General features: G+C 41.5%; 1 protein-coding gene across 1 annotated transcript; it reads left to right on the forward strand.

Annotated features, from left to right (window-relative positions):
* Positions 1 to 6,415: 6,415 nt before the first annotated feature.
* On the forward strand, positions 6,416 to 97,675 carry LOC126262823 (cysteine protease ATG4B). The gene is made up of 10 exons (XM_049959671.1): positions 6,416 to 6,525; positions 7,404 to 7,574; positions 27,818 to 27,982; positions 36,512 to 36,689; positions 36,767 to 36,846; positions 52,797 to 52,969; positions 58,816 to 58,894; positions 77,383 to 77,537; positions 88,058 to 88,229; positions 95,094 to 97,675. Exons 2-10 carry the CDS (start codon positions 7,457 to 7,459, stop codon positions 95,153 to 95,155), a joined length of 1,182 nt encoding a protein of 393 aa, XP_049815628.1. The 5' UTR covers positions 6,416 to 6,525; positions 7,404 to 7,456; the 3' UTR covers positions 95,156 to 97,675.
* Positions 97,676 to 144,179: the final 46,504 nt, after the last annotated feature.

The following is a 144,179-nucleotide window of genomic DNA, read 5'->3' on the forward strand; positions in this document are numbered from 1 at the left end:
AAACTAAATTGTTCAAGAGAGCTTTTCAAGTCTCAGACTTCTATGAAGTGCATGTGCAGACTGAAGTGATGAACAAAAATTTGTACCAAAGCTGGAATTTGAGCTCATGTCTCCTGCTCACTAGGTAGATGCAGTAATCGCTATGCCAGCCTGGCACAGGTGCTTTGCACAACTGCATGGCTGGCCTAGGTACCAATTTTTGTTTGTCACTTCAGTATGCATATACACACTATAGATATTTTCTTCAAAATTTTAAAATATAAATTAGGGCTTCATGACTAGATTGTCCACCTTCATAGCTGAGTGGTCAATGCAACAGACACTAATGTAGGGGACCAGGGTTTGATTCCCAGTACTGCCAGAGATTTTTCCTTGGTGGGAGGGCTGGACTGGGATGCACTCAGTCTTGTGATGACCATTGAGGAGCTACCTGTTTAAGAGGTAGTGGTTCCAAGGTTGAAACATTGACAATGGCTGGGAGTGTTGTGTGCTGACCTCCTGTCCCTCCATACTGCATCTGACGATGAATGCTGAGGGTGACACGGAGGTTGGTCAACTGTTGTACGGTCTTCAGGGCCTGATCGCAGGGTTTCCTTTATGACTGGATTATAATATTTACAAAAGGTTCTCCCTTCCCTGTGAGGGTTAAGCACATCATCAGCTTCCATCATGGGGATAATGGATGCCTAAATTTTGAAATTATTTTCATTTTTCTTGTTTTAACTTATTTAACTGGTAAAAAACTGCTCATTAAACATTCTAAAACATTTGAATTCTGCCTTTTTGGGTTTTGTATTCTGCTCCCATGGCATGTACCTTGTTATATTTAGAAGCTTTACACTGCCACACAATACATAACAGTAGTCAATCTGATTACCACTGGGAAACCAACTGAATTGTTAAGGTATCACCTCGATTCTTAAGTAATAGTCAGCTGATGTTTTCTGATATCACAGTTGAGGGGACATTCATCCTAGAATGACTGAACATCATTGGTACAAGCATTGTGGAAGCTCTTTGGGACGGTGCAATATGACTTCAATGCAAGCTGGACAGTGCAATTGACTAGATGCTCTGCACTAGTGCCCAGTTTGAGTATTCTCATGATGCAAGTGTGTCATCTTTATTGGCAGCTCACTAATGCTGTATTATCCCACTCATCACATTGGTGACGCTGCGTTAACTGCGAATATGCACAAATCTGTCCTTGGACTCGATCGAACTTACTGCGTAGTGACAACACACACCAGTGCTCGATGCTACACATGACAACAGCATCGCGCAACCCGCACCTTCTCCATGTCATGCTCCTTTCTGGCATTATGCACAATTCGGTGTCACTGCACACAATATTGGGACCCTTGTGGGTCCCCTGACTTCATGAATGGTTCGCAATAGGTGCTCCAGCCCACGACACTTCACCAAGTCACCTCCAACCTACCAGAATATCTAACACACAAACACTCCCACCTCAGCTGTTGCTCATGGATGTCCGTTCATCCTAGACAAAGCATGAAACCAATATCACTAACTGACATTAGTTGGCTTCCAAGTTTCTCCACTCCGACTTTCAAGCCTACAACCACCCTCACACACCAGGCTGCCAACACATTCAACATTAGTGTATAGGGTATAATCCATGCCCCGTGCACATGCCTGACAAACTCCAGTGTCCATGGACCTTCCTGGTTACCAACATGGTAGAACCAGTCAACGGAATGGACTTCCAGTCCATGCTTATTCACCACTCTGCAATGACTGCAATTTATCGCCACCTCTTCCATGCCTCCACAGCCGGCGTCCATCCCACTCCCCCCCAATCGCAACATTCTCCACAAATGCATCAAACTTTCAGATTGCATTCTCCACACACATCAGTGATACACTGCTTGCAAACACACAGACACAACCACTCCAGACAGAAAATGACAATCTTTGGTGTCATATCACTGCCATCACCACAGCCCTAGCAGCTGTTAACAAGCAGCACCACATGGCAGATAACAAACAGCTGGACATGAAGCCACCTCTCGTGTGTGGGCACACCCACCTTCAGCACACACCATACCAACACAGAAAATCACTAGCTCCCGAAAGCCACCAAAGGTCAGTAAACTGCAGTGTGCAGCAACTGTTAACAGTGCTCATGGCCTCTCCATCTCACACATAGGCACATGCACTTGTGCTGTTCGTGACAGTACCATGCGACACACAATAACCACAAACAGGCCCACTAAGACATAGACAATGACAGTTAGCCCCAGCAGATCTACATCTTGCCAAAGCTGCAGTTAACAGATCCCTTCAAGCAGTAATTCTTCACCCTTCAGATAGTTTCTGGACCTCCAGAATCAAGCTCGTACCCAAGAAAGATGGCTCTATCAGATTGTGTGGTGATTGCAGGGTCCTCAATTCTTGAACAGCGTATGACATCTACACCATTCGAAACTTACAGGTCCTTACACATGCCCTTGCAGGTGCTACAGTTTTTAGTGTGATGAATACCGATGACATCCAAAACACTGCTATTATTATTGGTGTGTTTGAGTATCACTTTATGCCACACAGGCTTAAAGATGCACACAGACTTGGCCTCAGTTCACTGACAGTCTACTATTCTGCTTCCCCTTCTGCTACACATACCCATCTTCTTGTGTTCCACTGATGAGCGCTCACAGCATCTAGTTCTAGTCACACTGAAGGAGGGTGGAGTGGTGATTAAGGAGGCAAAATCACCACTTCAGCAGATGGACGCCACTTTCCTCAGGCACACTCTTAACACCATCAGCATCTAACCAACAATTGGATGTACTTCACTGTTGCAAGACCTTCCTCACCTGGAAACGAACCACAACCTTAAGAAATTCCTCAGAATTCTCAACTTTTACCGCTAACACCTCTGACAGGCAGCTGAATTGCATATCCTGCTAACAAATGCGTTTGAAAGGCAATGAGAAACACAGGAAAATGAAATTACCTTTGACCCCAGAAATGATGGAAGTGTTTTGCCACACTAAAAATTGCCTTGTTCAAGCTGTTACATTGGTACAACCGCAAATGGATGTACAAATTGACACTTACAATGGACGAGAGTGACACAGCATTTGGAGCAATTCTACAACAGAATGTTAATGGAGTGCCACAACCACTTTGATTTTCCCCAAGAAACTCTTGGCCTCACAGTTAAAATGATCAACATTTGACGGCGAGCTGCTTGCAGTTTATTCCGCTGTGCATTACTGAAATGAAGACATTGAAGGTCATCACATAACAATACATACAGTTCATAAGCCATTGGTCAATGTCATTTTCAATCCACCCACACATGCCAGCCCCCAACATTTCTGTCACTTGGATCTCAGTGACCAATACATAACTGACATCCAATACGTGCACAGAGCCTATAATATCATTACCAATTATTTCTCATGTCTTCCTACAAATGCATGACAAAAGAACAAACAAATGATCCCATTATCACTCAGTTATTAACTGATGGAAATGCAAGCCTCCAGACTGGACAACACATTTTGCCTTCAACAACCACCACATTACACTGTGATGTCTTTCTGGGAAACCACAACCAGTGATCACCGTCAAAATGTAATGAGAAGTAGTTGACAGACTTCACAACCTCCATCACCCTGGTGCCAAGGCAATTACACAGCTGATTACAGACCATTTTGTAAGGCCTAATGTACAGTGTGACTGTTGCCACTGGGCTGTTTATCCTGCCAACAAAGCGAAACTAGGCATCACGCTTGGCCTATAATATACAACTTTCCAATAACGACATCACGTTCTGAAGATGTCCACATTGACATCACCAGGTCACTGCCTGAGTCCAAAAAATTTCATTACACTCTCTCTGCCATTGATAGAATGACTTGCTCGATGTAGGTAGTCCTCTTCCATAATATCACAATGTACACCATCACACAGACTTCTGTCAAACTAGGGACTGCCTGCTTTGGTGTACCTGATGGTGTTACGACTGACCTGGGCAGACAGTTTGAAGCAGCCCTTTTCAAATCTCTTTGCCATCTCTGTGGAATAGACCATACATGCACCACTGATTAACATCCACAAAGCAGTGGTTTGGTGGAGCGGTGTCATAGAACACTGAAAGCAGCACTCATGTGCCATGGGGGCTCATGGCCCAAGGCAGTTCCATGGGTCCTACTCAGCTTATGGAGTGCATATAAAGAGGACCTTCTCACTTTGCTCGCTAAACCAATATATGGAAAGCCCCTCAGTCCCCGCACATTACACACTGCCCACATTCAACAACGGTGAGTTGATGTCCCACAGTTGGTACAACACATCAAAAATTGCATACACCATACACACAGATCCCTCTGCCATCACCACATGCATCGCTTAAGTTATTTGTTCTTAGAGATCTTGACCACTGTGACCAGGTGATGTTGTGTGATGACACGATATGTCCCACATTGCAACCTCTTTATTGAGGACCCTACAAAGTGCACAAACAGGGAACCCATACCTTTGACATTTTGACTTATCGGAAACCCACCACTGTTTCCCTTAACCACCTCGAACTAGCATGGATACTGCTGGATGATGACAACAATGCCGCCTTGACAACCAAACTATAACATGCATCACAACACTTCAGCTGCCACAAGAGCTATGCAATGCTTCCGTATCTCTGCATACGCCAACCAACCCACCCACACCTCCAACAACATGGTATAGTCACGACAGAAGACCACCGCAATACCATGCCCATTACCAAGTGTACAGCATCTGCCACAGTACTTTCTCCACTGCAAGAAATGGTCTGATGACACCTCATGCAAATGGTGGTCATGTACACTCCCACATGCTCCACAAGAAACAATCCGGTCAGGCTCTCTACAGATGTCACACATGACCCAGCCAGTCACTCCTACCTGCACCACCGCAAACAGCAGTGCTGCCTGGAGCTCCTGCACCTGTCGACACAGACAGGTTGCCATGCCCCACAGTGCTCCACATTCTAGGCAGGGAGTTCTGTGGAGACATTTGTCCTAGAGTGACAGAACATCTTTGGCATGAGTGGTGTGGAAGCTCTGTAGTACAGCACAACGTGACTTCAGTGCGAACTGGACAATGTGACTGACTGTAGTTGGAGTCAGAAATGATGGTCGTCGACTTTAGGGTTGTTCTGTGCTACTGTGTCACGCATTCTCCAATAGCCAATGAGCATTCATTGTCCTCTGAGCGCTCTCTGTGAATGCCGCACCCAATGCAACTGATTGTAGAGAGTTATTTAGTGAATTATTCCATTTTTTGCGAGTTGTCATGGCTGACGGTAATGGTAAGCGACAAATTCTACACACGCAAGTTAGACATAATCTGCAAGATTCACCCTTTCATCAAACGCAAGTGTCGCTTGGAACTGGCAACAATGCAGTATCCATCCGTTTATCCACCTGCGTGAACCGCCATCGTTCATGGATCGGACTATAGATGCTCTGCACTAGTGCTCTGTTTAATAAAGAGTATTCTCCCAATCTATGTGTGACATCTCTATTGGTGGCTTATTACCACCGTAATATCCCAGTTCGCACACAGCAATACTTACGATTTATAAGTGTATTCACAAATCAAATCTTTTTTATATTCATACAAAGGTGTTTCGTTACACGCATGAGATCCACTTCTAGATTTCCAAAAGTGATGTCTAGTGAAGCATGTGAGGAGGGAATCCTATCCATTTTTTCAACATGTATCCATCTCTGCCAGATCCTCGACAGATGTTATTATTCAGATTTGTTTTAGCGCCAGTCCACTATTGTTAGTGTTGTAACAATATTGTAGTGATGTAGCGCTACAAACTCCATTGTCTAAGAAGAGCTACACGTCCTGGCAGCGGCTCTATAAAGCAGTCGAAGGAGTGTTACATAAATTATATCAGAACCCTGTCGTATGATGTTTCATTGCAATGCTACTTGGACAGTGACACGGTAGGTAACTCGAGACGTGGGAGGACTTAGTACACGTTGCGGTAGCCGCTTACGGTATCCTGCAACTACAATATAAAACCGGCTTTCCCCGTTCCTGGGATTGGTTTCGCTTATACTTTGGATCACTAAAACTTCTTGCGATGTTCACTCCTATTTCTCATGGTAAATCACAGGGCGGTTTTTGTCACTGTTATGAGTTATTAACCGTACAAAGTACGGCTTCGTGTTCATGGGATGCAACGCATTTATTACGTTTGTGGGTTCTCAGCGTCTTCTGTTGCACTACATGCCTTCTATTATTCCGATTCATGTAATTTCATGCCTTTTTCCCATTAAGATTATAATCCTGATAAAAGTGATAGCTAACACTTCTCTTTAATTTCTCTGTTTCGGTTACTCGCGAAATTGCGAATGTCGGGTCGATATCAATACTCAGGATCGACAATCGTCTGACGCAGGCAGTAAGCACCTTTGCTGGGATAGGATGTGCCGTGTAATGCAAAGACATAAATATATTATTGCTTTTATACTGATCGGCGAAATTGTTTACAAGGTAATACAAACCATTGGACAAAAGAAAATAAATGTCTATGATTTCTGTTGTAACCAGTGCGATGTCGTTTCCACACGAAAACTTCAATTTAAATGGAACTCTGAAATTTGAAATTGACAGTTCGAAGACGTAAACATAAATCCGCCTCATATGACATATAGTTACATAAATGTTTCGAAAACATGGGTCCGCGACATGTATTGTTAAACGTAACAAGAGACACTCTAGCTGAATCGGTTACATTGTATTAAAGTCTAGGAGGCACCAGGATTCATTGTTCAGACACAGCATTTAGTAATAGCCTAGTTTCATGATAGCGTTGAGAGACGCTGAAAGACAGTGTTGTCCATTATTTGAATGCTTGAGGAGACGGTTTGCGTTCCATGAAATAGCAGTTTTCCGCATAAAGGAAGTTTCAGGAATCTGCAGCATATTAAGATTTTTACGTAATAGTTAATGAAACGCAACAGGTCTAATTTCCTTTCGTGTGCGTTTTCTTTGTACATTAAATGCCAGTAGTGAACATGGCTAACCAATATTACACGGCAGTTCACTACAACAATCAGTATTTACAACCGTAAAGATTTTTTCAGTTGCAAATGTCAATGGTTTTTGTTTTGTGTGGTGTAACTTTAAAAGGGGCGTGACAGCTTGCCCAAAGCATTTTTCATGAGATTAATTTCTCTGTTAAAGGTCCAAATACGGCTATTATTTCTAATACTGCATAGTTTTAAGATGTTTTTGCCATACTTTTATACATGGAGCTATTTTCTCTGCTGCCATGTGATTACTGGAAATTTTTGAAAGGCTGTACTTCAATAGAAAGAGACTTAACATTTCTTTCACTTACTGGTACCATATTTTTTTTCTTGTCATAGGCTGATGATCTGGAGTGAAATAGTGACATTGTCTTATCAAAAACATACCAATCATGGATATGATGTTAGAAGCATACCTCACTCATGATGCGTCACATTTGGATCCAGATGACATACCACAGACAAAAGAAAGTGTGTGGATTCTAGGAAAAGAGTACAAACCACCTCATGGTAAAGACATAACATATAAGTACATATATTGGTAGATAAATAATTACTCTGAAGTGAAAGTGTGACTGAGAGTCGGTTTTGATAATATTTTCCAGTTATATAAAGTATGTAAAAGATTAAATTTTGTAATTGTTTTATTCTTTTTCATACCACATCAGTTTTTTTATTCTGTTTTTGTGTACACTTCCTGGTCTTTCAGCTTTGGGTTCACTGGCACTTTGTGTGTGAAGAGCAGTGCTAAACTGATGTAGTACTTGATTTGAGAATGAAAAAAGATCATTTGATCGCAGTAGAAAACACTCTTCCTTTCAGTTTTCATTTTTGTATTAGAAAAAAGAAATTTAATGATATGCATACTATAGTTATGCGTATTTCAAAAATAGGCCAATAAGTTTGAAATTATGCCAAATAGCAGATAATGACAATAACTATTTATTCCACCTGAGGTATTGCCAACACAAGAATTTTGAGTCCCCATCTTACCATCGTGCTGATACTGGTCTGAACTTATTTCATTTATTTGTCAGTGAGTGTGTACTTTGTGGTTCTCCTCCTCCCCTTCATATCCTTTTGTTGACACAAGTGTCAGAGCGCTCTTCTGATATGTCCCCGTCCAGCTTTGTTTCCTCTCACCCTCGCATCATCATCCTCAGTGATTTGCCATTTCATTTTTATGTTTCCCAACCTTTCCCTCACCTTCCTGAGGAAGGAAGGGGAGGAAGAGATTAGTGTTTAATGTTCCGTTGACAGCTATGTGATTAGAGACTGTGCTGAAGCTGCTATTAACGAAGGATGTGGAAGGAAATCAGCCATGCCCTTTCAAAGAAACCATCCCAGCATTTGCCTGAGGATATTTAGGGACATCATGGAATACCTAAATCTGGATAGCGAGATGGGAATTTGAGCCGCTGTCCTCCCAAAAGCGAGTCCAATGTGATAACCATTTGCTCCATCTCGCTTAGTCTGAGGAAGGATCATGTAGTTTAGAAAGCAAGGATATTGTCATGTAGTTATATATGTGTCTATTAGCCTTACTAAATATTTTGTGCCCTGGAGGTAATTACTGGCCAGCAGATGGGTCTCATAATTATAAAATTTTCTGTGTGAATTTCTCTTTTGACATAGGCCTAATATTTTCAGTCTTTCTCTTCATTGACATTTAATGAAATGAGTTGACATGTAAATCAAACTGTCGAAACCATTAACCAAAACTTAGTCCAACATTATTGGCGAATATGACCTATCCAGTTTTGTGAAATATAGATAGGATTCGATTGCAGCTGTTACAAGATGCAAATTGTTGTTGCAGTAAACCATCAAATATTACATGTGCATTCTATAAATTACTTCCGCTCAATGTCTGACACATTCCTTCAGTGAGCTAATTATTGCATACTTTCTTGCTTCTTGTTAGATCATAAATTCTCCACTTCTTCAGATATCATTGTTGTATTTTTAATTAAGAAAGAAGATGGTGAAAGAGCAAAAAGTGTGAATAATTTTTTGCATAATATTTTTCCAAACTATGAAAACTTTGTAGTTGAGAAGTTGGAGGCAAAGATTGTTGTTAACTTTCACTTAAGTGACGAAATAATGATCAGTGTGGTATGGACCAAAATTTAGTGGTTTGACTTTTCTTTTATTTCAGAAGATGCTGAGTGTTTTATTGACTTAGCCGTCTCACTGGAAAAAATACTGTGGAAAAACCTTGTACATAAAAGTGGGAGGACTGCATCCATAGCTGAATAGTTAGCGATGCTGCCTTCAGTCTGAATGGGTTTGGGTTTGATTTCCAGTGCCTCCTCGGGTTTTTTGTGGTAGGAAGATATTAAACAGAGTTAATCCGCCGTTGTGATGCCAAGTGAGAAGCTGCTTGAAGAAAGAAGTAGCACCATCACCAGGATTCGTCTGCTGGGGAGGGATTGGTGACATGCTAGTCATTTCCTTCTGCCATAACATGCTCCTTGTACTGACTTGTAGGAGGCATTCAGGACAGGCCTAAAGCCTGATTCATAAGTGGTGTTTACATTGTAGAAGTTAGTGTGTTATAGTACCCTCCCTTAAAACATTGGTTGTGGTCACAGACTGATCTGTGATATAACTAGAATTCTACATAAGGCGGGAAGGTGAGATTTCCGGTGAGAGTTGTTGAGGTCAACGAATGTGAAATCAAAGTAAAGTTTATTGTAACAGATGTGCAGTGTAGCCCGTTGTGTATATTTAATGCACTTTTCATGATTACTGGAGACTGGGATACCTCCCGTCTTCTTTGACAACATGTGCACAAATGGACAAACTAAGCCCACTGAAATTAGTGAGACAGCAGTGGTAAAAAGGGGGTTTCGGGCAGGAATAAACTAAAAATTAAATAATAAAAACGATGACACCTTTCAAGACAACACACCGTAGAAAATAATACTCAAAACTGCCAAAAATTAAAACCTGACAAAACCATACACAACACATCTAAGATCACAGTATTCCAATCTCCAGTTAAACTATACAGCTCAGGCCTAGACAAGGATACCAGTAATCCCCCCCACAACCACAGAAGCCGGTATCCCAATCTCCAGTTCACCTATATAGATCACCCTAAAGAATGAAAGTGCACTTATGGTGTCGGCAGCTTTTCTGTTGCATGTTGTAGTTTGTATTTTTATGCGCAGTGAATGATGGGAAGTGAACATGATGAATGATGAGTCATATAGGACAATACGGTCAAACCCATAGGAAAATAGTTTTTAATAACAGTTGTAAGTAGATCAATGTTTTTTAAGTAAATCACAGAAAAAGATAAGTGAATCAATGCCTTTTTTTTAGTGAAATCATGGGAGAAGGTAAATGGATCAGTATTTTAATTTAATCATGGGAGAAAGTAGGTGCATTGGTATTTATTAGTAATAATTGCATGTTCAATATATTAATAAACATTTATCCACTTCCCTCTCTTATGATTGAAAATAAAAACATTGATCCACTTACTCCATAATTACTTATCCACATGACAGTACAATTTAAATTTTATGATATACTCAGTTTTATATGACAGCATTCTTTGCATTATATTCCTTTGTGCCATCATGACTATAGCACACTAAATGACACAATAAAATATCTCACAGATACACTGCCACCACATAATTAAACCACTAGAGCATGCCACCTCTTCACACACCACGCCCTCTACAACAACATTTCACTTCCAGTCCAAAACACACACACTTTGGCTCAATGACATCACACAACAGTTCGCAGCACAGCAAACCTATGTCACTGGTCAAAGCAGACAAATGTCCTACTACCAAGTATCCCACTTTTCTGTACAAAGAATTATAACTACAAGATCAAATCAGAAAAGTTGTATTAATTAGATAAAACTCCAATGATTTACCAGGTAACTAAATTAAATGCATCTGTGTTCATAGTCAATGTAAATTTTAAGATGAAAAGGTGATTTATTATTGTTATTAGTTGAAGAATTGGAGGCCAGTTTGTTGTTAGTAAGCAATGCATGGTAGAATGGAAAGGCTAGGTTCAAATACAAAATTGTCAGTTTGGTTTACCTTCTGTTATGAAATGTGCCATAGAAAACTTCATCTTCCAGACAAAAAGTTGCTTCTGTTAGTCATTCATAATGGGAAGGACCTTACATGGTATACAGCCTCAGTAAAGTAACTTCTAAAGAAGCAGCAACTACTGCACAATAGGTGTAAAACAAAAGACAGTACTATAGATATGTTAAATGAAATATGTTTGGCAATTCAGAGGGCAATACATGAAGCCTTCAATAAGTAACATAGCAGAGTCTTATTGAAAAACCTCTCAGAAACACTGAAGAAATTATTGTCATATGTAAAGGTTGTTAGTGACACCAGAGTTAGTATTGACACATCCATAAATGACACTGGAACTGAAATTGAGAGTAGCAAAGCAGAAGTGCTGAACACACTTTTCAGATGTTCATATATAGAGAGACAAAAGTATTGCCACAGTTTAGTACCGCACCACTACAAAGGCAAGTGATATAGATATTAGTGTTAGTGGAGATGAGAAAGTGCTTAAATTGCTAAAACTGAGAAAGTGTCAAAGGTCCAGTAGAGTTCCTTTTTGTTCTCTCTATACCTTTTTGTTCTCTCTATATAAATTGTGACCTGGCTAACCCAGCATAGGTTCCTTAAACAGATTAGTTGGAAGAAAGCACTGGTCACACCTGTCAACTACCAGGTTGGCAGATGAAATCCACAAAACTGCCACCCAGTATCATTGATATCCTTCTGTTATAGAATCCTAGAACATATTCTGAGCTCAAAAATAAAGAGGTATCTCAAACAGACTGACCCGCACAATGCCAACCAGCAAGGTTTAAAAAAACAACGGACATGTGAATACCAGTAAATTTTTTTTTTTTGCATCACATACTGAAATTCATGGTTTCAGATAATCAGTTAGATGCAGTATTTATTGACTGCCTAAAATTAATTGAGTCAGCTCCACACCACTAGCTATTAACAAAACTTTGATTATTTGGGGTATCAATAGAAATTAGGGACTTTAGTCCGATTAAAATTACTTGATAGTTGACATCTGTCATTTCCCACTACAGTGTTGCAACATTGGCTGCTGGCTACCACTCCGTTATATGTGGCATGGAAACAGGGCAGGTCACTTCACATATGCCGTTAACGTGTAATGTGGAGCAATGTTGGAATTGCGAGATTCTCTGTCAACAGCTGATTTTAAGTGACCAGTGACAGAACTGCACCAGACGACACTTTTTGTAGCCCTGAATTTAAACTTGTGTACTTTGTGATGTGCAATTTATCTGAGAAAACGATGGCCAACAGTGTGCAGCGACTGAAGCTCAGCTCTGCGAGCAAACTCAAGACAGAAAAATTCAGTTTCAGCACTGAAAAGCAAACTGTAATTTCTCATTGTCAATGGTTACTTGAAACTATATTCAGGCTGTTTACCCGAGCTCCCGCACTACGAACCAATTAGCAGTCTTCGTTGGCAGTTGGTTGTAGACTATATGTAATATAGACGGATTCCAAATGAAAAAATAATGATAGAAAGACAAAAAAGAGCAAATAGAAAAGTCAGTATGATGATGAAAATACATGGCAAAGAATTACCAAAAAAACACATTTAAACCAGTTACCTGAATAAAAATAATAATCAAATTATTTTAATTAGATTCAGCAATAATAAAGTTTTGCTACATTTGACAAGAATCATACCTATGCCATTTTACATGTGAGGTATATGCACTAATCATTTCACCATGCCACAACACTGGTTTAAGTAGTTAGATTTTTGACTGTTCTGACCCAGTTGCAACAATCAATTGCAGCCTTCAAAAATTCAGCTTCACACAATATTGTGTGAAGCTTACCTAATGTAAGCTGATCCCTGTTATTATGGTAACTGTATACGAGGTCTGTTCAAAAAATCCACATAATTTTTCTTCGCTTACCTTTTACTTATTGTGCATGGTCTACTTCGAAATACTCTGCTACACAATTTATCATTGCAAACCTTCGTCCTTTCAATGGGGTTTTCAATTTTGGAAATTAAAAAAAAAAAAAGCTGCATGTTTGGAGAGTACGGAGAATGAAGCAGCACAGTGATTCTATTTTTTGTGTAACAGTTGTGCAGCAACAGGGATGAATTTGTGGGTGCCTAATTGTGATGCAAGAGCCATGGGATGAACTTGGCGACAACGCAATACATTCCAAGATGCTGTGTTGGGATTGCGTGACATGATCCAATTGAAATGTTACATTTTTCTGCAATCTCTTGGACAGTCTCAATCTTCAATTGGCATGCACAACTCGCTGGTGTTCCTGACATGAACGTTGTCAGTAGGTGTTAAAGGGCGTCTTGAACGAGGGTCATCTTTAACTTCTGTTCGGCCACTTTTAAACCGTGTGAACCATTCATAACACCAAATACAGCTTAAGCACTCATCACCGTAGGCTTCTCGTATCATTTGATGTGACTCTGTAAAGATTTTCTTGAGTTTCATGTAAAATTTAATGCAGACATGTTATTCCTCTAACTCTGCCATCTCGAATTTCACAAAGTGTGTGCAAAACATTCTACTCAATACAGTACAGAACAATAACTAACAGACATACAACAATGAAACTTCCAGCAGTTAAACATTAAATATAGGTATCTGCAGGGATGCCAACTGCATTTCACTCCAACACACCATTGATGTTACAAATGTTCCATAATTTTTTCGACAGACTGCTTATGTAATGCTGAATCGCATCTTGTATGAAAGAATCCAGTCATGTGTGATGAAATATGGAATAAAAGTGCTAGAGGCATGATTCGTCATCCAAACACATCAAGAAAGAATCCTGGATAAGGAACTGGATGTGAACTGACCAACTGTTGTGGCAGTTCGGCAACAGTGAACAGTTTGGGTGTGATGTTGAGCATTCTGATTGGAAGAAACCAGCTACAACGTATAAAGTGTCAACTATCAAGTAATTTTAATTGAACTTCAGATTGAGAATTTTTGCAGATATGCAGTTATATATAGTGCTGCTCATTAAAATTGCAACACTGGAGTGGATTAGGAAAAAAAGAAAATATGGATTGTGCTGTACAGTATAGTATAGAAAGAATACATGATGAAATTTGTAGATGTTTTTGGTAATACAGGCAATGTGACCGTCTTGCCGTTGAGAGGGTACATCATGAATGCCTCAAAGATAGGGGACAACCACTTTTAACAAATCAGAAATTTAATGCCTACTTTCGAAATTACCAGCTATATGAACCACAGGTGGTCATATTGTTACACAGTAGCGCCCCTTACTATCATGCCAGATGCCGGGCCCATATGATGACAAATGCAGTCTAGCAAAGTTTTTTTTTTTTTCTTTTTCTACCCCCCCCCCCCCCCCCCCCCAACCCCAGGGTGTCCTACGTAGATATGCCCATCATGATGCTGTACACAGAACTGTGACGTGTCTGAAAAGATGACATGATGCCACTCCAATGTCCAGTTTTGCCGCAGAGTGCACGTGGTCAGTGTGCCTCTGCAGTCGCACCACCCGAAAGTGCAAAAACAGATTACATACTGCAATCTGTTGTGATCCAGTCATCAGTGTCAATAATTCTTTTGCTTCAAACAAACTCATTTCCTGACTCAAAGTATGTGACATGTCTTTATGGTCCTGCGTGACCAAGCAGACATGATCTCATTGTTAGCTGGCATTAGTCGGGCGCCACTGTCGAGACCCTGGATGACAATGAGTATGGTCCTTCTGAACTGATGAATTCTGTATTCTTGTGACAGTAGGAGAAACCAGATGAGTGCGAGCAAAAGTATCATGGAATGATAAACCTTGTCTGATAGGTCACGACCTTGCAAATCTCACAAACAATCGACATTCAGATGTGATAGTGCATAAACTTTCCTTGCATCTAGAATGCAAATGGAGTTACTCCTATGTACTTTTTTGCTGTTCTGCTGTACACAACAAATCATTTGTGTATCCAAGCATTACAGCACTTCAAGACAGTTGTTATAACCAACCGTGTATAATGAGATGATATAAAAATAGCTACACTACTATTCAGTCAGATCTTGATAAGATTTCAAAGCAGTCCAAAGATTTGTGACTAGCATAAATGTTCAGGTATGTTAATTTTTGTGATTCATGAAACACAGAAATATAGTATCCTACAACCACAAAATTAGTAAGTCATGATTGGAATCAGTCAGCTGGTACAAATACTGAGATGTAATAATTTGTGGGGATATGATATGCAATGACCATACAGATTCAGGCATAAGTAAAGCAAGTGGCAGAGTTTGTTTCGTTGGTAGGATACTGAGAAAATGTAGTCAACCTACAAAGAAGAGTACTTGCAAAACACTTGTGTGACTCAACGTGGAGTATTGGTAGAGGGTCAGTTCATGTGAAATCACAAATTTTCATGATTTTTATGTACAGTGGTAGTACAGGGTGACAATTATTGAACTATATGAAAAAATGTAAATTAGTTACAAACTACGATGTGCACACATGTTATTCAACGTGTAAACATCACTACATATATTCAGATTTAGATTATGACATGTTCGATTTGCCTGCCATCATTGGCAATGACGTGGCGCAGATGAATAGCAAAATTCTATTCGACCCGCTGAAGTGTCAGAACGGCTATGCTGTTGATGCCTTGCTGAATGGCTGTTTTCAGCAATTGTTTTAGGATTATTGCTGTACACCTTGTCTTTAATATTGCCCCACAAAAAGGAGTCGCATGTCTTCAGATCCAGAGAATATGACAGCCAATCGAGACCCACACCAGTGACCTCTGAGTGTTCCAGAGCCAATGCTGTCCCCAAAGTGCTCCTACAGGACATTAAACACTCTCCTGCTTTGGTGGGGCTAAACTCCGTCTTGCACGAACCACATTTTGTCGAAATCAGGGTCACTTTGGATAATGGGGATAAAATCATCTTCCACAACCTTCATGTACCGTTCAGTAGTCACTGTGCCATCAAGGAATATCGCACCAATTATTCTGTGACTGGACATTGCACACCACACAGTCACCCGTTGAGAGTGAAGAGACTTCTGGATTGCGAAATGAGGATTCTCAGTCCTCAAAATGTGCCAATTTTGCTAGTTGACGAACCCTTCCAAGTGAAAGTGGGCTTCATTACTAAACCAAATTATACTAATTCCCACCATGCCCCGCGATAAACCGTGCAACTTGAATGTCCTAACACAAACTGTTCAGAAGTTATGACAATTTTATTTCATATAGTTCAATAATTGTTAACCTGTAGCAGTTGTGTGCATGAAAAACCACAAAATGAATTTTTTTTTGGATCTTTTATTTTTGAGTTATTCATTTTTAGTTTCCAAATGATACAATTTTTGTCACTGTTGAAACCTGAAAATGGCCATATCTCAAAAACTAGTTGCTTTAGAGGCCTAAAATTTGTACCAATTTATTCAGTTTCTTACAAGCTTTAAAAATACACTCTATTCATGGAAGTGCTAAAATTTTCACAAACAGCTACAATACAAGTTTTTCACTTTAAGTCAGCAAACTTGAGAATCCAATTTGGATCTATGGATAGTTTGATTTGAAAAGTGTGAACACTTCCTTTGAATTTCCTAAAATTAATTGTTTTTAAATGTACGCAGGATTGCCAGCACCATCTTTCTGAACTAGCCTGCATACAAAGTGCACTTGATACAGTCGACAAATCAAATTGCAGTGAAACAAAATTTATTTCAACCTCTTCTCATTGGAACACCTAATGAAATTTGGCACCAAGAATTGTGTAACTTGCATACATATTTTTTTAACACAAAAAATCAAATTTTGAAATTTTTAAGAATTTAAAAAAGGTTGCTTTGAGAAAAAATTGCCATATTTTTAATGTTTGTAAGAAACTGGATAAATTGGTCCAAATTTGAGGCCTGTAAGTCAAATAGTTTTTGATATATGGTCATTTTGTTTTCAAAATGTGATGGAAATTTCACAATTCCAGAAACTTTAAAAATTAATAATTCAAAAATGAAACACACAAAACCATAATTAATTTTGGATTTTTCCGAGTTTTGATATGTGGAATAAAATTACAAAATTCAAAATCATTAAAGTACAATTTTTTAAAATATTGATATGACCTTCAAGTGTGTGGAATCCATACCAGATAGATATTTCAGGTATATTTGGACGTATACAAATAAAGGCAGCAAGAATAGTTTGTCTGACTCATGAGTTACATGATAGAACCTTATTATTTAATAGGAAGTATCCTCCTGTGGCAATTCATTAAGACATACTGGGTGGTTATAATTAAACCTTCTCTATTTAATACATTATAACATGTAAACTAATCACTGTATGAGCCCCAAACTTGATAGCATTAATGTCAAGTACGTGGGGGAGAGAAATAATGCAGAATCAATTCAGTTGAAACACTTTTAATGTACTGTTATGGTTTATCATACCGCTACATACTGGTACCATTACTGCTACAAAAGGAGCTCAATATGGCACCCACCAGTGCCAGAAGAGTCTGAAAGCACAGGATTGCATTCTGCACAGCAGTACAAAGCATGTTCTTAGGTACGCCGGCTACCTCTCTTGATATGCTGAGCTTCAGATCAGCACATGTGTGAATGCTTCTCTGGTAAACCCTGTCCTTCAGATAGCCCCACAACCAGAAATCACAGGGTGAGAGATCAGGTGATCGTGCCGGCCCCCTCCTGCATGAAAACTGTTGAGTTCAATGCGTCTCTCTCCTGTAAAGTGGGTATGACATGCTGGCAAAGTATATCGCAGTAACGCTGGCCACCCACACTGCATGACTTTGATCCTTGAGTGCTAATCTGTTCAAAAAAGAGTAGGCTAATGATGAATGTACCTGTGAACCCGCACCATACGGTGATATGTTCACCATACAGAGGTACTTCATGCACAGTGACTGGAGATTAAGATCCCCACACTTGGTAATTCTGTGTATTCACCTCACCCATCAGAGAAAAATGAGCTTTGTCTGTCTATGGGATGGTCCAGGGATGGCCCTTGTCAACTTCATTCCTTGTGAGAAACTAGAGAGTGAAGTCAACACACCATTGTGCATCCTGTGTGCAAGCTGGTGTATGACACGGATCTTGTACAGATACCATTTGAGAATTGTTCGAAGCACCTTCCATACAGTGGACCACGGGATGTTCAACTGTCGTGATACAGCACATGCACTGCATGATCATCGGGAATTGTACACAGCATTGTCTGCCATAGCAACAGCGATTTCATCAACCACCTGTGGTGCAACCTGTCATCGCCATCTTCCCGGAGTGACACCCGGTTCTCCAGTTGGTTTGAACGACTTCTCATCATGCTCTGCACAGCAGGTGGAGAAAGCTGACCCTTCTGTAACCCATTCAACTGGTGATATTCTTGAAGTGCAGCTGCCATATTACTGTTGTTTTGATAACAGAGCTTCACCAATAATGCCATGCTCCTTTTGTCCAAGCTCATGTTGACACACCACCAAGTGCACTGCAACTGGTCAGATGTGTGACTGTGAATCATGATGGCTGATCACAGTACCTGGTGGCCATTGTTGGAACTGGATGGTGGTTCTGCGACACGTGAAAATTGTGCACTCCATACTTTGGACATTAATGCTACCAAGTCTGGTACTCGTATGGTAATTAGTTTCTGTGTTATAATGTTTTAAATAGGGAAAGTTTATTATAGCCACCCGGTATTATTCGGTATAACCATAGTCATTCATGGTAAACAGAATGAATACAATACATAGCAGATGTTACATAGTGTTGATGATTAGGATGTAGGATCACGTGAAGGCTGCGAAACTTCTTGGTATCATGATTGATAACTAATTAACCTGAAAAGAATGCATTGCACATATGTATGGAAAACTTGCACATGTTGTATATCACTTAAAACATTAAAAATGCAGTACCAACAGGTTTTCTTGATGGTGTACCATGCAAATCAGTTACAGGTTACAGTTTTGCGACCACTCAGAAATCTGTGTTTCCTGGTACTCCGATAGAAGACAGTTACAATTCAACACCAAATAAGAACCAGGACCATTGCAAACCTTCCTTTATCCATCTAGGAGTAGTGACTATCCTTAGTCATTATGCCTTCAACTGCCTCAGTTATGACAGGAAAGCAAGAAAACAAACTTTAGTATGCAGCTTGAAATCCACAGTTACAATGATAGTAAAGAGAGAAATTTTAGAGACATCACAAGTTACTAGTTGTCAAAATCCATGGCAGCTTCAAGTATTGGCACTGAAAATGTTTATTGTGTTGCTTCCTGAAGTACCACAGTTGCTGCAGGAAAAGTTTAAATTGAAAATTCAGACTACTCTGAGACAGCAGCCTTTGTATTGAATTCATGTTTTTTGTTTACATTTTCTATTAACGTATTTATATTTTGTTTTACTTATATTCCCAGTTGTATTATTCCTAAAATACAAGATAGATGCAATCTGTAGGGTCATGAGTGGTGAATTTGAAAAGTTTGGTAATAAACATGGAATTTTTGTTTCAGTCACTGATTGAGGTGGTACAGTATTTAGTGCACAGGACTCGTATTTGGGAGGAACTAGCTTCCCAGTCCCTCTGACCATACAAATGTAGGTATTTTGTAGTAACCCTAAATCAATGAAAACATATACCAGAAAGATTCCTTGGTCACATTTAATTGTCTTCCTTCTCTGTCTTCCATCCCCTTTGTCCAAGCCGAGCTTGTATTCTGTCTTTGATTACCTCAATGTCAAGGTGTTGAGCTGCAATATATTGGTTTGATGCATAAGTTCATAGCGTTTTCTGTAAGTTTAATAAACACTACAGATACACATAACAGAGACATTAGTCATCAATAATATATTCTCCTTCACTATTTACGACAGACTGCCAATGTTGGGGTAACTTTTCAATTCCACAACTGTAGAAATCACTTCGTTTTAAGACAAAGATCTCCTCGAGCCATATTCGGGGTGCATTTTCATCCAGAAAGCATGCTGTACACAATGATGGAATGAGCACATTTCATCACATTTGCTAGTCCTTGATACACTGACATTGATCATTGTGGGGTTAATGCATTTATATGATCTTCACCAAACCCCGAAGGTCGTCTTGAACGTGGAGGGTCACTAATGTCAAAATGATCCTCCTTAAAACCAGAAAACCACTTTCTTGCCATGCTGTGTCTGTTGACATTATGTCTGCACAAGACACAAATGTTTCTGGGTGCCTCTACTGCTCTCGCCCCTCTTTTAACTCGAACAGAAGAATTTGTCAGAAATGCTCCGATTTTTCAAATTGGCACTCCATTTACTAGCATCTACAGCTCCACTCACTATCTCCAAATCACAATACATAAACTCAAATAGCAACAGTGAACTACAAATAAAAAATGACAGTTGATAAATAAACCCATGCAACTGGAATACCAATATGCAAAACAAAAATGCTTTGACCCTATGCACCTATCTAATATTGTGGCATAGGTTGTCAGCATATGTGAGAATTCCCATCAGATGTAGAAGTTCTTTGAACACAAATTTCAGCCTTAGGGTACATTTACACTGGGATACATTTATCGCGACATGTATGAGCGACATGTCAATTTGACATGTAGCGATTCATCACCTCATACAAAAATTCACAGAACTTGTATGCGGGCTCTCGAGCTCATACATGTCGCATATACATTTCGTATATCGCTTTTTGGCCATATACGCGACATGTATGAGCGACATTTGAAGAACTCGCACATGCGCAGTACTATCATTTCCTGTCGTCTTGTCACCTGCCGCTTATTTTGACGATTAGCGCACGCATAGTACCAGGCTCTTTGGTGGCTGTTTGAGTTTTGGAGGTGCCGATTGTCGTTGTGTTGTGTAGGTATTTGTGTATTGTGTCGTGTGTTGTGCCCGCGTGTAATACTTTAAAATTTGCCATGACTTCTTGGTCTAAACAAAATACACTGAATTTTATAGAGGCATCCCTGTATATGGGATGTGAAACTAGGAGACTATAAGAACACTCAGAAAAGGTACAACGAGTGGGAGGAAATTGCTAAGGCATTTAACGTGTCTAGGAAGGAATGTGAGGACAAGTGGCACAATTTAAAAAAACCAATATAGTCACGAGTTAGCGAAAAGGAAGAGCAGCAAAGGAACTGGAAGTGCTAAAAGCAATGTGCACCACTCTACATGGTATGCTTTTGAAAGTATGCAGTTCATAAGAGACAATTACAAACCACTCTCTCATAGGAGCACACATGAAGTAGTACCAGTAAGTAAATTTGTTGTATTATTTTATTAATCATATATTTGGCAACATTTTTTTTGTGCTAATGCTTTACATAATGTGAATATTTACAATTATTTACAATTTCACTGAAAAACATGATTCTCCATACTGCTATGGTTTGAAGTCCTGAATACTGCAGAAGAATAGAGCATATTCCTTTATGTCATCGTTTAACAATGATGTGGAACTTATTTTCCATACTGCCATGGGATGGAGCCCTGAATGCTGCAGAAGTATTCAGCATATTCTCTTCTGTTGTTATTCAGCAATGAAGTTCTTCGGCCAGTTCTGGGCAGTGGCTCCAGCACAGTAGGGGTGTCCCTCCAGGACCCAGGTATTACGTTGCCATCATCTCCCTCTCTATTGTATGTTCCTGCTGGACAATACCTTTGAGATTTTCTGTTTTGAAGAAAATTATGTAAATAAACACAGGCTGGTGCCACCACTGTAGCCTTTTCTGGACTGAGAAGCATTTGCTTCCTCAGCACTCTGTAAACAGCACTTATAATCCCAAATACATTTTCTATTACTCTTCTTGCTCTGCATGCTCTATAGTTAAAAATACGTTGCCAACCGTTTTTTTCATGCAGACCTGGAAATGGTTCCAAAATATTTTCCTCTAGGCCAAAGGCTTCATCAGCGACGAAAACATATGGAACAGGCTTGCTCCTACCAGGAAGAGGAGTTGATGGTGGTATATTTAGAGTTTTGGTATCTAACGTTTTGTAAAATGTGGTGTCTTTAAGGACACCACAATCTGAAATCCTCCCCTGTGTGCCAACATCAGCATAAATTATTCTATAATTAGCATCAGCAATTGCTAGCAAAACGATACTGAAGTGCTCTTTATAATTAAAATAAACTGTTCCACTGTTGGGTGGTGCCACAATGTCAATGTGCCCCCCCATCTATAGCTCCCAAACACCTGGGGAAATTCCATTTTTCTTCATATTCTTTGGCAATTTTCAGCCATTCCTCTTCAGTAGCAGGAAGCTGGAAAGAAAATTGTTACTTTTTTAATTTAATTTACGGATGGACACTCAAAAAATTCTCAATACATTAAGATACTTTGATTATAATGTATGTATAACATACAGCTCACTTTGCCTTAGAAATGTGTTATGTATTTTAAAGGTCATGGAAGCCCCAGCCACAGATGGAGATAGTGAAGGAGAAGGAGAAGGAAGCATTAGTTTCCCTTTCGATGTAACAGAAATGGAGGAGATGACATTTGCCATGCCCCCACAAGACATTGTGGAAGTGGAAACCACTCCAGTCATCTCTGTGCCTCCACATGAAAGTGGCTCTGCAACCGTGTCACCCTGTACCACTCCAAGTCCGAGTGGAAGTGGTAGATCAAGTGCACTGAAGAGAGCCAGGAGAGACCTGGATGAAGACAGAGAAGGTCTTTTACAGACCTTAAGAAAAGTTGGTGACAATTTAGTAGGCAGAAAAAGGGACCAGTTTACCCACTTGGGTGACTTTGTCGCCAATAAGCTCAGATTTCTTTAGGAAAATGGCCATACTAGAATTATGGCAAGACTTGAGAATGGAATATACAGATGTTTGCAGGAGGCAAACGATGAACTAATAGATGCAAATGCAACATAATTTATGGATTCTTTAAAAACATGTATAAATGTTGAAATATGCATGTCATGTGCTGTCAAGTACTACTTAATAAAACTAAATACAAATTAATGTTGTTGGATATCTTTACTGTGCAGAAAGTGTCCTCAGAAATTGTGATGTTGTATTACTGAGTGAAGCATGTCAGTCGTTCCAAAGATTTAAAAGCTAACCCATTTCAGCAAAATTTGAGAAATTTATGGTGCAAAATGTATGTGCCATTTGTATGTACCCTCGTCCGCTCGTTAAAAGTAATTGTCCTCGTAAAACAATGATTTCATGACAAAACATTTGCATTGTTGCGCGATTGATAATGCCAACATCTCACACACGATTGTCGGCATTAGCATCCGTTGTCAACATTATCACGCGAGGCTGCCGGAAAAATAGCAAAAAATTGATATACGTGCCAGATACATGAAAAAATGATATAATGTATTACATACTCTGATATATATAAAACTTTTACCTTCACTTCTTGGGATAAAACTTGCACAGTGGCCTCACAAACATGAAGAATAATGTTGCATATGGCCCTTTTTGATATTCTATGCAGATACATTAACGTCGGAAAGGAATCCCCAGTGGCCAAAAAACAGTGTGTTACTGCCAGCTGATCCTCTGGTGGAATTGCTTCCCGAAAGTTTGTGTTGGTTTTGGACACAAGAGGAGCCACAAGAGATAACAAACTGTGGAAATCCTCCATACTCATCCTAACATAATTTCTAAAATATGCACCATCCTCTTAGTGTTAATTCCTGAACGAGCATTGCGTAAGCTCCGTGAGTAGTGCGTTTGCGAAGAAACTCTCTCTGCCACCATTGCCACCATCTGTGCTTCCTCCGCCTTTTCTTCCTATCATCTTCCAAAAGAGCAAATGTACCAGCACATAAAAATGTGAAATCTTCCAAATTGTCGTCGGAAGCCATCGCACAGTGATACAAATTAACCAGTGTAAACGCACGCTCATACATGTATGAGGTTGATACTTGTCAACTCATACAAGTCGCGATACATGTCGCAAAGTCGCATATACATGTATCTCATACATGTGCCGATACAAATCGCAGTGTAAACGCACCTTTATATAGTAGAGTATTTCCCTGTGAACATTCTTGTGTGACTTTACCAACTGTTCACTTGTAATGGCACTGATGTAGTGTATACCATTATAAATGTGCAGGACACTCCAAATTCCATTAGATATCACCATAATTTGTTGAAAGCCCCAGCATCAACATGCTTAGATTAGTTATGTTGATGAGTCCCATATCCCTTTTTAACCATCATACGTGGACAGTTCCCATTTGAACCCATTCTAGTGAGTACTGTGACCATTCAGTACACATTGTTTACTGAAAGTTTTATACTGCAGGATTTCTCTTACTTTTGCCATGTAGCTCTACAAGTATGAAGCTCAGTCAGATTTTTCTAATATCTCTTCACTTTAGCGATATGCAGACAGACTCGGAGAGTTTTGGTGATATTATCTGTGTGGCAGATTGTTCCACTTTTGGCTGCTGTGACTCCAAGGGTGGCAGCAAATGTGTCACATGGAATAAATAGTAGTTGTTCCAGTACAGGAAATAAATATGTGGTGTGGTGTAGTGGGATTGGCTGTTCATACCTTGTTATTAAAATTTCTGTATGCTGATCCTCAAATACAACTATTACTTCTTTTTCTGAACCTGCAATTAGATTTGCGACTGTAGTTGTGTGTGGTGTTGCTTAAGATGATTTTGGCTTTATTCATTGGTATTGATTTCAACTCACATTATTTGTGTCATAATGTTTTCTCTTTACAGTGTTTGTAACCATTCACTTAATATCAATTTTGGCTTCCACATGCTGACTGGTTTGTAGCAGTGACGTGCTTAGTATGTGCCAAGCTGTGACACAAAATTTTTCATAACATCAGATCTTTTCTGCAAAATTCACACCAATCAATGAATGATAAATCCATTAAGAGCCCACATTACATATAGGCTGTCTTTTATTCCACCTCATTGGAGAGAATCGGCACCTATTGTATTCATACCATTTGTTACTGACATGCTGCACATTTCAAGTGTCCAGTCTGTAACTGATATTTGATAAGGCTAAGATAGTTAAGCAAGCTGACCAGCAAGGGATTAATTTGAAATAGTGTGACCAATAAAATGTCTCATATGTACAGAGCAACACCATTTCAGTCTACAGCAGAACCAGATGAAAAACTCTTAACTATATGGTAGCCACCACAGCATCTAGCTTAATAATTTGTATCCCTATACATCCAGACATACAAGACACCTTTATGGTGCCACGTACACAAACTGTACAAAAAAAAAAGCAAGTTACAGGTTGCACATTCAGTGCTGCTTGTCCACCTCATTTTACATGTAGCTCGATCCTAAGTTTTTATGCGCAATACCAGACCACAAGCATTATATCGTGTCATTGCTTGTGCTTTAGAACTACTGTATTATACAGGGTGATTCAAAAAGAATACCACAACTTTAGGAATTTAAAACTCTGCAACGACAAAAGGCAGAGCTAAGCACTATCTGTCGGCGAATTAAGGGAGCTATAAAGTTTCATTTAGTTGTACATTTGTTCGCTTGAGGCGCTGTTGACTAGGCGTCAGCGTCAGTTGATGCTAAGATGGCGACCGCTCAACAGAAAGCTTTTTGTGTTATTGAGTACGGCAGAAGTGAATCGACGACAGTTGTTCAGCGTGCATTTCGAACGAAGTATGGTGTTAAACCTCCTGATAGGTGGTGTATTAAACGTTGGTATAAACAGTTTACAGAGAATGGGTGTTTGTGCAAAGGGAAAAGTTCTGGACGGCCGAGAACGAGTGATGAAAATGTAGCACGCATCCAGCAAGCATTTGTCTGGAGGGGGCCATATTGAACATCTCTGAACTTGTTTTTGAGTGAAAAAAAACCTTTTTAAATACTCTTTGTAATGATGTATAACAGAAGGTTATATTATGTTTCTTTCATTAAATACACATTTTTAAAGTTGTGGTATTCTTTTTGAATCACCCTGTACTGTGTGCACATAGCCTAGAAATCTATGTACTTAAAGAAATTAAGGTTAAGACTGTCAATGAAATCATCTTTAGATATTTCACTACCTAGACCAGTTTAGATCCTCACACTGTCCCCTGTTGTGTCTGTGGCTTCACTTCTACGAAGACAAACTTCACAGAGGCCTTCCTACATAGAGGGGATGGACAAAAACATGGAAACACCATAAGAAATGCATGTGTGAACACAAATGCAGATGCTAGCCAAGCCTGCATGTTGCACTGTTGTATTTGTCCATGAACAGCATTGCAAGTGTCATTCATGGGCAGAACAGTGTTCTGTGTAGTTGAGAGTGCATTATGTTAGAGCTCAGGGTATTTGAACATTGGCAAATTGTTGGTGATCGTATGGTGGATGCTTTCGTTACCAATGTAGCTTAAATTTTTGCTATTTCAAGAGGCAACATATCGGAAGGTTTATACCGCACACAAAACATCAACTGCTAAGTCACATTGTAGCCAAAAGTGTGTGCTCAGCCAAAAGTGTTTGCTGAATGATCATGGCAGATGGTCATTGAAGAAGATTATGACAAAAAATAAGAGCATGACAGCTGGAGTAGTTACAGCAGGACTTAATATCACACTCACAAACCTTTCAGCGCCGAAACAACACAAAGGGAGCTCCACAAGCAGGGAATTGCAGAGCAAGCTGGAATTACAAAACCACTCATCAGTGATGCAAATGTGCTGAAGCCAGAAACCCGGACTATGGAGCAATTGAAGATTATTTTTTGGTCAGATGAGTCTTCTTTCACACTGTTTCCAGCTTCTGGCTGAGTTTACATCCCAAGAGTGAAACATGATGGGGGTTCAGAGATGGTTTGGGTAGTCATATAATGGTATTTTATTGACCCCATGGTCACTGTGCAAGGTCGCATACTGCCAAGGATTATGTAACTATTTTGACCAGTCAGGTCCATCCCATGTTACAGTGTTTGTTCCTTGATAGTAACACTGTCATCTTGGAACAATTCCAAGATGACATGGCCTCTGTTTTAAAATGCTCCTGAGAACCATATAGGACCTGTGTTTATCCATTCTGAGATGACCGGAAGCCAACAGCTTTCCTACACCACATTAGGTATGGTTATGTGTTGTTTTTATGGTGTTTTCATATTTTTGTCCACCCACTGTACCTTGCTGTACTTGCAGTTCGCATACAAATGGCACAGTCATAGCCTAGAAGTTGTTCAGAGATAAACCTACCTCTTACAGTGGACTGTCAGCTATTGTGTAACATCCCAACAGATTAAAACTACATAAAAATTATGTGAAGATAGGATAGTAGAAGAGAGATACTGTGGGAATTGAAGCTGTGAAGGCATTTCTCGAGCTGTGCCTTGATAGCTCAGTTGAGAAGAATATTGTGTACTGACAACAAGGATCTGGGTGCAAGTCTTAGTCCAGTGTACTTTATTATCTGTCATGGAGTCTCCTTTTAATAAATATCATACATATTCAAATAGGGGTTCCTATAATTCCATGAAACTTCATGTTCCATCTTTTAGACCATTTTCACCATGTCCCCTTTTGGTATATATTCTGTGTGTGTTATTAGTATATATGTTTATTCATTAAATGATGCTCATATTTTGTAAAATGCTGCATATCTGTAAGTAATAGATATGATTGTACTTTCATTTTTCATGCTGTCACATTGATGGAAATCTAAATTTTGTTTCAGACCTAAGAGTCATAAGAAAGGATATACAAACAAGACTGTGGTTCACATATAGGAGAAGTTTCATTCCAATTGGAGACACTGGACTGACAACAGATAAAGGATGGGGCTGCATGTTGCGATGTGGCCAGATGGTTCTAGCTCAGGCATTAGTTATGTTACACTTAGGTAAGATATTAGTATTAGATCCAGAACAGGACAATACAGCAGAAAAATACATCTATTACATTTGTTCTTTTAAGATTTTGAGAAAAGTTTAATGAAGGCTGTTATAATCCTGCGCCATAGGGTATGGGTGCCCGAGGCCACCCATCAGTTTTCCCTCTTGCAGGTGCAAGTTGGGGTTGGCTTCCAGCAGGTAGTCATGTATTGTACTGGGTTTGTACCTTGTTCTGCACGTGTGGGGGCCATTTGCTTGCTCCTGATTGCTTTTGCTCAGCTGAAGCATACATCTACATCTATATTCTGCAAACCACTGTGAAGTGCATGGCATACGGTATGTCCCATTTTACCAATTGTTAAGGTTTCTTCCTGTTCTGTTCATGTATGGAGTACAGGAAGAATGAGTGTTTAAATGCCACTAGATGCTTGCTGTAATTTAATCTTTCCCTCACGATCCCTATGTGAGCGAGACATAGTTCATTGCAGTATATTCCTAGTCAGCATCTAAAACTGGTTCTGAAGCTTTGTAAGTTGGCTTTCTCAGGACAGTTTACATCTATCTTCAAGGATCTACCAGTTCAGCTTCCGCAGCACGTCCGTGACACTCTTGCATGGGTCAAACCAACCTGTGACCATTTGTACTGCGCTTCTCTGTATATGTTCAGTATCCCCTGTTAATCCTGTTTGGTACACTTGATCAGTATTGTAGAAAGGGTTACAAAGGTTATTTGTAAGCAATCTCCTTTCTTTACTAATTGCATTTCCCCAGTATCCTACTAATAAACTGAAGTTCACCAGCTGCTTTACCTGTGACTGAGCCTATCCGATCATTCCATTTCTTATCCCTAAAAAGCGTTACACCCAGATATTTGCACGAGTTGACCGATTCCTACTGTGATACATTGATATTATAGTCATAGTATACAATGTCAGTTGTTTTGTGAAGTGCACAGTTTTACCTTTCTCAACATTTAAAGCAAGTCATCAATCTTTGCACCACTTCGAGGTCTTATCAATATCTGACCGTATATTTATGCGCCTTTTATCACACAGTACTTCATTATAGATAGCTACAGAATCTGCAACAAGTCTGAGGTTAAAATTAATATTGTCCTCGAGGTGACTAATATACAACATGAACAGCAAGGTTCCCAACACAGTTCTTTGGAGCACACCCAAAATTATTTCGACATCTGATGATGACTCTGCATCCTCCCTGCCAAAAAATCCTCAATCCAGTCACAAATTCCACTTGATACCCCATATGATCGTACTTTTGACAATAAGCGTAGATGTAGTACTGAGTCAAATGATTTTCGAAAATCAAGAAATACTGCATCTGCCTGACTACCTTGATCCAAATTTTTCAGTATATCATGTGAGAAAAGTGTGAGTAGGGTTTTGCATGATCAATGATTTCAGAATATGGTCACATAGATTACAGCCAGGCTACTTCACTGCCTGTGTATGAGCTGTTTGTCTCCTAACATTTTGTATCCTGAAGTGTGAAATGTCTCAAGAGATTTCAGTGTAGTTGGTTAGAATCTGATGTTTGTTGTTGTTGTTGTTGCTCTTAATGCTGCTCTATCCTGTGCAAACCTCTTCATCTCCAGTTAACAACTGCAACATACATCTTTCTGAATCTGCTTACTGTATTCATCTCTTGATCTCCCTCTATGATTTTTACACCACACACTTCCCTGCAGTAGTAAGTTGGTGACCCTCTGATGTCCCAGAATGCATCCTATCAACCGATCCCTTCTTTTGGTCAAGCTGCGCCACGAATTTCTTGTCTGCCCAATTCTATTCTGTACTTTCTCATTAGTTACATTATTGACCCATCTAATCTTTGGCAGTCTTCTGTAGCACCATATTTCAAAAGTTTTCATTCTCTTTTTATCCAAACTGTTTGTCATCCATGTTTCACTTCCATACATGGCTACACTCCAAACAAATGCCTCCATAAAAACTTCCTACCACTTAAATCTATATTCAGTGTTAATAAATGTCTCTTCTTCAGAAATGCTTTTCTTGCCATTATCAGTCTACATTTTATATCCTCTCCACTTTGGCCACCATCAGTTATTTTGCTACCAAAATAGCAAAACTCATCTACTACTTTAAGAATCTTGTTCCCTAATCTGATTTCAATTTAATTTGACTGCATTCCATTATCCTTGTTTCACTTTTGTTCATTTTCATCTTAATCCTCCTGTAAAAGGTACTGTCCATTCTGTTCAGCAGCTCTTCCAAGTCCTTTGCTGTCTCTGATAATGTCATCGGCAAACCTCAGCATTTTTATCTTGTTTCTCTGAAATTTTTGCCAAATTTTTCTTTGGGTTCCTTTAACGCTTGTTCATTGTACGTATTGAATAACATCGGGGATAGGCTACAACCCTGCCTTACTGCCTTTTCAACCACTGCCTCCCTTTCATGCCCCTCGACTCTGATGACTGCCGTCTGGTTTCTGTACAAGTTGTAAATACCCCTTCGCTCCCTGTATTTTATCCCTGCTACTTTCAAAATTTCAGTGAGAGCATTCCAGTCACCATTGCCAAAAGCTTTCTCTTAAGTCTACAAATGCTATAGATGTAGATTGTCCTTTCCTTAACGTATCTTCTAAGATAAGTCATAGGGTCAGTATTGCATCATGTGTTCTTACATTTCTCCAAACTGATCTTCCCCGAAGTTGACTTCTATCAGTTTTTCCATTCTTCTGCAAAGAATTGTGTTAGTATTTTGCACCCATCACTTATTAAACTGGTAGTTCAGTAATGTTCATGCCTGTCAGCAATTGCCTTCTTTGGAATTGGAATTACTACATTCTTCTTGAAGTCTGAGGATATTTCACCTATCTCATACATCTTGCACACCAGATGGAAGAGTTTTGTCATGGCTGGCTCTCCCAAGTCTCATCAGTAGTTCTGACGGAATATCGTCTGCCCCTTGGGCCTTGTCTCGACTTAGATCTTTCAGAGCTTTGTCAAATTCTTACCACAGTATCGTATCTCCCATCTCATCTTCATCTATGTCCATTTCCCTTTCTATAATGTAGCTTTCAAGTTCATCTCCCTTGTATAGACCCTCTAAATATTCCTTCCACCTTTCAGTTTTTCCTTCTTTGCTTAGGACTGGTTTACCATCCGAGCTGTTGATGTTCGTACAGCTGCTTCTCCTTTCCCCAAGGGCCTATTTAATTTTCCTATAGGCAATATCATTCTTTGCCCTAGTGAAATATGCTTCTAAATCCTTACATTTGTCCACTAGCCAATCCTTTTTTTTTTTTTTTTTTTTTTCCCCTCCATCATCATTCTACTGACTGGTTTGATGCGGCCCGCCACGAATTCCTTTCCTGTGCTAACCTCTTCATCTCAGAGTAGCACTTGCAACCTACATCCTCAATTATTTGCTTGACATATTCCAATCTCTGTCTTCCTCTACAGTTTTTGCCCCCTACAGCTTCCTCTAGTACCATGGAAGTCATTCCCTCATGTCTTAGCAGATGTCCTATCATCCTGTCCCTTCTCCTTATCAGTGTTTTCCACATATTCCTTTCCTCTCCGATTCTGCGTAGAACCTCCTCATTCCTTACCTTATCAGTCCACCTAATTTTCAACATTCGTCTATAGCACCACATCTCAAATACTTCGATTCTCTTCTGTTCCGGTTTTCCCACAGTCCATGTTTCACTACCATACAATGCTGTACTCCAGACATACATCCTCAGAAATTTCTTCCTCAAATTAAGGCCGGTATTTGATATTAGTAGACTTCTCTTGGCCAGAAATGCCTTTTTTGCCATAGCGAGTCTGCTTTTGATGTCCTCCTTGCTCCGTCCGTCATTGGTTATTTTACTGCCTAGGTAGCAGAATTCCGTAACTTCATTGACTTCGTGACCATGAATCCTGATGTTAAGTTTCTCGCTGTTCTCATTTCTACTACTTCTCATTACCTTCGTCTTTCTCCGATTTACTCTCAAACCATACTGTGTACTCATTAGACTGTTCATTCCGTTCAGCAGATCATTTAATTCTTCTTCACTTTCACTCAGGATAGCAATGTCATCAGCGAATCATATCATTGATATCCTTTCACCTTGTATTTTAATTCCACTCCTGAACCTTTCTTTTATTTCCATCATTGCTTCCTCGATGTACAGATTGAAGAGTAGGGGCAAAAGGCTACAGCCTTGTCTTACACCCTTCTTAATACGAGCACTTCGTTCTTGATCATCCACTCTTATTATTCCCTCTTGGTTGTTGTACATATTGTATATGACCCGTCTCTCCCTATAGCGTACCCCTACTATTTTCAGAATCTCGAACAGCTTGCACCATTTTATATTGTCGAACGCTTTTTCCAGGTCGACAGATCGTATGAAAGTGTTTTGATTTTTCTTTAGCCTTGCTTCCATTATTAGCCGTAACGTCAGAATTGCCTTTCTCGTCCCTTTACTTTTCCTAAAGCCAAACTGATCATCACCTAGCGCATTCTCAATTTTCTTTTCCATTCTTCTGTATATTATTCTTGTAAGCAGCTTCGATGCATGAGCTGTTAAGCTGATTGTGCGATAATTCTCGCACTTGTCAGCTCTTGCCGTCTTCGGAATTGTGTGGATGATGCTTTTCCGAAAGTCAGATGGTATATCGCCAGACTCATATATTCTACACACCAACGTGAATACTCGTTTTGTTGCCACTTCCCCCAATGATTTTAGAAATTCTGATGGAATGTTATCTATCCCTTCTGCCTTATTTGACCGTAAGTCCTCCAAAGCTCTTTTAAATTCCGATTCTAATACTGGATCCCCTATCTCTTCTAAATCAACTCCTGTTTCGTCTTCTATCACATCAGACAAATCTTCACCCTCATAGAGGCTTTCAATGTATTCTTTCCACCTATCTGCTCTCTCCTCTGCATTTAACAGTGGAATTCCCATTGCACTCTTAATGTTACCACCATTGCTTTTAATGTCACCAAAGGTTGTTTTGACTTTCCTGTATGATGAGTCTGTCCTTCCGACAATCATATCTTTTTCGATGTCTTCACATTTTTCCTGCAGCCATTTCGTCTTAGCTTCCCTACACTTCCTATTTATTTCATTCCTCAGCGACTTGTATTGCTGTATTCCTGATTTTCCCGGAGCATGTTTGTACTTCCTCCTTTCATCAATCAACTGAAGTATTTCTTCTGTTACCCATGGTTTCTTCGCAGCTACCTTCTTTGTACCTATGTTTTCCTTCCCAACTTCTGTGATGGCCCTTTTTAGAGATGTCCATTCCTCTTCAACTGTACTGCCTACTGCGCTATTCCTTATTGCTGTATCTATAGCATTAGAGAACTTCAAACGTATCTCGTCATTCCTTAGTACTTCCGTATCCCACTTCTTTGCATATTGATTCATCCTGACTAATGTCTTGAACTTCAGCCTACTCTTCATCACTACTATATTGTGATCTGAGTCTATATCTGCTCCTGGGTACGCCTTACAATCCAGTATCTGATTTCGGAATCTCTGTCTGACCATGATATAATCTAATTGAAATCTTCCCGTATCTCCCGGCCTTTTCCAAGTATACCTCCTCCTCTTGTGATTCTTGAACAGGGTATTCGCTATTACTAGCTGAAACTCAATTAGTCTTTCTCCTCTTTCATTCCTTGTCCCAAGCCCATATTCTCCTGTAACATTTTCTTCTACTCCTTCCCCTAAAACTGCATTCCAGTCGCCCATGACTATTAGATTTTCGTCCCCCTTTACATACTGCATTACCCTTTCAATATCCTCATACACTTTCTCTATCTGTTTATCTTCAGCTTGCAACGTCGGCATGTATACCTGGACTATCGTTGTCGGTGTTGGTCTGCTGTCGATTCTGATTAGAACAACCCGGTCACTGAACTGTTCACAGTAACACACCCTCTGCCCTACCTTCCTATTCATAACGAATCCTACACCTGTTATACCATTTTCTGCTGCTGTTGATATTACCCGATACTCATCTGACCAGAAATCCTTGTCTTCCTTCCACTTCACTTCACTGACCCCTACTATATCTAGCTTGAGCCTAGGCATTTCCCTTTTCGGATTTTCTGGTTTCCCTACCACATTCGAGCTTCTGACATTTCACGCCCCAACTCGTAGAACGTTATTCATTCGTAGATATTCAATCTTTTTCTCATGGTAACCTCCCCCTTGGCAGTGCCCTCCCGGAGATCCGAATGGGGGACTATTCCGGAATCTTTTGCCAATGGAGAGATCATCATGACACTTCTTCAATTACAGGCCACATGTCCTGTGGAGACACGTTACGTGTCTTTAATGCAGTGGTTTCCATTGCCTTCTCCATCCTCATGTCGTTGATCATTGCTGATTCTTCCGCCTTTAGGGGCAATTTCCCACCCCTAGGACAAGAGAGTGCCCTGAACCTCTATCCGCTCCTCCGCCCTCTTTGACAAGGCCGTTGGCAGAATGAGGCTGACTTCTTATGCTGGAAGTCTTTGGCTGCCAATGCTGATTATTTATCAAAATTTAGGCAGTGGCGGGGATCGAACCCGGGACCGAAGACGTTTTGATTATGAATCAAAGACGCTACCCCTAGACCACGGGTACCCACCAATCCTACTTAGCAATTTTGCACTTCCTGTCTATATAATTTTTTAAATGTTTGTATTCCCTTCCACTTGCTTCATTTGTTGCATTTTCAAATTACCTACTGTTTTTGATCAGTTAAATTCAGTATCTCCTGTGTTGTCTAAGGACTTCCCGTAGGTCTTGACTTTTTACCTATTCGATCCTCTGCTGCCTTCATTATTTTATCTCTTAAAGCTACTCATTCATCTTCTACGGTATTTCTTTCCTCTGTTCTAGCCAACCATTGCTTAATGCTCCCTCTGAAACTCTCAAAAACTTTGGTTATTGCAATATATCCGGGTCCCATCTCTTTAATTTTCTACCTTTTTTCAATTTCTTCAGTTTTAATGTACAGTTCATAACCAATAAATTGTGGTCAGATTCCACATTTGCCTCTAGAAATATCTTACAGTTTACAGCCTGGTTCCGAAATCTCTGTCTAACCATTATATAATCAGTCTGAAACCTTCCAGTGTCTCTAGGTCTCTTCCACATACACAACCTTCTTTTATGTGTATTAAACCAAGTGTCAGCAATGATTAACGTATGCTCTGTGCAAATGTCTACCAGGCAGCTTCCTCTTTCATTCCTGTCTCACAGTTCACATGCACCTATTATTTTCATTCTCTTCCCTTTCCTACTATGGAATTCCATTCCTCGATCTCAATTAAATTTTCATCTCCTTCAACTATTTGAATAATTTCTTTTACCTCATCATACATTTCTCCAATCTCTTCATCATTTGCGGTGCTAGTTGGCATGTAAATTTTTATTACTGTGGTAGGCATGGGCATCATGTGTTATAGGACTATGGAACTTATTTTAAGTGCATGCATTATAAGCCTCTTGGTGAAAGAATATCTCATCTTCATAAATTAATATGGATTCCTTGGAAAGAGATCTAGTGAAACTCAGCTCAGACTCTGTTCATCCATGAGATCCAGAATACAATAGACAGTGGCTTCCAGGTGGATGCCATGTTCCTAGACCTTCACACGTCATTCAGTACTGTTTCATACTGTCATTTCAAGGACAAAATGTAAGCTTACTGAATACTGGTCCCGATTTGTGACTGGATTTAAGACTTCATTGCAGATAGAACTCATCATGTTGTTATCAGGCAACATGTTAGTTCCTCCCAAATATATCTTGTGAAATGTCAAGATAAGAGAATCAGAGAAGTTAGAGCTCATGGGAAGCTCATCAACAGTATTCAGAAATGGAACAGATAATGGCAGAAGAGATAGTATACCAGAAGCACCCCATGCTAAGGTGGCTCGTGGAGTGTAGATGCAGAAACTCTCCTGCATATGTTGAGGACTAGCACTCAAGGAACTAAGGATGTTGGGGAGAAATGGATTAGCCACAGCCTAGGGGATTGTTTCCATAATGAATTTTGCACTATGTATTGCAGTGTTTTCTGCTTTGAAACTTCCTGACAGATTAAAAGTGTAGGAAAGAAGTAGATCGGCACTGATGGGAGAGACACTGGGAGGGTATGTCATGACTCTTGGACAACTCAGTTGGTAAGTGCATTGTCAGTGAATGGTGAAGTTCTAGATCTGAGTCCTGGTATGGCACACAGTTTTAATCTGTCAGACAGTTTCAAAACAGCATACTCTCCACAGCAGAGTGAAAGATTCAGTCTGGACAGATCCATTTCTTTTTGATTAATGAGGTTATTGTTGTGTATCTGAGAAATACCAGCTGTGGCCATTGGTACAACATTTATTGTTGAAAAAAACATTGTTTTTGAAAAACAATTATGAACCTGTTATCATAGCATCAATTCAGTTGAAAATAGATTTATTTTAATATTTCATAAGGAAGATGAAGGCAACTGTTCAAACACATAAAGATCACTGTATTCGTTTCTTTAAAAGTCTTGTCATCACTTTTTTCAGGAAGAGACTGGCGCTGGTCAGTAGACACAAAAAACAGCACATACCTAAAAATTCTTCACATGTTTGAAGATCGTCGTGCAGCTCCCTTCTCCATACATCAGATTGCATTAATGGGTGCGTCAGAAGGGAAAGAAGTCGGACAGTGGTTTGGTCCTAACACTGTTGCACAAGTTTTAAAGTAAGATTAATGTAACTAAGGCTTTATAAATAGTGCAGCATAACTTTTGTATTGCTAACATATGTTTACCTTTCCAGGAAACTTGCTGTGTATGATGAATGGAGCTCACTTGTTATCCACATTGCCCTGGACAACACTGTAGTCATTAATGATATCAGTAAGTCACACATGATTATTGCACATTCATATATTGGCTAATGGGTGATATGCTGTAGATACTGCTTAAAATCTTATACTTAGAGTTTCAAATATATATAATGTTAAACATTGATATTTTTGGAAATTTTTACATCTTTAGTGATTGACTACAACATTTTACAGTGTTTTGCAGAAACTTCTATTTCGAAAATCCTGTATATCATGTATAAAAATTGCATTACATGAATGATTTCCATCTTCCTGGATTTCAGACTATTGACTTGACTAAAGAAATATAGACAGGGTTTGTATGAAAAATATTAGGAAAAGTTTCAGTAAAATAGATTTATTCGAGATATTGCTACAATGCCTAAAGTTATTCATACAGCCCGAGTGCCGACACACTTTCGTCAGCAGCTGTCCCTCGACTCAAAGGCTCCCTGGTAGGCGGATTCTGGAAGGTCATTAAGGATGCACATGCAGGTTTCTTTGATGGCACTTGGGTTCCATGGTGGTGTCCTCTGAGGGAGAATTTCACTTTTGTGAATAGGAAATAGTAGGCTGGTGCCAAGTTTGAACTGTAAGGGGCTTGGGGAATCATTGCGATGCTACCTGTTGTCAGGTAGTCGGCCACCATGGAGCAGTTTATATGCCCCAGGACAACTGGGAAATCTAGGAAAACCCTGGGAGTTTTCTAATCCACGAGAATCTGGGAAAAACATGGGAACTTTTTGCTGTTTTAATTTTCAGTTAAATTTTTGTAATTTTGGTTGGTAAAGAAATGATTCTCTAACAAAGAATTTTCCTTTATCCTACTACTCCAGAATAATACTGCAGCAGTAAAACATAAATGAGAGAGTAACACCAAAAGAAACTTCAGTTACAAAGGAAATGTGCCATTCACAACAGCAAAACACACTGCACAACAATCATTTGCCGACAGCAAAATGTGTCAAAGACTATGCAATACTTCGTTAACAACAAACTATATTCAGTGAGTGCAACATCACAACTGTTTACATTTGTAACAGGTTGCGGGAAAGTATTGTGAATGTTGGTTTGAGAAGCATTACTTAGAAAGTAAATTTCTGTTTATGCAAGATGAATTACGTTACACGTGAGAATGTGTGTGATGAATTTGTTAAATCATGGAGCATTTGATTCTCATTCAAAACTTAACAATTCAAGGACCAGCCACTTAGAAAACGTTTGAGTCCAGAAGACCAGCCATTTGTGCCGTTAAATAAAATAAAACTTCACTGGCGCATTTGCGATTAATATATCTTAAAGGGTAAAACATGCTAAAAAAGACCAAGTTTCAAAGTTAGCCTTCCATATTTATTTTAGTGCCTTCATAGATTACAAATTATGCAATAACAATGGCGAAAAGTACAATTATCCTTCAAAAAACAGTGCAATTTGAGTTCTTGGGCAGTTTCACCTGTGATTGGTTTTTCTATGGAAAAGTCAAAGTGCTCGACGGAACGTATATTCAGTCAGGTAACCCACGAAATTTTTGGTTCACTGTAGTGAAGTTTATATTTGTGCATGTCGGAAATATTCAGCTGCTGCGGTTCATGCTGCCTGATCACACACTCGGGGGAAGGGGGCGGGGGGACAGAAAAAAAATTGAGTGTTGCCACACATTAAAGATATTTCCAAAATGCAATTCCTTTTTTGTTTTTGCTGCATTATGAATCCTAAGGTGTGGGAAGTTCTACAGTGGTGTATAAAGCCTTCACCATTCAAAGACTGACAAGTTTTATATCTCCAATGGAAAGTATATTATCACTTAATTTGGAAAAAAAGTACTTTCACACTGGGATATAGTGTATTTTCATCCAGGAGAAAGAGTACTTTTGCCTGGGAAAAGATGTATTTGTATCCAGGATATCTTGGAAAAATCCAGGATCCCCCCCCCCCCCCCCCTCTATCTGTTTATACACTCTAAATGATTAATGGAAAATCTCATATAAAGATGTGAAGCAAATACTAACAAAGAGATGGAGGGGCCGGCCAGTACTTACCTCAGCTCAGTACAGCCGATAGATACACATAAAACAGAACTGAAAATTTACGTTCCTAGCTTTCGGAACAAATGTTCCTTCGTCGGGGAGGAGAGAGGGGAAAGAAAGGGAAGAAGGGAAAGGAGATTCAGTTACTGGGTTGTGAGTAACTGAATCTCCTGTCCCTTCTTCCCTTTCTTTCCCCTCTATCCTCCCCGATGAAGGAACATTTGTTCCGAAAGCTAGGAACGTAAATTTTCAGTTCTGTTTTATGTGTATCTATCGGCTGTACTGAGCTGAGGTAAGTACTGGCCAGCCCCTCTATCTCTTTGTTAGTATTTGTTTCACATGTATATACACTCTGAATTTCCAATTCCCAGTTATGACTGGCCTCCGTTGGTTGACCTTTCTCTTCACTCTTCTTACCACTTCTAGGTAAGAAGCACTGTTCCTCCAGTACAAATTCATAGAGGACCACCCCTCTCGCATCAAAGAAAACAATGAGCATGGGTTTCATTCTGGATTTGCTCATTTGAGCATTGGATGAGGTGGTGCAGCAGTGTGCCATTCGGAACTTTGCTAGTTTGTTTCTGGGTCATATTTGAATATCCAAGTTTCATCTCCTGTGATTACATTGTCCAAAAAGCTGGGATCTGCTTCAATGCACTGCAAAAGGTCTTTGTTAGCAGACACTTACCTCTGTTCTTGGTTGTCCATCAAGACCTCCAGTGCACATTTAGTGCAGATATTTCGCATTACCAAATCTTTAGTGATAATGGTTTGCACTGCCATCTTATCAATTCCAGTCGCATCTCTGACTATGTACACACATAACTAATGGTCAGAATCCAGCACTTAATGCACATGTTGCACACTGTTGTTGGTTCTTGATGTTAAAGGCCTTCCAATGTGGGGCTTGACCTCCACACTCTCTCAGCCATCTTTGAAGAACTTATGTCGCTTGAAAAAGTTGGTGACATGCTCTCATGCTTGACCACTTGACGAATCATGGCCAATGTCTCCATGTCTGATTTCCCCAGTCCAACACAAAATTTGATGGCGTGCAGCTGTTCAGTCGTTTGCTCCATTTTGCATTTGCACCAAGTCACTGAACTGCGTTCCACTAGAAACACAATCTCACCTGAATGAATGCTCCAAGTGAGTGGTGCTTGACTCTATGCACATTTAGTTTGTACAGAAAAGTAACTTTGCATAAGAAATGAGATGATGAACGTTGCCTTCTGCAGGCCATTAATTATTTAAAATGATGTTAAATAGTAATTAATAACAGTAACAGAAACAAACACAATCATAAATATTCATGAACATGATAAAAATTACAGAGTATCACATACTTCACTAGAAGCATGTATCACCTACTCCTTTATGTATCTGATATTTTGTATTTCATTAACCAGCTGTATAATAAACCAGTTATCTCAAGTTCCTATATTTTTTTGGAGATTTCATGACTGTCATGCTGTGCATTAGTGATAAAGAAACTTGCTACATATTCCTTATGAAAATATTTCTTGTAAACATAAAATTCTTGCTAGATAACAGGCCTCTTTCTGCAAAAAAATAATTTCGCAGTGGTATCACCAGAATGAAAGGTTGGGAAACTGAGGTCTTGTTTCCTTTTTCAGACAAAATTGATAATGGCAGATTTTCAACATAACTTGAGTCTCTAGTGTCTTAGGAAAATAAATCAGTATCTTGCACGTAATCTCATTCCGTGTTGAAAATGTTTTGTTTTGATGTAGATGGGTAAAGTGATCTCATGATCAATTGAATTGAAGTCATCTATGTCGTACCTTGATGATGGCAGGAACACGTCATGACCAACTTCACAAGTCACTAAAAGGCCAGGGGAGCTATCCTGATCTATGACTACTCAACCATTGACCACAACTCATGGAGACTGATCGACGGTGGGTTCCGAGTTTCACTTTTTGCTGAGTCATGTTCCACATCTATTCAGTAGAAATGTGGTTAAGGAAAGGGGGAGGGGGTACAAGTGTCCCAGTGTCTGTGGAGTTTTATCAAACGGTTCTGACACATTTCAGAAGCAATGTGATGGTGCACTGTCTGCATAAAGGTACAAGTCACTTGTGGAGTGTTGTACGCAAATAAATGAATGCACATGGTTGGACAATTTCCTGTAACATACACCCTTGAAAGATGATGCCAGACATGTGGGGGAACACCATTTTATCTTGCGTGCAAAAATATCTCCATCATATGCTTGAACAGTACCTCTTGGCAGGCAGGATGCGTTTGCCTCATGTTGTCTACCAACATACTTGTGCTCTACCTTCAGCATATACAAACCTGTATGATGACTCATCAGTTCAGGCAACCATTTTCCATCTTCTAAGAATCCAGTGGCAGTTTTCCTGCATCCATGCTAATGTCTTTGTCGTATGATGTGTGGTGAGTAGAGGTACATATATGGGGCTGTGGCTTCTATATCTCATAGCATAGTGGTGGTTCAAAATGGTGTTGCTGTTCATCAGTTATTGTCATCCATAATAGGGGAGGATTTACTGTTTTTGGGTATGCCTATCGGCTGTGATATTTGAACGTATTGCAATCAATGTGTTGTTGCCCATAGCATTTGACTCTGATAGTGGTTGTTCTTCCTGATTTGAAGTAACCAAAGTAAAGCATTTTAAAAGTATTTGTGGCTCATCATGATATTCACCAACAATCCTTGACATGGTTCACGTGAAAAGCAAATTGTATGCATGACTTTGAAGGTCGTGTGTCCCATGTGTTGGGTACCCACTACATGAAAAGCATACTATCTGTATGACTTTGAAGGTGGTGTGTTCCATGCCCACTATCTGGCCATGGGAAAACCACTGATCGTTTGTTTTGTACAACTTGTGCTCAATTTTCATGCTGATTGTGCAAAAGGATCTGACAATATCCCAGTCATACAACATGCCATCCAATATATTTGCTGTGGTAAAAGTAGTGTTCTCTCCAGTACTCTCTGTCTCTAAGTGCTAATCTCAGCAGCCCTGTTCGAGGTTTTTATAGATATTTGTGCATGAGTTAATTTTCAATTTTGTGTGAATCTTTTGTTAAATTAGTAAGCTTTTGTTTGCTTTAAATTTTAGTGTATCTATCTTTCCAGATCATTTTGTTTCAATTAAATAATGTATCAAACAATCCTCAAACTTTAACAACACAAAGTGTGGTGTTTAACAAATCCTATGTGGACCTGTTTGTAGACACAGTGTGCAGAAATAAACAACATCTATAAGATTCATTCTTTTCCCTTCAGTTATTACTATGTATTACAGCATCAATCTGAATTATGTATATTTGTTACATATATATTTGTAACATATTGTGACTTTAACTTTTAAACTCATCTCTCAGTCATTTGCTGGTAATTCTCTATTTGAGCCGCCTGATTATATCTCAGAGTCTAAATCAACACTTCTTCAAGTTCCTGTGTTACAGATTAAATTACATGAAGTAGTCCTCATAATCGTGAGAGCTTTCACATATTTTACTACATTTTTAGTAATAGTACAGGCTAATTATAATTAAAATTAAACTTTCAAACAGCTGTAGAAATAACACCACTGGTCAGAATGACATCAAATTGCAACGTAATATTATTGGAGAACGGGGAAAATGTATGGCAGAAGAAAAATAAATAGTTACAAAATGTAGCAATAGATGGCACTGTAACTATCATAATTTAATAGTGGTCGGCTACAAATGACAAATAATCACACAACAATGGCTAAGGTGTATGTTTGATGCTAAGCAAACTGTACTACTCAGTATGCATGGGTGTACATGTGTGATACTGTTAGTTACGTAAGCCCATCCACGACGAGGTCATATCACTTCGGATGGGAAAAATCGGTTTTTTAATTGTCCTGAGGCCAAAAACCACATAAAAAGCATAAATCAAAATCAAATCGGATTATTAATTTCTGAGTGACTGGTGCAAAACATGTCCAATATGCTGTCCACAGTTTTCTGCAACAAGTTGACATCGAGAAACAGTATGTTCCACAACTGATCAAAGTGTTTCCAGGGTCACATTCAGAATGTGTTGCGCAATGCGTGCCTTCGTTGCAGCTAAGTTTGCGATTGGAACACTGAACTCATCATCTTTCAGATTGCCCCACAACCAGAAGTCACATGGATTAAGATCAGGTCATTGAGACAGCCAGGCTCTAGGGAAATGGCAGCTGATAATTCTAGCAGTTCTGAAATGGCGCTTCAGCAGCTGCTTAACTGGATATGCAATGTGCAGAGGTGCGTCATCTTGCATAAAAATGATCCCATCCACACATGCACACTGTTGGAGAGTTGACGTGGTTGTGCAAAAGACACTCATCGAGCTTACCAGTGACGGTACAGGGAACAGGACTGGAAGCACCTGTCTGTTTGAAAAAATATGGCCCTATGATAAATGATGCTGTAAACCCGCACCACACAGTGACCTTTTCAGGATGAAGTGTTACTGGTTGATTTGCCCACATTCAACAATTCTGTGTATTGACATATCCTGTCAGATGGAAGTGGGCTTCGTCTGTCCACATAATCTTCCAGGGCCAATCATTGTCCACTTTCATGCAAGCAAGAAATTCTAAAGCAAAGGTCTCTCTTGCTGGCAGGTCAACAGGAAGCAACTCGTGCAGATGGGTAATTTTGAATGGATAGCAAAGAAGGATGTTTCGCAGGATTTTACGCGCCACGCTCATGGGTATGTCCATTGTTTGGGCAATTCTCTGTGCACTACATGTTTGCACACCACCACTCGTCTCTTCCTGCATTGCTGTAGCCACTGCTTCCACTGATGTCGAATCAATTCGTTTCCTCCCTTTACCAGGTTGGCACACCAAAAGAACCCGTCATTTCGAATTTCCGAATCATTTTCTCCAGACCTCACGGCAGTCATTGGACCAATGCCCTTTTTTAAACCATTCAGTGTCTGGAACTGCAGAGCGACATGTGCACAATCATCATTCTTGTAATTCAGCTTTACAAGCAGATCATGATCCTGCATCGAGGCAGTCATGGTGAACGTTGCAAACATGAAAGGAGGAAAAGCAGTGTATCCCCTGTGTTTATACCAACTTTAATGGGTCATGCACATGACAGGTGTTTTCATTTACGTATTCTGACGCATACAGTGCCATCTATTGATCAATTTTCACACTATTTTTTTCGCTTCTGCTATATATTTTCCCCCTTCTCCAAAAATATTCCGCTGCAATTTGACATCATTGTGACCAGTGGTGTTATTTCTACAGTGTTTTGAAAGCTTAATTTCAATTACAATCGCCCTGTACATCTCATAGAATTCTGTATGACAATGTGTATACTGAGAATTCAATAAAATCATGTGGCAGACATAATGCAATGTATGCTCAATGAAAAATCCACAGAGCATCTTTCTACAGTGTCCCTTTCGAATGACACTGTTCCATGTTGAATTAATGATCTTAAAGACTATAGCAAACAATAACTAATTGGTCACTTTCAACACAACAAATTTGTCTTGCAAATGGTTGAGTTGACTGATGTTGCTGGACTACTGGACAGCCATATAGATATTCACTCAAAGAAGACTTGCTTATTGTGCATCACAGCCAATCAACACTATTGGAAAAGAAATTTTTATCATGATTAGCAATTTTTTTAAAAAATATACCATCGTGACGTGAATGATTATATCAATATTTGTACAGACAGGACCAAGGCAGTGAGTGGTGAAACAACAGGAGCAGTATCACTAATAAAAAGTAAAGTGCCTAACTGCAATTGCAGCCATTGTATCCTGCATAGACAAGCACTCATGATAAAGATGATGGTGCAAAATCTAAAATTAGTTCTTGATGAAGCAGTAAAAATAATCAATTATGTTAAATCGCGCCCTCTTCAGTGCTGACTATTTTCAATGTTATGTGTAGATTACAGGAGCAGCCATGAAACTCTACTGCTCCAAACAGATGTTAAATGGTTATCGTTGGGTAAGATGTTATTTGAACTAAGAGCTGAATTATTATAAGGTTTTATGACTGACTCTTCTTTTAAATTAAAAGATCATGTGAGTGAAGTAACTTGGTTGTTCAGGTTATCTTTTTCAGGAGATACATTTGGGAAAAATTAATGAATTAAATCTATATTTACAAGGAAAACAGAACATTTTTCAGTACTAATAAGAAAAAAACCACCTTAAAAACAATTAGAATTTTGGATTATTTGTGTTGCCAAGAGAAAACTAGAAAGCTTTTTAATACTGAATGTGTTTGTTCGTGAGGCAGCAGGATTACCAAATGAAATACAATGATGGACAAAAAATCACTGCACCAAAAAAATTATTAATGGAGAGAAATGAAATTCCAGGAACATATTTGTCTAGGTAACCTATTTAAGATCACAGCTTAATGTAAGTGTGAGATAAGTCACCGCAAATGTGAAATGCTGGTACATTAATAACTGGTGTAATAGCCAGAATGTTGAATGCAAGCATGGAAACGAGTGCATTGTGTTGTTCAGGTGCTGATTGTCAGTTTGTGTGACGGAGTTCCATGCCTGTTGCATTTGATCGGTCAATATGCGGATGGTTAATGCTGTTTGTGGATGACGTAGGTGTTCTCTGATGGTGTCCCATATGTGCTCAATTGGAGACAGGATCTGGTGATTGAGCAGGCTGAGGCAACATGTCGACACTCTGTAGAGCAGTTGGGTTACAACAGTGGTATGTGGGTGAGCATTATTGTGTTGGAAACATTACCTGGAATGCTGTTCATGAATGCCAGCACAACATATCGAACCACCAGATTGATGTACAATTTTGCAATCAGGGTGTGTGGGGTAACCATGAGAGTGATCATGTGTTTGGTAACCATGAGTGTGTTCCTATTGCCAAGACAAAATCGCACCACAGACCATAAAGCCAGGTAAAGGTCTAATGTGTCTAGCTTGCCGATAGGTTGGTTGCAGGCCCTCAACTGGCCTCCTCCTAACCAACACATGGCCATCACTGGCACCGAGGCAGAACCAGTTATCATTATAAAACACAACGGACCTCCACCCAGCCCTCCAATGAGCTCTCGCTTGACACCACTGAAGTTGAAAATGGTGGTTGTTTGGGGTCAGTAGAATTGCACACTACTGAGCGTCTGGCTCAGAGCTGTATTTGAAGGCACTATTTGTGACAGTTTGTTGTGTCATTGTGGCGCTAATTGTTGCTCAAATTGCTGCTACAGGTGCAGTATGATGCGCCAGAGCCATACACTGAAGGCTCTGGTCTTCCCTCTCAGTAGCGCCATGTGGCCGTCTGGAGCCCAGTCATTTGTGGCTGCACGTTCTCATGAATACCGGTGCCAGCAGTTGTGTGCAGTGGCTGATTCCAGCCAAGTCTTTCTGCAATATCACAGAAGGACCACCCTGCATCCCATAGCCCTATACGCGACCTCATTCAACATCAGTGAGGTTTTGATAACGGCATCTTTATTTAAAGGCATTCTTGACTAACATCAACTCAATATGTCCAATCTCAAAGATAACTAATGCTCACAACCATTACAATGTGTATTCAAAGCAAACCTGATTTGCATCCTCATAGTGGCACTACTAGCACCACTCTTATGCAGTTGGTGTGCAATTTGAATAGACATCATCTTTCAGATGCAGTAACATGCGTACCAACTTTTGTTTATGTCACACAATGCCTTCTAGGTGTTGCGATGTTTTTTCTGTCAATGTATTTGAAGAATTGGTCAATGTCTCCATAATATGTATGCATATTTTGAGATGTATTTTCCTGAAGAGCAGCATACAAAACTGAAAATGAATTTATGGCTTCAGAATCCTTTTGTGCCAAATTTGCAGAAGCCAGACAATACTTCAAACAGAACCAGTGAATCCTTTTTAGAAATGACATCAGATTCAAGCATGAATCATTGTTCAAAACAATGTCACTTGATGAGTTTTAGTGTAGTGTTCATGATGAATTTCCACAATTTTCCTCTCAGGCTCATTTATTGTATTATTGTGTGTTGTTTTGTACATTGTTGTAGAAGTCAGTAGTATATAATGCGCTTAATTTTGTATGGTTTTCATTAAATGATTATAGTTAAAGAAAGGACATAAAACCAGGTTTTGCTTATTTCAGGGTTCCATAAAGTATTTCGAAAGGGTTCCGTGCCAAAAAAGTTTGAGACCCACTGCTGCACAGAACAACAGTTTGGAAAACACAGATGAGTGTCAGGGCTATTCTGGACTCAGATTTATGTGCTGCTTCGAGCTAGAGGCTTAATCCATGTGACACGATTTTTCAAAACAGCATGCTCCAAATAGGGTGTAAAAGCAGTCTGGCCTGGTGGCTCTGTGTTATTTTGGTTAGGTTCTTGCACTTCACTGTTGTGCTGCAGCAGGTACTAAAGAATCAAGTTAGGGTGAATTTTTTTAATATTTTGCCAGTTGTTTTGGGTGTTTACTGTTTGAATGCCTAGCCCATTTATTATGTCGCACCATTACATTTTAGTCTGGAATTCTGAGTCATTAATCTTGTTACTATGGTCTGATGGAGGCTTTCAATGACTAGAATCTTATATCATGCGTTGAGAGTTTCCTCATTGAAAACTAGCACGCAAATAAAACCAGACATCACAACCACCTCATTCTCTCAATGGAGAGTAGTCTTCCAAAGTAAAAGTGATTTCAGGTGTGCCGCAGGGAAGTGTCGTAGGACCGTTGCTATTCACAATATATACACTACTGGCCATTAAAATTGCTACACCAAGAAGAAATGTAGATGATAAACGGGTATTCATTGGACAAATATATTATACTAGAACTGACATGTGATTACATTTTCACGCATTTGGGGTGCATAGATCCTGTGAAATCAGTACCCAGAACAACCACCTCTGGCCATAATAACGGCCGTGATACGCCTGAGCATTGAGTCAAACAGAGCTTGGATGGCGTGTACAGGTACAGCTGCCCATGCAGCTTCAACACAATACCACAGTTCATCACGAGTAGTGACTGGCGTATTGTGACAAGCCAGTTGCTCGGCCACCATTGACCAGACGTTTTCAATTGGTGAGAGATCTGGAGAATGTGCTGGCCAGGGCAGCAGTCGAACATTTTCTGTATCCAGAAAGGCCCGTACAGGACCTGCAACATGGGGTCGTGCATTATCCTGGTGAAATGTAGAGTTTTGCAGGGATCGAATGAAGGGTAGATCCACGGGTCGTAACACATCTGAAATGTAACGTCCGCTGTTCAAAGTGCTGTCAATGCGAACAAGAGGTGACCGAGACGTGTAACCAATGGCACCCCATAACATCACGCCGGGTGATACGCCAGTATGGCGATGACGAATACATGCTTCCAATGTGCGTTCACCGTGATGTCGCCAAACACGGATGCGACCATCATGATGCTGTAAACATAACCTGGATTCATCCGAAAAAAAAATGACGTTTTGCCATTCGTTCACCCAGGTTCATCGTTGAGTACATCATCGCAGGTGCTCCTGTCTGTGATGCAGCGTCAAGGGTAACCAGAGCCATGGTCTCCGAGCTGATAGTCCATGCTGCTGCAAACGTCATCGAACTGTTCGTGCAGATGGTTGTCGTCTTGCAAACGTCCCCATCTGTTGACTCAGGGATTGAGACGTGGCTGCACAATCCGTTACAGCCATGTGGATAAGATGCGTGTCATCTCGACTGCTAGTGATATGAGGCCGTTGGGATCCAGCACGGCATTCCGTATTACCCTCCTGAACCCACCGATTCCATATTCTGCTAACAGTCGTTGGACCTCAACCAACGCGAGTAGCAATGTCACGATATGATAAACCGTAATTGCCATAGGCTACAATCCGACCTTTATCAAAGTCGGAAACATGATGGTACACATCACAACAACGTTGCACGAGGCAACGCCGGTCAACTGCTGTTTGTGTATGGGATATCGGTTGGAAACTTTCCTCATGTCAGCACGTTGTATGTGTCGCCACTGGTGCCAACCTTGTGTGAATGCTCTGAAAAGCTAATCATTTGCATATCACAGCATCTTCTTCCTGCCGGTTAAATTTCGCATCTGTAGCACGTCATCTTTGTGGTGTAGCAATTTTAATGGCAAGTAGTGTATAAATGACCTTGTGGATAACATCGGAAGTTCACTGATTCTTTTTGCGGATGATGCCTTGGTATATCGAGAGGTTGTAACAATGGAAAATTGTACTGAAATGCAGGAGGATCTGCAGTGAATTGACGCATGGTGCAGGGAATGGCAATTGAATCTCAATGTAGACAATTGTAATGTGCTGCGAATAGATACAAAGAAAGATCCCTTATCATTTAGCTACAATATAGCAGGTCAGCAACTGGAAGCACTTAATTCCATAAATTACCTGGGAGTAGGCATTAGGAGTGGTTTAAAATGGAATGACCATATAAAATTAATCGCCAGTAAAGCAGATGCCAGACTGAGATTCATTGGAAGAATCCTAAGGAAATGCAGTCTGAAAACAAAGGAAGTAGGTTACGGTACACTTGTTCGCCCACTGCTTGAATACTGCTCACCAGTGTGGGATCTGTACCAGATAGGGTTTGTAGAAGAGAGAGAGAAGATCCAATGGAGAGCAGTGCCCTTCGTTACAGGATCATTTAGTAGTCGCGAAAGCATTACGGAGATGATAGATAAACTCCAGTGGAAGACTCTGCAAGAGAGACGGAGGTAGCTCGGTACGGGCTTTTGTGGAAGTTTAGAGAACATACCTTCACCGAGGAGTCAAGCAGTATATTGCTCCCTGCTACGTATATCTCGCGAAGAGACCATGAGGATAAAATCTAAGAGAGATTAGAGCCCACACAGAGGGATACCGACAATCTTTCTTTCTACGAACAGTAAGAGACTGGAATAGAAGGGAGAACCGATAGAGGTACTCAAAGTACCCTCCACCACACACCATCAGGTGGCTTGCAGAGTATGGATGTAGATGTAGATGTAGATCACATGGGTCCAAGGAAGCGAGCAGTGATAATATTGGTTCCACTCCATTTTTACTGTCTGATGCAACAACTGGTTATGAATATTTTTCAGTGTAAACAGTCTCAGTTGCAAAACTGTTTTTATTAATAATAATTAATTATTATTAATAATAATTATGTTTTTGCCCTTGTAAGGCACCATCAAATTATGTAACCATATAATAATACAAGCTTCATCCATCAATTGCCGCTGAAGAGCATTAACTGAATATGAAACTTACGGATATAATATACGGTCATCAAATATGGTCGTAGAGTAATGCAAGCTCAGCATGGTGGTGCTGAGACTGCTCAGCACCACCTTGGTGCTTACCACATGCAAGGTCCTTTACATATCTAATAAGACATTTGACAACTGTATATTATATCCAGACACTTCTCATTCTCAGTTAATGCCCTTCAGTGCCAATTGATGACTGAAGCTTATCTTATTACACATTTACATAATTTGATGATGTCTTACATGGGCAAAATGCATAATTGTAATTAATAAAAAGGTTTTGCAACGTAGACTGTTTTCATTCACAAAAGTGGCCAGTAATGTTTAGGTACATTCATGTCCAAGGGTGCACAGGCTTAGGCCATGGAGACAATTTAACTCATTGAGGTAACAGTTGTTCTGGGTCTATGTGAAAGAAAAGTATGAGCTTGTCAGTGTCTTATACCTTGCCTGGCTGATGTACATGTTGCCAGACAAGACTCATCCTGCGGTTTTTGTGCAGCAAAATGGGGGTATATGACTGCAGGGCTTGGGAATGATCATCATTAAGGCTGAGAATCAATACCTTGTGCACTAGAGTGAGCTTGCACCTTTACACATAGAACGTCTGCACCAAAGTTTTGCTTTATGTCTTGTGGTGCTCTTTTTGACCAACCTCTTTTTACAATTTATATATGTAGACTGAAGTGAGTAATGAAAATTTGTACCAAGGCCGGGATTTGAACCTGGATCTCCTGCTAAGTAGGCAGATGTGATAGTCACTATGCCACTCTGGCACAGTGACATGCATAACTGCATGGACTACACTAGGACATCTCCCTCCTCAATTCCATGTTCCCAGTCGTGTCTCAACCCACATGGTATTTCCCCTAAAGTCAAACGGTGTTGCAGAGGTTCTCCAACTGTATTGGAATAGTATCTCATCATCAAATGAAATGGGGGAGCCTACCTGAAACCCAGGCCCAGTGCTTGAATCAAATGCAACTGTGTGGCTCCGGAGATCTTTTCAAGTCTCAGGCAGCTATGATGTATATATGCAGAATGAAGCGATGAAAGAAAATTTGTACCAAGCAGGAGACCCGGGTTTAAATCCCAGCCATTGTACAATATTTGTTATCCAGCATGTCCAGAGCAATTAAATAGGCAGTATTTTGAATGAGGAAACCAAAATGAGATAGGTGTCTAGCCCAAAAATATTAGAAACTGATCGCTGTGTAGCAGTAAGGATGTTTGATGACAAAATTGAAATATCGACCTAGCTGCATTCAGGCACTGAAGTGAATTCAGTGGTGACAAGTGAAAATTTTTGCCAGATTGGGACTCAAATCCAGAGCCCCATTTTACCCGAGTGGTTGCCATAACCTCTTCGCCTATCCGAGTACGCTTCACATCCAACCCAATTGCCCAACTTGTCTCATACTACATATGTTGTGTCCCCTGTCCATTACACTCATTGCGCACAGCCTCATGCTGAATCCCGCAAGAGGTCAGACGAAGATTACAAAAATGGCTCTGAGCACTATGGGACTTAACTTCTGAGGTCATCAGTCCCCTAGAACTTAGAACTACTTAAACCTAACTAACCTAAGGACATTACACACATCCATGCCCAAGGCAGGATTCGAACCTGCGACCGTAGCGGTCGTGCAGTTCCAGACTGTAGTGCCTAGAACCGCTCGGCCATCCCGGCCAACCGAAGATTACATCTGCACTGAACGATCATTAATTGCACCGATGAGATGAATATATTTATATGTGTGGTGTCTGTTCTTTTGGACCTGGTCTTTCTTGTACAGTTGATCTTGGACATGTCCAAAAGAACAGGCAGCACGCGTATAAGGATGTTAATTATTTTTTAAAGACTGATTTGTACATGGCTATTTTCATAAACATATTTTTAATGCCTATGCTCCAGACTGAACGCTGAAAGGCATAATCAGTCTTAAATGATGATGATGATGATGATGATGATGATACTTTTAATCACAATAGCCTGTTTGCTATAAGAAGCCAGTGTTGCACACAAGATGACAGAAAATCCTAATTGATATCTTTCTGGGTGGATCAGCATAAAGACTACTCTTGTATCCACTTGGAAGGATATTGGATGATGGTTTATCATGAGAGTTATGAAAATTTTGCTGAGTTTACCTGCCACAATAATACAATGTTGCTAATGATTTTATGTTTGTCAAGACTGTAGAAATTTACAGGGCTGATTTAAGTTGCTGCTACAGCGTGCAGTAGTGATGTGGCCTATGCATGTGCCACTAATAACAAGAAGTAAAATGAAATGAATATTCATGTTGCTTGGTCAAATAAATACTTTGAACAAGAGGAAGTATTTGGAGGATCCATGGGAATAATATTGTTGACTGGCCATTTTTTGTCCTTTCTGACAGCAATGTTCTGGAATGATGCTAGTGGAGGGATATTGTGTGCTCTGCAGGACCAATGCTGGCAGGATTATGAGTATGAGGTTAGACTAATTACAGTGTGCATAGAAGCATTCAAGCAACCATTCTTCCTGTGCTGTATATGTGTAGGGAGCAGGGGATACTTGTAATAACAACTTTTTTTCATAATGTAGCATAAATTTGTCAGCAGCTCACATAGCATCTTAATTATCTGTGTGGACCTTCCTTTTGCTGTCAGTTCCTGATTTAATTTTTGTTTCATTTGTTTACCACAGGACGATTATGCTGCAATAAAGATCCAAGTGAAGAATTCATCAATGTACGACCCCGCAGTGGTAAAGGTGCTGGTTCATGCAGGTCATCATATGTGTGGAAACCTCTGCTGCTTGTTATCCCACTTAGACTGGGCTTAAGTGAAATAAACCCAGTATATGTCGAAAGCCTTAAAGTGAGTAATAGTTCCACTGGCAAATATGTTGTTGTAATGTTTTCCAAAAGAGAGCTCACTTTTAGTGTCATTTTTATTTCATTGAATGAATACTGTTTTCTGATAAATAATGGGGGAAAAGCTATCTACATTAAATTCAATTTTTGGAATGACAGTTTACCACTCAATTGCATATGTAAGCTGTGAGGTACAACAGTGAGGAGGATAATGTGGATCAGGTGAAGAACTGTTACTTTCACAGAAGTTTCTGCTATGGATTAAAATTATTGGAAAAAGAAGCTAATTATAGTCTCACATAATTTAGATTGCTTTTACATTGTTAGAGATAATCTCTGTCGGAGTGAGAAACAGATGATGAAAATTATTTTTTACTCCACTTTTAACTGAATTGACTGATGTTTCATAACTTAAATCTACTGCCAGTTGGCTGATAATCTTGGCAGTAGACCACAGTTTTCTGCTCATACCTTTGAACTTTCTTATTACATCCCTTTTACAACTGATTATCAGTCTCAAAAACTCATATACACATACATAAATCAGAAGAGCACAGTAGTTACCTGAAATAGATGTGGTACACTGTTCTTCATGCAGAGACATTGTCAAAAGGAAAAATGGCTTCCATGTACCTCAAGAAAGTGTGTTAAGATTTTTACTGCTCATAATGTAAAAAATGACATGGAGGGCAACAATTTTAGCTCTCTCTGACAGTCTGCTGATGATGCCATTACAAGTAGAGAGCACATTCTGTTAGACATTGTTGCCAAAGGCAGAAAGAGTTGAAGTTCGTTAGTATCAGCGCACAGCCAAAAACTGTTAACTGACCCTGTACTCATGAAATGTAATGTGCATGCAGAGGTGAAAAGACCCTGGCTGGAATCAGTCACAGTTGTCAAGTATGTAGGAGTATCTTTCTGGAACAATTTATGAGTGAATGATGAGTTAAATCTAGCTGTGAGAAATGCAGACAACTTGCTGAGTTTTATTGGAAAAATCCCAAGTACATGTGATCCACCCTCAAATGGCTTTTACAAAATTCTTGTTCTTTCAGGTCTTGAGTATTGTTCATGTGTTTGGAATATTTGCCAAAGCTGGGTTAATGATAGAGAGCGGGGAGGGGGGGGGGGGGGGGGGGCAGGACTTTCACCTTACCACAGGGAATGTTTACTTATCATGTGAATGTAATGGAAATGTTCAACTAGCTCTGACAGGGTATGCGACAAAAAAGGTGCTCTGCATCCCACAGAGCCTCATTCTCAAAATTTCAAGAGACCATATTATAATATGAATCAAAAAATGTATAACTTCCTCCAACTTATATATCATGTAACGATCACTAGGATACAATTACAAAAATTTATGTCTATACAGAGAAGTACAGACAATTGTCCTTCCTGGATGCCATCTGGAAATTAAATTGGAAAAGGAGAAAATGATTCTGGTATACCATTTACCCAATATCCCACCTCATATAATGACTTGAAGAAGAAAAATGCATATATAGAAACATAACCAAAGTAACCAAAAGAGTATGTGTGTGTCACCCGAAAACAGAGAATGTGTTCTAATTGTATAATGATAATACTGGGAGAAAATAGTAACTAAGCAGGATTTGATCATTCAAAATTTCCAATACTAATTTTGTAAATAAAACTGCCTTTTCCTGCTGCCACTTAATTTATTTATCCTAGGCACGTTTCGCCTTTTTATGGTTCTAAGGCATCATCAGTGGGGTCTATAACTATATAGTACTGTTAATTTTAGATTATTAAACAGTTCATGTCACAATTTTTTATGTAAAATGTAATTACTTATGATTTGCTGATCTTCGTTTCCAATCATCTGATCTGGAGGTCGCACTACCACTTTATTACTGACATATAAGCACAACTTTGTGCTCTGACCTTCTTCACACTGTCCACCATCTTTCTCCTTTTTGTGGTGTACTATAGTTCTTTTGCCACTCAATATAACTATTTTGTTGGACACTGTTTTCCACAACATAAATATTGCAACTCTATTACATGTTTCCTCTGCTTTGGAATATTTACCTACTTGTTCCCAAACTAACAAAGTATGTGTTCAAGACTATGACATTTATACTTTGTGTATGCATGAGAGAGAGAGGAGTGGTATTTCTTTTTTTTTTTTTGTGGGGGGGGGGGGGGGGGGGGGTTGGTGGATTGAATTGTATGATGTTGTACTAGCTGTTAGCGAGAGATGATCTGACTTTTTGTTTCAATATTCTGTGGAGGGGTTCATGGATAAATGAGTGTAAAGATGTTGGGTGGTATTATTATTATATTGATCCTCTTTGGGAGTGTTATTCTATTATTTTATCTATTAGTGTAAATAATGAATTGCTTGGCATGTGTACTTAATCATTCAACAGGGTTTTCCTTTCTGCTTTGGTTTTCTATATATGGTAATTATCTTACAGGGTTAGGACGTGTTTTTTATTGTTGATTCTAATTACTTTCATATCACCTTTTATTGTTGATTCTAATTACTTTCATATCACCTCCACTAGTGGTTGGTTTGAGGTCATGTTCTCACACAAATTCTACCCAAGATTAGTGAACCTTACTGACACACAGTCAAACAGTAAAGGAAGACAGCTGCTGGAGAAAGGATTAAAATACAATGTAAAGATTTCTTAGAAAATCTAGTTATAGAAGCAGAAAGTGTTTTGACAAGGAAGATAGGAATGAAAATAGCAGTGTCAACATTGGACTAAATAGAGAACTAGTAAAAACAGAAATCCAGAATATAATAAGCAGTATAAAAACACAACAACAAAAGTACAGAATCTACAACACTCAGAAAACTTAGGAGAAAACTTCAAAATGAAAATGTAATCATTCCAAAGACAGGCAAGGGGAACACAGTAGTACTGATAGACAAAGAACAATACATTGAAAAAATACAAGAATTCTTTTTACAAAATAACATTACAAAATTAAAATCAGACCCAGCAAACAGATTCCAGACAAAAGTAAAAAACACTCTGAAAAATACTTACATCGTACTGGATAACACAGAGAAAAGAAACTTGTTACAGATCAGTCCCACTGCAACTGTCCTCCAAAGCCAACCAAAAATCCACAACCCAAATGTTCCTGTGAGGCCATACTGGCTTTCAGAAAATCCTCCACTTACAAGCTTGCGGGATACATGTTAAAATTACTGTCTGAAAATTTCAAAGTACAAGAAGACAGAACCATTAAAAACACTACACAGCTTATACAACAAATAAAAGATATAAAAATCCCAGACACAGCAACACTCCTCTCATTTGATATAAAAAGCATGTATTCCAACATACCAGCACCAGAAACAATAGAAATCATAGATAAGAACCTGAAAACTTATAGTCAACTCCCCGATGAACAGATTAAGGAAATATGCACATTAATGAAGCTCATAATAGAACAAAAGTACTTCCAATTCAATAATTAATTTTATTTACAAGAAGATGGATTACCAATGGGGTCCCCAGTTTCAGGAGCCTTCGCAAATACTTTTGTAAACCACATTGAACAGATCATTTTCACAAAAATAGTAGGAAAGGAATACAACGTATTACATTGGTTCAGTTATACGGATGACATCCTTTGCTTAATAGATGAACCACAAACAAAAATTGAAAAACTGCATAATGACATCAACAAGATACATAAAAATATAAAATTCACAATTCAGAGAGAACAGAACAACCAAATTAACTTTCTGGATATAACAATCAAAAAACAAAACAATAAGCATATGTTTGAAAGTTACCGTAAACCCACAGCAATGGACATTATCATTCCCCAATCCTCAAACCATCCACACACAAAAGCAAGCAGCACTTCGACATATATTCCATAGACTCAACACAGTGCCACTCACCAAAGAAAGCTACCAAAAGGAACTGGGCATAATAATGTAGACACCACAAAATAATGGTTATGATAATGATATAGTCACAAAGCTAAACAACAAAATTAAAAGTAAAATAAAAGCACAAAGCACCAAACCATAGACAACACCGCAACAGAACCAAACACGGACACGCAGTCCCATAACAACAACACAAGATTATCAGAAAAAGATGAAAGAAAAACACAAGATGGTACACAGTGACATACAAACACAAACTCACCTATAAAATCACCAACATTTTCGAAAGATAGAGAATAAACATAGCATACACAACAGACAATTCTATACAAAAATACACCCCAAAATTGACAAAAAACAGAGACATATACCAGAAGGCAGGTATATATCAACTACAGTGTAACACATGTGAAGACAGACACATAGGACAAACAGGTAGAACATTTGATGTCATATATAAAGAACACATGAGAGTCTGGAAATATGGGACAAACCACTCTACATTTGCAGAGCACCTAAGAGAACATGGCCACAAACCAACCACTAAGATGACAGGAAAATAATAAGAATCAACAATAAAAAAACACCACCTAACCCTGCAAGAAAATTACGACATACAGAAAACCATAACAAAGGAAAACCCTGTTGAATGATCAAGTAAACATGCCAAGCAATTCATTATTTACACTAATAGATAAAATAATAGAATAACACTCCCAAAGAGGATCAATATAATAATACTATCCAATATAATAATAATAATAATAATAATAATAATAATAATAATACCACCCAACATCTTTACACTCATTTATCCATGAACCCCTCCACAGAATACTGGAACAAAAAGTCAAATCAGCTGTCACCAAGGCTTTCAACCACTCGCTAACAGCTAGTACAACATCAAAACAACTCTTCATCTCTCTCTCTCTCTCTCTCTCTCTCTCTCTCTCTCTCTCCCTCCCCCCCCCCCCCCTCCCCCCCCCCCATACCCCCCCCCCCCTCTCCCTCATACACACACAGGGTATAAATATCACGAATAGAAGTTAGTCTTGAATGTATACTTCATTAGGTTGGCAACAAGTAGTCAAACATGCCAAGGCGGAGGAAACACGTAATGGAGTTGCAATATTTATGTTCTGAAAAGTAGTGAACAATGAAATAGTTATACTGAGTGGCAAAAGAACAATAGTACGCCAGAAAAAGAAGGAGAAACGTGGTGAACAGTGCGAAGGAGGTCAGTACACAAAGTTGTGCTTATATGTCAGTAATAAAGTGGAAAGTGGTAGTGCGATCACCAGACCAGATAAGAGGAAACGAAGATCAGCAAATCGTAAGTAATTACTTTTTCACATAAAAAATTGTGACATGAACTGTTTAATAATCTAAAACTAACAATACTGTATCGTTAATAGATCCCACTGATGATGCCTTAGAACCAGAAAAAGGCAAAATGCGTCTGGGATAAATAAATTCATCGGCAGCAGGAAAAGGCAGTTTTATTTACAAAACAAATATTTCTATTCTTGCTGCAGAGGATGGCCCTGCAAACAAACTTGTCCAAAATTTCTGTTTGACAGACTGAATCATTTGTTCATAGTGAGCCACAGAAACATTATAGTTGTAGCAGTGTTATTGTTTGTTATGTTTGAAGCCATGGTCAATGTTTTTCAAGCAAAATTTTCTATAGAAATTGAGATCATCTTGGCAAATTTCTTCTAGATTTATTTTTAATCACCAAAATTTGTGTTTACAATTATTTATAAAAATGCACCTTTGAAGATGGTGAACTCTCTCTTCTTTAGTTTAATACTTTCTTTAGTTGAGAACTCACATGTAAACAGTTAACAGCACTTTTTAAAAAAATTGCAAATATTATGTTTTGAAATAATCAGTTGTAGTGAGAGATAGTTTCGTATCTCTGGAGACATTAATCTGAGTTGCAATTTATTTTCATTTCATAGCTCTGTTTTACCTTCAGCCAGACGTTGGGTGTGATTGGTGGGAAACCAAATCATGCATTGTACTTCATAGGCTTTGTTGGTAAGTTTGCTAAGTGTTTCTATTACTTATAAGGTATAGCTCTTTAAATACACCTTAAGTGTTCATAGTTCATTAATTTAATCCACACATTTCCCCATTCATTACATAGTTAATAAAATACCATTGTAATAAATGTACAGTGGAATGTCGCATAGCGAGAGTAATTCATTCCAAACTCTTATTCATAGTGCAGAACACTCGTTGAGCGAAACCATTTGCCCCATATAAATGAATGTAATATATGCTAATGCATTCCATGCAGAAAAAGTACTAAACGTTTTATCTTATTCATTCCATTTATTCAAAGAAAATTATACATGCAGTATTATGTAGAGTGTTATTCACAATATATAACTAATTCTTTCAATATCATTGTTATCCACTTGTAGTTCAGTGCTCTTGGCCAAAGACACAATCTTGTTGACTACAGGCTCCACAGGTACTGCCTCAAATGCCTCTGTGTCATTCAACAATGCACTCCAGCCAAAATTTCTTCCAAGCAGAAGTGAGAGTTTTCTTCATAACCCCTTACCACACATTTTCGATCATCTTGACGAAGGCTATGATGTTGAAGTGATATTTTCAAAACTCCCTGATAGTGACATTGGTAGCTTCAGTCAACTCAAAGCAATGCTCAAGAGTGCTTTAGTGTAGAAATAATCTGCTGGTCCACAGGCTGGAGTAACGGAGTGGTGTTGGGAGGCAGAAATTGGATCTTGATGAGTTGAAATTCCTCAAGGAGATGGTCTTGTAGGTTTGAAGAATGAGCGTTTTCCATACCAAGCAAGATATGGAGTGGCAGATTCATCTCAAGCAAATATCTGTACACCGAAGGACCAAGCACTTCATTGATGCAATCACAAAAAAGATCATGTGTCACCCAAGCCTTGTTGTTGGACCTCCACATCACATTTAATCTGCTCTTCTGGACTTTACACTTCTTGAAGGCTCATGAAGTTCCTGAATGGTAAACAAGCAGCAGTTTGATTTTCAAATCACCGCATGCATTGGCACAGGATAGCAGTGTGATATGGTCTTTCATTGGCTTGTGACTGGGCAATGCATTCTCCTCTGCTGTTATAAAGGTACACTTTGGCGTCTTTTTCGGGAATAGTCCTGTCTCATCACAATTAAGGCCCTGCTGCAGTAGGCAACCCTCTGAATCTACGAGCCTCTTGAAGTTGCAGATGAAGTTCTCTGCTGCCTTTTTGTTGGAGCTGGCTGCTTTTTCATGCCTCGTAAGACTATGGATGCCAGTTCTTTCCTTAAACTTCTCAAGCCACCCGTGGCTTCCCTGAAACACTTCTTCAGCTGCTGATGATCATGGCATTGTCTTAACAGGGGTGGTGGAAATCATTCTCGTCTTCTCACAAATGATGTTCTCATTAGTAGTCTTGCCGTACAATTGCTTTTCATTTATCCATATAAGGAGCAACCTTTCGACATCGTACAGGATATGAAACCATTGTTTAGACACTCATGTAACTCCCTTTGAAGCAGCTATCTCCTTTATCTTGTCCTTGTTCCGGAGGATAGTGCAAATAGTTGATGATGTAGACAGATTGTATGTGTGTGCTAAATCAGCAATGCTCACACCATGTTTGCATTTTTCAGTGATTTTACATTTAATTTCTAAGATTGTTTTCTTTCTCTTGTGGTTGTCTTCTTGTGGCTTTATCTTCGGGGACATTTCTACAAAGGTTATTCAAATTTGCCCACAAAAAACACTGTGTGAACACAAGTTCAGAAGAATGTGTGATCACAAGGCGCACTAAGATGGTATCAGAAAGAGTGCTAAACCCAGACTGCGGTATATACTAGAGACATTCTTCATATGCTGTTACCGACAATGAAAGATGTTCATTTTGTTTCCCCCTGCCATGCGCGAACAGCTGGTGACATCACAATAATCGCCATCACTCGTTATGTGAAACATCGCTTGTTAAGCGAGTCTTTTTTTTTTTTTTTTTTTTTGCTCATTATGTGAATTGTGCTTTGCGGGAGGTGCTTGTTAAGCAAGGTTCCTCTGTATTTGTAAATGCTCTTGGTTTAATTTCATAGGAGTCACTGCTGTAGGTGATTTATTCATATCACCTCATTTTCCACAACATGCTTTTACTAATCTACATCTACATTTATACTCCGCAAGCCACCCAACGGTGTGTGGCGGAGGGCACTTTACGTGCCACTGTCATTACCTCCCTTTCCTGTTCCAGTCGCGTATGGTTCGCGGGAAGAACGACTGTCTGAAAGCCTCCGTGCGCGCTCTAATCTCTCTAATTTTACATTCGTGATCTCCTCGGGAGGTATAAGTAGGGGGAAGCAATATATTCGATACCTCATCCAGAAACGCACCCTCTCAAAACCTGGCGAGCAAGCTACACCACGATGCAGAGCGCCTCTCTTGCAGAGTCTGCCACTTGAGTTTATTAAACATCTCCGTAACGCTATCACGGTTACCAAATAATCCTGTGATGAAACGCGCCGCTCTTCTTTGGATCTTCTCTATTTCCTCCGTCACCCCGATCTGGTACGGATCCCACACTGATGAGCAATACTCAAGTATAGGGCGAACGAGTGTTTTGTAAGCCACCTCCTTTGTTGATGGACTACATTTTCTAAGCACTCTCCCAATGAATCTCAACCTGGTACCCGCCTTACCAACAATTAATTTTATATGATCATTCCACTTCAAATCGTTCCGCACGCATACTCCCAGATATTTTACAGAAGTAACTGCTACCAGTGTTTGTTCCGCTATCATATAATCATACAATAAAGGATCCTTCTTTCTATGTATTCGCAATACATTACATTTGTCTATGTTAAGGGACAGTTGCCACTCCCTGCACCAAGTGCCTATCCGCTGCAGATCTTCCTGCATTTCGCTACAATTTTCTAATGCTGCAACTGCTCTGTATACTACAGCATCATCCGCGAAAAGCCGCATGGAACTTCCGACACTATCTACTAGGTCATTTATATATATTGTGAAAAGCAATGGTCCCATAACACACCCCTGTGGCACGCCAGAGGTTACTTTAACGTCTGTAGACGTCTCTCCATTGATAACAACATGCTGTGTTCTGTTTGCTAAAACCTCTTCAATCCAGCCACACAGCTGGTCTGATATTCCGTAGGCTCTTACTTTGTTTATCAGGCGACAGTGCGGAACTGTATCGAACGCCTTCCGGAAGTCAAGAAAAATAGCATCTACCTGGGAGCCTGTATCTAATATTTTCTGGGTCTCATGAACAAATAACGCGAGTTGGGTCTCACACGATCGCTGTTTCCGGAATCCATGTTGATTCCTACATAGTAGATTCTGGGTTTCCAAAAACGACATGATACTCGAGCAAAAAACATGTTCTAAAATTCTACAACAGATCGACGTCAGAGATATAGGTCTATAGTTTTGTGCATCTGCTCGACGACCCTTCTTGAAGAGTGGGACTACCTGTGCTCTTTTCCAATCATTTGGAACCCTCCGTTCCTCTAGAGACTTGCGGTACACGGCTGTTAGAAGGGGGGCAAGTTCTTTCGCGTACTCTGTGTAGAATCGAATTGGTATCCCATCAGGTCCAGTGGACTTTCCTCTGTTGAGTGATTCCAGTTGCTTTTCTATTCCTTGGACACTTATTTCGATGTCAGCCATTTTTTCGTTTGTGCGGGGATTTAGAGAAGGAACTGCAGTGCGGTCTTCCTCTGTGAAACAGCTTTGGAAAAATGTAACAAATGCTGTTCAGTTTTGTTTACTTTTTAGAAATTGTAACTGAAATAAGGATATTTTAAAGCAAAATTCTTCAAAAGCTTTTAAGTGACTGTAAAAATTGCATTGCCCAGTAATATCTGAGCACAACAATGAAGTGCTTTGAACAGATATACTAGGATTTGGAATTTTCTAGCACAACACAAAAATCTTGCATTGGAAAAATCGGAACTTCTTAAAACTGCTATACATGGCAAAAAGAAAGAAAGAAAGAGATAAATTATGCTTAATGGTGTAGCAGTGACTGGATAGCATTTTGTATCTCCTCTAGGACCTGGTTCAGTGCAAGCCAGGGTTTTCTAGAAGAAACTGTTGATGGCATCTTGTTTACCCGCTGCTGCATATGCAAGTTCCTTACACAAAATGTTTGGTAAATGTGAAAGTTAAAGATAGAGCATTCTCATGTTTGGATAAGATTCTTAGTCAGACAAGATTGTGCTGGACACTGCCCTGCTTGAACAATACTCTGACAACACTTCAGGAAGAATACTGCCTCTGTCAGTATAAGGCATTTGATATTGATAGACTGTACTCTTTATATACTGTTTGTAGATAGACAGACAAGATTGTGCTGGACACTGCCGTGCTAGAACATTACCGTGACAGCACTTCAGGAAGAGTACTGCCTCTGTCGGTACAAGGTATTTGACATTGATAGGCTGTACTATCTATATGTACCATGTGTAATCATAAATAGTATACAGTCTGCGTCAGATCATGACATTAATGTTGTTTAATATTAATGAATTATTCTAGACATCCTGCACCATTAAGTAATTGAACCCATATTTCACCATCTCGTCAGTCATTATAAGTGACAACCAGTTGTAATCAGCTTGCAGTTATGAATCTTTGTAGTGATGCTACTGATGGAGGTGCCAAGATCCAGGATAAATAATTATTATGAAAGAAAACAACAAATGGTTCTTGATGAAGTCATTGAGCAACGTGATGGCATCTCCTATATACTTGATAGACTTAAATAGTTGAATATAGATAGCTTGAATAGTACAAAGGTTGCTACCATGAAACTATATGAACAGAACGATGTCTCTCTGAGAAAAATCTGCATCTGACATCTGATCTCCAAATTTCTGTGTCTGACATCTGATCTACAATTTTTTGTATATGGCATTTAATCTTGTAATTTCATATCCACAATGTTGCTTCTCCATTGTTTAGCAGTTGCACTCCATGCTTCTAATCATAGATATTTTGGATGCTAAATCTAATACAGGCAATGAATAATGCACTATTTTCTTCTTCAACGTAAATCACAAATAATGAGTTTATCCTCGCAGGCTTAGCTGAATTGCTTTCACCAAACGAAATGTACAAGCATTAGAAAAAGGTCTTTAATTTAAATCACAGTCCTGTGATCCTGATTTAGATTGAATGTTACTTATTTTCTGTATTTCCAGCATTTGCTCAAATGGCTGGTTGAACAAGGGAATGGACATTGCCTTACTGCTCCACATTGTCATCTTCAGTGACGTTGTTAGTGTAACTGTATTAAACTTGAAACAAACCAAAGAAACTGAAAACTGTTTGCCAAATGAACAATGTGTATTCTTTTTTACTTAGGTCACTCATTATTCTAGTATAAATAACATTTAGTTTATTCAGTAATTCTTGATTGAAGTGCTATAGAGTACTTTTTTGTAATGTAATTAGTTTTATAGGAAATAATTATCAGCAAGATTTCCTTAGAAATCCAGGAAATCCACAGTAAATGTCTTCCTTGTTGATTCTCCTTGTCAGCTGAGAGGTGGCGTTGATAAATTTTACTAACACTTAGATTTCTGCATAAAATCTCGATATCCCTTAGTAAAAAAAAAGTTCAGCATTTATTTTGCTTACAGGTCTCATACTGACTAATTGTTCATGTGCTTGGAGGGTAATGCTTGTAGAGCCTGTAGCATTTTGCAAAGGTATGCATGCTGCCTGTGTTATTCTAAACACTGAGACCATATGGAATACTGCCAGTCCTTATTGGAAATGAGTTGGTAAGCTGAATCCCAAGATGAGAGTTGGTCACTGCCACCATTTCTCTATAACCATAAATTCTGAACATGCTTGTGTAACTCCCATTGAACATGATGGTGAACTGTTGTATGGCTCAGGGAGGGCGAATGGTTGAGGCTTTTTCCTTGCAATGTCCCAGATCCTTCACTACTGGTAAACCTCAAGGCAGCAGCCTGAAGATAGCTGGACGGGGCCAAAAGTGTCTTCAGTTGTTTGCAAACTGTGGTCAGCTCCTCCTTCATCCATACTCAGCATGCACTCATCATGTCCAGCCTAGTACTACTAACTTAAGAGTTAACTGTAAAAGCATAAATAGAAAGCTAAATATGTAACTTTCTAACTTGCTACCCTCCCGATGTGTTACCAACAGAGGCTGGCACCTTACAGACCTGTGTAGCTGGTCATTCAAAAGAAATGACCACTGTGCTATAGACTGTGCAAATCTACCCGTTACTGTTGGTGAAACACCTCTTAAATATAAGAAACAAGCATGGAATTTCAGAATTATACTGTTGTTGTTGTTGTGGTCTTCAGTCCTGAGACTGGTTTGATGCAGCTCTCCATGCTACTCTATCCTGTGCAAGCTTCTTCATCTCCCAGTACCTACTGCAACCTACATCCTTCTGAATCTGCTTAGTGTATTCATCTCTTGGTCTCCCTCTACGATTTTTACCCTCCACGCTGCCCTCCAATACTAAATTGGTGATCCCTTGATGCCTCAGAACATGTCCTACCAACCGATCCCGTCTTCTGGTCAAGTTGTGCCACAAACTTCTCTTCTCCCCAATCCTATTCAGTACTTCCTCATTAGTTATGTGATCTACCCATCTAATCTTCAGCTTTCTTCTGTAGCACCACATTTCGAAAGCTTCTATTCTCTTCTTGTCCAAACTATTTATCGTCCATGTTTCAGTTCCATACATGGCTACACTCCATACAAATACTTTCAGAAATGACTTCCTGACACTTAAATCTATACTCAATGTTAACAAATTTCTCTTCTTCAGAAACGCTTTCCTTGCCATTGCCAGTCTACATTTTATATCCTCTCTACTTCGACCATCATCAGTTATTTTGCTCCCCAAATAGCAAAACTCCTTTACTACTTTAAGTGTCTCATTTCCTAATCTAATTCCCTCAGCATCACCCGACTTAATTCGACTACATTCCATTATCCTCGTTTTGCTTTTGTTGATGTTCATCTTATATCCTCCTTTCAAGACACTGTCCATTCCATTCAACTGCTCTTCCAAGTCCTTTGCTGTCTCTGACAGAATTACAATGTCATCGGCGAACCTCAAACTTTTTATTTCTTCTCCATGGATTTTAATACCTACTCCGAATTTTTCTTTTGTTTCCTTTACTGCTTGCTCAATATACAGATTTAATAACATCGGGGAGAGGCTACAACCCTGTCTTACTCCCTTCCCAACCACTGCTTCCCTTTCATGTCCCTCGACTCTTATAACTGCCATCTGGTTTCTGTACAAATTGTAAATAGCCTTTCACTCCCTGTATTTTACCCCTGCCACCTTTAGAATTTGAAAGAGAGTATTCTAGTCAACATTGTCAAAAGCTTTCTCTAAGTCTACAAATGCTAGAAACGTAGGTTTGCCTTTCCTTAATCTTTCTTCTAAGATAAGTCGTAAGATCAGTATTGCCTCACGTGTTCCAGTGTTTCTACGGAATCCAAACTGATCTTCCCCGAGGTTGGCTTCTATTAGTTTTTCCATTCGTCTGTAAAGAATTCGTGTTAGTATTTTGCAGCTGTGACTTATTAAACTGATGGTTCGGTAATTTTCACATCTGTCAACACCTGCTTTCTTTGGGATTGGAATTATTATATTCTTCTTGAAGTCTGAGGGTATTTCGCCTGTTTCATACATCTTGCTCACCAGATGGTAGAATTTTGTCAGGACTGGCTCTCCCAAGGCCGTCAGTAGTTCCAATGGAATGTTGTCTACTCCGGGGGCCTTGTTTCGACTCAGGTCTTTCAGTGCTCTGTCAAACTCTTCACGCAGTATCGTATCTCCCATTTCATCTACATCCTCTTCCATTTCCATAATATTGTCCTCAAGTACATCGCCCTTGTATAGACCCTCTATATACTCCTTCCACCTTTCTGCTTTCCCTTCCTTGCTTAGAACTGGGTTTCCATCTGAGCTCTTGATATTCATACAAGTCGTTCTCTTATCTCCAAAGGTCTCTTTAATTTTCCTGTAGGCAGTATCTATCTTACCACTAGTGAGATAAGCCTCTACATCCTTACATTTGTCCTCTAGCCATCCCTGCTTAGCCATTTGGCACTTCCTGTCGATCTCATTTTTGAGATGTTTGTATTCCTTTTTGCCTGCTTCACTTACTGCATTTTTATATTTTCTCCTTTCATCAATTAAATTCAATATTTCTTCTGTTACCCAAGGATTTCTACTAGACCTCGTCTTTTTACCTACTTGATCCTCTGCTGCCTTCACTACTTCATCCCTCAAAGCTACCCATTCTTCTTCTACTGTATTTCTTTCCCCCATTCCTGTCAATTGTTCCCTTATGCTCTCCCTGAAACTCTGTACAACCTCTGGTTTAGTCAGTTTATCCAGGTCCCATCTCCTTAAATTCCCACCTTTTTGCAGTTTCTTCAGTTTTAATCTACAGGTCATAACCAATAGATTGTGGTCAGAGTCCACATCTGCCCCTGGAAATGTCTTACAATTTAAAACCTGGTTCCTAAATCTCTGTCTTACCATTATATAATCTATCTGATACCTTTTAGTATCTCCAGGGTTCTTCCATGTATACAACCTTCTTTCATGATTCTTAAACCAAGTGTTAGCTATGATTAAGTTATGCTCTGTGCAAAATTCTACCAGGCGGCTTCCTCTTTCATTTCTTAGCCCCAATCCATATTCACCTACTATGTTTCCTTCTCTCCCTTTTCCTACACTCGAATTCCAGTCACCCATGACTATTAAATTTTCGTCTCCCTTCACTATCTGAATAATTTCTTTTATTTCATCATACATTTCTTCAATTTCTTCGTCATCTGCAGAGCTAGTTGGCATATAAACTTGTACTACTGTAGTAGGTGTGGGCTTCGTATCTATCTTGGCCGCAATAATGCGTTCACTATGCTGTTTGTAGTAGCTTACCCGCATTCCTATTTTCCTATTCATTATTAAACCTACTCCTGCATTACCCCTATTTGATTTTGTGTTTATAACCCTGTAGTCACCTGACCAGAAGTCTTGTTCCTCCTGCCACCGAACTTCACTAATTCCCACTATATCTAACTTTAACCTATCCATTTCCCTTTTTAAATTTTCTAACCTACCTGCCCGATTAAGGGAGCTGACATTCCACGCTCCGACCCGTAGAACGCCAGTTTTCATTCTCCTGATAACGACATCCTCTTGAGTAGTCCCTGCCTGGAGATCCGAATGGGGGACTATTTTACCTCCGGAATATTTTACCCAAGAGGACGCCATCATCATTTAATCATACAGTAAAGCTGCATTATACTATGGAGGAAAAAAAAAACACACAGAAACAGCTAAATACTTAATTTGTTGCTCTGTTTTCATGTCACATGTGGCAGCTGGAAACAACTAGGATGTGGCCATCCTGATTTAGGTTTTCCGTGATTTCCCTAAATCGCTCCAGGCGAATGCCAGGATGGTTCCTTCCAAAGGGCACGGCCACTTCCTTCCCCGTCCTTCCCTGATCCGATGAGACCGATGACCTCACTGTCTGGTCTCCTTCCCCAAACAACCCAACCCAACCCAACAACTAGGTTGAAATTAAAAGTAGCTGGCTGTTCAAAACAAAAAAATGGCAACTGTGCTACAGATTGCACAAATATATACTTCACACATGCAAAGAATTTCAGAATTGAACTATAAAAAGAAACATAAAATGCTAAATACATAATTTATATTTAAAAACAAAGATGATGTGACTTACCGTACGAAAGCACTGGCAGGTTGATAGAAACACAAACAGACACATACATACACACAAAATTCAAGCTTTCGCAACAAACTGTTGCCTCATCAGGAAAGAGGGAAGGAGAGGGAAAGACGAAAGGAAGTGGGTTTTAAGGGAGAGGGTAAGGAGTCATTCCAATCCTGGGAGCGGAAAGACTTACCTTAGGGGGAAAAAAGGACGGGTATACACTCGCACACACACACATATCCATCTACACATATACAGACACAAGCAGACATATTTAAAGACAAAGAGTTTGGGCAGAGATGTCAGTCGAGGCGGAAGTGCAGAGGCAAAGATGATGTTGAATGACAGGTGAGGTATGAGTGGCGGCAACTTGAAATTAGCGGAGATTGAGGCCTGGTGGGTAACGGGAAGAGAGGATATATTGAAGAGCAAGTTCCCATCTCCGGAGTTCAGATAGGTTGGTGTTAGTGGGAAGTATCCAGATAACCCGGACGGTGTAACACTGTGCCAAGATGTGCTGGCCGTGCACCAAGGCATGTTTAGCCACAGGGTGATCCTCATTACCAACAAACACTGTCTGCCTGTGTCCATTCATGCGAATGGACAGTTTGTTGCTGGTCATTCCCACATAGAATGCGTCACAGTGTAGGCAGGTCAGTTGGTAAATCACGTGGGTGCTTTCACATGTGGCTCTGCCTTTGATCGTGTACACCTTCCGGGTTACAGGACTGGAGTAGGTGGTGGTGGGAGGGTGCATGGGACAGGTTTTACACCGGGGGCGGTTACAAGGATAGGAGCCAGAGGGTAGGGAAGGTGGTTTGGGGATTTCCTAGGGATGAACTAAGAGGTTACGAAGGTTAGGTGGACGGCGGAAAGACACTCTTGGTGGAGTGGGGAGGATTTTCCTCAAATCCTGCCCTGAAATGAGATCCATCCTTCATGAAATCCTCCCCACTCCACCAAGAGTGTCTTTCCGCCGTCCACCTAACCTTCGTAACCTCTTAGTTCATCCCTATGAAATCCCCAAACCACCTTCCCTACCCTCTGGCTCCTATCCTTGTAACCGCCCCCGGTGTAAAACCTGTCCCATGCACCCTCCCACCACCACCTACTCCAGTCCTGTAACCCGGAAGGTGTACACGATCAAAGTCAGAGCCACATGTAAAAGCACCCATGTGATTTACCAACTGACCTGCCTACACTGCGATGCATTCTATGTGGGAATGACCAGCAACAAACTGTCCATTCGCATGAATGGACACAGGCAGACAGTGTTTGTTGGTAATGAGGATCACCCTGTGGCTAAACATGCCTTGGTGCACGGCCAGCACAGCTTGGCACAGTGTTACACCGTCCGGGTTATCTGGATACTTCCCACCAACACCAACCTATCCGAACTCCGGAGATGGGAACTTGCTCTTCAATATATCCTCTCTTCCCGTTACCCACCAGGCCTCAATCTCCGCTAATTTCAAGTTGCCGCCACTCATACCTGACCTGTCATTCAACATCATCTTTGCCTCTGCACTTCCGCCTCGACTGACATCTCTACCCAAACTCTTTGTCTTTAAATATGTCTGCTTGTGTGGATGGATATGTGTGTGTGTGCGCGAGTGTATACCCGTCCTTTTTTCCCCCTAAGGTAAGTCTTTCCGCTCCCGGGATTGGAATGACTCCTTACCCTCTCCCAAAAACCCACTTCCTTTCGTCTTTCCCTCTCCTTCCCTCTTTCCTGATGAGGCAACAGTTTGTTGCGAAAGCTTGAATTTTGTGTGTATGTATGTGTCTGTTTGTGTTTCTATCGACCTGCCAGCACTTTCGTATGGTAAGTCACATCATCTTTGTTTTTAAATATATTTTTCCCGCGTGGAATGTTTCCCTCTATTATATTAAATACATAATTTGCTGTTCTGCTGGCATGTCACAGGCAGCAGTTGAGATATGTAGCCAGGGTCAACACATGCTCAGATGGTGTTGTTGAAAGGCCATATGGTGTTGCTGAAAAAATTTTCCTCACCTGTGACTGGAATATCCTGACTAACTGCTCTGCCTTTGAACTTGATGCCAGTTCAAAGAGGGCAGCAGTTCCATTCCTTCTACAATTACTATATAAAGCAAATTAGTAGAACTATGGGACATTACCTAACAGCAGGGTCTGTGGCACACCTTATGTGGCAAATATGGTCACTAAGGTTTGGATCATAATGGCTATTGATTGTATCTGGGTCACACATGGGAAATTTAAGAGTGCGAAAGTGCGTACACTACTAAAAGCCATGTGGTACCCTTGGACAGTCCAGCAAAGTCCGTTTACATGTTCTCTCTCTCTCTCTCTCTCTCTCTCTCTCTCTCTCTCTCTCTCTCTCTCTTTATGACTTGCCTTTTCTCACATGCCTGACACTTATGTTCTGTCTCAGTGAGTCTGATGCAGCATGTGGAGGGTCTAGACTGGAGTACAGTGGCAGTGATGATCTGGCATTCCAACTCGAAGTTGGCCAGCAGCAAGACACCGTCTGAAGCATTGAGGTGATATTGGAGTGAAAAATACATCTTGAAAGCTGGGTCTGTGTCCTTGAGTAAGCACTCTGGCCACCCATGCTGAACCAATGACCAAACCCTCCAGAGTAGCTGATCCTAAGCTGCAGCCTGTGCTACTTCACGGGCAGTAATAGGGAATGACCGCAGTGTCTGGCACATATTGTCAGAGTCCTTATCCAGGCCCACAGGCACGCGAGACTGAGTATGAGCATTTGAGTGCAGTGTAGTTTTGCCCTAATGCCCACCATTGCAGCGCTGTGCCATTTTCTCCAGCACATTCGATCACAGGCTAAACAATATCAGTGTCTTATGGTCAGATATCAGGTGGAATTTTGTACTGTGCAGGAAAATAAGAACCTTTTCAACACTGCCGATTATTGCAAGTGTATTGTTTTCCCAACTGTGACTAATTTAACTGTGCTGCTGATAGCATTTTGGAAACAAGAGCAAATGCTTGCTCACTGCCCTCAGCATTTGTATGTCTGGCACCTATCTCGGACTCAAAAGTAGCATGAGAGGTAGTGGATTTCAGGCAATTTGTTAACTGAAGAAACGTTTTCTGGCACACTTCTGACCATAGAAACTTGGCCCCTTTTTTTGCAAAGCGGGTTTAATGGGTGCACTATTTGGGTTGCCTTCAGAATGAACTTGGCATTAGAGTTAATTTTATCCATGAAAGACTGAAGCTCCTTGGGGCAGAAACGTTAAGCATTGCATTGGCGTGCTAGCTTGTGGGTTTCAGTTGTGCTTAAAATGTGGCCATAGGTACTTAATGCTAGGTTGGAAGAAACTGCATTTTCCAGCCAACAGTGTAGGCTACATGATTTCAGTCTTTCGAATAGGGTTTGTAGATTTACTAGGTATTGTTCCCATGTTGCTTTTGTTATAATAATGCCGTCCAGGCAGTTTGCACACTGAGAAATGCCTAGGATGAGCTGCTCTAAATATCAATGAAATACGCTGAGGGTACCAGCCACACCAAATGGAATCCTATTGTATTGATATAACCTAAAAGGGATGTTAAACATCGGTGCCTCCCTTGTGTCTGTTCCTACTGACAACTGTAAATAATTCGGGAGGACGACGGTTCAATCCCGTCTCCAGCCATCCTGATTTAGGTTTTCCGTGATTTCCCTAAATCGTTTCAGGCAAATGCCGGGATGGTTCCTTTGAAAGGGCACGGCCGATTTCCTTCCCAATCCTTCCCTAACCCGAGCTTGCGCGCCGTCTCTAATGACCTCATTGTCGACGGGACGTTAAACTCTAACCACCACCACAACTGTAAATAGGTGTCCGCAAAGTCAGTTTTAGAGAAGAATTTGATTCCCCACTTATGTCACAAGAGTTCTTCTAGATGGCCTACAAATCAGTATTGTATTTGATGTTTTTAGTTCCCTTAAAATCACCATAAGTATGTAGAGAACAATTTGGTTTCTTAATGACAACTATTGGAGTTGTTCATCAACTAGCAGAAATGGGTGAGATGAGCTCAGGGTCTTCCAAACATCATGCTCCTTTTTAACTACATGGCGTATTGCAAACAGTATTGGGTGGGCATGACAAAAACAGTGTTTTGCCACTCTCGCTTAAAAGGATATGTATGCTACAAATCCTTACTGCAGCCAAGTGGTACCACAAACTTCCTTTGACCACACCCTGTATTTTGCTGCTGATGACAGCTGGCCTGTTAGTGGAATATTTTGATAGCTATAATTTACTGCTCACCTCGGTGGCATGTGTAGTGTTCTTGAGCACAGGTTTCGATATGTCTCCAAGTTGAATAGGAATATGGCAACACGTGCATTGACCTAAAGCTCCGTCTCGGTGTTGTTGATGACTAAGGTGATCATCAACATGGCTGTCATGGATACTGGTGTGTTAGCACTGATATGGGCACTGGCCAGCTGTGGGTGAGCTGCTTGATAGTCCATACAGATGCTTAGCTACATGGCTTTGTTTTCTGGCAGGCATGACACAATGTGTCATGCATGATACAGGCATTGAGCTTAGTGTGCCTGCAATGGCACTCAATGCATTGAACTTACTGTGCCTCCAACGGCACTCTGGACATGATTTCAGGGGCACTAAGCCATTGGATTTGTTGACAGCAACAATGTGTAGGGGCAGCTTCTCCAATGCCATACAGGCTGGGTGAGATTGATGTGTCAACCTCACTGTCTTGCGTGTCTGTTAGCAATGGGTGCACTCTTTTGTAACTACTGATCTAATTGCTTTATTGCTTGTTATTGCTGTTCTGGCAATGGTGGTGAAAAGTTAGGTGCATGCCAATTACAGTATTGATTTAACTGTCATTTGTGCGACTTCTAGCTCATCTTCAAATGCTTTCTGTGCCACATATGCTATTCCCAATGCCTGATAAATTTTTATGAATATGGTTACGGCTTGAGTCTGATGATACCAATGCCTTAGTTCTAATCTCCGTGTCAGGAGCCAGTCTGATGAGTAAGTCTCTGATCAGTGAGTCGGCAGATGATGCTGTACAAGATTTGCATGAAAATCTCACTTTTTTACACAACACACAGTTCTTTAAGTGGAAGACTACTGGGTTCAACCAGCAGTTGCAGCTTGTGTACTACATGATATAACCTACTGCTTGTGGACAATAATAAGGCACCTTGACATTCAGAATCTGAAATATTACTTGCCATACAACGGAGAAGGGAACAATGCAGATAGATTTCCCAGGTTACATTTGTGTCCTCAAAGCATACAAGCACTTTGAGTGGAGATGCCGAGAGCGGTGTTGTCTTCTGTTTGATAAGCAGTTGTAGCAATTCACTGTGCTGCTGGTGGTGTTGGTGTTGGTGTTACTGTCATTGTAGTTGTTGCTTTTTATGTTACTGTCGCAATTGCTGCTGGTTTCAAAAGTCTGTAAATTGTTGATCCAATATTTTGATGTACCCATTATATTGTGAGTAAGGACCTCATTATTTTTAATAGAACACAAGAACAGACACTTAAAAATTCGGATTTCTGATCATGATCAGCAGAGCTTCAAACACTGAGTGTGTGAACATCGGACTCACAGGCCAACTGTGTCTCTGAGTTACCAGTACACTGTATGGAGAACCAGTAAGCAAAGCCAGAATTGTTGTATGCCTGGCACAGAGCTCGAAGAGTAAACAACAAGAAAAACTAAGCGAATAGCCAAGTACATGAAACAGTGCTGATATGACACATAACGATTAGCTTAACACCGAGCATACTGACTTTAGTGCAGTGTGCAACCTACTTTATACCGTGGTCTCTGGCAGAGAGCACCATTAAAGCAGCCACTTCTTGTTCTTCCTTGCTGTACAGGCATCAACCCTAGATCACTGCAGCTCACAGACATTAACAGCATCGACTGTGTTGCACCATGGCATTGCAAACCAATGTTCACATAATTTTACTGAAGCTAATATTAAAACTTCCCAAAATTACATATGGTTCCTGAAGAGAAGCAGCAGTCTGTATGACTGACTGATCAGGCCTTTTAACATGGCCATGTTATGTTAGTATAGTGACACAATTGAAAGCAAGGGGAGGGGAAACTACAACTGTTGTATTCTTCAAGAGCAAATACTTCTACTGCATGGTTTAATGATAATGACATCCTCTTAGATAAAATATTCCAGAGGTAAAATAGTCATATCTTGAGCCAGGAACTCCTTAGGGGTGTATCATCATGAGGGTAAAATGTATCTGGTGTTCTGCGAGTTAGTGGATGGAACGTTAGATCCCTTATTTGTCTTGATAGATTCAAAAATTTTAATAATCTCATGACCCTGTACTTCACATGGAATGATGAGTTTTGTGAACAGATGGCTTGCACAGCTATGGGGACCCTGTTAAGCCCAGTGATAGCAAATTTCTTTGTGGGAAAACAAAGAACAGGCATTAGTACCTAACAACAAAAAACTGACTATATGGTTTCATTATGTGGATGATATGCTTATGCTGTGGATACATGGCAGAGAGGAATTGGGTCATTTTTATAAACATCTCAATGAGATTAATCCATAGATTTGGTTCACTACAGATGGTAGATGACATTTCCTTGGTATGCTAATCTTCAAGAAAGAAAATATTAAAGTTCCTGGTAGATTAAAAGTGTATTCCACATCAAGACTTGAACTCAGGACCTTTTGCAGACAAGTTCTCTACCGACTGAGCTAGCCAGGCATGACTCATGAACCGTCCTCACAGCTTTACTTCTGCCAGTACCTTGTTTCCTACTTTCCAAACTTCACACATGCTCTCCTGTGAAACTAGCACTCCTGGAAGAAAGTTTTGTCGGAGAGCTTCTGTGAAGTTTCGAAGGTAGGAGACAAGGTACTGGCAGAAGTATAGCTGTGAGGATGGACTGTAAGTCGTGCTTGGGTAGCTCAGTTGGTAGAGCACTGGCTCGCAAAAGGCACAGGTGGTGAGTTGGAGTGTCAGTCTGGCACACAGTTTTAATCTGCTAGGAGGTTTTATATCGGTGCACACCCTGTTGCAGAGTGAAAATTTTATTCAAGATGTTAGCTTGGACCACACGGTATACTAAAATCCCATACACATTGGCAGCGACCTACAATAGAGTTCAAATCACTAAGTAAGGTGTTATAAATACATAATCAGATAGAGCAAGGAACATTTGTGAACTGGAACAGCTCAATATGGAGTGGAATATCTCGGAGTGGAATATCTCACTATTGCATTGCTGAAGAATGGATTATCATCCACTGAGGTAAAAGAGCATTACGACAGCCACAAAAAGATCATAATGATGCACAGGAATCTGCAGAATCCAAGTGTTTCCTGCTGTTCATAAGAAAAGTTCCTGACTGTGTAGGAAAGAAGTTGATGAAATGCTATATCGCTGTATTGTTCAGACCCATCTGGAAGATGCAGGATCACCCATGTAGTTGTGGAGACACATACTGGGGGACTGGGGGTACTACTAAAAAAGACGGGGGGGGGGGGGGGGTGTTCAAAAAGTGGCACAGAGGCAACTATAGAAGGGGAGCAATTGACAGATCAACTGATGCAGAACTAGAACTTGCTCTGCAATCAGGAGCCCAGTGGATTTGATTTGATATGACTTGGGTACTGACACAGTTGGATACTATGTAGGCTGTACAGTGAGGCTATAGAATTACTAATCATCTTAGTAATTTTAATCAGAAGGACGAGAGTCTGAAACTAAATGGTATCTGAATTGTGATGCTGAAGAAGAATTGTACTCATCTTCCAACATAGGGTATAGCAGTAGCACACAACAGCAACCAACGACAACCAACTGCACTCAAGTTTTCAAAGCAAATGACATCATGCCTCTGCACGGGAGCATGCGGAAACGGGATTTTACTTCAGTCAATAGTGAGCTAGTATGTGTGTCAAAACTTCTAAAAAGCTGCAGTCCCCCTTGAAGATGTCCTTGTGTAGAGTATTTATGACAGGTTAGAACAGTATGTCAGTCTGTGATATAAACTAAGACATCTGGCTATCATGGTCAGTGCTCTTCAGATCAAGGCATCTGGTCGTAGCTCACCGGCTGACTCTTAGCTTTTCTGTATTATCCTGTACCCCATGCAAGTTAGTCATCCAGATTAAGTAGAACTTTCTTGCAGCTTGAAGTGGGTCAAGGAAGTATATTGGCAGATTTGAAGCTGTAGGGTAGTCTGCAAGTAAACCTGGAAGGCTCAGTTGAAATTGGTTTACCTGAGTGGAAGGCAGCTCTCTGGAGTGGAGTTCCAGCCGTGTACACAAATTAATCTGTAATGCATAAAAAATGTTAGATTTAAAAATAGAATTCCAATGAGGAGAAGTATATGTAAAAAATCTTAAAGACTCTAAAGCAGATCAGTATTTTAAAATTAAGACACTGGAAGGAAAAGTATCTAGGAGTAGAAGGGGTAAAAATTTTCGTGTGATATACGAAGCTACATTTAGAATGGTATATGATTCGTGCAAGTGTATAAATGTGTACAAATGTCAGTATGTATGCACAAATGCAACTGTTTGGAAGGGTCAAGAACAGAAATTTGGGCACTGTATGTTCATTGCTTTACTGTTTCATGATAAGCGTCTAGAACAATTTTCATCTCCTAAGATTGCTTTCATACAAATTATTTTGCAATACTGTATAAAATAGTACATTTAAGAACATAGGTATTAGTACTAATATTTTTGTCTCATATTTTTCACTTACTTAAATATATAGGTGATGAAGTAATTTACCTGGATCCTCATACAACACAGATGGCAGGTCTTGTAGAAGACAAGGAACAAGAACACGAAAAAGAAATGGATGCATCGTATCACTGTCAGTATGCAAGCAGAAGCCATATCTTGCATATGGATCCATCTGTAGCAGCTGTAAGTAGAAAAAAAATCTTTGATAAAATTGAGAAGAAATTGTGGGATCAGAAATAGAATGGAGGTTGTAGATTAGAATTTGATCAGCCCATCCTAAGAAATTCCAATTTCTTTAACACTATATTAGTCTGTAGGTGGGTAGGTGTTTGATGGTGCAGGTTATATATATATATATATATCTAAAAAGAAAGATGATGAGACTTACCAAACAAAAGCGCTGGCAGGTCAATAGACACACAAACAAACACAAATATACACACAAAATTCAAGCTTTCGCAACAAACTGTTGCCTCATCAGGAAAGAGGGAAGGAGTGGGAAAGACGAAAGGATGTGGGTTTTAAGGGAGAGGGTAAGGAGTCATTCCAATCCCGGGAGCGGAAAGACTTACCTTAGGGGGAAAAAAGGACAGGTATACACTCGCACACACACACATATCCATCCACACATACAGACACAAGCAGACATATTTAAAGACAAAGAGTTTGGGCAGAGATGTCAGTCGAGGTGGAAGAGTAGAGGCAAAGAAGTTGTTGAGAGACAGGTGAGGTATGAGTGGCGGCAACTGGAAATTAGCGGAGATTGAGGCCTGGCGGATAACGAGAAGAGGCCTCAATCTCCGCTAATTTCCAGTTGCCGCCACTCATACCTCACCTGTCTCTCAACAACTTCTTTGCCTCTACTCTTCCACCTCGACTGACATCTCTGCCCAAACTCTTTGTCTTTAAATATGTCTGCTTGTGTCTGTATGTGTGGATGGATATGTGTGTGTGTGCGAGTGTATACCTGTCCTTTTTTCCCCCTAAGGTAAGTCTTTCCGCTCCCGGGATTGGAATGACTCCTTACCCTCTCCCTTAAAACCCACATCCTTTCGTCTTTCCCACTCCTTCCCTCTTTCCTGATGAGGCAACAGTTTGTTGCGAAAGCTTGAATTTTGTGTGTATATTTGTGTTTGTTTATGTGTCTATCGACCTGCCAGCGCTTTTGTTTGGTAAGTCTCATCATCTTTCTTTTTAGATATATTTTTTCCACGTGGAATGTTTCCCTCTGTTATATATATATATATATATATATATATATATATATATATATATATATATATACATTTTTCCCGCGTGGAATGTTTCCCTCTATTTTATATAAAAACAAAGATGATGTGACTTACCAAACGAAAGCGCTGGCACGTCGATAGACACACAAACAAACACAAACATACACACAAAATTCAAGCTTTCGCAACAAACTGTTGCCTCATCAGGAAAGGGGGAAGGAGAGGGAAAGACGAAAGGATGTGGGTTTTAAGGGAGAGGGTAAGGAGTCATTCCAATCCCGGGAGCGGAAAGACTTACCTTAGGGGGAAAAAAGGACAGATATAAAACAAAGAATACGAAAGCGCTGGCAGGTTGATAGAAACACAAACAGACACATACATACACACAAAATTCAAGCTTTCACAACAAACTGTTGCCTCATCAGGAAAGAGGGAAAGACGAAAGGAAGTGGGTTTTTGGGAGAGGGTAAGGAGTCATTCCAATCCCGGGAGTGGAAAGACTTACCTTAGGGGGAAAAAAGGGACGGGTATACACTCGCACACACACACATATCGATCCACACATATACAGACACAAGCAGACCTGCCAGCGCTTTCGTATTATGTCTGCTTGTGTCTGTATATGTGTGGATGGATATGTGTGTGTGTGTGCGAGTGTATACCCATCCTTTTTGCCCCTAAGGTAAGTCTTTCCGCTCCCGGGATTGGAATGACTCCTTACCCTCTCCCTTAAAACCCACATCCTTTCGTCTTTCCCTCTCCTTCCCTCTTTCCTGATGAGGCAACAGTTTGTTGCGAAAGCTTGAATTTCATGTGTATGTTTGTGTTTGTTTGTGTGTCTATCGGCTTCCAGCACTTTCGTTCGGTAAGTCACATCATCTGTGTTTTTAGATATATTTTTCCCATGTGGAATGTTTCAAGGATGTAGGTTTTAAGGGAGAGGGCAAGGAGTCATTCCAATCCCGGGAGCGGAAAGACTTACCTTAGGGGGAAAAAAGGACAGGTATACACTCGCACACACACACATATCCATCCACACATACAGACACAAGCAGACCTCCCTCTTTCCTGATGAGGCAACAGTTTGTTGCGAAAGCTTGAATTTTGTGTGTATATTTGTGTTTGTTTGTGTGTCTATTTGTTTGTGTGTCTATCGACCTGCCAGCGCTTTTGTTTGGTAAGTCTCATCATCTTTCTTTTTAGATATATTTTTTCCACGTGGAATGTTTCCCTCTGTTATATATATATATATATATATATATATATATATATATATATATATATATACAGGGAAACTTTCCACGTGGGAAAAATATATCTAAAAACAAAGATGATGTGACTTACCAAACTAAAGCGCTGGCACGTCGATAGACACACAAACAAACACAAACATACACATAAAATTCAAGCTTTCGCAACAAACTGTTGCCTCATCAGGAAAGAGGGAAGGAGAGGGAAAGACGAAAGGATGTGGGTTTTAAGGGAGAGGGTAAGGAGTCATTCCAATCCCGGGAGCGGAAAGACTTACCTTCGGGGGAAAAAAGGACGGGTATACACTCGCACACACACACATATCCATCCACACATATACAGACACAAGCAGACATATTTAAAGACAAAGAGTTTGGGCAGAGATGTCAGTCGAGGCGGAAGTGCAGAGGCAAAGATGTTGTTGAATGACAGGTGAGGTATGAGTGGCGGCAACTTGAAATTAGCGGAGATTGAGGCCTGGTGGATAACAGGAAGAGAGGATATATTGAAGAGCAAGTTCCCATCTCCGGAGTTCGGATAGGTTGGTTTTAGTGGGAAGTATCCAGATAACCCGGACGGTGTAACACTGTGCCAAGATGTGCTGGCCGTGCACCAAGGCATGTTTAGCCACAGGGTGATCCTCATTACCAACAAACACTGTCTGCCTGTGTCCATTCATGCGAATGGACAGTTTGTTGCTGGTCATTCCCACATAGAATGCGTCACAGTGTAGGCAGGTCAGTTGGTAAATCACGTGGGTGCTTTCACATGTGGCTCTGCCTTTGATAGTGTACACCTTCCGGGTTACAGGACTGGAGTAGGTGGTGGTGGGAGGGTGCATGGGACAGGTTTTACACCAGGGGCGGTTACAAGGATAGGAGCCAGAGGGTAGGGAAGGTGGTTTGGGGATTTCATAGGGATGAACTAACAGTTTACGAAGGTTAGGTGGACGGCGGAAAGACACTCTTGGTGGAGTGGGGAGGATTTAATGAAGGATGGATCTCATTTCAGGGCAGGATTTGAGGAAGTTGTATCCCTGCTGGAGAGCCACATTCAGAGTCTGGTCCAGTCCCGGAAAGTATCCTGTCATAAGTGGGGCACTTTTGTGGTTCTTCTGTGGGGGATTCTGGGTTTGAGGGGATGAGGAAGTGGCTCTGGTTATTTGCTTCTGTACCAGGTCGGGAGGGTAGTTGCGGGATGCGAAAGCTGTTGTCAGGTTGTTGGTGTAATGGTTCAGGGATTCCGGACTGGAGCAGATTCGTTTGCCACGAAGACCTAGTCTGTAGGGAAGGGACCGTTTGATGTGGAATGGGTGGCACCTGTCATAATGGCGGTACTGTTGCTTGTTGGTGGGTTTGATGTGAACGGATGTGTGAAGCTGGCCATTGGACAGGTGGAGGTCAACGTCAAGGAAAGTGGCATGGGATTTGGAGTAGGACCAGGTGAATCTGATGGAACCAAAGGAGTTGAGGTTGGAGAGGAAATTCTGGAGTTCTTCTTCACTGTGAGTCCAGATCATGAAGATGTCATCAATAAATCTGTACCAAACTTATGTTGGCAGGCCTGGGTAACCAAGAAGGCTTCCCCTAAGCGACCCATGAATAGGTTGGCGTACGAGGGTGCCATCCTGGTACCCATGGCTGTTCCCTTTAATTGTTGGTATGTCTGGCCTTCAAAAGTGAAGAAGTTGTGGTTCAGGATGAAGCTGGGTAAGGTAATGAGGAAAGAGGTTTTAGGTAGGGTGGCAGGTGATCGGCATGAAAGGAAGTGCTCCATCGCAGCGAGGCCCTGGACGTGCGGAATATTTGTGTATAAGGAAGTGGCATCAATGGTTACAAGGATGGTTTCCGGGGGTAACAGATTGGGTAAGGATTCCAGGCGTTCGAGAAAGTGGTTGGTGTCTTTGATGAAGGATGGGAGACTGCATGTAATGGGTTGAAGATGTTGATCTACGTAGGCAGAGATACGTTATGTGGGGGCTTGGTAACCAGCTACAATGGGGCGGCCGGGATGATTGGGTTTGTGAATTTTAGGAAGAAGGTAGAAGGTAGGGGTGTGGGGTGTCGGTGGGGTCAGGAGGTTGATGGAGTCAGGTGAAAGGTTTTGTAGGGGGCCTAAGGTTCTGAGTATTCCTTGAAGCTCCGCCTGGACATCAGGAATGGGATTACCTTGGCAAAGTTTGTATGTGGTGTTGTCTGAAAGCTGACGCAGTCCCTCAGCCACATACTCCCGACGATCAAGTACCACTGTCGTGGAACCCTTGTCCGCCGGAAGAATGACGATGGAACGGTCAGCCTTCAGATCACGGATAGCTTGGGCTTCAGCAGTGGTGATGTTGGGAGTAGGGTTAAGGTTTTTTATGAAGGATTGTGAGGCAAGGCTGGAAGTGAGAAATTCCTGGAAGGTTTGGAGGGGGTGATTTTGAGGAAGAGGAGGTGGGTCCCGCTGTGACGGAGGACGGAACTGTTCAAGTCAGGGTTCAATTTGGATAGTGTCTTGGGGAGTTGGATCATTAGGAATAGGATTAGGATCATTTTTCTTCGTGGCAAAGTGATATTTCCAGCAGAGAGTACGAGTGTAGGACAGTAAATCTTTGATGAGGGCTGTTTGGTTGAATCTGGGAGTGGGGCTGAAGGTGAGGCCTTTGGATAGGACAGAGGTTTCGGATTGGGAGAGAGGTTTGGAGGAAAGGTTAACTACTGAATTAGGGTGTTGTGGTTCCAGATTGTGTTGATTGGAATTTTGAGGTTTTGGAGGGAGTGGAGCTGCAAGTGGGAGATTGAGTAGATGGGAGAGACTGGGTTTGTGTGCAATGAGAGGAGGTTGAGGTTTGCTGGAAAGGTTGTGAAGGGTGAGTGAGTTGCTTTTCCAGAGGTGGGAAACCAGGAGATTGGATAGTTTTTTTTAAGGTGGAGGGTGGCATGCTGTTCTAATTTGCAGTTGGCCTGTAGGAGGATGCTCTGAACAGCCGGTGTGGATGTGGGAGAGGAAAGATTGAGGACTTTTATTAAGGATAGGAGTTGACGGGTGTGTTCATTGGCTGAGTTGATGTGTAGGTGAAGGATTAGGTGGGTGAGGGCAATGGATTGTTCAGTTTGGAACTGGTATAGGGACTGATGGAAAGAAGGGTTGCAGCCAGAGATGGGAACTTTAAGTGTGAGGCCTTTGGGGGTAATGCCAAATGTCAGACAAGCCTGAGAAAATAAAATATGGGAGTGTAATCTGGCTATTTGTGTGTCTATCGACCTGCCAGCGCTTTTGTTTGGCAAGTCTCATCATCTTTGTTTTTACAACTAACTAATTAACTTGACTTACTAGTGAAATGCTTCAATCCATTCAAGCACAGCATTCTACCAATAGATAGCACTCTTGGCAACTGGGTGTATGTTTACAAACAACGTCAGGGGGGTGACCCTCTGATCGGTGCAGGAACAATCACAATAGCAACACATCTGCATAGCATATTGGGGTGATGCAACACTTTTTTGTTGATGTGTGTAGATCAACTGAAGATGGACAGGGGGGGGGGGGGGGGCTGATCCAGAATCTCTCAAAAACTTATGATGGTTGATTTGACAGGTTAACCACCAGTAAGGAATTGCTTTTGGTAATTATTTCTACATAATGGGAAGTCATTTCTTGTAGTACATGGATAAATAAAGTGCCGAATGACTATATAGATTCCCATTAAAATGCTTGGTAAGTATAGAGGCATATGGAATGATAACAGCAGAAATACAGGACAATGTGGAAATGTAAGGACATGGAAGTAATGAAGGCAAAGCTAGATAGCCAATATAAATATAGTAGTGCTAATTTTTTTGTAAAAGTGGAATTGGGGAGAATATTTATAATTTTAGATACAGCCCACCTTCTAAATTACTGTTTAAAGCAATTGTGCACACATAGGAATAAATGGTCCATCATTAGAGGGCAGCAAATATGAACCACAATTGATGCAGATGTTAGTCTTTGAAACCAGAGATTTCTTCTTCTAGAGAAAAGAGGAAAGTGCTTGAGAAAACATTCTTTTCAGTCCTGTCTTTTTCGAAAAAGAACAACTCAGTTTGACTGCTGCTGTTCGTTCCTAAATCTCGTACTGCTTTGTAAGAAGAAGATATTTTTGTTATCTTCCTGATTGTACTTTCATTCTAAAAGTACTTTCTTTGTGAAAAGTAGACTTGCATGAAGATTGTGGGGTGTAGAAAAAAAGCAGTGTATATTATTCTTGTACTTTGCACCTCCCTTTGTTCCTCCCACTGACTAAAGTGCATAGAAAAAGTAATTCTTTTTATGTCATGTGTCCTAACTGCCACTAATAATTTCTTATAAAAAACTTTTATTTATTTATGACTTTCATTACACAGCTCTCTCTCTCTCTCTCTCTCTCTGTGTGTGTGTGTGTGTGTGTGTGTGTGTGTGTGTGTGTGTGTGTGCTCGCCTGTGCGTGTCTGTGTCCGCGTGGGCTTCAGCAACTGCCATTGAGTTTGATAATGAAAATGTATGCTCTTCAAATAACAATTTTAGCTTAGCTGGCTAAAATAAAGAAGGTTGCAGAAACATTTATAAAGAGTATTTCAGCTTCTAGGTGAGGTGTATGCCAATGTTGTGGCAAACACTTGTTAGTACAAATTTTCTAGTGCAGGTGCAGCAATTCAGTTATCAGTAAAACAGGGCTCACATAAATATACTGTGTGAAAGCTGTAACAAGTAGTCAATGAAAAGGACTTAAAAGCTTCACTTAGAGTGTCACTTGCAGGACTCGAATTTTCTCAGAATATTCTTTTCATAATGAAAATAGATCAACACTAATAAAAGCTCACTATGTGTTGCAGCTGTAAGGCTGTTGAACATTTGAGAAATGGGATTGTTTGGGTGGACATCACCACAACTCGTCAAGGTGAACATATATGTAAAGTGAAATAGTTTGACAACTTGCCAGCAATTACATCCCACTGCACACACCTCAAATCTAGCAAAGTTAGCAGAGACTTTTCAACTATTGATATTCTAGAACTAAAGGAGAAAGTGGGAAGTAGAATGCATAAAAATCATAAAAAATATAATAGAGCAAGTCTGTGGTGAACTGGAGAAGATAACTGTGTATAAGTTGACATCAGTTTCTTTGATGATGGCTGAACATGTAACAGCTGTGGGTTCAGCTGTCTGAACATGATGTTGTACATCTGTAATCAGTACACTGTTTCAATTGTCGATGCTAGGAATACATCATCTAATCTTGCATGGGTGAGTAACTTATGGCAAATATAGTGATTATGCATATGAACGAAAATGAAGTCCATTGTCATAAAAAAAGAAGACATGACTAGCAAAAAGCTGCAGTTCGACTTTCTTTAATCATTATTAACTCTGATAATAATATAATGCGATTGACAAGGTCAAGCCATTCTGGTTTCCTAGGGAAAACGATAGTCATCATAATCTGTGAATCATTATGATGTCAGGCCATACACTAGTAAGTCAGAATGATTTAATCATGTTGGATAAAAGATGACAGTATTATCAAAACTAGTCATGAATAAAGTGAGGCATATTACAGCTTCTTGGCTGTCATGTCCTTGTTTTTCAAGTATTTGGAAGGTTTGGAGCACCACCTGCACAAAACATATCTCCTTTTATCACCACAAGCGTGTGTGTGTGTGTGTGTGTGTGTGAGAGAGAGAGAGAGAGAGAGAGAGAGAGAGAGAGAGATTGACTGAGTCAGGTAACCATGCAATTCAGACTTGAGACCAACTTTCGTTGAATATAAATTTCAGGACACTTAGATCATACTCTGAATACCATATTCACAAGTGAAACTGCTAGCAATCACAAATTCAATCACTTGATTAACTGAAACAACATATCAGGGAAGTATCCCTGAGTGCAGAATTTACTAATTGACACTGGTGCAGACATTTCTATGTTTAAGTGAATTTACAGCAAAATTATTAATTTTCAGTATATCACCAACTATGCTTGCATATAAGAGTATATCACACCTCATGGCATTATTCCTACTGGCAGATGGAAAGCAGTTAAGTAATGTGTCTGTATTGAAGGAGCTGGTAGCTGTCATACCATACTGTGCAGATTTTGACTTACCGAATCATATGTGGACCAGAGTCTAGCTGACATGGATGTTGTAATCAAGCAACTCCTAACCACTCCAGTGTCTGTGCTCAAAAGAAAAAACGATGGAAAAGAAAAAACAAACTTACCAGTAAGGTAGCAGCCATTGCGCCATGTAAAAGCAAAATCAGCTAGAGCATGTTGCAACACTTCACAAGGAATGCTAAAAGAATCCACTTTGATTTCATACATTTAATATTAATTTACTGACTGATCAATACAAGTAATTTCAGTTGCTCATCTTTAAGGTGTTTATTGATATGCCATGTCTTACGAAACTGAAAATCCTCCTGGCGATTTCTATGTTTGCTGTTGTTCCTTAGTTGCTTTTATATTATTGTTGTTGTTGTTGTTGTTGTTGTCAGCAACAGCATCATTGTCGTCATCATCATCATCATCATCATCACATCATCCTTCTATAGATGACGTCTCTTCTGTGCAACTAAATGTAACTAAATGTTTGTTTTTATGCCACATGTAGTTCATCTCCGTTTGCAAAGAATCCTCAGTGGCGGTCTGTAATACATGTTTGTTGTAAATTTGCCATACACTGAAGAGCCAAAGAAACTGGTACACCTGCCTAATACCGTGTAGGGCTGCCCATGACCACGCAGAAGTGCTGCAGCATGACATGGCATGGATTTGACTGATGTCTGAAGTAGTGCTGGAGGGAATTGACACTGTGAATCCTGCAGGGCTGGGCGTACATTCGTAGGAGTACAAGGGGGTGGGGATCTCTTCTGAAAAGCATGTTGCAAGGCATTCCAGATATGCTGAATAATGTTCATATCTGGAGAGTTTGGTAGCCAGCATAAGTTTTAAAACTCAGAAGAGTGTTTCTGAAGCCAAGCTGTAGCAATTCTGGATGCTTGGGATGTCACAGTGTCCTGCTGGAATTGCCCAAGTCTGTTGGAATGCGCAATGGACATGAATGGATGCAGGTTATCTGACAGGCTGCTGATGTACGTGTCAGCTGTCAGAATCATATGTAGATGTATCAGGGGTCCCATGTCACTCCAACTGCACACACCCCACACCATTACAGAGCCTCCACCAGCTTGAACAGTGCCCTGCTGAAATGCAGGGTCCGTGGATTCATGTGGTTGTCTCTGTACCTGTACACAGCCATCCGCTCAATACAATTTGAAATAAGACTCGTCTGACCAGGCAACATGTTTCTAGTCAACAGTCCAATGTTGGTGTTTATGAGCCCAGGTGAGGCATAAAGCTTTGTGTCTTACAGTCATCAAGGGAAGACGAGTGGGCCTTCAGTTCCGAAAGCCCATATCAATGGTGTTTCATTGAATGGTTTGCATGCTGACATTTTTTGATGGCCTAGCATTGAAATCTGCAGCAATTTGAGGAAGGGTTGCATTTCTGTCGCATCTTCATCGCTACCTTGGAGATGCTGTGTCCCATCGCTCTTGCACTGACTATAACATCACGTTCAGACTCACTTAAATCTTGATAACTTGCCATTGTAGCAGCTAACCAATCTAACAACTCTACCAGACACTTGTTGTCATATATAGGCATTGCCGACTGCAGCGCCTTATTCTGCCTGTTTACGTATCTCTGTATTTGAATGTGCGTGCCTGTACCAATTTCTTTGGCACTCCAGTGTAAATATGTTAAATAATATTTCTATATATGTAACTATATTACAGGTTTTTCATTATTATCTTAACAAGGTAACAACAAAAATTGCAATATATTAATGTATTTGGAAACATTATATGATAAATTTATTATATACGTACAACAAACACACTTCATAAATAAAAGGAAATGACACACATATGGCATAAAAACAAACAGCTTTGTGATTAGCTGCATAGCTGGAACACATCACCAGGAGGAAGAAGAAGAAGAAGATGATGATGATAATAATAATAATAATAATAATAATAATAGAAGCACAATAAAAACTTGAAAGTAATTGCAGTTGCAGTAAGTTTCTTTTTCTCAAGGCTTGATAAACAAAATTAATTTATTGTAAAACTCTCAGAATATAAAGTGTTCCATTGTCCACAACTATCTGTAGTGAACTGTAACTAATTTGCTGTGTTTTTTTATATTTTTCCTCAGTGCTTCTTATGTGCCACTGAAGAAGAGTTTGAATCACTTTGCAAACAAATCAAAAAGAAACTTATACAAAATGAAAAGCAACCCTTATTTGAACTGTGTGATGAGAGACCAAATCATTGGTCCCCACTTGATGACTCAGCAGAAGAAGCACTAGGAGCTATGGCCTGTTATGGTATGTATGATAAACACTGAACTATTTTGCATAATTCAACAAAATCTTGTGTGGAATAGAAATAATGGAATGTGCCTTGCAACGAGGACCAAATAATGGCAAACAGTCATCTCAAACTTCCATGTCCAACCCCTTCAATTATTTGTTTTGCTTGTTCTAATCTTTGTTTGTTCATGCTTCGCTTGTGTACATATATGTGACATATAATGACGTCCCTTCCTCCCACTCTCGTGGTCCATTACCTCCGCCGTCTCTTTGCCCAACACCTCCTCATCTTCCTATTTGTCCATCCCCTCCTCACACCACTCTTTGTCCATCTCCTCCTCTATCCCTCTCCGCCAATCTTCTCCTTCCCCTGCTCATCCCTCCTCTCCCTGTTCATCTCCTCCTCCTCCTCCTCCTCCTCCTCCTCCTCATCATCATTTCTCAACCCATCTCCTCTTCCCTCTTTCTGCCAGTTGCCTGCTCCCCCCTCTTTCTGTCCACCTCCCCCCCCCCTCTCTCTCTCTCCCTCCCTCCTCTTTCTGGCCATTACCTTCTCCCCCTATCTTCCGTTTCATTACATCACCCCCTCTCTTTCTGTCCATCTCCTTCCTCTCTCCTCCTACTTCCACACAATACACCTATCATACAGGGCAGCCTATATGGCAGGGACTGCTCCATTGTGTGGGAGACCATCAGGAGAATTTCTGGCAGAGGAGAGAGGTGCCCCATGGCTTCTGTAATAAATAACGGCACTCTCCACACGGATCCCCGAGACATAGCCCAGACTATGGCAGCGTATTTTGCCACCGTTACTGCAACAACCAGTCAGTCTGGGTTTCCAGTGTCATAGAGTGGTTGGTAAGAGGTGTAGTCTGCCTGCTCCCCCCTCTTTCTGTCCACCTCCCCCCCCCCCTCTCTCTCTCTCCCTCCCTCCCTCCCTCCTCTTTCTGGCCATTACCTTCTCTCCCTATCTTCCGTTTCATTACATCACCTCTCATGAAGTTTACAACTGCCCATTTTCTATGTGGGAGCTGGATTCTGCATTGTCTGCAGCTCGTGACACATCCCCTGGTCACGACAGGATCCATTACAGTATGCTACGGCACCTCACCAGGCGCAACAAAGAAATCCTCCTCGCACTTGTTAAAGCCATTTGGACGCTAGATCACTTTCCTGACTTGTGGCATGAGGCAGTTTTAATTCCTTTTTTAAAACCTGGAAAAGACTGCACGAGCCTGAGTAGCTACCGTAGTGTTGCCCTCACTAGTTGCATGGGAAAGACCTAGGAGCGGATGGTCAACCGCCACCTTGTCTGGATGTTAGAATCCCGGCAACTCCTTAGTCGCTTTCAGTGTGGGTTCAGGAGGTTTCGTTCACCTTCGATAACCTTGCCCTCCTGGAGGCGGCTATACAACAAGCTTCCCTATGCTGCCATCACCTTCTAGGTGTATTTTTTGACATCGAGAAGGCCTATGATACTACTTGGAGGCGTCTCATCGTGGAGCAGCTTCGCGAATGGGGTTTTCGTGGTTGTCTTCCTCGTTTTATTCAGTCTTTCCTCTCGCCACGGTATTTTAGATACTGAATTGGTCCTGTCTGACCGCTTTGAGCAGGAGAACGGTGTCCCTCAGGGTAGCGTTTTAAGTGTGACTGTCTTTGCCATAGTTGTTAATAGCATTACCTCCATAGTGAAAAGTCATATCCAGTGTTCCTTGTGTGTGGATGATTTCTCTTTGTTTTCCTCTTCTTCAAGCCTTGCAATGAAAACGCGTCAGTTGCAACTTACTCTTAGACGTTCGGATGACTGGACGCAGAAGAGTGGTTTAAGTTTTCCACCGAGAAGTCCGTATGTGTTCTTTTTCACCATTCTCGTTCGATTTTAACCTTTCCTGAATTGAGGATGAGGGACACTAGCCTTACTTTTAAAGACAGTGAGATTTCTGGGGCTCATTTTTGACTCGAAGCTTACGTGGTTACCTCATCTTAAAGACCTGAAACGATGGTCACTTAAGGCTTTAAGTATTTTAAAATGTCTTAGCCACACTATGGCTACTTACAGTGCACCAGGCATATAAAACTTTGTCCGCACCATACACCCCTGCATACCATACCATTGTTCAGCCTCCTCTGGCACGGCTATTTCATAACCAGCAACGTGCCACGTAGCCCTATGGGATTCACGCACAGGATTGCCTCTCTGCGATGTCTATGGCTGGTCTTCATGATTTACGTCACGGTTGGAGCAGATTTCCACCTTGGCTCCTCCGGAGACCCAGACTTATTTTAGATTTGTCTAATTTTAAGAAAGATAGCACACCAGATTTTACATTCCAATCTCTGTTTTTTAACATTTTAGATCTGCATCATGGTTTCACCGTCATTTACACTGATGGCTCCAAACAGGAGAATTTCCTTGGCTGTTCTGTAGTGTTCCCTGATCATGTTACCCGGATTCGCCTCCCTGATGAATATACCGTTTTCGCAGTGGAGCTCCATGCAATCCTGAAGGCACTGGAGCAGATGAATCGTGTTCGGGGCAATTGATTTCTTCTCTGCTCCAATTCTCTTAGTGCCTTACAATCACTGCAGAATCTGTACCCAACTGAGGAGATGGTCCAGCTGATATATGACCAACTGTACTTGCTCCAACGGCGGGGTAAGGAGGTGTCCTTCTGCTGGGTGACTGGTCATGTAGGAATATGGGGCAATGAACAGGCCGATTGGGCTGCCAAGGAGCCCTGCAGAGAGCAGGATGTGGTCCAGTGTCCTATTCCCTTGCAGTCTGTCATCTCTGCACTCCACAGAAAGTGCATGGAGTTGTGGGAGGAAGAATGGCTGGCAGTGACGGCCAATAAACTGCGGTTGGTGAAGTCAACAACTCAGCTATGGCATTCCTCCTGCTGGTTGCTCAGGCGGGAAGAAGTGACCCTCACACGTCTTCGGATCGGGCACTGTCCTCTCACACATAGTTTTTTATTACGGCGGGAGGATACTCCGTTTTGTGATGCTTGTGGTGTGCACATCTCTGTCCGGCACATTTTAACAGACTGCATTTTATACTGTGATGCAAGGGCAGAAGCACAAGTTGATGGAGATCTGCCTTGTGTTTTAGCTAACGATGAGATGTGTGTGTCTGGGGTTTAAAAGTTTTGTGATGTGTCTGGACTCTGGTCTAAAATTTTAGGCTGGAGGTTTTAGTGTATTGCCGAGTGGCTGACGCCTCCCTTTTTTCCTTGCGGTCAGCCAGCCACTTCCATCTTCTATATTGTTTTACCTCCCTCTACCACTTTCTTCCTGTGTTGTCCATGTTTTACTGCTGATGACATGCTTCGTCCCACGCTTCGGTGTGGGTAGCACATACTTTTCAAGGCTTGTTACCTGTGTTTTATGTTCTGTTTTATCTTACTGTTCTGAGTATTTTGTTGACACCTGTCTCACTATGTTACTGAGCAGGCGCTGAAGACCTTGCTGTCGTGCACCCAAAAAACCCTCTACTACTACTACTGAGAAACCTGTTTACTCATACCTCTGCTCCTATTGGAGCTAGGAGATTATAAACCACACATTGCTGATTCTTGTGGGGCAAGTAGTATGGAGGTGGAAATCGGTGCAGGGGTTTGGCTGGAGACCCCCCACCTCCACACACACACACACACACACACACACACACACACACACACACACAGAGAGAGAGAGAGAGAGAGAGAGAGAGAGAGAGTTCATGAACAAATAGTGTAGTCAGTCCAAAGAATATGTAGAAATAGCTGATGCAGTGCAGAGTCACTTGGCTGGCCATCGAGAGGACCACATTAGCTTTCTCCAAGAAGTGAAAATGGGCCTATGGCCGCTTGGTCTTAACTTGGCCAGCTGAAGGGCTTACATGACCCACCAGCCAGAGATGATGTGCTACTTACCACTTGCAGCCCCTCACCCTTCCCCTCCCCCCTCCATTCCCCATCTCACCCCCCCCCCCCCCTCTCTCTCTCTCTCTCTCTCTCTCTCTCTCTCTCTCTCTCTCTCTGTGTGTGTGTAGGGGTATTAAGACAAGTCAGTAGTATGATATGATCCATTGATATGGCCCACTGGATTACAAGTCTTCTCTCCTTGAATCAGTGTGTAAGGCTGAAAACGACCTAACTGATGCGGGGAAGACAGAATGGTACCATTGGGCAAGATCCCAGCTGGCACCTTCAGCTGGACAACAGACTGGAACTGTCACCTGTTCGAATCTTTACATGTAGGAACTCCTGTCTGGGTGTGACCCTTGGTACATATCCCAGGTTGGATCCAATGGTCAGTTTCGTTGCAACAAGGCCATCATTGGTTCTGGTGACAATGGCATGAGAATTGCTCTACAGACATCAGAATCAGCTTAGGTTGCAATATCCTGGCCAGAAATCTCTACCATCAGAAGGCCTAGTGCAGCAAGCAGCCACCACCCCACCATGATCTCTATCATCTTACCAGAGAAGACATCTCCTTCTTGCCCACGGACTTTGACCCCATTGGAGTCATCACAGCTGCCAACTCCTCAACCTGAGCAGCCAGCTCCAGCTTCTTCACTTCTTCTTCCGGACCATAGCTGCATCCCTCTTCAGGGGTGTCACATGGGTTGCCTGCCCTGAGGTGCTATAGCAGCCTAAAGATGCCACTGGCCGGAATGTGTGTTGAAGTCTGTGACAGGTACATTTTTAACATTTTCAACAAACGTGCATTGGCCACACTGAGGGTATTGTGGAACTGGGTGCTCTTAGAGAACCCTTTACCATTTTATTCGTGCACGTGTCAATGTTGCACCCCTCCATGATCTTGTCACACGAGGACTGCAAAAGCATAAACACCTTTTGCTGTATCAGATCACGTTCAAATGTTGAATGGTTTTGAAAACCCATAGTGATTTCACCCTATATACCACTGCAAAAATTGCTGTTGCACCGCACTCGAAATGGGTCAGTTCACAATCAGTGGAGCTGCAGCCCTACAATGCCATTGCGTCATCTCATCAGGGATGGAGGTGGTCAGCAGTCTCGAATGTTGTCAAGGACTCATCCTGTTGCTCTTGTCATTTTTGACCTCAAGATGTGTGGGAATCAATGCCCTAAGGGAAGGGGTGGTTTCATTGGTATCCTTGTGCAACCTACTGCGGGCTTTTCATGTTGATTCTCAGCAGTAGTGTGTCTGAGATGTTTTCCTCCCCCACCTGTAAGAAAACTGCATGATTTCAACTCTGGTTGTCACAGTTCTGACCTCCATTGCAGAGGCATCAAAAGAAGGAGTGACACATGAGTAAGATGGGGGCTGTGACAACCTTTACATCATATGACACATCCACAGCATCACTGGGTAGAACTGTGTTGAAATCAATGATAATTTGATATCATTAACTTTCGAGCTGTGATCTTTTATTTTGCACATGTCAGTGCCTTGCTGTTTGTAGCATCGCCGTACATGAGTGTGATGTCACACGTCGCCAAACTGTTGCAGCATTACAGAGAAAGGTTGTAGATATCTTGAAGCCAAATTTAAAACTTGTGCATTGTAGTGGGAGAGAACAATAGCGTTTCGAAAATGTGATACTTTTTTTGCACAGTGGCCTACATTGTTTACCATAAAATCATTGCAGCTCATATTATAAGCAGCTTTAAATGGACCATAGAAGCAACATGCTGAGGGTGAAAGAAACAGAGCATCATTTTTCTTCTGTCCAATTTGTCAGTTTAGGAGACATTATAATTTTTTAATGAAAAGATTTCAGAAAACAGCCTTATCAGAAACATGAACTATGCATCAGTTGACATGTTTTGAGCAATACTTTACAAATATCCTGCTAATAAGTCACAAGTCAAAAATACTTACTCCACCAACACTATTGCATGCAAAGTGGCATCAAAAAATTACTTGGAATCTGCTCCAAAACAGACTTTTAGCTATGAGTTATGAATAGAAGGATGAACATCTGGATTTAACACACAGGGCTAGCCACTAGAAGTCTGATATATGCACAATCACTCAATTTATTTTCGCTTTTTGAATTGTGAAATACATCATATTACCCTCTTTGTCATCGTACCAAACTTTCCACTACACTTATTCTCTGTTCTTCCATAAAGCAACACAAATCTACATCAACAAATGTAAGATAACATGCAGTTCAAGATGTCTCCTTTTTCAGGATTCTCCTGATAATTTTCTATTTGTTTCAAAATGCCTAAGGAAATTTAATTTTACATGTTTTTACAAAGATTTTACACTCATTAAAATAATAAGTAACTATTATCTAATGAATTTTTAATTTATTATATAAGATGTGGTCTGACCTGAGTACTAAAGATACGAAAGTTTTAAATCTCACACAAATTTTTTTGATCATTTTACACTGTTTTGTGGGACCCCCCTTCAACTCAAAAGTGTTTCTCCTGTATCCACAAAAAACTGGGAGTATTTTGCCGTTATTTAAGGAGATCTAGTGGTGTACAAAAGAGAAGTCCTGTAATATAGTAACACTACTGACTCTTAACAGAATGCAGTGATGTACCAATATTTGTTTATGAGACATAGTTTTCACCACAACAATTCACAAGTATTACTTCCAAATTGCTAATCACGTGTCCATATCCTCATTCGTGCCAACAAAATTGCAGACAAAGATTGGCATGACAACTTACGTATTATTGTCTGTTATCCAGTTGGTGAAATTTTTTTTATATTTTTGCCCAAAATTTGGCAATCCCCTCTATGTATTAGTGCTGGCTCTGTGTCAGTATATTATAATTTATAGATTTGGGTATATGGCATAGTACCATGAATGAGGTTAATATTAGAATTTAAATTATTTGTATTGAGTGTAAGATTTATGTAAATATATTTTCTTCTTTACAGCATACGATGATTGTGGAAGGCAGTTTGATGACTCTGATAATGAATTTGAGTTACTGGGGTAAACGGGACTGTTACCTGCACAATTAAATACGTTTTATACACTTAAAATTCTAGTGCTTATGTACTCTCCAGACTATTAATGTGTCATTGTTTTGAACCTGCAGAGTACAAGAAGCCAAGGTTATACATCACAGGTACCTTAAGCAGCTGACTGCATTGTCAATTGTTGTATCTAAATTATTTTTGACATTTTCAAACTGTTGCTTATTTTATGTGTTATGATCTGCTTGTGAGATATTTGTTGCCTTTTTTACATGTATATAAGATGTTTGTTATACAGTAATGTTGTTTTATGTACTCTTATGAAATCAGTTAGATTTCATGGATGTAGTGTGTAGTTTTTATGAGGAGGAGGAGGAGGAGAAGAAGAAGGAATTGCTGCAGTTTTTATAGCCTCATTCTGTACTAAAACTGAATGCAGTTTTTTACACAAATGGTTCAGTTTTTCAGATAGCTCTCACAATTTGAGAGAGAAATAAGTTGTATTACTAAGGGAAAGGTAGTTATTATGGTAACATAGCAATCTGTTTTTGTTTCAAGCTGGAATTTCACTGTGAAACGTATGCATTAGTGGTGGTTACCCTCATTATCACCCAGTTTCACAAATAAATCATCACTGAAGCAGTCAGAAATAGTAGTAGCTGCAGATTGCAGGTCTTTTAAATAATTGTGGTGTAAATATGATATATGTTTCAAAGTTCCTCTAGTCATTTTTGTTTTCTCTTATTTTGCTTTCTTGAATAAGAGCATTAGAGTTTAAAGTTAAAATTCTACTACACAAATGTGAGAGATTTTGTGTATTTGCAAGTATCATTTGGATATATATGGCCAAAATCATTAAATGTGTATACATTATGACTTCCCCAATCTTCCTCAATAAACTTTTATGAAAACAGAATTTGGTGAATATCTTTAAGCTAAGTAAAAAGGGTTTCACTTGTAAGTAATATATATTTGGTAAATCAAGTGGTGTTCTTGTGTTTCTCCATTTCCATGACATATCTGTAACATTTTCCAGGTAAATATTTTGTAAAACTATATTACAAAAAAACTGAATCATTTAAAATGTTGAGGAAAACATTTGAGATATAGCCTATTGTTGGAAGAAAGATGACACTATTTTATTAGTACATATAGTATATATATAATTAGATTCTTGTCTGTGCCCCCTTCCCATTTTTTGCATATTACTAACTAGGAATGTTCAAAAAGGAACAAAGAGTTCAAACACCCAGAAATGTAAGAGAGAGAAAACAAAAGCATATGTAATTATTACAGTTTCATGTATTATGAATCTTTTACTTACATAAGACTGTCAAATTCCATTCCTTTTTCCTTATTTCACATTTTGGTTTTATGAATTGCCAGTAATCAAGAAACTACAATGATGATAACTTTAAATCACTTCTCTTTAAAGGCAGTGTGTACATGGAGAGACAGACACAGGCTGTTTGCAGATACCACTCGTATATCTAATTCAGAAAAATACTAAGAAGTGAAGCAATACGCTTGTGATGGAAAGGTCTGTAATGAAAAAATAGAAAATGACAAATATTTTTCCTACCATTTGAACATAATTTTCCATCTTTTCATGTGCCTTGCAGCCATCCTTAACAAAATGCAGACTGTTTGATGTCTGGGTGTCTCTGCTTACGTTTTGTTTGTGAAGATTTCCTGGCGGTTACTGACTTGTGGATAATGTTATTCCTTTAAAAATCCTAAATGAATCATAGCATTCCTTTATGAAAATTTGGCTTCTTGATATAATATTCTGTATTGTAGACAGGCAGTTCCTGTTTCAGTATTGGCTCTGTTAATGTTATGTAGTATGTGATATAAAACTTGTAGCTATTAACCAAAATACACTACTGAAGCAGCTTTGTGCAGTGTTGAATATATTTTCTTGTTCTACTGTAGCTTGTTCTAAAGCATAATACCTGACTGGAAGATGCAGCAGAGAAAGTGTGTCATAGTGTATACCTGTAAAGTGCACAAATTTCCACATAATTTAGGAGGAAAAGTGTAAAATTTCTTAACTTGTCTCAGTAAGAGCACTGATGACAATGGTTGATTGGTTCTGTTAAATTGCTAAATAATATGAATGTAACATCAGCTCTATGTAAAGAATAATTTTGCTTATTTGTGGTTATAAAGTAGTTCTGTAGTGTTTCACTGAAATAGTTATATAGTGTTTCATTGAAATGGATGAACTGAAATGTCATACAGTCATAGAACTCTTTGATTTGAACAGTTTATCAGTGATGGAAATTAATCCCAAGTTAGTGAAGGAGTATAATGAGTCTTTGTGTTTATTCTCAACACTTGTGAAATATATAGCAAGATAGAAACATGGCCAAACTTTTCTTGGAAATGATACATGTGAAAGACATTTCAGAAATGCAGTCCCCGATGAAAATGGTTAGAAAATACACATTATTATATTAAGCAGTCAGGTATTAAAGGTGTATAAAATAGTTGACACCATTGGCTTATGGGAAGGAAGGTTATGGTACGTTTTACATGAGAAATTAATTGTGAGAATCTTGCGTGCAGCATGTGTTCAATCCTGACCAAAAGCAAATACAAAAACCAATTTCTCCACAGTGTTTGGACCAGTTTATTATTATTATTATTATTATTATTATTATTACTGACACACACAATCACACAGGATGAGATGTGCTGTGGTTAAGGTACTGGACTTACATTAGGAAAAAGCAAGGTTCAGATCTCATCCAGATTTTGTGCTGTATCCTGTTACTAGTGCATGTGCCAAAAGTAGTGTCGCTGTGCATGTGTACTTAGATCAACCACCAACTGTATCAGTGCAGGCCGGCCATTAAAGGCCGCCTGCAGGAAGCGTGCACACAGAATGGTCTTGGCTGCACCGTCAAATGGTGACTCGCGCTTATATATTCACGGAGCAATGCTAACTGACTCTCACTATGTTCTTTTAGTTTGTTCTGCTCACATCTCTTGTTCTGTGTATCGCTCATGTTTCACCTTCTGTATGATTCTCTTGTCTTGTTATTTGTGGAGTCATGAGAGGCTTTTTTCTTGTCTGGGATGGACACATTTCAGGCATTTGGATTTTCTATCACCAACACAGTTGAGCTGATCAGGTACCGTATTCTCAATTGAAAACACAAGGTGAGGAGTTTTTGGCCTTGTTTACAGAAGGTATAGCATATCCTACAAATTCTTCTGCCCATATTTCTTTGAAATTCATGGCTCGGCTTCATTTTTGTCATGTGTATCCTATTCCTGTCACTCTCCACTGGTTGTAGTTTGGAAGCCACTGGGGAAACTTCGCCTCTGTGGCAACTCCAGTTCTACTGTCAGCATGCAGTCGATCATGGACATGTATCCTCTCACACATGAGGAGGAACTGTTGACGAAAATATACGGTGGCTGATACTTCCCTAAAATTGATTTGTCTGAAGTGTATCTACAGGTTACTGCGGATGGAGGGACTCAGCAAGTTCTGATTTTGAATACTCCTTTTGCGTCTCTATCAGTATTTGTGGCTTTCTTTTAGTGTGGCTAGTGCCCCTGCCATTTTGTGATTATTTTTAGAGCAATTGACTATGCCTCTTCTGGTTTGCATTAATTAGTTAGATGATATTGTTGTCATGGGCTCCTCCACAGCCAACCACTTGAAAGATTTGCACACTTTGTTTTCTGTTTTACAGTCCACAGGCTTATTGTGTAACCTTGCAAAATCTGTTTTTTCAACCTTCTATGGTTTATTTGGGGTTCAAGGTCTCGCAGGATGGGGTTCGCCTTCTGTCAGACCACATCTCCACTGTTAGTCTATGCCATGCTCCTTGTCCACAAAGGAGCTTTAGGCCTTCCTAGGCAAGATAGTTTACTGCCATAAATTTGTGCCAAAGGTGGCCACATTGGCCCACCTGTTGCAAGCCTTGTTATACAAGAATGTACCTTTTCGCTGGAGCCTGGATTGCAAACTTGCTTATAAAATGTTGAAATCCAAACTACTATTGGCCCCTTGTTTAGCTACATTCTCTCCAGACCAGCACATAGTTTTGGCAATTGATGCCTCACAGTACAGCCTCGGTGCAGTCCTGGCGCACTGATATGCCAACGGGTCAAAACAACCAGTTGCTTTTGCCTCTAAATCTCTCACTTCGGCCCATGTTACTCTCAGGTGGGAAAAGAGGCTCTTGCCATAGTCTGTGCTCTCCAGAAATTTCATGTTACACTTCCTTGTCTGACAAGGCAGCACACCACCTACAATGCTGGGCACTGTTCTTGCCTTGCTAAAATTACAAAATACATTTTTGACCTATGCATAAACATTCCAATGCGGATGCCTTGTCCTGCCTTCCTGTGGGTTCTGATCCTGCCTTTGATCTTGAAGCAATACTCTGCTTCCATATTCATACTGAAATGCAGGCTGCAGTCAAGGGTTTCCCAATTACAAGCTTGTACATAGCCACTGCCATTGTCGCCAACCCTGTTCTCCTCCAGGTGATTCTGTTTGTTCAATAGATAAACTGCCAAGTTGGGCTTCGGACTCCTGCACAACTATTTTTCTTTACAGTATCGCCTCTCTGTTTTTGATGGTGTTTTGTTGTTGTCCATGGAAGGTCGCGTTATGGCGCGAGTCCTACACCTTCTCCACCAGGGCCATTGGGAAGTTTTGCGCACTAAACTGTTAGCTAGGAGACTGTTTTTTGGCCTGGAATTGATGGCAAAATTATCCGTTTTGTTGTATGTTGTGAGCAGTGTGCTCGACAACAGGCAGCTCCTAGGGATTCTCCATCCCCCTGGCCCACTCCACACGGCCCACTCCACACCAGCCATGAGAATGCATTCAGGTACTCTTTGCGGGGATGCCGTCTTCATGACATCCTTACAGCCGACAAACTTGTGGTGCACTACGTTGATCACTTGCACTCCTGCTCACCACTGGAAGGTACCCGTCTACCGGTGCGGCCTCCAATGCTGTAGCCCACCCCACCACCCTCTACTTTGAGTGTGTCGTTGCTTGCTATGGAGGCACAACCATCCCACTGGCTGCCTCCTATACATGCAGCTCCTTGGGATTTCAGCTTCCTGGCCCCGGGTGTTAGTCCATCCCCAGTCTGGAGTCCGTTGCTGCAGCCTGCTGTTCCACACATTGGGATGTGACATGTTCATCTTCTGTACTGTGGTTCCTCATGGAAGGATCATCTACGTTGTCTACCCAGTTGCCAAATCGACTTTACTTTGGTTCCATAGGGGACTAACCGCCTTCTTTGACTGAACTGGAAAAAAATTTGCAACCAGAAGATGAAATTTCATGCTACTTAGCAAGAGTTTACTCCGAAAATGAGAATCCAGCTCAGTTGCAGACATTGTGGAGAGTGTGTGGAAAAAAGTTTTCATTGTTCTTCAGATTAGCTTGATCTGTGCTATTAATCCCTGAAACAAGTGCACCTGGTGAAAGCAATTTTAGCCGGGCAGGGATGACTGTCAACGGAAACTATCATTGATCAGTCCACAAAATGTTAATGAGTTGTTGATTCTGCACAACTTCTGTATGTTAAGGCTTAGTCTACAAAAGAATGCTGTATTTGGATGATACAGTTCTCCTTTTCCTACAAAAATTAGTGGTGTCTTAATTTTCAGACAGTGCAAATCAAACGTATGTTGGTGGAACTAAAGGCATTGCTTTCTTTTAGAAAGGAGTCCCTTATAATCACTGTTATTGTAGTAGTGAATAGACTCATAATAGTAATCACATAACACAAAATGTAGAGTCATTCTGTCCCCCATGTACCTTAAGATGTTTCAAACAGATGCAAGATGCACCGCAGCAGAGACAGAGAGCTGCAGCAGTAACGCGAGCAGTGTGCACAGCGCAGGGGGTAGTAAGTCGGCAGGCTGGCCTGTCAGCTCGCTGGCTCCGGCCTGGCGGTCTGTACTCAGCTCACCAGCCCAGCGGGGGAGGTGGGCTGGCCCACGGGCAGGCTGAAACCAACACCATGCATGACTCTAGTCACGAGCAGTTAGCATTTGTACTTAAATCATTCACCAACTGTACCAGTGTGGGCCAGCCAAGAGACTGCTTGTAGAAAGCGAGCACACGTCACAATCTCCACTGCGCAATCTACCAATGTGTAATGCCTATATATGCACGAAGCAGCACTGACTCACTCTTACTATGGCTCACATCAGTTGTTCGCATCGCTTGTGTTGCATGTTCTGTATGGTTTTTCTTTTTTTCTTCTTCTTCTTCTTCTTCTTCTTCTTCTTCTTCTTCTTTTTACGTGTGGAGTCACAAGAGGCTTATTTTCGTTATTGTCCAGAGGTTTATGAATAAAGCCGTATTCGTATTACTTGTGTTGGTTTCATGTATTACTTGGCTACTTTGGTTTCCTGTGGATTCTCCTTTCTTATTTTATTGGAGCTTGTGTTCTGTCTTTTGTAACATTGCTGTCTTTGAAACATTAAATGCTAATCTTGTTTTTTGCAGCCACAAAGGGTGATTGCGCTCTCTCCCTCCCTCCTTCCCCCTCTCTCCCTCCCTCCCGCACGCCCCCCCCCCCTCTCTCTCATACACACACACACACACACACACTCTCACTCCCCACCCCCCCACCCCCTCTCTCTCCCTCCCTCCCCACCCACCCCTTCTCCCTCACACCTCACCCTCCGCACCACAAGTAGTTGCGTTAACTATTATGTTGTCTGACAATGTCTATGCCTCCAAGCCTGATTCAAATATTTATGTTTAATGTTTTTTCCTAAAATTCCGAATAATGTTTCTCGCTAATACTGAATACTAATAGGCTACATAGCTAGAGTTAAATATGAGAATTTTACAAATTTCTGTAATGACATAGTTTCCCTGAAAATGTGTAATACTAGCTAACTTTGATAATGCAGAGAGATAACGTGAAATCTTACGAGGAGAAAGTATATGCTGCCCCTGAAAAATAAAAAAGAAGTAGTTGTGTTAAGATTTCAGCATGCACCGGAGAACCAGTTGGCAAGCCTATTTTTACAGTTTTCATGTGTGTCACAAAACAAGTATGGTGGATGCTGTTTTACGGCAATCATACTTTTTTTCTAATGCCAAAAAACATCCCAACCTAACAGCAATTAGCTGGGCGAAACTACAAATAAGGGTTACGGAATCAACATTTTGGGTATTTCCAATGTTTTTATATGTTTTTTTACCCATTATATAGCTTTGTGGCGCCTTAAAGGAAAACTTTTCAGTTGTCTTAGGTGTATACAAAAATGAGCCACAGCTTTTTGATCTTTCATATCTCCTGATTTTTAAAACTGAAAATCCTGATTTTTTGTTTTTGAAGGTTGGCAGGTATGCTTGTATGAGTTGGGGAACAAATTTTGGTTGATGGACCACAACTTCTGGGGTTGCTAGCACTGAAAACAGTGATCCCATACTTGTGCGCAAAATGAACAATCACTAGGGATGGAAGGCAGAGTTATCAACTATTGGGTCATTGCGACATATGAGTTTAAATATAGAGGCCGACAGTCACTTTTGGGGGGTAGGTTGGAAAGTCGCCACAATGCCACCAGGCTCTTCTAGTTTCCTTGTGTTGTGGCTGTCCCTTATTTAAAATCATTCAATGTTATGCTATCGACTGTAAGAATATGATTTACAAGGTGCAAGGTATAGTTTCCTGTGAGAGGCCGTGCATCAGTCCGTGTTAATGTCTGTGCAGAGCAGGAATTCTAGCTAGTCAGAGGTCTATGGTGCGCTAAAGTACTAGGACTGTGCTTAATATCGACGAGTGCGAGGTGAATTTTATAATATTATATTAAAAATATTTTTGGTCTTCTAATACGCGAGTCTGGAGATTTCTGTATAAAAGGGAGCAGGCTATGATCAGAAAGACTGACGCGTTTCTGCCAACGGGAAAAGGCTCTCGAATTAGCTGAACTGTTCTGACGGCAACTTGGGTCGACTGAGGGTGCATTAATGTAAAATGGCTATTTTGTACCGTATAGGAAAATGAATTTTATCTTTATTACAAGGACAGGGTGCGAGTCGGAATATTGTTATCATTGGTCTGTGTTTAAGTATATAATATTAAATGTCCTATCCTCGGTGAGAGGGGTGTGTATGTAGGTAAAAGTATTTGCTTATTTGAATACATGTATGTGTAATTTAGTATGTTTAATTGTTCACCGACTATGACTATCTGTGGAAAGGGAATTATTATGTTCTATTGAGCTGGGTTGTATGTGGGGGGTGTAAATGCTTGTACAAAATTACTATAACGGGGTGGGTGGCATATAAGTAGAAAAAGTTCTGTGAAAGTGTGTGTTGAAGGACTGAGCGAGTGGATGACGCGACTCATCTACAACTGTATCATTAGGACATGTAAATAAATGTCGGATAACCTAAATTGAGGCCTTTTTTTTCTTTCTAATCATATGTATGACTTCTGCTTGGAATTATGTTTGTCTGTTTGTTCTAAATGCATGCTAATATATGCTTAGAAAGGGAGAATGTTTTTTATTATTAAGTGAGTTTTGGCAGGAGTGAATAGGCTTTTACATATGAGAGTGTTTAAGATTTGTGAGTGGAAATTGTCAGCGAAGCATGAATGACGTCGGATTCACTGGCTGGGGGAGAGACAGTGTTTACATATCCAGTTGGAGATGTAGGGGAGGATAGAGATCTGCGCTACTCAGGAATCCATTTGTGCAGTGTATGTGGTTAGACAATAGCTGGAGAGCAGGTATAGACAGAGCCCACTTCGGCATGCTGGTCCTGGGGCTGAGTGGATGGCTGTTTAGATGGACAGATATGTGGCTTTGAAATGCCGCCGACGGCACTCGCATTTCCGGCGAATGGTCAAGACAAGGTCCTGTTGTAGTAAATGAGGTCGTTCTGTTTCTAAACAGGCTGCAGAAGGTAATGGATATGTCTTTCTCGGACTTAAATTGCAGATATCAGATGCAAAAGGATCTGGAAATGGGATCAGCTGAACGATGTGTAGGGTGTGACTAAAGCCAAGTTGGAATTTTACTGTAGCATGCAGGTTCGGGAAAGGTGACACGTTTCACACTGGGTGCAACCATCTTGAATAATGGTAATTGCGTAATCAACTGACGTGATGACAGATCGCTCTGGTGGTTGTGATAGGAGCTAAACACAGTTGAACTTGGAGCCATTTTTGTTAGGTAAACAAATTGTATGATCTTCCGCCAAAATTTTAACTCCCTACCAAAATCGGACATCTTGAATGAGGCCCTCTGCTGGTGGCTGTGTGTACTAACCCAGTTGGACTCCGGACCTCATGGCAAACACATGTGCATGATATAAATAATAATAAATGATCATAAATGATAATAAATAATAATAAATAACTGGAGCAGCTGTCCGAATACAGAGACCTGTTGGATTGTATCAGTCTGTAGAGTTAACTTTTGATGTTCTCTAGACGACTGAATAGTGAAGTAATAGTATGTGTTGGGCGGCTTTGGTGATCAAGTCAGAATTTGAGAAGATGATTGATTTGGGTTGGAGTGTTATTCGATGGGATGTAGATCATTCGGTTGACTACTTCTGCACATTTGCTTCCTTTATTTAGTTGAGTGAAGATCGATTGTGGTGTGTTGGATACACCCTTGTCTGTTCTCTAGACCTGGGACAGACCTTAGTTGATGTGCAAATTATAGCCAAGATCTCGAATATGTTACATGACTGAAACCGGTATTCGAGAGTGGAAATATCATTTTGCGTATGTTTGTTACTAGTTAGTCAGTGGTTTACAGTATGCTGCACATAGATGAAGTTTGGCATTTGTAGAGAATTAATTTGAAGTCTATAGCTTGGGAATTATGATGAACTAGTGATCGGTAGCGTATAGCCTAGTGCATGATATTGAGAAGTACAGGTAAAATTGTGTAATATTATGGAGAAAGTACATGTGTTCTTGCAGTCTATGAGTCTGAGGTTGTTTGTAGAAAAGCGAACAGAGAAGGAAGTTATGTGATGAGTAGAGAGGAAGTCGTAAGGACGGTAGAGATATTTCCAGAGTAACAGGGGTCAAGAGAGTGTATTTCCGATACTTAGCTCATTGTCGAATGTCAATCAATTGAGACCGCGATCGTAACATTTAACTGTAAGTATAATGAGATCAACGACTTCGGTATTCGAGAGTGTGAATATCATTTTTTGGTCTGTTTGTTTCTAGTTACTCAGTGGTTTACAGGATGCTGTACTTCGAAAAATTTTGGATCTGTTCTTGTAGTCTATGAGTCTGGAGATGTTTGTAGAAAAAAAGTGAGAAGGCAAGGAAGAAGAGAAAGTAATGCATTTGTGTTGAGGGGAAGCGATCGCTGAAATTGTGGAACAATTCTGAGAGGGACTTCTGTCTGTTGGTGTTGAAGGGCAGATTACCGCTGAGTGTCATGTGTGTAGAAAGCAAGAGCAGGTTCACAGCGCTTCCTTAGGAATGGAGAGCATTGGGGCATATAGTCAGTATTGTAAAGTTACTGTGGCTTACATTGTGTAGGGTTTGTATATAATGGATTGTAAAGTTAGTATTGCTTATGTTATGGTATGAGTAGAGAGGATGACCGTGTGTGTGTGTGTGTGTGTGTGTGTGTGTGTGTGTAAATTGAGGGGTCTATGGAGGTAATTTAGCGATCTCTGTAAAAGTAAGCACAGAAAGCCTCAGAAAGAAAAGCAGGATGGTACTTCGATAACGGGTCCTTAGGAAATTAGGCCTGTAAATTCGATAAGAAGGAATAAGAATAATTAATCGGTTGTTCTGGGATATAGGAGGGTTGAGAACATTTGCGTATGTTGAGAGCTGGAAGGGTAGGAGGTTAGGAGGGCATTCAGTATTATTTTCGTGAACAAGTTTGTTAGGGTAAGATTTTGAATTTCCAAATAAGCTGAGAAAACACGAAAGTGAGCGTTAACTATTTCTGGGGGGCACTATACAATTTCAGAGAGGTTGACTTTTTCATCAAGTCATGTTTGAAGGGTCGAACAGAGACCTTTGAGCGAATTGAGAGCTGTCGGTCGTGTGACTATGTGTGGGACAGATTCATTGCGCGCGTCTGTTATTTTGCTATGCATTATTTGGACAGATTACGAGTACTGATGGTGTTTACAGTTATGTGTACTGCATTATTTAGGAGCAGTTTGATATTGTACACTGAAATTAGGAGCTGTTTGCGTGTCTGCCGACTGTGCAACATGACACCAGGTACATCAGGGCGAGCGTTTTTTGTACGAGAGTGATAGATATACTCAATGCCTAAATAAAATGTAAGTTAAGTATTTGTGGGACAATATAGCATATGAGAGAGTTCGAGTTGGTTATTATTTTTTTTTACTTGGAGGTTTTGTTAGATCGAATTGCTGAGGCAAGTAGCTATGAGAGCGCAAGGGATGTGATTGCAGCATATCTCCGTCTCTCAGCGGTTAACTACAGGTGGGGCGAGCGATGTTCTCGGCTTAGGTACTTGGGGTGTGCTCTGGCCATGTCCTAGACCATGTGGATTGAACAACAGTATTTGGGTGATAGTTTAGCTTGAATATTTACAGAGGAGTATGTCCGACACGAGTATAAAGGTCCAGGCTGTGACGTGGGTAGTCTCGCGCTCATGGTGTGTGAGAGAGGCAAAGCCAACGATTTTGAATCATCACAGGTGACAGGTTAGTGGCTTCATTTGCCACAATTTTCTTGTGTTGGTAGCGAAACACGAACTGACCATCAGAATTCAAACTTGGCTTATTTGTATAGACAAAATGTGATATAGGTTAATGTAGGTTAGTACACGTTAGTAAACGGCAGTACACATTAGTACATGTTAGCCAACAAACATGGGTTGGTAAGGGGGTGTGGTGGTCGGTAGGGACTTCTGGCAAAAATTGATTCCAAGTCTAGGTGGACGTGACACTTTTCCGCATCAGAGAGGTTAATTAACTGATCAATTTAATTAAGTAGGCATGTGAACTTTGTTACATTCACTTGCGGAGGTACTAAGCTTTTAGCATGTCATGTGATAGAACTTTCCAAACATCTCGGGCAGTTGTGTGAGGTAGGTATCGGCAGATTCGAACCTGTTCAGAAAAATAAATTTGGGGTGGAATGTGTCCTTTGTCCGGCACGTGGTCAACAGGTTCCATCCTATCCAGCGTTAAGTGCTCGCGGGTGCGCTCTCTGGAGCAGTGGCTAGCGCGGGTTGGGACGCTGGTCGGCACCTACCTGCCGCCTGCGGCTTCGGAGAGAGTCCCACACGTCAGCCGAACAGGGTAGGCCATGCGTATGTCAGCCGCGCTCTGCAGTTCGTTGTGTGAGGATCGCGAAGTCAGTTGGGACACACCTGCATGACCGTAATGCCTGAAATAAAGAGTCCTTTTCCCACCTTGTGACTTTGCGTAGTACAAGTGATGAGATTTTAATAATGTATGTCCAGGTGCTGATTTAGAAATACGTGGCCAGATTCGACTGTCCAGCAAAGCAGGTTCCGACTGGCCTATCGAGGGATGTGACGCCAGGGCAGACTCCACTTTCGAGCAAACCACTTTGGCGACAAACGCGTGGCGGGGCGTTGCTTGTCCCACAAAACCGCATGGTGGATCGCGAACCGACCGACCGATGTTTACACCAGCTGAGTGGCGCCTGTGACGTCAGCGGCGGTTTGTTCGCTGGACCGGGCGCGCGCGTGGGCTACTGCTGACCGTTTGGGCCGGTGGATAGGTCCCTCTGCTGGCGACAACGGGAACTAAACGATTTGGGCTCTGGAGTTCGTGGTGTGACCATCTCGAAGATGTGCACTAAGTCGGTTGGAGCAGACCTGCATGACCGTAATGCTTGAAATAAAGAGTCCTTTTCACTATTTGTGACTTAGGTTAGTACAAGTGACGGGATTTTAATAATTTAGCAGTGAAAACAGGTGACCACGAAAATTCAAAAAATGGCTCTGAGCACTATGGGACTCAACATCTGAGGTCATCAGTCCCCTAGAACTTAGAACTACTTAAACCTAACTAACCTAAGGACATCACACACATCCATGCTCGAGGCAGGATTCGAACCTGCGACCGTAGCAGTCGCGCGGTTCCAGACTGACGCGCCTAGAACCGCTTGGCCACCGCGGCCGGCACGAAACTTCAAACTTGGTGGACATGGCCCAATTGGCTTTCTTCCCACCATCTTAAATGACGTCACGGCGACGTCCTCGGGTGGCTGAGATACGAACTAATACACACTGAGGCTCCAGACCTCATAGCGAGCACGGTGGATGCTGCTGCGATCTCGGAGATGTGTACTAAGTATGTTGGAGAACAAGTGATGACCGTACTGTTTGATATAAAGACTTGAGCCCATTTCCCACGAATTCACAGGAGGTGATTCAGATTAGTGAAAGTGCAGTTTATTATTATTATTTGACGCGATTTTGATAGCTTACGAGTGAAACAATAAGTGACCGCGAAAAAATTCAAACTTAGTAGGATGAGGAGGCCTATTTCGTATGTGTGACCGATTATCATGTTGGAATTTGAACTTGTGAGCGATTTTTTGTTATGGTTGTAACGGAAATGGCTTTCTTGCCACCAAACTAAGGCGTATTGAATAAATAATAATAATAAATGAACGTAAATAATAATAAATGAACATAAATAATAATAAATTATTATAAATTAACATAAATGATAATAAATGAACACAAATAATAATAAATAATAATGAGAAGCCTGCCATTATCCTGTTGGAATTCAAACTTCCCTCCATTTTTCCTTCTGTAGGGTTAGGTTTGTGGACATAGCCCAATTGAACTATGTTCCCGCCAAAATTCACACCTTTTTACTGGAGGGTTAGGTTAGTGGACATAGCACAATTGGCCTATTTTCCTGCGAATAGCCGCCATCTTGGATGATGTCATGCGCTGTTGCCAAGTCTACATGCCGCCATCTTGGATGATGTCATGCGCTGTTGCCAAGTCTACATGCGGCCATCTTGGATGACGTCATCGCCGCCATCTTGAATAAATTTGGCAACAATGTAGTGTGGCCTCGCACCCTCTTAGTCCCACTACTATTAAGGGCCTTTATGTTCTTTTGTTGTGCTGAAAAATCTCTCCCATTAGACTCTTTTAAATCACAAAGAGTGATTCTTCTTCAAAGAATGGTAGTTCAGTTAAGCACTGATTCAATTTATGTGCTAGATCATTACTGTCATGTTTCAGTTCTTGTGAGGGCAAAAGTATGTTGAATTTTAAATGATAAATATTTTCTTCAGCAAAACATTCTCTCATCTCAGTCATAACATAGTCCAGTGTTCGAACAAAAAGAGTTCTTTGCTAATATGTCATAGTATCATCATTATGATCGCAGTTTTCCCTGTGTGTTTGTCTGCCTTTAAGACAAGGAACCCTCATCTCCACGTCTAGCTCTTCCATAATTGCCTTCCCATCTTCAGTAATACGAGCAAAGTGGCTATCAGCATTAGCTCTCATGCCATCGTACAGCTTGAGTGTTGAATCTCATTTTGCGTTTGCCATCACGACGTCCAAGCTAGGATCTTGTAAGATTTTGCCGACTGGATATGTTATGTTCATAATGCTACTCAGTGTAAACAGAGTAATAATAAACTCCCCAACTAGAGAGGGCTCGAAGGAGAACATTGGTTTGGCAGCCGTTGTTTCTATCCCTCCAACACTGTATTTCTTTAAGAACTTTGCAAACTGTTCCGAGATCAACAGTGAATTGAATAACAGCATCATGTCGCTCAACCCATCTTGTTTGACCATGTGACTGCAGCGAGTATTTTACGTGACTCTTCAATGTTGCGAACTGCTTGCTGACGCTGTAAAGAACAATGGCACTTCTTCAGTAGTAGCAAGTGAGTTTCTCACACTTGTAACTTGGCAACTGTGAGAGACAGTGAGGATGAGCTGATGGCTTCGACAGAGTGCTACTTGTGCGTTGATAGTTTTCTTTTTTATTGTAACCAGAGCTCCTTTCAGTCCTGACATATTAACTGAACAACCATCACAGCCTATGTCCACACAGTTCTCCAGTGAGAGGGAAAGGTTTTCCATTCTCCTTAGAATCGTAGTACCTAATACTCCACCAGTAATGCTACACTCTTTATCTTGACTCTCTTGAGGTGCATCGTCAGTGTTTCCACCACAATCATTGTCGTTATGGATGTCAACGAAACCCAAAAATCTCCCGTGCAATTTTCCGTCATCGTCAACATATCTTGCAACCAAACTCAGTTGGGCGATGTGCGCTATGTCCGTAGTCTCATCGAAGATTATCCTGTAATAACGAGAATCTGTGATTTCCTCAAGTATTTTCGATAACATCACTATTTCACAGCATGAAATAAGTTCGTTACACATTGTTTTACGTATGTGAGTGACATTCGCTTTGGTGGTCTCAAGGTGATGTTTTAGTTGCAAGCCAACAGTGTCAATTATAATCTTAGAAGAGCTCTAAAGTTTCCCTCTTTTCTCGCTATACTTTCACAATAATTTTTGTTTTCTAATAGACTCCCGCCAACTCTATGCCCCCCTCCCCCAGAGGAATATTTTGCTTTCCATGAAATATGATTGTTTTTATTATAGGTACAAGACGGTCTCTGTTTTCCCTACTGCTTTCCATTTTCTGTCTTGACAATTGATTTATGACCTCAAGTTCGCGGTTGTCTCGTGTCGCCAAAAATAATTTTGCATCTGTTGACGCTTCAACATGGAACTTGAGCTGAGAGTGAGTCTCAAGGTCACCATCTTTACCAGTAAGTTTGGCAAACTTTGTTAATGTTTCAGTCACAAGTTTCTTTGCGATAATGGATTTCTTTCCTCCAACCATTTTATTATTCACAAAAATTGAACAGTTAATGCAAAGAAGTCCCTTTTTAACTTATGAGAAAACCCCCCATTGATACTGTTCAAAGTGATTATCGTGTACTTGTCTGCATTCAACCCGCCCCCTCTTGTTGCGCTCGGAAGAAGTAAAGATATAACCTTTTTCAGGTTTCCTTGGAGTGTGTTTCATATCATCACTAATATTTCCTGACGCTAATATATCCAAATAATTGCCAATATCCGTGGGATTAAAGAAAGCAGTCGATGAATTTTGTTGGGGAAGTTCCAACGAAGTGCTGGGCTGTGCCTGTACATCTGGTGATGTTTATGCGGTTGAATGGTGACAGGAATCTACAGACGTTTCTACTTTTCCTTTTCTCATTACATAACAATCCACTTTATTATATCGTTACGACATAGGTAAATTGGATGCCAATTATTCTCGAATAAACACTTTATTCGCACTGTAAAATGCAACACTATTACACTTAGCACTAAATCACACACTCCCGCATATTTCTAATATCACTAAGCACAACACTGAAGTCCATGGTAATAGCCAATAATCGCAGTTGTTCACTTTTTATCACTTCCAAGTCATCGCAACGATTGTAGCTTTCAAACTGACTACCTAGCAGCGACTCTGCTTTCCTTGTATATGTGGTTCGGTTGTTTCGATAACATTCACTGCCAGAGTGTTCGCTTCCATATTTCTATGGAGTGTAACCAAATACCTACGGTGAAAGCGACAAGCCAGTACGTACCTTATGATTTATAATATAAGGGCGAGTTTCCAATGATGACGTCATCCAGCAATTTATATGTGTGGAACTTTTATTGTCGATTCTGTTCTTTTTTAGTACATTCGATAGAGGGCCTATATAGTAACAATGCGTTTTTAAGAATCTTCTCGAAATTCAATATTGCTGGAGATATACGCATCAATAGTTTCCCATACCTAACTTGTATTACGAGTTAGGTATGGGAAACTATTGCTACGTTATTAGTAAAAAAATTGTTACGAGTCTCGTAACGATAGTTTAGTGAGAAATGAGTTTGAACTATTATTAATACTTCACAATCAACTGATCACTCTCACTCGTGACTAATCTTCACACTTACACTTGATGCAACTAGGACCTTTTATTTATTCACTCTTCAGTCTTAATATTTCTGCTTCTGAATGTAAAGTTGCCCCCTATTCGGCTAATAGTCCGTATTTATAACCCAACATATCGAAGGTTCTCTGTACGAGAAAACAGTAGAGTATTCGCTACTGTTCTCGAACAAATGCCAGACAGAATAACGTGTCGAGATCTCTAGAATGACAGCGACTTATCTCGTAGGTATGTGTTAGCTGTGTATATGCCAGACAGAAACGTATAAAATACGATGACGCACGCGGACGCGCATGCTACATAGGAAAGTACAAATACTCGATTCAGTCGAGCCGACTGACGAAAGAAACGAACGGATAGCGTGCGGGCTGACTGGCGGTGGCGGCGCGGGTGGCCCCCGCACGCGCCCCCCAAATGAATCCACCACTGAATACAAGTGAAACCGTGTGAACTGGAAGAGTACCTTACGTTTAAACTGACTACAATGAACAAATCATTCTGTGGGAAACACCTGCTGACGGAAGAATGTAATGCGTGATTGTTAGCCACAACAATGAGTAGAAAAGGCGCGGAGAGATGCTGGGAAACAATAAATCGCGTAACTATTAATTTACACATGCGCAGTAGTCATGTGTTGACAATGGGATCAGCATCATAGCCCCTGATTCCCTAGACTCCGATGCAGACATAATTTTCTGAGACGTACTCCAGTGGCCATTGTGTCACAATGGGTATAGAACTGAATTACACTATATTAAAAATAGTTTCAGAAAGACTTCATTTTTGCAGTTTATCTATAACAACAGAATTATGGATGACAGTTTTCAAATTACCTTCTAATGTTTAGCGCTGTCCCCTGTGCAGATGCACCGTCTGCACATGCATCGCATTTGTGGCGTAATCACACGTGGAAAAAATTGAAGCAGCCCTTTGGACGGCTAAGGAAAAAAAGCCCTTGTTGGTTTCGGTACTCTGATGACATTTTTTGGTCTCGTGAAAAAAAAATGAACTTTCAAAAGTATGCCAACTTTGTGAATGATATTAATCCTAATATAAAGTTCACAATGGAAAAAGAAAAGGGTCAAATTTTATTTTTGGATGCACAGGGACTTATAAAAATCGGCGGAGGTTTCAGGCATCAAGTTTACAAAATTCCCACTCACACCAAGAGATACCTTCATTAAAATGACAATCACCATGTCAAGCTGATAAGAGAAGTATCGGTAATCAAGATTTCGGTGGGACGGGCTGATGTAATTTTATCAACCACAGTACTTGGTGACTGTTTGGGACACTTAAGAAGAAATGCTACTGAAAGACTGATATAAATAGGGCACTATAGAATCTGAGAAGAATACCTGCAGGAACTGAGGGGGAAACGGGCAAATAACTTCTCCCATCGTTCCCTTCCGCCGCGCGTGTGCGGACCGTCTGGGAGATTTGCCGTCGGAAAAACATTGCTTTGCCCGATACACTTCATTGTCAGCCATGTTGTGATTCATTGTGCGCAGTTAATGGCCCTGCTGTTTCTTTTGTTTGTTATTTAAAGCGCCAGTGCCAACGAAGGAAATTCTAGTGAAAATGCATCCAAACCTCACATGCTACATACCTGCCAGCACTCCCGATTTAGGAGAGAGACTCCTGATTTTCCACTTTTCTTCCGCCTCCCGATTATCCAATTATTTTTCCCGATTTTTAGGTAATTATATTCAAATATTAGACATTTGTTTTGAAAACCAGCCATTTCAGTTTTTTTGACCATTATTCGTTTTTAGTTGATATTCTTATCGAAGTACATCCCTGCACCGCTGAAAGGCTTTATTTTTGTGTAAGCTGCTATTTCACGTGTATCTTATTTGTAATAATTTGATTCGGTGTTGTGTTTTTCACTATGGCAAACAAATGTAACTCTCTTCTCGAAGCAATATTCGGAACATTTTAGTGCATTATCGTGTCAAGGAGAGGTCCATTGTCTGAATTTTGTACTTTTTTCCCACGTGACATTTATGTATCAAATAGTGGATAAAGCAGTGTTTCAAACCACGTGGATACGAAAAATCACCGAGAAAATTTTTAGACAACATAGTTGTGTGGAGATAACAGCGATTAATTTACTTATAATCAATTATTCAAAATGACAGTCACAATCGCATTATTTATTTTGCCGCCAACCGGTTTCAACCCGCGATGGGGTCATCTTCAGGGCAATTTACACTATTTGGTCGCTCACTGGAGTCGTCACCCTGCCTGTTACCTACCGTTCACAGGCAGGGTGACGACTCCAGCGAGAGGACAAATGGTGTAAATTGCCCTGAAGATGGCCCCATCGCGGGTTGAAACCGGTTGGCGGCAAAATAAATAATGCGATTGTGACTGTCATTTTGAATAATTGATTACACCGAGAAAATGTAGAGTGTATGAATAACAATAATGTAGCTTTGTTACATCATAGGGAAAGACTCAAATCAGTTGTCTAGGGATTATACAGAAAATATTTGCAGTTTTTTATCATTCTTATCTCCCGATTTTTAAAAGTGAATCTCCTGATTTTTGGTTTTTGAAGGTTGACAAGCATGCATCCACATTAAAAGCAGTGAACGGACGAAAAAATCTGCCATTGTCGATGTATTAACTGAATTAAAAGGGAACGTGAATCGTGACGAAAAAACACGTGTCAGCAGTTACGTGCACAGTCAGGGCTGGTTCGAGAACGTTTTTCCACACAAGCGACTAATCATTTGGCACCCCTCACCTCCCTCCTTTTCCCGTTTACACTTTTTCCCCATGTCAGTTTTCGCCACTAGTTGTGATACGCACCGCATACATATCTTGCACTTGGGCGCCCCTGTCACCTTGGCGTCCCAAGCAGCCGCTACTACACTCCTGGAAGTGGAAAAAAGAACACATTGACACCGGTGTGTCAGACCCACCATACTTGCTCCGGACACTGCGAGAGGGCTGTACAAGCAATGATCACACGCACGGCACAGCGGACACACCAGGAACCGCGGTGTTGGCCGTCGAATGGCGCTAGCTGCGCAGCATTTGTGCACCGCCGCCGTCAGTGTCAGCCAGTTTGCCGTGGCATACGGAGCTCCATCGCAGTCTTTAACACTGGTAGCATGCCGCGACAGCGTGGACGTGAACCGTATGTGCAGTTGACGGACTTTGAGCGAGGGCGTATAGTGGGCATGCGGGAGGCCGGGTGGACGTACCGCCGAATTGCTCAACACGTGGGGCGTGAGGTCTCCACAGTACATCGATGTTGTCGCCAGTGGTCGGCGGAAGGTGCACGTGCCCGTCGACCTGGGACCGGACCGCAGCGACGCACGGATGCACGCCAAGACCGTAGGATCCTACGCAGTGCCGTAGGGGACCGCACCGCCACTTCCCAGCAAATTAGGGACACTGTTGCTCCTGGGGTATCGGCGAGGACCATTCGCAACCGTCTCCATGAAGCTGGGCTACGGTCCCGCACACCGTTAGGCCGTCTTCCGCTCACGCCCCAACATCGTGCAGCCCGCCTCCAGTGGTGTCGCGACAGGCGTGAATGGAGGGACGAATGGAGACGTGTCGTCTTCAGCGATGAGAGTCGCTTCTGCCTTGGTGCCAATGATGGTCGTATGCGTGTTTGGCGCCGTGCAGGTGAGCGCCACAATCAGGACTGCATACGACCGAGGCACACAGGGCCAACACCCGGCATCATGGTGTGGGGAGCGATCTCCTACACTGGCCGTACACCGCTGGTGATCGTCGAGGGGACACTGAATAGTGCACGGTACATCCAAACCGTCATCGAACCCATCGTTCTACCATTCCTAGACCGGCAAGGGAACTTGCTGTTCCAACAGGACAATGCACGTCCGCATGTATCCCGTGCCACCCAACGTGCTCTAGAAGGTGTAAGTCAACTACCCTGGCCAGCAAGATCTCCGGATCTGTCCCCCATTGAGCATGTTTGGGACTGGATGAAGCGTCGTCTCACGCGGTCTGCACGTCCAGCACGAACGCTGGTCCAACTGAGGCGCCAGGTGGAAATGGCATGGCAAGCCGTTCCACAGGACTACATCCAGCATCTCTACGATCGTCTCCATGGGAGAATAGCAGCCTGCATTGCTGCGAGAGGTGGATATACACTGTACTAGTGCCGACATTGTGCATGCTCTGTTGCCTGTGTCTATGTGCCTGTGGTTCTGTCAGTGTGATCATGTGATGTATCTGACCCCAGGAATGTGTCAATAAAGTTTCCCCTTCCTGGGACAATGAATTCACGGTGTTCTTATTTCAATTTCCAGGAGTGTATTTTTTGTACGAACAATGTAGAAATCTTTGGCAAAGTCATACAGAAATGGCGTGGCGCGGACATTTGGCGGCCGCGACTCATGAACTTTGTGCGGACGGACGTGAGTGTCGATGTCAGAAAGAAGCGGAACGGTCGTGCTACAAGTGGATCAGACCATGTCTTCATCACGCGAAAATACTGATGCGCTGGTTCTTTTGTAACCCGTAAATGTTGAGCAGCGAAGAAGATATTGGGTACAACCGTTATGACTGAAAAAAGGGAAGAAATATGGCACATTCGACGTAATGAAAGAAGTGAACACATAAGCCTATACCGAACGTTTCCAGCATTTTTACAGAATGTATCAGATGTGTTTCTGTATTGCGTTAAACAAAGTGAAGAACAGCATTCAGAGAAACGCAACGCAACTGGCTGTTTTGATCATAATTCACATTCTTCATACGATTTTCATTTGAACTTAAGCCTAAATATTGCTAACTTTGTGAGAGATGTTCGAAATATTAAGACATTTTTCCAAAATTTGATCATCCATAAATATGCCCTTTTAGAGAGGAATAAAATATACCTTCAGCCAGAAAACTGGATCCAAGTCATTGGTAAAACAGAGGACAACGGATTCCTTCTGTGCAAGATGGAACCAGAGGATTTCAGGGATCTTAGCGCACTAGACCAAGGGCTGACAGGAACTCGTCCAAAATAACTGAGTATGACTGGCTACACATTTCATCTGACAACCGTACTACACTAAGGGGAAGGAAAAGTTATAACATCCAGCACCATGTATTTGTCGAAGCATTTCAAGGAAACCGAGAGGTACTGGGAAAAGAAATCTGCCGCTAGATAACATTACAGTTTTTCTTATCTTGTGTGATAAAATTCTGCCAGTGAAAAGTGCCTAGACGAAAGCCTTACTTGACATGTAATAGTATATCCCAGCCGACTTCTATTTGAAAGTATATAGTGAATAGTGTATTTGTACGTCTGCCTGGCAAAACCCACTGACTGAGGATTGAAAATGTTAACACTGACTGTATTTTTTTTGTGTAATTGCAACATGAATAGCGCTAAATCGTCCACATCTTCTACTACTGCTTGTGCAGATTTGTATTCAAGTAAACATTGTGTGTTTTAATCAGTGTTGTCGTACTTTCTAAAAGCAAGGTTTTTATTTCTGTAATAAATACGGGTAAAATAGAAAAACCAGAGTTTTTCAACAACATAGTTTTGTAACTGCACAGATCGAACATTGTTCGTGCAGAAAAATAAAAAAGATAGTGCTGCTTTTTCTTCGAAGATAACGTAAGTAATTGTGTTGTAACTGGTATGTTGTGGTAGTCTTCAGTCCTGAGACTGGTTTGATGCAGCTCTCCATGCTACTGTATCCTGTGCAAGCTTCTTCATCTCCCAGTACCTACTGCAGCTTTTTTTTTTGTCATCAGTCTACTGACTGGTTTGATGCGGCCTGCCACGAATTCCTTTCCTGTGCTAACCTCTTCATCTCAGAGTAGCACTTGCAACCTACGTCCTCAATTATTTGCTTGACGTATTCCAATCTCTGTCTTCCTCTACAGTTTTTGCCCTCTACAGCTCCCTCTAGTACCATGGAAGTCATTCCCTCATGTCTTAGCAGATGTCCTATCATCCTGTCCCTTCTCCTTATCAGTGTTTTCCACATATTCCTTTCCTCTCCGATTCTGCATAGAACCTCCTCATTCCTTACCTTATCAGTCCACCTAATTTTCAACATTCGTCTATAGCACCACATCTCAAATGCTTCGATTCTCTTCTGTTCCGGTTTTCCCACAGTCCATGTTTCACTACCATACAATGCTGTACTCCAGACGTACATCCTCAGAAATTTCTTCCTCAAATTAAGGCCGGTATTTGATATTAGTAGACTTCTCTTGGCCAGAAATGGCTTTTTTGCCATAGCGAGTCTGCTTTTGATGTCCTTCTTGCTCCGTCCGTCATTGGTTATTTTACTGCCTAGGTAGCAGAATTCCTTAACTTCATTGACTTCGTGACCATCAATCCTGATGTTAAGTTTCTCGCTGTTCTCATTTCTACTACTTCTCATTACCTTCGTCTTTCTCCGATTTACTCTCAAACCATACTGTGTACTCATTAGACTGTTCATTCCGTTCAGCAGATCATTTAATTCTTCTTCACTTTCACTCAGGATAGCAATGTCATCAGCGAATCGTATCATTGATATCCTTTCACCTTGTATTTTTATTCCACTCCTGAACCTTTCTTTTATTTCCATCATTGCTTCCTCGATGTACAGATTGAAGAGTAGGGGCGAAAGGCTACAGCCTTGTCTTACACCCTTCTTAATACGAGCACTTCGTTCTTGATCGTCCACTCTTATTATTCCCTCTTGGTTGTTGTACATATTGTATATGACCCGTCTCTCCCTATAGCTTACCCCTACTTTTTTCAGAATCTCGAACAGCTTGCACCATTTTATATTGTCGAACGCTTTTTCCAGGTCGACAAATCGTATGAAAGTGTTTTGATTTTTCTTTAGCCTTGCTTCCATTATTAGCCGTAACGTCAGAATTGCCTCTCTCGTCCCTTTGCTTTTCCTAAAGCCAAACTGATCGTCACCTAGCGCATTCTCAATTTTCTTTTCCATTCTTCTGTATATTATTCTTGTAAGCAACTTCGATGCATGAGTTGTTAAGCTGGTTGTGCGATAATTCTCGCACTTGTCAGCTCTTGCCGTCTTCGGAATTGTGTGGATGATGCTTTTCCGAAAGTCAGATGGTATATCGCCAGACTCATATATTCTACACACCAACGTGAATAGTCGTTTTGTTGCCACTTCCCCCAACGATTTTAGAAATTCTGATGGAATGTTATCTATCCCTTCTGCCTTATTTGACCGTAAGTCCTCCAAAGCTCTTTTAAATTCCGATTCTAATACTGGATCCCCTATCTCTTCTAAATCGACTCCTGTTTCTTCTTCTATGACATCAGACAAATCTTCACCCTCATTGAGGCTTTCAATGTATTCTTTCCACCTATCTGCTCTCTCCTCTGCATTTAACAGTGGAATTCCCGTTGCACTCTTAATGTTACCACCGTTGCTTTTAATGTCTCCAAAGGTTGTTTTGACTTTCCTGTATGCTGAGTCTGTCCTTCCGACAATCATATCTTTTCGATGTCTTCACATTTTTCCTGCAGCCATTTCGTCTTAGCTTCCCTGCACTTCCTATTTATTTCATTTCTCAGCGACTTGTATTTCTGTATTCCTGATTTTCCCGGAACGTGTTTGTACTTCCTCCTTTCATAAATCAACTGAAGTATTTCTTCTGTTACCCATGGTTTCTTCGCAGCTACCTTCTTTGTACCTATGTTTTCCTTCCCAACTTCTGTGATGGCCCTTTTTAGAGATGTCCATTCCTCTTCAACTGTACTGCCTACTGCGCTATTCCTTATTGCTGTATCTATAGCGTTAGAGAACTTCAAACGTATCTCGTCATTCCTTAGTACTTCCGTATCCCACTTCTTTGCGTATTGATTCTTCCTGACTAATGTCTCTTGAACTTCAGCCTACTCTTCATCACTACTATATTGTGATCTAAGTCTATATCTGCTCCTGGGTACGCCTTACAATCCAGTATCTGATTTCGGAATCTCTGTCTGACCATGATGTAATCTAATTGAAATCTTCCCGTATCTCCCGGCCTTTTCCAAGTACACCTCCTCCTCTTGTGATTCTTGAACAGGGTATTCGCTATTACTAGCTGAAACTTGTTACAGAACTCAATTAGTCTTTCTCCTCTTTCATTCCTTGTCACAAGCCCATATTCTCCTGTAACATTTTCTTCTACTCCTTCCCCTACAACTGCATTCCAGTCGCCCATGACTATTAGATTTTCGTCCCCCTTTACATACTGCATTACCCTTTCAATATCCTCATACACTTTCTCTATCTGTTCATCTTCAGTTTGCGACGTCGGCATGTATATACCTGAACGGTCGGTGTTGGTCTGCTGTCGATTCTGATTAGAACAACCTGGTCACTGAACTGTTCACAATAACACACCCTCTGCCCTACCTTCCTATTCATAACGAATCCTACACCTGTTATACCATTTTCTGTTGCTGTTGATATTACCCGATACTCATCTGACCAGAAATCCTTGTCTTCCTTCCACTTCACTTCACTGACCCCTACTATATCTAGATTGAGCCTTTGCATTTCCCTTTTCAGATTTTCTAGTTTCCCTACCACGTTCAAGCTTCTGACATTCCACGCCCCGACTCGTAGAACGTTATCCTTTCGTAGATTATTCAATCGTTTTCTCATGGTAACCTCCCCCTTGGCAGTCCCCTCCCGGAGATCCGAATGGGGGACTATTCCGGAATCTTTTGCCAATGGAGAGATCATTATGACACTCCTTCAATTACAGGCCACATGTCCTGTGGATACACGCTACGTGTCTTTAATGCAGTGGTTTCCATTGCCTTCTGCATCCTCATGTCGTTGATCATTGCTGATTCTTCCGCCTTTAGGGGCAATTTCCCACCCCTAGGACAAGAGAGTGCCCTGAACCTCTATCTGCTCCTCCGCCCTCTTTGACAATGCCGTTGGCAGAATGAGGGTGACTTCTTATGCCGGAAGTCTTCGGCCGCCAATGCTGATTATTTATCAAAATTTAGGCAGTGGCGGGGATCGAACCCGGGACCGAAGACGTTTTGATTATGAATAACAGACGCTACCCCTAGACCACTGCAGCCTACATCCTTCTGAATCTGCTTAGTGTATTCATCTCTTGGCCTCCCTCTTCGATTTTTACCCTTCACGCTGCCCTCCAATACTAAATTGGTGATCCCTCGATGTCTCAGAACATGTCCTACCAACCGATCCCTTCTTCTTTTCAAGTTGTGCCACAAGCTCCTCTTCTCCCCAATTCTATTCAATACCTCCTCGCCGGCCGGTGTGGCCGTGCGGTCTAGGCGCTTCAGTCTGGAACCGCGTGATCGCTCCGGTCGCAGGTTCGAATCCTGCCTCGGGCATGGATGTGTGTGATGTCCTTAGGTTAGTTAGGTTTAAGTAGTTCTAAGTTCTAGGGGACTGATGACCACAGCAGTTAAGTCCCATAGTGCTCAGAGCCAATACCTCCTCATTAGTTATGTGATCTATCCATCTAATCTTCAGCATTCTTCTGTAGCACCACATTTCGAAAGCTTCTATTCTCTTCTTGTCTAAACTATTTATCATCTATGTTTCACTTCCATACATGGCTACACTCCATACAAATACTTTCAGAAACGACTTCCTGACATTTAAATCTATACTCGATGTTAACAAATTTTTCTCCTTGAGAAACGCTTTCCTTGCCATTGCCAGTCTACATTTTATATCCTCTCTACTTCGACCATCATCAGTTATTTTGCTCCCCAAATAGCAAAACTCCTTTACTACTTTAAGTGTCTCATTTCCTAATCTAATTCCCTCAGTATCACCCGACATAATTCGACTACATACCATTATCCTTGTTTTGCTTTTGTTGATGTTCATCTTACACACTCCCTAACTGGTATAAAAATATGCAAAACAGCGTTGTAGCTCATATTCATTGCCTGCATCAATGGAGCCCAAAGATATAAGGGTAACATAGGTAAGCATTAAACACCCAGAACACAGTTAGTTATTCATAGCAAAATTCCCTTTCTCACTCAGTGGTAGCTGGAACACAGAGCACTTCTTCTATAAGATGCGAACGAACACAGTTATTGAATGTTTTGTGGATGAAAGTGTTAACGTAGAGAAGAAAAATTTACGTATACAGTATAAAGCTAACTTTGCTGCTGGTTTTACGATGTCTTAATTCAATATTAACTTAAAATGTGATTGTAACTGACTTTATAAACCACGTAAGAAAGAGAAACACAAGCCACAAATCCACATAGTACGTGGCCATAACTTCTAGTGTTCTGCGTCATAGCTCGTGGCGACCATACGTCAAAATATATCACTTGGGACTGTTAATGTGGTATTGCTCTCCTTCCATCGTTAAAAACATTTTCTACATATTAGCTAGATTTCGTACGCAGCAGCCTATGTCCTAAAGCCCACCAAGCATATAGTGAGATGGCAAAAATCATGGGATACCTCCCACTATCATGTCGGACCACTTCCTGCCCGGCGGGGTGCAGCAAATCGATGAGGCATGGACTCTTAACAAGTCTTTGGACGTCCCCAGCAGAAATATTGAGCCATCCTGCCTCTGTAACCGTCCATAATCGCGAAAATGTTGCCAGTGCAGGATTCTGTGCACGAACTGAACTTTCGATTGTGTCCCATAAATGTTAGATGGGACTTATATTGGGCAGTCTGGGTGGCCAAACCACTTACTCGAATTGTGCAGAATGCTCTTCAAACTAATCGCGAACATACAATGAAGGCTTTCACGACCGGGTGGTACTGTTGTTGATAATTCTTCCGGGTTATATGGTCGTGATCCATGGAATACTTCTATTCCTAACGTTTCGTCCAATATTACGTTGGACATCCTCAGAGGTAGTGGAAAAAGACCATGCTATTTTGTTTCTCGATGTGTTAGTCATGAGACAGACCGATGGCAGTCTAAAACATAAAGTGTTTCGGAAGAGCACACATACTGATAGATACTTACATAAGAACTCCAATCATCATCCACAACAAAAAAGTTTAGTGGACAGGGCAAAACGGATTTGTACGCCGGAACATCTGGATACGGAACTCAATCATCTGAAAAAGGCCTTCGAAAAGAATGGGTACTCAAACAAAGAAATTAATAGAGTTTTAAGGCCTAATTACAGCAGGCCAAAGGACAAGGATGGTACACAACAATGGAAGAACACGGTGTCTTTACCTTTCATTAGTAAGGTTACAGATCGAATCGGCAATATTTTGCTGAAACATAAAGTGAAACCGGTATTATCCACGATTGTATAGGGAGGCTATTGAAATTTATAAACATGAAGATAATTTTAATAGAAAAGAAGAGGCCTTGAAATTAAGCGAGATATGGACAGTGGCGTTACAGAATCGATAAGTGATTTTTATCTATGATGGACTATTATCGATAGTTACATTTTATCTTTGACTAGTTTTCTCTCTGCTACTATGTGCAAGCTAGACCACGCCCACTTTCCTCGGTATTTAGGCCACTCTCCGACGTCCGACTCGTCAGTCGGCAGGACTCAACAGGACCAGCCATACCTCTGAGGATGTCCAACGTAGTATTGGACGAAACGTTAGGAATAGAAGTATTCCATGGACCACGACCATATAACCCGGAAGAATTATCAACAATAATCGCGAACAGTTGCAAATGGTCTCCTAGTTGCCGAACACAATCATTTCCAGTCAATGATCAGTTCAGCTGGACCAGAGGACCCAGTTATGTAAACAGCCCATTAACGCCAAGTTTCGCCACACTGTCCTAACAGTAACGTACGTCGTATGCCCCACATTGATTTCTGCGGTTATTTCACGCAGTGTTGCTCGTCTGTTAGCAATGACAATTCTACGCGAACCCCGCTGCTCACTCTTGATGCTGTGGATCTCCGAACATTGAATTCCAAGTTTGTTAGTTTTGTGGGAAAAATTTTACGGTCCTGAACATTTAAAGCTAGCTGTCAGTCTTTTCACCACCGTGAAATTTCATCAAAATTTGACTATTGTGCGCTGGTTTCAGGAGATACGTGACTGTAGATAACCGTGACATCTGTTAAGAGTGTTGTTGTGGTCTTCAGTCCAGAGAATGGTTTGATGCAGCTCTCCATGCTACTCTATCCTGTGCAAGCTTCTTATCCCCCCAGTACCTACTGCAACCTATATCCTTCTAAGAGCATGAAATTTCTATTAATGATGAGGAAGCCACAACTGTGGTGAAACATATTTGGGTAGTTAATAATATTGTGTACTTACAAAACGCGGATGCATTCTTAACTCATTATTATTTTCTGCAAGCCGAGAAACTGAACTCAAAATTCTAATATGATAGTTCCAACGCCGTGCCAGGAATTTCCCTCGAAGCTCTACAATAAACACAGGAAAACAGCACTGCAAAAACACCAAATCATACTAAATATAAGATTTAACAAAATATCTTCATTTAACAATTTTATTCCTAACTACGCCAAGTTAATGTAAAAAACACGTCTCTAATGCACAGTACGCAAAAAGAAAAGCAGAATTTGCGTGGCTTAGAAAGGAAATATTTATTTATTTATTTGTTTATTCATCCTTAGATTGCTGTTTAGAGTGATATTGGTAAGTCAGTAGAGATTTGCAGTTACAGCAACAGGGAAAATTAGAGTTTGAGCACATGCATTATTATTGTATATTAAACTTAAACATGTTAAGGAAAATAATTTATGAAAAAATAGGCAAAACAAAAATTTAAGTATTAATTTAATTTACTACATATAGGCGACCAATTTCAGTTTCTACTGCAATTATGAGACATAAGAAAAATTTTGAAGTTTACTTTTCATTAACACAGTGTATGTAGTACAGTTCTCAATAAATTATTTTTGTACTGCAAATTCTCTCTAATTCTTTCGTACTGGTCTCAAAATATTCCTTAACACTATACAAACTTGCTGTTCTACTGTACTCAAATAGATGACTGTTCAAAAGCGCACTACACAAAACCCACTTACAACTAGGCAATCACATTAAACAATTTCCAGTACTTTGTGACATTACTGAAGAGGTGAAATCTCACATAGAAACAGCAATAGAAAAGAAGATCAAGAAACAAGACCTGAAACTAAAGAAACTGTTATACACAAACCCTCACAATAGGTACAACAAACACCAGAATACAAAACATACAATCTACGAAAGAGCTGCTAATTTAACAGAAGTTCTCAACACAGGAATAAGAGTTACCCCAAAAGGGGACAGATATATCCTAATACACATGTCATTCAAAGGACAACAGAAAGTATCAGTACAGAAATTGAATATACTGTATAATGAAATAGGAAGAAAAGTCTAAACAAAGAACTAATAGAAGAAATCGGACAGATAATCAGTGGTAACAAGCAACTGAACAAACAATCAAAATAGCTGAAAGACAAATAAGACAGTCAATCATTATCCCACAAACACAAGAAGTCTCAACCATTTTGAAAGTAATCACAGGACCAAATTATTTCAAATTTAAAGATGAATTTTACATCCAAGAGGAAGGACTCTCCACGTGATTACCCATAAGTGACGTGCTGGAGATCATCTTCCGTAATCAGCTTGCAAACAAAATCGTTGACCCACTGACGATGCAACAACTGTGGTGAAAAATATTTGGGTATTACAGTAAGACAATAATTGTGTACTTGAAAAAGGCGGACACATCGTTAGCGCATTACTGTTAATATAATGCACAACATCACTAGCATACAACATGAAAAAAGGGTCACTGTCCAAGATAACAAGCTGCATTCTAGAACCAAGACATCTTCAATTGAGTCACAAATTTCGTTTGATACCCCATATGATCGTATTATTGTGGTACCGCGTCAAATGCTTTTCGGAAGTCAAGAAATACTTTATCTACCTGACAGCTTTGATTCATGGATTTCAGGATGTTATGTGAAAAAAGTGCCTGTTGGGTTTCATATGATTGATGTTTTTGGAATCCAACCTGGTTGGCAGGTAGGAGGTCATTCTGTTCGAGATACCACATAATGTTTGAGCTCAGAATATATTCCTGAACAAATGGATGTGAAGGATACTGAACGACAGTTTGTGGGTTACTTCTTCCAGGCTTCTTGTAAACTTGTGTGACCTGTGTTTTCTTTCAACTATTTGGCAGCTTTTTATTTGAGGGGTCTACAGTTAATATGGTTAAAGGAGGGACAAACTCTATCGGTATAGAATCTTATAGGCACTCCATTGGAACCTGACACATTGTTCAATTTTGACGATTTCAGCCGTTACTCAACACCACTGATAGTAATGACTACACTTTCAGATCAAAAGTATCCTGACAGCATATTGTGATGCAGAATTGATCACTAGATGTCATTATAAAAGGAAGTGGCGAGTATTATGTTGTCAGTAAAAATGCAGTAACAGCAGAATTGATCGGTCGGGAGTGTCCAGTGGCTTCAGACCTGGACTAGTCATTGGATGCCACCTGAGTAGCAAATACATCACGGAAATTCCACCCCTTCTAAAGCTGGCCACGTCGACTGTTGGTAAGGTGATTGGGAAGTGGAAATGCGAAGGAACAACCACAGGTAAACCAAGACCGCGCAAAACACATGTACAGAAGAAGAGGGATCGTCGAACATTGCAGAGGGTGGTTGTAAAAAATCGCATAACAACAGCGGAGGGAACCACTCGCGAGTTCCATAGCCTACCAGCAGTTCAGCTAACACAGTGTCTGCACATAGAGAGGTCAAAATAGAGGAGTATACTGATCGAGCAGCTTCTCATCAGCCTTGCATTGCTAAGTGGCACATGAGGTGGTGGAAGAAGCATTGTCACTTGACAGTGGAAGACTGAAAGTGAGTGATTTCGAGTGATGAGTCACGCTATACCCTGAGGCAATCCGATGGCAGGCTTAGGGTTTGGCGAATGCCTGGAGAACGCTACACGCCATTATGTATAGTGCCAACAATGAAGCACAGAAGAAGTGGTGGTACGGTATGGGGATGTTTTTCATAGTTGGTGTGTCGTCCCATTCTTGCGCTTAAGAAAATGCTAAATGCAGGAGGATGTGAACAGATTTTACAGCATTGTGAACTGCATAAAGCAGAAGAGAACAGTTTGGAGATGCTGATCGTATCAGAACAACAATGCATTCTGTCGTAAAGCAGCATATATGAGGTAATGGTATGCGGACAATATCATTCTTGAAATGGACTGGTCTGCCCAGTGTCCCGACCTGAACTCAATGGAACACAATCTGTATGAGTTAGCGCATCGAATTCGCTCCAGACCCCAGTGTCCAACAACGCTATCTTCTCTGGCTTCGGCTTTTGAAAAGAAAGGGCTACCATTTCTCAACAGACTTTCAGACCCCTCATTGAAAGGGTCACCAGAAGAGTTCAAGCTGTCATGAAGGCGAAGGATGGACACACCGCACATTAATGTCCACTAACACGTATCCAGATACTTTTGGCCAGATAGTGCACTTTACTCATCTTTGCAGTAGTGTGAGAATTGAACTGGGGCAATACCCTTGGATTTTCCTTTGTAAAGGAATGTTTGAAAACACACTTCAGCATTTCTGCTTTTGCTTTCCTATCTTCAGTTTCAGTTCCTGTCTCGTCCATGAATGTTTGGACTAAGGTGAAACCATGTTCCAAGCTGTGTGATATGTATCTTGCAAACGAGTGCCCACTATTCTGCTTTCTGCCATGACCTTTTTAAGTACTCAGTACAGGAATAACCGATGCTGCGTAAAGTGTTCTCCACACCTTACAAAACATGACACAATAAGGCCTACTTGTCCTCTCAGATAGCGCCGAGTGCAGAAACGCGCTTGTCTAAGGATGAGCTGGCCTCTTGATGTTCAAGACATTTGTGGCATCTCTGACGCGAACTGACACTTCTTTGATTGTGCTCTTTGGTTTTGTCACGAGTCTTTGTGTTCTCGCGCCATATACGACATCCATTTCTGTGTTCTCTCTGTTCAGTGCCGAAATAAATGTTCATTCTGGCTCTAAAAGTGTGTTATTACGGGTCTACGCCACGTAGTACCCACACATTCAACAGTCTTATCATTTACAGACCCAACTTCTAATTTAATTTTTTTGTAAGGAGGAGGAGGAGATTTAGTGTTTATCGTCCCGTCGACAACGAGGTCATTAGAGACGGAGCGCAAGCTGGGGTTAGGGAAGGATGGGGAAGGAAATCGGCCGTGCCCTTTCAAAGGATCCATCCCGGCATTTGCCTGAAGCCATTTAGGGAAATCACGGAAAACCTAAATCAGGATGGCCGGAGACGGGATTGAACCGTCGTCCTCCCGAATGCGAGTCCAGTGTGCTAACCACTGCGCCACCTCGCTCGGTAATTTTTTTTTTTATTTTTTTTTATTTCGAGATGGCTCTTGACATTAATAGTTGAAGAAGCTAACTCTGTTTCGAGTGACTTCAACTTTATCCCTCTTGTTCAGTAATTTGACCATGGACATTCCCAACTGATTGCTCAACAAATCTAAAGCATCCTGCTGATCTAAGCGCGTGTCTGAGTTACCAGTTTGTGCCGGCCGCGGTGGCCATGCGGTTCTAGGCACTTCAGTCCGGAACCGCGTGACTGCTACGGTCGCAGGTTCGAATCCTGCCTCAGGCATTGATGTGTGTGATGTCCTTAGGTTAGTTAGGTTTAAGTAGTTCTAAGTTCTAGGGGACTGATGACCTCAGATGTTGAGTCCCATAGTGCCCAGAGCCATTTGAACCATTTTTTTGAGTTACCAGTTTTACTGGATTAAAAAATTGTTAAGTCTTTCGTGGCCACTTGTTGACAAACTGCCTATTGGCTTCTGTCTCGGGTTCTTCGGCCGACGTTCATCTGATGATTTTACTGACGTTTCGCCAGCACGAGTGGCTGGCATTGTCAAAGCTTCACCCTCCATTGCTTATGGTGAACTGGAGCCGAGCTCCTTTTTATAGGTGTGAGCCCCTCCACGCTCGCACAAGCATGGTGACCAACTCAAAAGGTCTACTGTCGCCTCTGCATTGTTAGTATTTAGAATCGAGGAGATCGCAGGAGCGAGGAACTGCGATGTTATCCGTACGTCTGGGTAAGGTTACCCATTAATGCGGGCGCATCTGGGTGATAGAAGTGGTCGAAAAAGCTTGACAGAATCAAGCTTGAAAGAAGAGCGGTTTAAAGGGCAGAGGGAAAAAAAGTGCCAAGGCAGTGCCAAGGGAAGAAACCTCTGTGACAGTGTCAGGTTGGGTAATAAGCGCAGTAGCGGTTTCTTGCCATCTGTGACAGATCGTGCAAGGTAAGGTTATGTTAGTGGTTGGGTATCATGCATTGGTACCATAGAAGCAATGCCAGATTGTCATAGAATGATCAGTCCTGTCGAGGAGGTGTACTTCGAATTGTTCCATGAATAAACGAAAGTGACGCTCTGGAGCACATCGGTTCCATTTTCCCGCAAGACATCAAAAAGCTCTTCCATGCATGTCTCACCACGAGCTATTTCACGTGGAATGGCGATTTCTACGAACAGCTGGAAGGCGTCGCCATGGGTAGTCCTCTTAGTCCAGTGGTGGCCAACTTCTTCATGGAACAATTCGAAGCACAGGCACTGGACTTGGCGACTTGCAAACCTAAGGTGTGGTACAGGCACGTCGATGATACTTTCGTGGTGTGGAGCCATGGTGAAGAACAGCTCGGTGACTTCCTAAGACACTCGAACAGCCTCCATGCCAACATAACATTTACCATGGAAGTAGGAAACGACAAGAAACTGCCATTTCTAGATGTGCTGGTCACAAGAGACGGCGAAAATCTGGGACACAGCGTGTATCGAAAACCGACACACATACCTGCACAAACTATCAAACCACCACCTGAGCCAGAAAAGAGGCATGATTAATAAGCTCGTAACGAGAGCAGGACGAATATGTGAGCCGCAGCACTTCAGACGAGAGATGCAACACCTGGAAAGTGTTCTGAGGAGTAATGGGTACTCCACAAATCATATTAGAACTGTTAACAGAGCCAAACACTCGGTGGAGTAAGAAATCAGAAAAAGGAATGTCGGGTACGGCCTTTCTGACATACATTCCCAGAGTGACGGACAGAATCGGCCGTATATTGCGCAAACATGGCGTAAAGACGATTTTCAAACCGACAAGGAAGATCAAAGAGTGTCTTAGATTGGCGAAGGAGAAAAGGGACCCACTTGCAATGTCGAAAATATACCGTATTCCATGCACATGCGGAAAAGTTTATGTCGGAATGACTGGACGATCAATTAACACCAGGATCAAAGAGCATAATCGACATTGCAGGTTGGGGCAGGTGGAGAAATCGGCCGTGGCAGAGCACGCACTGAGTGAGACCGACCACGTAATAAAATTCGCCGACACGGAAGTTCTGGCTGTGGAGAAGCACTATCACACGCGCTTATTCAGAGAAGCTGTAGAAATACAAAAACACGCGAACAGTTTCAACAAGAAAGAGGAAAGCCTTAAGGAACCCGAGACAGAAGCCAATAGGCAGTTTTCTGGATTGATGATCTATTTTACTGTTTATGGTGTGAAATTGCTCGTTAAAACAATCAGGTTATTCCTTAATATGACCCTTTGTCCCCTCAGCCTGCTGTTTCACCTGATTTTTAGTTTCGTCCTTCTGTTTCTTGGCATCATCAGCCGTGCTGTGCAGTTTACTGTCCAGCCCCATGAACATTCACATTAAACCAGGAATGTCAAACTTCCCAAATTCTATACTGGTTCTGCAGATGTGGGCGGTGCTGCGGTGTGGCTTGTGGCATTCGCGGCGCATGGATGTGAATCGCCCATGTTGCGTCGGCCCGTTGACGATTGCTGGTGCTGGTGTAATGTCTCTTGTTGGTGTAATGTCTCTTGTTCGGCAGTGAGGTTTAGTACCCACGATACATCGAGACTCAACGGTTCACCCGCTCCAGCAGGCCCTGACCTGCCTCGATTGGTGGCTCTTCGACTCAGCATTCCTCGCGTTCGTCCTCTGTTAAGGTCGCTAATGTTCTGAGATGAGTCTGCAGCTTTCAAAACCATTTCTTACTATTCTACTGACTGCGTTCTCATCACAGACATGTTTCACTCCATTTTTGAGAAAGTAAAGATATACTTTGCGAGTGATTTCTGAAGTTTGCTTGCGTAAAAGTTCTCTGGTCACTTCTCAGAAGGATGGGAAGTGGAAAATAATCTGTTGGAGGCTCGCCTTCCAGGGCGAAAGGACAGTGGGCAGAGCCATTAGTTTGCCACAGAAGCATAGAATGTTACATCCTGCTAGGCTGCAGAAATTCAATTAGTGTCTCTACTATGGGTGACACTGCTTCCCTTGAATTGAGGCTTGGAAACAAGTACCCATTACCCTATTTCCTATACTGACAGCATAACTCTACTTGTATGAGAATCGACCACAGACTCAAAGAAGACTCACAAACATAATAACAATGAAGCTCATAGAACGAACAGGGCAAAAAGGCACTGAAATACACTCCTGGAAATGGAAAACAGAACACATTGACACCGGTGTGTCAGACCCACCATACTTGCTCCGGACACGGCGAGAGGGCTGTACAAGCAATGATCACACGCACGGCACAGCGGACACACCAGGAACCGCGGTGTTGGCCGTCGAATGGCGCTAGCTGCGCAGCATTTGTGCACCGCCGCCGTCAGTGTCAGCCAGTTAGGCCGTCTTCCGCTCACGCCCCAACATCGTGCAGCCCGCCTCCAGTGGTGTCGCGACAGGCGTGAATGGAGGGACGAATGGAGACGTGTCGTCTTCAGCGATGAGAGTCGCTTCTGCCTTGGTGCCAATGATGGTCGTATGCGTGTTTGGCGCCGTGCAGGTGAGCGCCACAATCAGGACTGCATACGACCGAGGCACACAGGGCCAACACCCGGCATCATGGTGTGGGGAGCGATCTCCTACACTGGCCGTACACCACTGGTGATCGTCGAGGGGACACTGAATAGTGCACGGTACATCCAAACCGTCATCGAACCCATCGTTCTACCATTCCTAGACCGGCAAGGGAACTTGCTGTTCCAACAGGACAATGCACGTCCGCATGTATCCCGTGCCACCCAACGTGCTCTAGAAGGTGTAAGTCAACTACCCTGGCCAGCAAGATCTCCGGATCTGTCCCCCATTGAGCATGTTTGGGACTGGATGAAGCGTCGTCTCACGCGGTCTGCACGTCCAGCACGAACGCTGGTCCAACTGAGGCGCCAGGTGGAAATGACATGGCAAGCCGTTCCACAGGACTACATCCAGCATCTCTACGATCGTCTCCATGGGAGAATAGCAGCCTGCATTGCTGCGAGAGGTGGATATACACTGTACTAGTGCCGACATTGTGCATGCTCTGTTGCCTGTGTCTATGTGCCTGTGGTTCTGTCAGTGTGATCATGTGATGTATCTGACCCCAGGAATGTGTCAATAAAGTTTCCCCTTCCTGGGACAATGAATTCACGGTGTTCTTATTTCAATTTCCAGGAGTGTAGGTGGGATTCTGAAAATCAGCTGTTTCGCATGTGTTTGTGTATCTCGTCATGAGCATTCAGCATTTGTCACGAAGTGATGCAAGCTATGTGGGACTATAACCAGTCAAACAAAAATAGAACATTAGCTACTTTTTTATGTGTGTGCAGAAACCAAAGATGAAGTATACACATGTCCCTTCACGGATGCATGACACATCTGATATGAATAATATCGCAACAGCACAACTGAAAGAGGTCGAAATTAAGCTCGATAACGCGTACACAAAAAAGTTCTGCTATGTCACAAGTGAGAGTTAGTCTCTCCAAATCGTCTCTGCATCTCTCATTGTACTGAATCTAGCGCTTGGCCACGCAACAGAAACTCATCACAATGACGTGAATAATTGAGATGAAAGGAATTGAAACGAAACGGAGTGGGAAACAGATCTACATCTACATAGATACTCCGCAAGCCACCGTACAGCTAGTGAAGGAGGGTACACTGCACCATTACTAATTTCTCTTCCTGTTCTACATGCAAATAGAGAGAAGGAAAAAGGACTATCTATATGATTCCGTATGAGCCCTAATTTCTTGTATCCTTTCTTCGTGGTCCTTAAGCGCAATGTATATTGGTGGCAGTAGACTCGTTCAGCAGTCATCTTCAAATGACAGGTCTTTAAATTTTCTCAGTAGTGTTCCTCGAAAAGAACGTCGCCTTCCTCCTTGGATTCCTATCTTAGTTCCCGAAGCATCTCCGTAACACTTACGGGTTGTTCGAACCTACCGGTAACGGATCTAGCAGTCTAGCATTGCTTCGATGTCTTCCTTTAATCCGACCTGTCCTTTCTTTTTTTTTCAGCCATCAGTCTTCTGATTGGTTTGTTGCGGCCCGCCACGAATTTCTCTCCTGTGCTAACCTTTTCATCTCAGAGTAGCACTTGCTACCTGCGTTCTCAGTTACTTGCTGGATGTATTCCAGTCTCTGTCTACCTCTACAATTTTTGCCCTCTACAGCTCCCTCTAGTACCATGGAAGTAATTCCCTGATGTCTTAACATATGTCCTATCATCTTATCCTATCTTCTTGTCTTCTCTTCCACATATTCCTTTCTTCTCCGATTCTGCGCAGAACCTCCTCATTCCTTATCAGTTCACCTAATTTTCAACATTCGTCTGCAGCACCACATCTCCAATGCTTCGATTCTCTTCTGTTCTGGTTTTCCAACAGTCCATACTATGCTGTGCTCCAAACGTACATTCTCGGAAATTTCTTCCTCAAATCAAGGCCTACGTTTGATACTAGTAGACTTCTCTTGGTCAGGTATGCTCTTTTTACCAGTGCTAGTCAGCTTTTAATCTCCTCCTTACTACGTCCGTCATTGGCTATTTTGCTCCCTAGGTAGCAGAATTCCTTGACTTCATCTACTTCGTGACCATCAGTCCTGATTTCAAGTTTCTCGCTGTTCTCATTTCTGCTACTTCCCATTACTTTCGTCCTTCTTCTATTTACTCTCAGTTCATATTCTTTATTCATTAGACTGTTCATTCCATGCAGCAAATGCTGTAATAATTCTTCACTTTCACACAGGATAGCAATGTCATCAGCGAATCGTATCATTGATATCCTTTCACGTTGAATTTTGATTCCACTCCTGAATCTTTCTTTTACTTCCATCATTGCTTCTTCGATGTACAGATTGAACAGTAGGGGCGAAAGACTACATCCTTGTCTTACATCCTTTTTAATCAGAGCACTTCGTTCTTGGTCGTTCACTCTTATTATTCCCTCTTGGCTCCTGTACATATTGTATGTTACCCGTCTCTCCCTATAGCTTACCCCTGTTTTCTCAGAATTTCTAACATCTTGCACCATTTTACATTGTCGAACGCTTTTTACAGTTCGATAAATTCTATGGACGTGTCTTGATTTTTCCTTGTCTTGCTTCCATTATCAACCATAACGTCGGACTTGATTCTCTGTTGCTTTTACGTTACCTAAACCCATACTGATCGTCATCTAACACGTCATCAATTTTCTTCTGTATATTATTCTTGTAAGCAACTTGGATTCATGAGCTGTTGAGCTGATTGTGCCATAATTCTCGCACTTGTCAGCTCTTGCAGTCTTCGGAATTGTGTGGATGATATTTTTTCGAAAGTCAGGTGGTATGTCACCGGACTCATACATTCTACAAATCAACGTGAATAGTCGTTTTGTTGCCACTGCCCCCAATGACTTTAGGAGTTCTAATTGAATGTTATCTATCCCTTCTGCCTTATTTGATCTTAAGTCCTCCAAAGCTCTCTTAAATTATGAGTCTAATACAGGATCCCCTATCTCTTCTAAATTGACTCCTGTTTCATCTTCTATCACATTAGACAAATCTTCCCTCTCGTAGGGCCTTCGATGTACTCTTCCCACCTATCCCCTCTCTTCTCTACATTTAACAGTGGGATTCCCGTTGCACTCTTAATGTTACCACTCTTGTTTTTAATTTCACCAAATCATTTCTTTTTCGATTTCTTCACATTTTTCATGCAGCCATTCCTTCTAAGCTTCCCTGCACTTCCTATTTATTTCATTCCTCAGCGACTTATATTTCTGAATTCCTGAATTTCTCTGAACATTTTTGTACTTTTTTTCTGTCATCGATCAACTGAAATATTTCTTCTGTTACACATGGTTTCTTCGCAGTTACCTTCTTTGTACCTAAGTTTTCCTTTCTAACTACTGCGATTGCCCTTTTTAGAGACGTCCATTTCTCTTCAACTGTACTGCCTGCAGAGCCATACTTCATAGCCATGTCTATAGCCTCATTGATCTTCAAGCGTATCTCGTCATTCCTTAGTACTTCCGTATCCCTCTTCTTTGCGTATTGATTTTTCCCGACTAATCTGTTGAACTTCAGCCTACTCTTCATCACTACTATACTATGATCTGAGTTCTATGTCTGCTCCTGGGTACGCCTTGCAATCCAATATCTGATTTCGGAATCTCTGCCTCACCATGATCTAATCTAACTGAAATCTCCCCGTATCACCCGGCCTTTTCCAAGTATACCTCCTCTTGTGATTCTTGAACAGAGTATTCTCTATTACTAGCTAAAATTTATTACATAACCCAATTAGTCTTTCTCATTTGTCATTCCTTGTCCCAAGCCCATATTCTCCTGTTACCTTTTCTTCTGCTCCTTCCCCTACAACTGTGTTCCAGTCTCCCATGACTATTAGATTTTTATCTCCATTTACGTACTGTATTACCCTTCCAATGTCCTCATATACTTTCTCTGTCTCTTCACTTCAGCTTCCGACGTCGGCATGTATACCTGAACTATCGTTGTCAATTCTGATAAGAACAACCCTATCATTGAACTGTTCACAGTAACATGCTCTCTGCCCTACCTTCCTATTCATAATGAAACCCACTCCTGTTATATCATTTTCTGTTGCTGTTGGTATTACCCTGTACCTGGTATGGATCCCAAACACTCGAGCAGTGCTCAAGAATAGGTCGCACGGGCATTCTATATGCGGGCTTCTTTACAGATGAACCACACTTTCCTAAAATTCTCCCATCAAACTGAAGTCGGCCATTCGCCTTCCTTGCCACATTCCTCACATGCGGGATTCATTTCATATCGCTTTGCAACGTTACGCCCAGACATTTAAACGATGTGACTATGTCGAGCAGGACACTAGTAATGCTATATCCGAATATAACGGGCTTGTTTTTCCTACACGTCCCCGTTAACTTAACATTTTACTACATTTAGAGCTAGCTGCCATTCATGAAACCAACTAGAAATTTTGTCTAAGTCATCTTGTGTGTCAGCCGGCCGGTGTGGCCGAGCGGTTATAGGCGCTTCAGCCTGGAACCGCGCGACCGCTACGGTCGCAGGTTCGAATCCCGCCTCGGGCATGGATGTGTGTGATGTCCTTAGGTTAGTTAGGTTTAAGTAGTTCTAAGTTCTAGGGGACTGATGACCTCAGATGTTAAGTCCCATAGTGCCCAGAGCCATTTGAACCATCTTGTGTCCTCCTGCAGTCACTCAAATTCGACATGTTACCTCACATCAGAGCATCGTCAGCAAGTAACAGCTGATTGCTGCCCACTCTGTTCGCCATATCATTTATGAATACAGAAAATAACAGCGGTCCTATCACACTTCCCTGGGGCCCTCCTGACGGATCCTCTTGTCTCTGACGAACTCTCGCCGTGGAGGACAACATACTCGGTTCTATTACTTGAGAAGACTTCGAGCCATTCACATATCTGGGAAGCTATTCCATATCCTTGTACTTTCGTTAACAGTCTGCAGGGGGAGGGGGGGGGGGGCGGGACCGTGTCAAATGCTTTCCGGAAATCTAGAAATATATAATCTGCCTGTTCCCCTTTATCCATGTTGTTTTGTGGTCTTCAGTCCAGAGACTGGTTTGATGCAGCTCTCCATGCTACTCTATCCTGTGCAAGCTTCTTCATCTCCCAGTACCTACTGCAACCTACATCCTTCTGATTCTGTTTAGTGTATTCATCTCTTGGTCTCCCTCTACGATTTTTACCCTCCACGCTGCCCTCCAGTACTACACTACTGGCCATTGAAATTGCTACACCACGAAGATGACGTGCTACAGACGCAAAATTTAACCGACGGGAAGAAGATGCTGTGATATGCAAATGATTAGCTTTTCAGAACATTCACACAAGGTTGGCGCCGGTGGCGACACCTACAACGTGCTGACATGAGGAAAGTTTCCAACCGATTTCTCATACACAAACAGCAGTTGACCGGCGTTGCCTGGTGAAACGTTGTTGTGATGCCTCGTGTAAGGAGGGGAAATGCGTACCATCACGTTTCCGACTTTGATAAAGGTCGGATTGTAGCCTATCACGATTGCGGTTTATCGTATCGCGACATTGCTGCTCGCGTTGGTCGAGATCCAATGACTGTTAGCAGAATATGGAATCGCTGGGTTCAGGAGGGTAATACGGAACGTCGTGGTGGATCCCAACGGCCTCGTAATACTAGCAGTCGAGATGACAGGCATCTTATCCCGTGGCTGTAACGGATCGTGCAGCCACGTCTCGATCCCTGAGTCAACTGATGGGGACGTTTGCAAGACAACAACCATCTCCTCGAACAGTTCGACGACATTTGCAGCAGCAGGGACTATCAGCTCGGAGACCATGGCTGCGGTCACCCTTGACGCTGCATCACAGATAGGAGCGCCTGCGATGGTGTACTCAACGACGAACCTGGGTGCACGAATGGCAATACATCATTTCTTCGGATGAATCCAGGTTCTGTTTACAGCATCATGATGGACGCATCCGTGTTTGGCGACATCGCGGTGAACGCACATTGGAAGCGTGTATTCGTCATCGCCATACTGGCGTATCACCCGGCGTGATGGTATGGGGTGCCATTGGTTACACGTCTCGGTCACCTCTTGTTCGCATTGACGGCACTTTGAACAGTGGACGTTACATTTCACATGTGTTACGACCCGTGGCTCTACGCTTCATTCGATCCCTGCGAAACACTACATTTCAGCAGGATAATGCACGACTGCATGTTGCAGGTACTGTGGTTCAAATGACTCTGAGCACTATGGGACTTAACATCTGAGGTCATCAGTCCCCTAGAACTTAGAACTACTTAAACCTAACTAACCTAAGGGCATCACACACAGCCATGCCCGAGGCAGGATTCGAACCTGCGACCGTAGCAGCAGCGCGATTCCGGACAGACGCGCCTAGAACGGCTCTGCCGCAACGGCCGGCACAGGTCCTGTACGGGCCTTCCTGAATACAAAAAATGTTCCACTGCTGCCCTGGCCAGCACATTCTCCAGATGTCTCACGAACTGAAAACGTCTGGTCAATGGCGGCCGAGCAACTGGCTCGTCACAATACGCCAGTCACTACTCTTGATGAACTATGGTATCGTGTTGAAGCTGCATGGGCAGCTGTACCTGTACACGCCATCCGAGCTCTGTTTGACTCAATGCCCAGGCGTATCAAGGCCGTTATTACGGCCAGAGGTGGTTGTTCTGGGTACTGATTTTTCAGGATCTATGCACTCAAATTGCGTGAAATGTAATCACCTGATAGTTCTAGTATAATATATTTGTCCAATGAATACCCGTTTATCATCTGCATTTCTTCTTAGTGTAGCAATTTTAATGTCCAGTAGTGTGACAGCGGTCTTATTACACTTCCCTGAGGCCCTCTTGACGATCCTCTTGTATTGTATCTGATGCACTCTCGTCTTAGAGGACAACATACTCAGTTCTATTACTTGAGAAGACTTGGAGCGTCTCACATATCTGGTAAGCTATTCCATATGCTTGTACTTTCGTTAACAGTCTGCAGTGGGGCACCTTGTCAAATGCTTTCCGGAAATCTAGAAATATGGAATCTCCCTCTTGCCCTTCATCCATAGTTCGCAGTATATCACGTCAGAAAATAGCAAGCTGAGTTTCCCATGAGTGATGCTTTCTAAAACCATGCTGATTCATGGACATAAGCTTCTCGGTCTCGGGAAAATTTGTTGTATTCGAACTGAGAAATTGTTCAAGGAATCTGCAGAAAACCGAAGTTAGGGATATTGGTTTGTACACTCCTGGAAATTGAAATAAGAACACCGTGAATTAATTGTCCCAGGAAGGGGAAACTTTATTGACACATTCCTAGGGTCAGATACATCACATGATCACACTGACAGAACCACAGGCACATAGACACAGGCAACAGAGCATGCACAATGTCGGCACTAGTACAGTGTATATCCACCTTTCGCAGCAATGCAGGCTGCTATTCTCCCATGGAGACGATCGTAGAGATGCTGGATGTAGTCCTGTGGAACGGCTTGCCATGCTATTTCCACCTGGCGCCTCAGTTGGACCAGCGTTCGTGCTGGACGTGCAGACCGCGTGAGACGACGCTTCATCCAGTCCCAAACATGCTCAATGGGGGACAGATCCGGAGATCTTGCTGGCCAGGGTAGTTGACTTACACCTTCTAGAGCACGTTGGGTGGCACGGGATACATGCGGACGTGCATTGTCCTGTTGGAACAGCAAGTTCCCTTGCCGGTCTAGGAATGGTAGAACGATGGGTTCGATGACGGTTTGGATGTACCGTGCACTATTCAGTGTCCCCTCGACGATCACCAGTGGTGTACGGCCAGTGTAGGAGATCGCTCCCCACACCATGATGCCGGGTGTTGGCCCTGTGTGCCTCGGTCGTATGCAGTCCTGATTGTGGCGCTCACCTGCACGGCGCCAAACACGCATACGACCATCATTGGCACCAAGGCAGAAGCGACTCTCATCGCTGAAGACGACACGTCTCCATTCGTCCCTCCATTCACGCCTGTCGCGACACCACTGGAGGCGGGCTGCACGATGTTGGGGCGTGAGCGGAAGACGGCCTAACGGTGTGCGGGACCGTAGCCCAGCTTCATGGAGACGGTTGCGAATGGTCCTCGCCGATACCCCAGGAGCAACAGTGTCCCTAATTTGCTGGGAAGTGGCGGTGCGGTCCCCTACGGCACTGCGTAGGATCCTACAGTCTTGGCGTGCATCCGTGCGTCGCTGCGGTCCGGTCCCAGGTCGACGGGCACGTGCACCTTCCGCCGACCACTGGCGACAACATCGATGTACTGTGGAGACCTCACGCCCCACGTGTTGAGCAATTCGGCAGTACGTCCACCCGGCCTCCCGCATGCCCACTATACGCCCTCGCTCAAAGTCCGTCAACTGCACATACGGTTCACGTCCACGCTGTCGCGGCATGCTACCAGTGTTAAAGACTGCGATGGAGCTCCGTATGCCACGGCAAACTGGCTGACACTGACGGCGGCGGTGCACAAATGCTGCGCAGCTAGCGCCATTCGACGGCCAACACCGCGGTTCCTGGTGTGTCCGCTGTGCCGCGCGTGTGATCATTGCTTGTACAGCCCTCTCGCAGTGTCCGGAGCAAGTATGGTGGGTCTGACACACCGGTGTCAATGTGTTCTTTTTTCCATTTCCAGGAGTGTAATTTTTCGGGTCAGTAATTTTATACTTCTTATATACAGCAGTCACCTGTGCTTTTTTCCAGTCGCTCGGGACTTGGCGCAGGGCGAGAGATTCGAAATAAATGCAGGCTAGGTAAGGGGCCACTGCCGTAGGGTACTGTTTGTAAAACTCAATTGGGATTCCATCTGAAATCTAATGACTTATTTGCTTTCAAATCTTTCAGTTGTTTCTCTACGCCAGGGACCTTATTAGTATGTCGTCCGTAATGGAGTCTGTCCGCCGTTCTAATGACGGTATATTTGTACGATTCTCCTGCGTGAACGATTTCTTGAAGGCGAATTTTAAAACTTCGGTTTTCGTTTTGCTATCTTCAACTGCCACACAAGACTGGTGAAAAAGGGACAGAATGAAAGCCTTAGACCGCCTTGGTGATTTCACATAGGACCAGAATTTTATCGGGTTCTCTGCCAGATCTTTTACTAATGTAAGATGGTGGTACTTGTATGCTTCGCGCATAGATTTTTTCACAGACGCACGGATCTCTGCTAGCCTTTGCTTGTCGTCATTTCTGCTTTCTCTTTTCAACCGAATTTCGTTATTAAACCATGGTGGGTCTTTTCCATCCTAGGCACATAACTCTCCAGACTACGGTTTACAATCTGCTTAAACTTTGCCCATAATTCCTCTACGTCCATCTTATTGGAACTAAGAAGTGATGTCAATTCACTGTCTAAGTGAGACGCTAACAACTGCTTATCTGCACTTTCTAGCAGAAACCCTCTCCTAACCTTCTTGACTGGTTTATTAACTTCCGTAAACATAGTTGCTATAATGACATCATTATCGTTATCCCCGTTTCTATACTGACATTGTCGATAAGGTCCGGCCTATTTGTATCTAAAAGGTCTAAGATATTTCCATTGTGTACAGCCTGCCGAACTAGCTGTTCAAGACAGTATTCAGAAATCTTGTTCGAAAGTGCTTCGCTCGACGGTCTGTCTGTACCTCCCCGCAATGAATCCATAGACATCCCAGTCCTATACTCGGTAGGTTAAAGTCGTCTCCAACTAGTATTGCATTATCTGGGTACTTATGCGCTGCTGGCCGTAGACTTTCTTTCAATGACTCTAGAACCGTCACAACGGAATCGGGTGGCTGGTAGAAACATCCAAAAATTAACTTGGTTTCACCTAAACCTGCTGTGGTAACTTAACACCGACCTCATTTAAGACAATATTTTTGTCAACTGCAATGAGCACTCTCACTCCTATGGCCTCTAATCTGTCTTTATGACATGCGATCCACGTTTCGCTACGCATCTCAGAGCTATCCACTTCGGGTTTCAGCCAGCTCTCGACGGCAAGAATAATTTGAACGCGAGAACTTTCCTCGAGGGCAGTAAATTCGGGAACTTTGTTACCAATACTTCGACAGTTTACTGATAAAATTTTGATAGTCGATGTATCTTTACTCTGAAAGCGGTGTGACTTCCTTTGCTGCGCATCGTCTGGCGAGTGTTCATCAGAGTACCTCAAACTACCGCCTAGCCTAAAAAACGCTCATTTACACTCCACAAGTACTCTGCTACCGAGTAGCTACTTCCTTTGTGTAGTGCACACCTGATCTACCAAGGGGAGTTCTACAAATCCCCAACCGATAACACAGGTGTAGAAATCTGCAGCCAAGACCGTCACAGAGTCGACGAAACCTTTGGCTGAGACCTTCCACTTCGCTCCAAACCAAAGGACCCCGATCAACTTTAGGAACAATGCTGCAAATTGTGAGATCTGCTTGCATCACACGGGCGAAGGCTGCAGCCTTCACCACCTCCGCCAGCCGCCTATATGAACTGAGGATGGCCTCAGAACCCATACAACAGACGTCGTTGCTGCTGACGTGAGCCATAACTTGCAGACGACTGCAACCTCCACGCTCGATAGCCGCAGATAGGGCTGCCTCCATAACTCGGATGAGCCCCCCCCTCCCCCCCTTCCAGCAGATATACCGACTGCACATTGGCTTTCTTTCCAACCCCGAATGCTCTCTCTCTAAGGGACTCCATAACGCGCGTGATGTTAGAGCTCCAGGTAACTACACTACTGGCCATTAAAATTGCTACACCAAGAAGAAATGCAGATGATAAATGGGTATTCATTGGACAAATATATTATACTAGAACTGACATGTGATTACATTTTCACGCAATTTGGGTGCATAGATCCTGACAAATCAATACCCAGAACAACCACCTATGGCCATAATAACGGCCATGATACGCCTGGGCATTGAGTCAAACAGAGCTGCCCATGCAGCTTCAACACGATACCACTGTAGTGACTGGCGTAATGCGACGAGCCAGTTGCTCGGCCACCATTGACCAGACGTTTTCAGTTGGTGAGAGATCTGGAGAATGTGCTGGTCAGGTCAGCAGTCGAACATTTTCTGTATTTTTCTGCATTTTTCGTCGCGGCGAGATCTATTTACGAAATTTCAGTCACCAACTTTCTCTTCCGAATGCGAAAATATTTTGTTGAGCCCAACCTACATAGGTAGGAATGATCATCAAAATAAAATAAGAGAAATCAGAGCTCGAACAGAAAGGTTTAGGTGTTCGTTTATCCCGCGCGCTGTTCGGGAGTGGAATGATAGAGAGATGGTATGATTGTGGTTCGACGAACCATCTGCCAAGCACTTAAATGTGAATTGCAGAGTAGTCATGTAGATGTAGATGTAGATCCAGAAAGCCCCGTACAGGACCTGCAACATGCGGTCGTGAATTATCCGGCTGAAATGTAGGGTTTCGCAGGGATCGAATGAAGGGTAGAGCCACGGGTTGTAACACATCCGAAATGTAACGTCCGCTGTTCGAAGTGCCGTCAATGCGAACAAGAGGTGACCGAGACGTGTAACCAATGGCACCCCATACCATCACGCCGGGTAATACGCCAGTATGGCCATGACGAATACACGCTTCCAATGTGCGTTCACCGCAATGTCGCCAAACACGGATGCGACCATCATGATGCTGTAAACAGAACCTGGATTCATCCGAAAAAATGACGTTTTGCGATTCGTGCACCCAGGTTCGTCGTTGAGTCTGTGTGTGATGCAGCGTCAAGGGTAACCGCAACCACGGTCTCCGAGCTCATACTCCGTGCCGCTGCAAACGTCGTCGAACTGTTCGTGCAGATGGTTGTTGTCTTGCAAACGTCCCCATCAGTTGACTCAAGGATCGAGACGTGGCTGCACGATCCGTTACAGCCACGGGATAAGATGCCTGTCATCTCGACTGCTAGTGATACGAGGCCGTTGGGATCCAGCACGGCGTTCCGTATTACCTTCCTCAATCCACCGAATCCATATTCTGCTAACAGTCATTGGATCTCGACCAACGCTTGCAGCAGCGTCGCGATACCCTAAGCCGCAATCGCGATAGGCTACAATCCGACCTTTATCAAAGTCAGAAACGTGATGGTACGCATTTCTCCTCCTTACACGAGGCATCACAACAACGTTTCACCAGGCAACGCCGGTCAACTGCTGTTTGTGTATGAGAAATCGGTTGGAAACTTTCCTCATGTCAGCACG

This window comes from Schistocerca nitens, chromosome 6, assembly GCF_023898315.1.
Source record: "Schistocerca nitens isolate TAMUIC-IGC-003100 chromosome 6, iqSchNite1.1, whole genome shotgun sequence".
Taxonomy (NCBI): Eukaryota; Metazoa; Arthropoda; class Insecta; order Orthoptera; family Acrididae; genus Schistocerca; species Schistocerca nitens.

Bases quoted from the DNA above. Each gene is read 5' to 3' on its own strand.
- LOC126262823 (XM_049959671.1), top strand. From the start codon at position 7,457: ATGGATATGATGTTAGAAGCATACCTCACTCATGATGCGTCACATTTG. The intron at 27,983-36,511 runs GTAAGATATTAG...CACTTTTTTCAG, and splicing joins ATTAGTTATGTTACACTTAG to GAAGAGACTGGCGCTGGTCA. The intron at 36,690-36,766 runs GTAAGATTAATG...TTACCTTTCCAG, and splicing joins ACTGTTGCACAAGTTTTAAA to GAAACTTGCTGTGTATGATG.